General features: G+C 41.1%; 5 protein-coding genes across 7 annotated transcripts in view; 4 read left to right on the top strand and 1 right to left on the bottom strand.

Annotated features, from left to right (window-relative positions):
* The window catches only part of LOC136752622 (adhesion G protein-coupled receptor E3-like), a 22,082-nt gene extending 17,144 nt beyond the window's left edge, over nucleotides 1–4,938 (top strand). The window contains exons 14-15 of the mRNA XM_066708105.1: nucleotides 3,634–3,714; nucleotides 4,775–4,938. Of these exons, the coding sequence (XP_066564202.1) occupies nucleotides 3,634–3,714; nucleotides 4,775–4,810 (117 nt within the window). The 3' untranslated portion in view covers nucleotides 4,811–4,938. The remainder of the gene's footprint in view (nucleotides 1–3,633; nucleotides 3,715–4,774) is intronic.
* Nucleotides 4,939–9,299: 4,361 nt separating this feature from the next.
* LOC136753803 (E3 ubiquitin-protein ligase TRIM35) lies at nucleotides 9,300–14,536 on the top strand. Its single transcript, XM_066710194.1, has 6 exons — nucleotides 9,300–9,939; nucleotides 12,381–12,476; nucleotides 12,600–12,830; nucleotides 12,943–12,965; nucleotides 13,051–13,210; nucleotides 13,762–14,536. The coding sequence occupies exons 1-6, from the start codon at nucleotides 9,556–9,558 to the stop codon at nucleotides 14,143–14,145; spliced, it is 1,278 nt and encodes a 425-aa protein (XP_066566291.1). The 5' UTR covers nucleotides 9,300–9,555; the 3' UTR covers nucleotides 14,146–14,536.
* A 13,689-nt stretch (nucleotides 14,537–28,225) lies between these two features.
* Nucleotides 28,226–49,101, bottom strand: cyp4f3 (cytochrome P450, family 4, subfamily F, polypeptide 3). Its single transcript, XM_066708103.1, has 13 exons — nucleotides 48,830–49,101; nucleotides 43,563–43,785; nucleotides 38,232–38,376; nucleotides 35,773–35,826; nucleotides 34,885–35,012; nucleotides 33,658–33,779; nucleotides 32,872–33,139; nucleotides 32,455–32,521; nucleotides 31,652–31,781; nucleotides 30,951–31,084; nucleotides 30,210–30,274; nucleotides 29,835–29,917; nucleotides 28,226–29,267 (listed from the first exon to the last, which is right to left on the bottom strand). The coding sequence occupies exons 2-13, from the start codon at nucleotides 43,782–43,784 to the stop codon at nucleotides 29,096–29,098; spliced, it is 1,590 nt and encodes a 529-aa protein (XP_066564200.1). The 5' UTR covers nucleotide 43,785; nucleotides 48,830–49,101; the 3' UTR covers nucleotides 28,226–29,095.
* A 4,620-nt stretch (nucleotides 49,102–53,721) lies between these two features.
* On the top strand, nucleotides 53,722–77,334 carry syde1 (synapse defective Rho GTPase homolog 1). Its single transcript, XM_066708102.1, has 8 exons — nucleotides 53,722–53,928; nucleotides 66,524–67,429; nucleotides 67,610–68,392; nucleotides 69,463–69,686; nucleotides 70,137–70,263; nucleotides 71,617–71,798; nucleotides 72,496–72,727; nucleotides 73,217–77,334. The coding sequence occupies exons 1-8, from the start codon at nucleotides 53,844–53,846 to the stop codon at nucleotides 73,675–73,677; spliced, it is 3,000 nt and encodes a 999-aa protein (XP_066564199.1). The 5' UTR covers nucleotides 53,722–53,843; the 3' UTR covers nucleotides 73,678–77,334.
* Nucleotides 77,335–77,926: 592 nt separating this feature from the next.
* On the top strand, nucleotides 77,927–99,384 carry LOC136752617 (NFX1-type zinc finger-containing protein 1). Of its 3 annotated transcripts, XM_066708099.1 has the most exons (15): nucleotides 77,927–78,186; nucleotides 79,113–79,143; nucleotides 79,341–81,066; nucleotides 82,852–83,014; nucleotides 83,509–83,649; nucleotides 86,327–86,472; nucleotides 87,792–87,923; nucleotides 88,589–88,682; nucleotides 88,867–88,990; nucleotides 89,983–90,102; nucleotides 90,790–90,944; nucleotides 92,053–92,198; nucleotides 93,812–93,922; nucleotides 94,342–94,437; nucleotides 96,325–99,384. In XM_066708099.1, the coding sequence occupies exons 3-15, from the start codon at nucleotides 79,372–79,374 to the stop codon at nucleotides 98,707–98,709; spliced, it is 5,508 nt and encodes a 1,835-aa protein (XP_066564196.1). In that variant the 5' UTR covers nucleotides 77,927–78,186; nucleotides 79,113–79,143; nucleotides 79,341–79,371; the 3' UTR covers nucleotides 98,710–99,384. The 3 variants fall into 3 exon arrangements, with proteins under 3 accessions (XP_066564196.1, XP_066564197.1, XP_066564198.1); XM_066708100.1 differs by lacking the exon at nucleotides 79,113–79,143; XM_066708101.1 differs by lacking the exon at nucleotides 77,927–78,186 and having other exon boundaries at nucleotides 78,682–79,143; nucleotides 88,592–88,682.
* The last annotated feature ends 44,795 nt before the right edge of the window (nucleotides 99,385–144,179 follow it).

Raw genomic sequence — 144,179 nt, 5'->3', positions numbered from 1 at the left:
TGAAAGAGAAGTATTTCCTCAGTGGGGTGACGGATGCTTAAGGCCACGTCTGGCAGCAGATAGTTAACCATCCACAAAACCTGGACATGTTCAGACGCTTAAGCCAGTGGAAATGGGGCATAAGGATACTTCCAGGCAGCACTGTGGAGTAGTGGTTAGGGCTCTGGACTCATGACTGCAATAATAATAATATCCAGTCTAGTTTTGAATGTTCCCAAATTGTCACTTCAACCACATCTCTGGGGAGTTTGTTCCAGATGCCTTTCATGATTTTGAAGACTTGAATCAAGTCCCCACATAGTCTCCTCTGTTCCAGGGTGAAAAGGTTCAGTTCCTCAGTCTCTCAGTAGGACATTCCCTTCAGACCTGGAATAAGTCTGGTTGCTCTCCTCTGAACTGCCTCTAGAGCAGCAATATCTTTCTTGAAGTGTGGAGCCCAGAACTGTCCACAGTATCCAGATGAGCTCTAACTAGTGCATTGTACAGTCTGAACGTTACTTCACTTGTTTAAAACCCTCTCCACTAAAGTAATTACCCAGTGCTTTTAACCCCAGGGGGCTGTCTGTTTTTATATATGGTTGTATGTGTGCTGCACCGTAACAAGTTCCTAACAGTCTTCTTACAGAATAGCTATGCACACATACATACAGTAATGGGTAGTAATGTTGCAGTGTACACCCAGCACCAGCAAGATATGCTGCAGGGTGACCGGCCTCACACAGACACAATTCACCCCCTCATATGTTCTCCATATGAGCATATATAACCATGAGTGCATTCACTTATCATAGAGCCATAGAACATACACAGGCACATACACTCACCTAAAGGATTATTAGGAACACCATACTAATACTGTGTTTGACCCCCTTTCGCCTTCAGAACTGCCTTAATTCTACGTGGCATTGATTCAACAAGGTGCTGAAAGCATTCTTTAGAAATGTTGGCCCATATTGATAGGATAGCATCTTGCAGTTGATGGAGATTTGTGGGATGCACATCCAGGGCACGAAGCTCCCGTTCCACCACATCCCAAAGATGCTCTATTGGGTTGAGATCTGGTGACTGTGGGGGCCAGTTTAGTACAGTGAACTCATTGTCATGTTCAAGAAACCAATTTGAAATGATTTGACCTTTGTGACATGGTGCATTATCCTGCTGGAAGTAGCCATCAGAGGATGGGTACATGGTGGTCATAAAGGGATGGACATGGTCAGAAACAATGCTCAGGTAGGCCGTGGCATTTAAACGATGCCCAATTGGCACTAAGGGGCCTAAAGTGTGCCAAGAAAACATCCCCCACACCATTACACCACCACCACCAGCCTGCACAGTGGTAACAAGGCATGATGGATCCATGTTCTCATTCTGTTTACGCCAAATTCTGACTCTACCATCTGAATGTCGCAACAGAAATCGAGACTCATCAGACCAGGCAACATTTTTCCAGTCTTCAACTGTCCAATTTTGGTGAGCTTGTGCAAATTGTAGCCTCTTTTTCCTATTTGTAGTGGAGATAAGTGGTACCCGGTGGGGTCTTCTGCTGTTGTAGCCCATCCGCCTCAAGGTTGTACGTGTTGTGGCTTCACAAATGCTTTGCTGCATACCTCGGTTGTAACGAGTGGTTATTTCAGTCAAAGTTGCTCTTCTATCAGCTTGAATCAGTCGGCCCATTCTCCTCTGACCTTTAGCATCAACAAGGCATTTTCGCCCACAGGACTGCCGCATACTGGATGTTTTTCCCTTTTCACACCATTCTTTGTAAACCCTAGAAATGGTTGTGCGTGAAAATCCCAGTAACTGAGCAGATTGTGAAATACTCAGACCGGCCCGTCTGGCACCAACAACCATGCCACGCTCAAAATTGCTTAAATCACCTTTCTTTCCCATTCAGACATTCAGTTTGGAGTTCAGGAGATTGTCTTGACCAGGACCACACCCCTAAATGCATTGAGGCAACTGCCATGTGATTGGTTGGTTAGATAATTGCATTAATGAGAAATTGAACAGGTGTTCCTAATAATCCTTTAGGTGAGTGTATATAGGTGTATTATTTCCTTGTTTATACATTTATTTTAATTTAATTTAATCAGTCATATATGACTAATTCCAGTATTGGAGTCATATCCAACTAATCAAGATTGTTGGTTGTGGTGGCTGTAGGCTACCTATAACAAATTTCACACTTTATTACTAATCTCTGTTGGCACATTGGTTTAGGAACAGTGCTGCAAACCAAGCTTTGTGGGTTTGAATTCTGAAGTGAGGCTGTAATTTTTCCTTTTTTAAATTATATATTATTATTTATTTATTTCCCTTAAGTTAAATGAGAACGAACAAATAAAAGGCGATGAATAAGGCATTTACACTGAATGCGGAGAGGTGAACCAGTCACCGGGCTTGATGGCCTGGGACATGGTGCGCAGGTTGAGTATCTTGAAGCGCAACACCTTGAGGTGGCAGTTCAGGCGCCTCAGATCCAAGATGGGGCGGAAACCGCCATCTTTCTTGGGCACATGAAAGTATGGGGAATAAAATCCCTTTTGCTGCCCCAGCGGTGGCACTTCGCGGATTGCTCGCTTCTCCAGGATAGCGGCGATTTTGATGCGAAGCACCGCACACTGCAACAGGTCCCTCACTCGCATCCACACTACGCCGGAGGTGGACATGCCTGAAATTGTAGGGAGTAGCCAACTGATACAATTTGGAGCACCCTAGAGTCTTGGCCGTTGCAGGTGCGGTAGCGGCAGCTGGCGCAGCAGCGGGAGCAGGAGGATATACAAGCGCGGGGCTTGCTGCTGTATCCATCACCAGAGCCCTGGAGCATGGACGGAACAGATTTGGGTTAGCTATCAATAATAATAACTAAAAAAAACAAATAGAGAAGAGAAATAAATGGTGGTGACAGCACAGACATGAAGCCAGCCAACCAGATAATAATAATTATTATTGTAAAAACAATAATAATAATAATAAGTCTAATGCACAGACAAGACACAGAGAGCTCACGTTCTCGGTCCAGGCGAAGTGGCAAAAGAGGACAAACCTGAGCTGACGTCACGTTTTATGGAATAGAAAGTGGGAAGGGACCAGTTCTGAGTGACGAGCGCAGGGGCCGATGGTAGTGACGTTTCGATCAAGTTCCTATGGCAGTGCGCAGAAACCCCTCCCCCTTGGACAGTGCTTCTAACTTGAAAGATAACGTGCTGTTGCTTTAATACCGTGGCTTATTAACATATGGTAATGAATCGGTAATTTGAAACATGACATGCAAATGTATTCCGGGCTGACATTAAACATGCACATAGCGCAACCGAATTTGAATTGCTTGAAAGCCTTATTTAAACCATTTTGGGATATTTGTGCGGCGCATTCATCCAATAACTGTAAAAAACTGTGTTCAAACAGTGGGAATAACAGCGCACCATGGAGTGGCGCAGGGGGGGTTGCTATATTCAAATGTCTCACAACAATTTGCACCATGTTTGAATCTCTCCTTTTTTGCACAGAAATTCTGTGAAGTTTGAATATCAGGCCCATGGAATACCCCTTATTGGATTAAGGACCAGTGTTTAACAGCTGAGTTTCTTAGTAGCCCCTGTAAAATATTTCCCTTTTTTGTGCTTTGTTTAGGTGAGAAGGAAGTACAGGACGTGGCTTGGCAGCAACAAGAAAATGTTTACTCTTTCTAGATCATCAAAAGACAATACAGTGGTAAGATGTGCTGTTGATCTAAATAATGGACATTATTCAATAATTCAGTGTAATTTACCTAATTGTGATTGACCAGATATTGATTCACTTTGTTTTTGGTCCACCAGCCAGTCAATATCTTGGAAGATATAGCTAAGTAATTTTAAAGCCATATATGGAAAATTTGGTTGATGCTAGAGAAAGTATTAACCAACTAGAAGTTTCCTGTGACAAGGATACATGAATGTAGGAGTATAGCAAAATGAGTTGGTTTTCAGCCCTAAATTACCTACAGGACTGGATTTCTGTCTCCCAAAGAGAAAGAGGGGCTCTGATTGTCTGGTTGAAAAGCATGTATCCTTTAATTGGCCTCTCAATCAACTCAATTAGAAACCTCAGGGACATTTCCAGCCAGGCCAGTCCAAACTGGGCCAAGTGCTTGAGACGGATGGTTTCAGTTCTTCTTTGCTTTACTTAAAGACCTTGTCATTTCACACAATGATATGTTTGTAGTTTGTTACTCTTCCTTTCCAAAATAGGCAAAGTGCTGTTTTTTGTTCCCATTCATCTGGTCTGCCTTCTGCCACAAATGTGCTTCTGGGTCCTCATGACACACAGTCAAGCCTGCCATCAGTAAATTATTGATTGATTGATTGATTGATTGATGTAGCTATATGGAATGTTAAAGGTCCACTCCATACTTCACAGTAATGTTTTTATGGCACATGTCAGGTGAGCTCAACTGAATATTATGACCCAATCAAAACAACAGAATGTAATCTGCCTGAACTCCCCTAGACAAAATTAATGCTGAAGACCTGTCTTACTGCTTGACTAATTTGTGGTTGTATTGAGGCCTTGTTGTCGCGTGTATTATGCCCCTTTGAATGCAAGCAGTCTATAGAAAGAGTGAATTAATCATTTAACAGAATGGTGGATCCCAAGCCATGATGGATGAATCAATAAATAAATACAAACATTTATACATACAATATGTAGAAATTAGAATTGCTTGTCTGATGTGCTTTGACCACTACAATAATAATAATACAATTTATGTTGTTTTTTTATTTTATTCTAGGCTGAAACAGATTTACAAAGTTATGAGTTACAATGAACAACCTGCAAAGATACGAAGATTGATTGATTGACGTTCCCCTTTTTGGAAAGCCTTTCTCTTAAAAGTCTACATGCTTTGAATTAAACCTGTAAATGTTTTTTTTTATGTTGTTTTTTTAACAACAAAACATATATATATATATATATATATATATATATATATATATATATATATATATATACACTACTGATCAAAAGTTTTAGAACACTTACATTTTTCAATGTTTTATTGAAATTTACACAGTTTAATGTCTCAATGTACTCTGAAATGAATGCCTAGAACAAATTAACAATTGGAGATCAAAAATAAAAAATGGAATTGTTTTGTTTAACAAAATGTAACCCCTTAAGGTGACAAACCCCTCTGGTACCAAATCTGTGTGCTTCCTACTCAGACCAAGTATCCCCCCACCCCCCATTTCAGAATGTGGAGGTGGGGGATACTTGGTCTGAGTAGCAATACAAAATCTCAGAAAATATTGACAATTAATGACATATTCTGAAACCAGACAGTCTAATGAACAAGACAAGACCATCCGATTTTACATAATTGGATCTGAATTTCTCTGTGTTTGATAGAAAATAAAATCATTTAAACTGGATTAATTTTTAGGTTGTCCTGAACAATCCAATCGAATCTGAGTGATCTGTGACTTCTTGTCTGAATCAGACTATTATTTTTCAGTTTTTGGTAACCTAAACTTTTTTTTAACCACTGGCAGTTTACTGTTATATTTGTACCATTTCAGTATATGAACTGGACTTGAACTGCTTAAATTTTAATAAAAACTGGAACAACGGGGGTGTTCTAAAACTTCTGACCGGTAGTGTACATATCTCAAAAAGTATCTTGCAAAATAATCATCCATTTTCTGTTGACTAGAAGTTAATAGGACACTTCCAAAAGTCACCTGTTTCTATTGGGTATAAAAGGAAACAGGACAAGAAAACATAGGATGCAGAACCAATCCATTAGTAGCATTCATGGTTAAAATATGAGAGCTGTCCCAAAATGTGTAGACAGTGTCAGACCAATTTTGTTTTATTCTTTTTATGTTATTGATAAAATATATGAAGTCGCTCATCGTGGGGGGGTTGGGGCTTAGAAATGTGTATAGATTCACAATTGAGTAGGATGTTTTATGAGAATACAGTGAATGAACTCAGAAGCTGAATGTGTAAATTAATGTTGGTTGTGAAAATAAAAATTTTGCATGCTCTTTCTATAAGATTTTTTACAAATATATTTCAATAAACTAATCTTATTTGTTTTGTATAAGCTTGTTTTTCAATGTATATATACACCTCAGACATACACTCACCTAAAGGATTATTAGGAACACCTGTTCAATTTCTCATTAATGCAATTATCTAACCAACCAATCACATGGCAGTTGCTTCAATGCATTTAGGGGTGTGGTCCTGGTCAAGACAATCTCCTGAACTCCAACCTGAATGTCTGAATGGGAAAGAAAGGCGATTTAAGCAATTTTGAGCGTGGCATGGTTGTTGTTGGTGTTGGTTGTCTGAGTATTTCACAATCTGCTCAGTTACTGGGATGTTCACGCACAACCATTTCTAGGGTTTACAAAGAATGGTGTGAAAAGGGAAAAACATCCAGTATGCGGCAGTCCTGTGGGCAAAAATGCCTTGTTGATGCTAGAGGTCAGAGGAGAATGGGCCGACTGATTCAAGCTGTTAGAAGAGCAACTTTGACTGAAATAACCACTCGTTACAACCGAGGTATGCAGCAAAGCATTTGTGAAGCCACAACACGTACAACCTTGAGGCGGATGGGCTACAACAGCAGAAGACCCCACCGGGTACCACTCATCTCCACTACAAATAGGAAAAAGAGGCTACAATTTGCACAAGCTCACCAAAATTGGACAGTTGAAGACTGGAAAAGTGTTGCCTGGTCTGATGAGTCTCGATTTCTGTTGAGACATTCAGATGGTAGAGTCAGAATTTGGCGTAAACAGAATGAGAACATGGATCCATCATGCCTTGTTACCACTGTGCAGGCTGGTGGTGGTGGTGTAATGGTGTGGGGGATGTTTTCTTGGCACACTTTAGGCCCCTTAGTGCCAATTGGGCATCGTTTAAATGCCACGGCCTACCTGAGCATTGTTTCTGACCATGTCCATCCCTTTATGACCACCATGTACCCATCCTCTGATGGCTACTTCCAGCAGGATAATGCACCATGTCACAAAGGTCGAATCATTTCAAATTGGTTTCTTGAACATGACAATGAGTTCACTGTACTAAACTGGCCCCCACAGTCACCAGATCTCAACCCAATAGAGCATCTTTGGGATGTGGTGGAACGGGAGCTTCGTGCCCTGGATGTGCATCCCACAAATCTCCATCAACTGCAAGATGCTATCCTATCAATATGGGCCAACATTTCTAAAGAATGCTTTCAGCACCTTGTTGAATCAATGCCACATAGAATTAAGGCAGTTCTGAAGGCGAAAGGGGGTCAAACACAGTATTAGTTTGGTGTTCCTAATAATCCTTTAGGTGAGTGTATATAAAAAAGAATACATTCATGTCACATAGATTAGATTCATTACCACAGAAGTCTTAAATTCCCATTTACCCAGCAAATACAGAAAATGAAAAATAAACAAAAAGTTAGGAGTAAGCGAAACCAGTCTACTGTACAACAATGGGAGCAGGATACAACATTACATTTCTGTTAATAAAAACATGCACATTTAATAGTGTTAAGGTACAATGCTTCAGTTGAAGCAACCCTTCGGGTCCCAGTGAATCAGGCACCCCAGTGAGCGCTTCCAGTAACAGTGTAGACTCTCAGCAGGAGACAGGCCCGGGAAGTAAAGTCACTGACACAATGTCTGTTCGTTTATCTTTATTTATTGAAAATTTCACATTGCCTTTTATACATCTACAAGCAATATTTCAAAGGAGGTTTGGGGCCTGTATTTTCTTGGCAAGTGTCCCGGGGCAGTTCCGAGACACGGGAAGCAATAATTGATAAGGTATTCTTTCTAATTGGGGAAACAATATTTCTTCCAGACATGGAAGCACTGGTACCAAGGACACAGCACACAGTATACTGATAAGAACATGTTATATAGTTTTGGTTCGTTAACTAAGGAATGTCCACGGCAGTAGAAATTATCTCTATCTGTCACACAGATAAGTCTGAGCAGAGAAATTCAAATAAGAACAAGGAAACCCTTATAAGAGCAAGTTTTAACAAGTATCTTACTGGAAAGCAATTTTACCCCAACAAATAGCAATTCAGTAGCAGGATGCTGCCCCCCAGAGGAAGCTGTAGCTCTGAACCTCAGCTGTGTCCCAGTACAGGGTAAAGTACGGTGGTTTCTTGTTGGAAAGTTTCTGTCAGCTGGTCTTTAAAATGTAGATCTTATGCATCTGTAGATCAGGTACACTGTCAGAAATTTTTACCAGTTCTCATCTGCAGCAATTTGTAGATGTGTTCCTGTAAAAAGTGGGACTTCTAATGAAAAACATAACACAAAACAGTATTTCTCATAAAAGTCCATGTCGTATGTGGGGTTGCCAAGTTAAATAATTGGATATATGACTGCACATAGAGCTGGTGGAGAGCGGTGAAATAGTAAGGATTAGGGAGTCGGCCGGATCGATCATCACCCTCGGCCTCAGATTGCTGTGGTGATGAGGTTGCCTGTGTTGCAAAGGGTGCTTGTGGATGCACTTTGACATGAAAAAACACATCCATATTTCCTTTGCCTTGTTCCTTGTAACACTGAATACAGCTCCTGAGTTGGTGACACACTACTGATTTGCAAATAGATATTGTCATGTTGGGAATGTTTTTGTCATTCTGTACAATATCTTCTGTCAATGTCTTCTTTAAAATAAGGTGGTGTGATTCCTCATGAATTAATATTCTAATACAACTGGATTAACACAAGAAAGTGTTATGCACTGCATATGACTTCTGATGTCAATTGCATGTATAAGAGGGTTAGGGTTCATTGTACCTTACTGTAAAGTGTTAGTGCTTTTGTAAATCAAATAAAGTTTTACTTCTACCATAATAAAACAAATAATTTCAGACCATTGTAAATGTGAGAAAATGTATATCTTAATTGAAGCACGCTCTACTGACAAATGAATCAGTTAAAGCACAGAATGAAATGCATAGATAGCAATACTCCTGCACAGCTTCTGATTCATTTTCTCCAAACTCCCCCTCTAGTAAACATCCTGCATGACCCCCCTGTAAACCAAAATGGCTGTGGTGTCAGTGAGTTTGAATGAATCGGTGAAAGAGTGAACATCAGTACATTTACAAATGACTGGGAAGGTAGTAGGAACAGAACAGGGCAACACACCTCAAAATAATTTACTCCAACCATGTGATTTCTAAATCCAGTTTTAATACAGTTCAGCAGGAAATGCTGCCCCCTAGTGGAAACTGTAGCTCTGCTCCTCAGGTGTGTCCATCAGGAAGTGAAAGCTCTGCCGACAGCTTGTCTCCTGTAGTTACGACAGGTATCCGTGTTTGTTCATTTGTTTGTTTAGTTAAAGTTTAATACTCTTTGAAAGCAGGAACTACAACATTAACTGAAGCATTAAATCCAGATACAGTTTCAAAGGAAAATAGTTTTACCTATAGGTGTAAAAACAGTCAGTGAAAATTAAAGCAAATATAAGACTGTGATCAGAAGCCATTACTGAGAGCAGGAGCTCTGTGTTGAAAAGGCAGCAAGACCTTCTGTAATGGAAGAGGAGCTCTCCTGTCCTGTGTGCTGTGAAATCTACAAGGATCCTGTACTACTGACATGCAGCCACAGCTTCTGTAAAGCCTGTCTGGAGCAGCACTGGGGACAGAAGGGCTCTCAGGAATGTCCAGTGTGCAGGAGAAGGTCTTCTAAGGACAGTCCTCCCCTCAGCCTGGTTTTAAAGAATCTGTGTGAGTCCTTCTTAAAGGAGAGAAGTCAGAGACCCCCAGCAGGGAGTGCAGCGCTCTGCAGTCTGCACAGAGAGGCACTGAAGCTCTTCTGTCTGGAGGATGAAGAGCCTGTCTGCTGGGTCTGTCAAACGTCTATAAATCATGAAAACCACAAACTGTGTCCATTGCAGGAGGCAGCACCGAAGTACAAGGTTTTAAATCAATATTTTTTTATCTGAAGATTTATTTTTAAGACTATGATTGTTGTTTTCTGCAAGTTATATATATATATATATATATATATGTATATATATATATATGTATACATATATATATGTATATATATGTATGTATACATATATATATGTATATATATGTATGTATACATATATATATGTATATACACTCACCTAAAGGATTATTAGGAACACCTGTTCAATTTCTCATTAATGCAATTATCTAACCATCCAATCACATGGCAGTTGCTTCAATGCATTTAGGGGTGTGGTCCTGGTCAAGACAATCTCCTGAACTCCAAACTGAATGTCTGAATGGGAAAGAAAGGTGATTTAAGCAATTTTGAGCGTGGCATGGTTGTTGGTGCCAGACGGGCCGGTCTGACTATTTCACAATCTGCTCAGTTACTGGGATTTTCACACACAACCATTTCTAGGGTTTACAAAGAATGGTGTGAAAAGGGAAAAACATCCAGTATGCGGCAGTCCTGTGGGCGAAAATGCCTTGTTGATGCTAGAGGTCAGAGGAGAATGGGCCGACTGATTCAAGCTGATAGAAGAGCAACTTTGACTGAAATAACCACTCGTTACAACCGAGGTATGCAGCAAAGCATTTGTGAAGCCACAACACGTACAACCTTGAGGCGGATGGGCTACAACAGCAGAAGACCCCACCGGGTACCACTCATCTCCACTACAAATAGGAAAAAGAGGCTACAATTTGCACAAGCTCACCAAAATTGGACAGTTGAAGACTGGAAAAATGTTGCCTGGTCTGATGAGTCTCGATTTCTGTTGAGACATTCAGATGGTAGAGTCAGAATTTGGCGTAAACAGAATGAGAACATGGATCCATCATGCCTTGTTACCACTGTGCAGGCTGGTGGTGGTGGTGTAATGGTGTGGGGGATGTTTTCTTGGCACACTTTAGGCCCCTTAGTGCCAATTGGGCATCGTTTAAATGCCACGGCCTACCTGAGAATTGTTTCTGACCATGTCCATCCCTTTATGACCACCATGTACCCATCCTCTGATGGCTACTTCCAGCAGGATAATGCACCATGTCACAAAGGTCGAATCATTTCAAATTGGTTTCTTGAACATGACAATGAATTCACTGTACTAAACTGGCCCCCACAGTCACCAGATCTCAACCCAATAGAGCATCTTTGGGATGTGGTGGAACGGGAGCTTCATGCCCTGGATGTGCATCCCACAAATCTCCATCAACTGCAAGATGCTATCCTATCAATATGGGCCAACATTTCTAAAGAATGCTTTCAGCACCTTGTTGAATCAATGCCACGTAGAATTAAGGCAGTTCTGAAGGCGAAAGGGGGTCAAACACAGTATTAGTATGGTGTTCCTAATAATCCTTTAGGTGAGTGTATATGTATGTATATATATATATATATGTATATATGTATATGTATATATATATATGTATATATGTATATGTATATATATATATATATATATATATATATATGTATATATATATATATATATATATATATATATATATATTTGTGTAAGTGTTTTGATTTGAAAGATGTATTTTGCATTTCTGGTAACTGGGGCCTAAACTTTGACATGACATATGTGAGCAATTATTTCTGTGTGTGAGTGTGTTACAAGTGAAAGTGAGATTTGTCAGTTTTAGGTCTCTTAAGAACGTGAGTCTTGAATTTATATCATGCTAATCATATTAATAAAAGAGAAAAACATGTTATATCAATTATCACAAAATAATCAAAATGAGCCTGAAGGAGGTCAGTTCAATTATAAGTTTTGAAAACTCAACAAGAAACAATTCCAATGAAATAACAATTACACATTTTATAATGAACACATACACACAAAATATACAATTAGAAAGTTCATGAAGTATTAAAAATCCACCTTAAAAGGAACCCTACAAACTAAACCCCTACTTTAATTTTATGATAAATGGGGACAGAGGGCAATATGACCTTTTACACAGGTTGTTTCACTTTGTGTTCTCCACATGCTGTAGGTCAGTTTCACCAGATCTTGGACCAAATCATTTTATGTATTTTTTTCATAAAATGGATCAATGTGAAGATATGTGTATGTCCTATCTTTACAGGTGTGATTTATAATATTTAAAATATATAACATCTCTTACACAATAAGAGACATTGCTTCACACAACCTCTTAACTTATACAATTCACAAATGAGCAACTTTCATGCTCACCTGAAGATGCACCAATTATGCACAGATTTAGATGGTGTGTGCCAAGTCAAACCTCAATCATTATTACACTGATATCAGCAAATACGTTTTATTATATGAATTCTCTATGTGATTCCTCTCTCTGTGCAGGTGCTCTTGTATTGTCTGTGTTGCTGGTGTTTCTCCAGTTCGGTGTCAATTCTGTCATTTCATTCCAGGAGGAACTCAAAACTGCACTGGAGCCCCTGCAGAAGAAGCTGGAAGCCTTTAATAAAGTGAAAGAAACATGCAGTCAAACCACAGAACACATTAAGGTAAACTCCCCATAATAAGGATTTATATATATATATATATATATATATATATATATATATATATATATATATATATATATATATATATATATAAAGTTATGCACTAAATGTTTTCCATTCCAGACCCAGGCCCAGCAGACAGAGAGGCAGATAAAGGAGGAGTTTGAGAAACTTCACCAGTTTCTACGAGATGAAGAGATGGCCAGGATAGCTGCACTGAGGGAGGAAGAGGAGAAGAAGAGTGGCATGATAAAGGAGAAGATTGAGAACTTGACTAGAGAGATATCATCCCTTTCAGACACAATCAGAGCCCTAGAAGAGGAGATGGGAGCTGAAGATATATCATTCCTGCAGGTGAGGACTGTTTACTCTGTGAATGCAGAGTATTCACTGCTTCATCACATTCACACTCATGTCAGTGTTTGTGTGGCAATATTTAGTAACCGGTCATGTTGTTGTTTTCCAGAACTACAAGAAGACAAAGAGCAGGTATGTGAACTCCAGCCCGTCTTGCTCTTTTCTATTGTACTGAATCCAGAGCCACAGCAGCCCTGACTCCTGAATATTATTGCAGAACCCAGTGCGCAGTGCAGGATCCAGAGGGGGTTTCAGGAGCGCTGATAGATGTTGCCAAGCACCTGGGCTCTCTGAAGTACAGAGTGTGGGAGAAGATGCTGGGGATTGTTCAATACAGTGAGTACTGGGGGGCAGGGGCACTAGGAGGAGCTATATATAACCAATAATAATAATACAGTTGTCTAAGCCCTTACATGTTAAATACTGTATGAATGTCTCAATAAAAATCAGGGACATTCCATTAACATGACTCTCCAATTGAAATGTAAAAATCTGTATTTCAGCAACAACAACTGCATTTTTCCATTATTTTCCATTTTGCATTTGCAGCTGCTCTTTGACTCACCCCAAGTCAAGCGAATCTAGGACAAAATAAACTTGTTAACTGCTTCAACATACAGGTTGTCCAAACTCCTGAATTTAGAATTGTATTAATATAATGAAAGGAACGGTTAAGGTATTTTTATTTACTTTTAACTGCCATCACAACATATCACGTTAGACATGTATGAATGTCTTTGTGCAGGTCACTGTTGAATTCTAACTATAACTTTACAGGAGCTGAAAGTTATAGTTAGAACTTCAACAGTGGACCTGCCACAAAGACATTCTTACATGTCTAACAGTGATATCAGTCTGTGATGGACAGTTAAAGCTTACTAAAAATACCTTAACGTTTTTCATTATATTAATACAATTCTAAATTCAGGAGTTAAGTCAGAAGGCACTGCTGGGATGTTGGAAAGACAGTTATTGCTGGTGTTTGGGTGTGAGCAAAGAGTCCAGCAACAGGAAAGGAAAACTCACTGTGAGACCAACAGAAGGATTCTGGACCATAGGTCTGTGGGGAGAGGAATACACAGCACGGACGTCACCACTGATACCACTCAGTGTGAAGAGGAAACCCCAGAAGATCAGAGTGCAGCTGGACTATGACAGGGGGGAGGTGTCATTCTCTGACCCCAGGGACAGCACACCTCTCTACACCTTTAAAGACACTTTCACTGAGAGGTTGTTTCCATTCTTCTATCCAGGTATTGACCCTGTTCCTGTGCGAATGTGCCCAGTGAAGGTGTCTCTCTCAGTGCAATAGCACAGTGTTGGGGTAAAGATCAGGCAGCGCTGCTGTGAAGAACACACTGAGTGGAGCTGAGACCCTGCTGGCCACTGCAGGCTGACAGGATGTGTGAGAGGAGACCAGTCCAACTACAATCACTGACTTCATTATAGTTTATTATATGAAACTCGATCTGTCTCATGGGGAATTGATTTATTATTTTTCAATAACCAATTTACAGGTTTTTGTTCATTTAAATTTAGAATTCATAAAAAAATGCTGGACATAAAATAAAAAAACATGTTAGAATAAAGGGTTTTAAACAGTCTCTCTGTATACTTGTATATTTATATGTGTATGTGCTCTGAAGGAGATGTGATTGAAGGTCAAAACCTCAGTCCAATTAAATAACATACTGTTTCTCTGAGTTTAACTCATTGTCTCTGTTTATTGCTCAATTTAATGTATTGCTTAGACCAGGGGTGATTAACCCTGGTCCTGGACAGCTATAGGGCCTACATGATTGTGTTCTATCCAGATCGTTAACTGCTCTCTGCCACGATTTGCACACACTACTCCACTGCTCCGCTCCCTCCACTGGCTCCCGATACCGGCACGCATTCAGTTCAAGACTTCAAGACCCTCACCTACCGCTGTCTTGACCACACTGCACCAAGCTACCTTCAGTCACTCGTCTCTCCATGTATCCCCTCCAGACCACTGTGTTCCTCCAGAAGACCAACTCTGCCTCCTCTCCACTCTCCTTCCTCCAGAGCCACTCCTTCTCATCCCTGGCCCTTAAATGGTGGAACGACCTGCCCACCGAAGTCAAAACAGCAGAGTCCTTGACCTCATTCCGGCGCTTACTCAAGACGCATCTTTTCCAACAGTACTTGTAATTAAGTCCTCTATCCCTGCTAGATAGCACTTCACAGTTTTATTATGCTCCTCGCGTTCTTGATTGTTTTCCTCCTTACTCCCTTTCCCGTAGCCCTTGTCTGTGACCCTACATCTTGACAGCACTTAGCTTCACCGTCCAGGATGTAGGAAGTCACTTACTGTACTTGTGTAAATTGTAAATTGGAATTTGTAAAATGTATTATTTTGAATTGCTGTTTTAGCTAAATTGAATTTGTAATGATTGGTGCCTTGTACTTCACTGCATTTTTGCACTTTGTTTGCACTTATGTTGTAAGTCGCCCTGGATAAGGGCGTCTGCCAAGAAATAATAATAATAATAATAATAATAATAATAATAATAATAATAATAATAATAATAATAATATATTGTCAAAAGTGTAGAATTTAAAACAAGGGCAGTCATGTTCATACTGTACAATGCACTAGTTTGAGCTCATCTGGATACTGTGTACAGTTCTGGGTTCCACACTTCAAGAAATAAATCACTGCTCTAGAGGCAGTTCAGAGGAGAGCAACCAGACTTATTCCAGGTCTGAAGGGAATGTCCTACTGAGAGACTGAGGGAACTGAACCTTTTCACCTAGGTGGGAACTTGATTCAAGTCTTCAAAATCATGAAAGGCATCAACCACATCAAACCAGAGGAGCTTTTCCAGATCAGCAGGGACACACGCACCCGGGGACACAAATGGAAATTGGGCTTCAAGGCATTCAAGATAGAAATCAGGAGACACTGCAGGCAAATCAGATCAGGCAGTGCTGCCGTGAAGAACACACTGAATGGAGCTGAGACCCTGCTAGCCACTGCAGGCTGAGAGGATGTGTGAGAGGAGACATTTTCAGTAAAATCAGATGTATGGTTAAAGTACATTAAAACTACAATTAATTAATTAATTAATTGCAAGTCAATTAAATTAATCCTTTGATTTTAAACAGTGACATAAACTAAGACCTCAAAGTGGCTCTTGCTGTGCTTCTCCATGAATACTTCAATAGCTGTTCCATATCTGTCATACAACATAAAATAAATACATTTAAAAAAAGTTTTCCAGTCACTTGCAATTATTTATTTTAATTGACTGAGTTAGTGGGTGAACAACACATAGCATATTATCTTCACTCAGAATTAACATAATAACAACTTTGAATTAATCATATTTGGAGTATTATAATTTGAAAAACAAATGTTATTTTTAATTCACAAAAGCTGAGCACCCTTTCCTCAGTTTTGAGTAGCGGTTTATCATCTGGCGCGGCACAAGCTACAAATCCACAATGTTTGCTCTGGGGAGGCGGGAGGGAAGGATGATTCAAAAGGAAGATTTGGGATTCGATTCCAAAATTGATTACATGTCTGAGTAACAAAATGTTAATGACTTTTTTAACTTAAACAAAATAACAAAACTCTTTATACAGAAACAAAACAAAATGTTCTCTAAAATATATATATATATATATATATACAGCTCTGGAAAAAATTAAGAAACCACTCCAAGTTCAGAAATCAATGTTAAGAGGTCTCTTAATTTTTTCCAGGTCTGTAATGCTTCCCTTAAATCTGGTGGCTTTCCTGAAACATTTTACATAACTTCACAAAAATTATGTTTCAGTATGCAGTACAAAAAATATAATAGAAGTTAACTGTTAATTAACTGTAAATTATCATACTTTATAATGATTAAAATAAGTAGAATAAGAAGTTATATGAAAACAAGCATTACTAATATAACAGAAACAAAACATTTAACCTGCTTTGAATTGTTACAGGCAAGTTATGAAAGGTAAAAAATGATCATGCCTCTGTGTGACCCTATTGCTCTTGAGAGACTGAACTGAAAGGGATTTGGGAAGTTGAATTTCCCCCCAAAGCACTTCCTACAATTCCTAAATATCTATTTGTTTTCTATTTGAATGGAGCAAACGGCAACATTCCTGCCCTGTGATTTCATGAGGAAATAAGTTTATACTGTGTTTGTATGTGTCAGTGTGTGTGTTTATACTGTGTGTTCATACACTTCACACCCATGGTGTGTCAGTGTACTTGTGTGACCCCTGACCTACCTTGAGGTAATGGCCCAGGTTGCCCTCCAGCTTGGCATCGATGATGTAACAGGATTCCTTTCCATCATAGAACTGCAGAGTGTTCTTCCACAGGGGTGAGCCCTCCCCCCATCAGCTCCAGCATGGGCGCCCTGATGGCCAGACTGTGAGTGGACTTCAAAGAGAATCCAAGTGTGGATTTCACTGCAACCTGCTTCTGAACTGAGTCTGAGAGAAAGAGAGAGGTGGTGGGAGGTTGAAAGTGTGGTCCAGAGAGGGAGAGTGTAGGAGAGCGTAGGATCAAGGGTCATCCATAGATCAAGATGGGGATGTCAGCAGAAGGTGAGGAAGAGTGGGAGAAAACAGGAGATCCGATTTGGAGAGGTTGAGCTTGAGGTGGTGTGAGTGCATCCAGGCAGAGATAGCAGACAAGCAGGAAGAGATGCGAGAGGGGATGAGAGGGTCGGAAGAGGGAAAAGACAGGAAGATCCGGGCATCATCAGCATAGACAGTAGACAGTAGTCAGTCAGTCAATGTATTAGTCAGTCCATCAGTGTGTCAGAGTGTCATTGTGTCAGTGTGTTTTTAGTAACAGTCCAAGTCAAAACCACAAGCAATCCTTAAAAAAATGATATGTTAACACAGTCAAAACCAACGCAATCCTTCTACACAAAAAACAAGGAGAGCGAGGTAGGTCCTTATATAGTACGTTTTAGAACAGTCAGTAATTATAAGTAATTGAGATGGTTCTTGTGATATACAGTGCCTTGCGAAAGTATTCACCCCCCTTGGCATTTTTCCTATTTTGTTGCCTTACAACCTTGAATTAAAATAGAGGGTTTGTATCATTTGATATACACAACATGCCTGCCACTTGTCACTGTTTCATCCCACACATCCCATAATTCACAAGCTCACCACCAGAGGTCATCATCACCCGAATACTAGCTCTCACATGCCCCAGCAATCAGCCACTTTACATTCCTCGGCACCATGTGCGTTTTCTCTATCATAATTTCTCTTCACTGCCCTCTGCTCCCCTCTGCTACACATTTAAACCCCTCTGTGACTCCTATGTGATGCTAAGTCTTGTCTTCTTCCCTGTAGCAATTCTAAGTGTTCCTTGTTTCCAGTGTTCTCCTGTTTATGACCTCTACTTGTTCCTGACACCCGATTCCTGGATTCTCTCTACTAACATGTTTCCATGGTCTCTGACCCTCTGCCTGCCTTATCTAGTACATTTTCTGAATCCTCCTGAACATTACTGTTTCCCGGCATTGACCCCAGCCTATCCCTGACTACCTCTCTTTCTCTGCACCTGGGTACCTCTCCACAGTATTGACTTTAGGGGAGTGAATAGTTATGCATGCTCAAGTTTTCAGTTTTTTTTGTCTTATTTCTTTCACAATAAAAAAACACAAAAAAAACTTGAATGTGCATAACTATTCACTCCCCTAAAGTCAATACTTTGTAGAGCCACCTTTTGCAGCAATTACAGCTGGAAGTCTCTTGGGGTTCGTCTCTATAAGCTTGGCACATCTACTGGGATTTTTGCTCATTCTTCAAGGCAAAACTGCTCCAGCTCCTTCAAGATGGATGTGTTCTGCTGGTGTACAGCAATCTTTAAGTCATAGCACAGATTGTCAGTTGGATTGAGGTCTGGGCTTTGACTAGGCCATTCCAAGACATTTAAATGTTTCCCCTTAATTACTCGAGTGTTGTTTTAGCAGTATGCTTAGGGTCATTGTCCTGCTGGAAGGTGAACCGTCCCAGTCTCAAATCTCTGGAAGACTGAAACAGGTTTCCCTCAAGAATTTCCCTGTATTTAGTGCCATTCATCATTCCTTCAATTCTGACCAGTTTCCCAGTCCCTGCCGATGAAAAACATCCCCACAGCATGATGTTGTTCTCTGGTTGTTGTGTTTGTGCCAGACAGCGTTTTCATTGATGAAAAAAGCACAATTTTAGTCTCATCTGAACAGAGTACCTTCTTCCATATGTTTCACCAGTCTTTGGCAAACAGCAAACGTGTTTACTTATTTTTTTCTTTAAGCATTGTCTTTTTTCTGGCCACTCTTCCATAAAGCCCAGCTCTGTGGGGTGTATGGCTTAAAGTGGTCCTATGGACAGATACTCTAATCTCCGCTGTGGAGCTTTGCAGCTCCTTCAGGGTTATGTTTGGTCTCGTTGTTGCCTCTCTGATTAATGCCCTCTTTGCCTGGCCTGTGAATTTTGGAGGGCGGCCCTCTCTTAGCAGGTTTGTCGTGGTGCCATATCTTTCAATTTTTTAATAATGGATTTAATTGTGCTCCATGGGATGTTCAAAGTTTCTGATATTTTTTTATAACCCAACTCTGATCTGTACTTCTCCACAACTTTGTCCCTGACTTGTTTGGAGAGCTCCTTGGTCTTCATGGTGTCACTTGCTTGGTGGTGCCCCTTCCTCAGTGGTGTTGCAGACTCTGGGGCCTTCAGAACTGGAGATCATGTGACAGATCATGTGACACTTAGATTGAACACAGGTGTACTTTATGTAACTAATTATGTGACTTCTGAAGGTAATTTTATTTAGGAGCTTCATAGCAAAGGGGGTGAATACATATGCACACACCACTTTTCCATTTTTTATTTTTTATAATTTTTTAAAACAGGTTTTTTGTTTTCATTTCACTTCACCAATTTGGACTATATTGTGTATGTCCTATACATGAAATACAAATAAAAAATCATTTAAATTACAGGTTGTAATGCAACAAAATAGGAATAATGTCAAGGGGGGTGAATACTTTCGCAAGGCACAGTATCCTTCCCAACAAGAGGGCAGGACAGGAGTGTCTGTTAGGTGGATGAGGAACTCATTGGCTGAGATTCAGATAAAATAAATTCTTCAGTTGCTAGGAAGCCACGAAAAAATTACCTGAGAAGCTGCTGAGAAGCATTTGCCTGTAATGTTAATAATATAACATTGTATTGTCTAAATCATTGCAAAATGTGATGAAAACACAATTATTACACAATACAATAGTTTAAGAACAGATAATACATCATTATAGAGGATTCATAATGGATTAAAAATGGTAAAATGGTAAAATGATTAAAACAAGGCACATTAAAAGCATTTACAATTCAAATTCTGAAGTATGAGATATTGACAATTACAAATTCAATTCCAGCTGAAAATGTCTAAATTTCAATTCAATTCCAATTCCAAAGACTGAAACATTCACAATTCCAATTCAATTCCAATTAGAAGAATCACAATTCCAATTCATGAATTTGAATTACAAGAATCATTAAGAATTCAAATTGGTACTGATCAATTCAAAAAAGTACAAGATTTGAGTTGGAATTAGCCCATGAATTTCCATTTAAATTGAATTGAGCCCAACCCTGACAGAAGCTGTGGCAGCATGTCAGTATTACAGGATCCTTGTAGATGTCACAGCACACAGGACAGCAGAGCTCCTCTTCCATTTCAGACCTTGCTACCACTTATCCAGTTACACAATCACAGTCCATCTTATTCTCTGTTACACGGACACATAATTTACTTTCACCTTTGCTGGAACGCAGACTGAGTAGGTGTTACTGTGTTTCTTTTCTCGTTTTATTACAGATCTTGAAAACTGATTACATTTAGATATTTGTCTGAAGCCAGAACAACAATACAAAATTGTAACTTGCAGAAAATCAATCTTCAGGCAAAGATCTCCTCTTTCCTGTTGGATACAGCTGAGATTGAGACCTAGGGCTATCTCTAGGAGTCAGTGTCCTCCTGTAGTCTTGTAAAGGGAGTTTACAAATAAATCATGATACGAAAACAAAAGAGCAGTCTTATATTGCAATGTGTTGATTATTATGCATGAGGCAAATCTATTTGTACATCTGTAGTTGAACAAGATGTAATCACCTGATAGAGAAGACTGCAACCTATTGTCTATCTGAAGATATAAAAAGGCTCCTCCAACTCACATCCTTAGTTCTTTTCTTCATGTGAGAGGAGGGCTACAGGTTGACCTTATTGTTTTCTAATAAACTTGATAATCCTTCATCTTTGTATCCTGAGAATTTCTGAAAATCACTTCACCTGTTTGCATGGTCTGAGATAAACAAAACACACATTTTCCTCAGTTTACACTACCAGCCATCTGGATTATTCTGAATTCATCATGAAGTAACATGGGATGGGCAAGGGAGGTTACAGAGATGGTACTGGATGGGACAATTTTCTATTGGTAGGACTGCAAGAGGGAAGCAACATTGACAAATATTCTGGGATTCTCATGTTTTCTCTGTAAAAACTATACTTAATTATCTAACTTATAAATAACTTCTGTAAGACTTGTCAGTGTAGAAATGTATTACAATATCTACTTTAATTAGGTAGTACAGGACACTGACTTCCAGGGTTGGGTACCTGTGTTTTGATCCCTTTGCAGTTTTCTTCAACTTCAGTCATGGACTAGATGCATTTAACTGCCAATTACCTACTTGTGTTGATTTGACCAATCTAACTGTGTGGGAGACCTTGCATTGGAAAACATGTGTTCGTGTGAGTCAGCAGTCACGGGGACACACTCTAAGGTCATGTCACCCTTCCAAAAAAAAACTATATATCCATCTGTCTCTTTGTGTATAGAAGGGGGGTGTGTGGATCAAACTTGATCATCTCTGTCTACTATTTATTCTATTCTGAATCCTGAAAAAAAGTGGAGCATCAGTTTTGCTATTTTAAAGAAGCAGCTAACTTTGTTAAAGAAGAAGAATATTTGTTAAAGGATGACATGACAGAGCATTGGGAATCCATTCAGCATTGGATTTTTAATTAAGGGATTACCCTACAGGATCTCTACTCCAATCTGACTGTGCAGTGGGTGAGATCAATTTCCTTCATTGTTGCATTTTGTTTTTTGGGGGGAAATGACTGCATAATCGTGCAAATTACCAAACTGTCCTGGACTTTTATGTGCGTTTGCTTCATAAGCCGTATTTCCATCCATGACCTTATTCAAAGGAGTCAATTAGCACTTTACTATTCTGGACTTTACATGCTTTTGATTAAGCCGTATAATCATCCTCCACCTTAATCACACTTTTCTTTCATTCATTCTTTCGATGCACTCTGTCCACTAAGCATTACTGTTATGTGTTAATATTTCAGTATCCCCAGTCTTTGTCTATGTCAATGTCTGTGTGTTCACGTCCATATATAAACCTATATTTACTGTCTTCAATAAGACACACAAATATGCAGAATGTTCTGAATGATTCTGGCCCCTTCCATTGTCAGACAATTTTTAGATTGTTAATAATGTTACAAACCGATTCCAGATCTTCCAGTTTATGGGTGCTACGATGCAGGTGTGTGGAAGAATGGGCTCTGTCTGTGCCAGGGCACGATCTGTTTCGAAGAGGCGAGAGAGGGAGTCCGCTTTGACATTCTTGGTTAGGGAGAATTGGAAACATGTGAAGAACAGCACCCAGCGCTTGGCCGCTTGGATATACTCCAGATTTCTCTGATCAGTCAGCACCAAGAAAGGAAATTTGCCAAAAGCCAATGCCTACATTTTTTAAAAGCTAGTTTGACAGCCAATAGTTCTCGGTTTCCAATGTCGTAATTGTGCTCAGCAGACAACAATGTACAGGAAAAAAGTTGCAGGGATGAAGCTTGGGTGTTTGTCCTTGTTGTTGGGAAAGCACCACCCCCACTCCTGATCCAAAGAGCAGGTCATAAGGAAAAAGTGAGAGGTCAGGTTTTATTGTAGTGCTGCTGGCTTTCTTGGCCAGGTTTTACTAGGAAAAGTGATTTTAATCTCAATGTGAGCTCAAAGTCAAATACTTTAAATAAAAGAACAATGTATTGAAATGAGAACATAATTTTTTGGTTTCTTATGTGCCAGATGTGCCGACCCCTTTAATGAACCTGCATAATTGTGCTGAAAGACGTCCACTGAAGGCAGGGAGAGTCTTGCTGACCATGGACAGCATGCAGGTTCTCAGTGAGGACCCAAGCATGGGCATCTGCTTTGCAGTGCAGACGTTGTGCTGTATTGTGTCTTTGTTATTGATTACCCAAAGGGGTTAAAAAAACTATGCTCTTTTTGGAAATTTTCATATTTAAGGTGAATGACAGCAAAAACATTCCAGTCATTCTGAAGAGAGAATACAGTCCACTGTGCAAATAAGCAACCCCTATCAGCTGTTCATAATTAGTTTACATTTTTACTTCACATTTCTTCTTTTTGTGTTCCAAATTGAGGAGTTGTGGCATATAATTTGTGTAAATGTGTTCCCATGTCCATATACAGTGAGGGAAAAAAGTATTTGATCCCCTGCTGATTTTGTACGTTTGCCCACTGACAAAGAAATGATCAGTCTATAATTTTAATGGTAGGTGTATTTTAACAGTGAGAGACAGAATAACAGCAAAAAAATCCAGAAAAACACAATTCAAAAAAGTTATAAATTGATTTGCATGTTAATGAGGGAAATAAGTATTTGATCCCCTATCAAACAGCAAGATTTCTGGCTCCCAGGTGTCTTTTATACAGGTAACGAGCTGAGATTAGGAGCACTCTCTTAAAGGGAGTGCTCCTAATCTCAGCTCGTTACCTGTATAAAAGACACCTGTCCACAGAAGCAATCAATCAATCAGATTCCAAACTCTCCACCATGGCCAAGACCAAAGAGCTGTCCAAGGATGTCAGGGACAAGATTGTAGACCTACACAAGGCTGGAATGGGCTACAAGACCATCGCCAAGCAGCTTGGTGAGAAGGTGACAACAGTTGGTGCGATTATTCGCAAATGGAAGAAACACAAAATAACTGTCAGTCTCCCTCGGTCTGGGGCTCCATGCAAGATCTCACCTCGTGGAGTTTCAATGATCATGAGAACGGTGAGGAATCAGCCCAGAACTACACGGGAGGATCTTGTTAATGATCTCAAGGCAGCTGGGACCATAGTCACCAAGAAAATAATTGGTAACACACTATGCCGTGAAGGACTGAAATCCTGCAGCGCCCGCAAGGTCCCCCTGCTCAAGAAAGCACATGTACAGGCCCGTCTGAAGTTTGCCAACATCTGAATGATTCAGAGGAGAGCTGGGTGAAAGTGTTGTGGTCAGATGAGACCAAAATCGAGCTCTTTGGCATCAACTCAACTCGCCGTGTTTGGAGGAGGAATGACCCCAAGAACACCATCCCCACCATCAAACATGGAGGTGGAAACATTATGCTTTGGGGGTGTTTTTCTGCTAAGGGGACAGGACAAATGCACCGCATCAAAGGGAAGATGGACGGGGCCATGTATCGTCAAATCTTGGGTGAGAACCTCCTTCCCTCAGCCAGGGCATTGAAAATGGGTCGTGGATGGGTATTCCAGCATGAAAATCACCCAAAACACACAGCCAAGGCAACAAAGGAGTGGCTCAAGAAGAAGCACATTAAGGTCCTGGAGTGGCCTAGTCAGTCTCCAGACCTTAATCCCATAGAAAATCTGTGGAGGGAGCTGAAGGTTCGAGTTGCCAAAAGTCAGCCTCGAAACCTTAATGACTTGGAGAGGATCTGCAAAGAGGAGTGGGACAAAATCCCTCCTGAGATGTGTGCAAACCTGGTGGCCAACTACAAGAAACGTCTGACCTCTGTGATTGCCAGCAAGGGTTTTGCCACCAAGTACTAAGTCGAAGGGGTCAAATACTTATTTCCCTCATTAACATGCAAATCAATTTATAACTTTTTTGAAATGCATTTATCTGGATTGTTTTGTTGTTATTCTGTCTCTCACTGTTAAAATACACCTACCATTAAAATTATAGACTGATCATTTCTTTGTCAGTGGGCAAACATACAGAATCAGCAGGGGATCAAATACTTTTTTCCCCCACTGTATATTGTTTTGTTTTTGTTTTAATGTATATTATTATGTATTTGTATTGATGGTGTGTCAGTGTGTTGTCTCTGTCTGTGTCTACTCTGTTAAGGAGTTGTCTACCTTCCCCTCCATGTTGATTTGCCTGTTTTTCACTACAATTCATTGTCCACTATTTGTTAAAACTGTACATTGTTCTTGTAGCACAGACTTGGTATTCTGATACCGATGTCACATATTAGATTACAATGTGAATAAAATGCAGATTTTTGCAAAACTGAAAATAAAAAAACAGTTTTTATGAATTGTATAATAAATTGCGCTCCAAAAAGTAAGATTCTTAAATGTCTTTATTTTTCAACAAAAAAAGTGTGTGTGTGTCGGGGTGGGGGTGGGGCAGTGGTTTGGGGGTAGTAATATGATAGATGGAATTTGAAATACAATATATTTTATAATATTGTATATAATTTTCTGTATTTATATTGGCATCCCCAGCATATTGTATCGGGGGTACGAAGACCAAGCGCTGAACTTGAGGGGATGGGGGGGGGTTGTCCGAAGGCCTGTCTCTATTGCATGAGCTCAGAAAATGCGCTGCAGAAGACATCTATTAATAGGGGGTTTGCCAGTACCCCCGAATCCCCCTGGGGACACACCTGATGTTACGTCACTAGTACAGTGTGTGTGTGTTTGTATGTATAAACGCATAGATATTTAAAAGATTGTATTAGTTAGTTAGGTAAGTTATAGCACATGTACCACTTTTGAAAGGGCTCTATATATAACTTACAGAAACTAACCGTTCTGTATAGAACGCTTTGTTTAAGGGTTCTGCATGTAACCCCTTTTAAGGGGTTCTACATAGAACCATAAAGGGATAACTCAAAGAACCCTTTATGGTTCTGTGTAGAATCATTTTTTGTAAGAGTGTGTTTATATTCCAACACTTAGCTCAGATTTAATTCGCTCGTTAGCTTAAACCAGGCTTTGCTTTTTGAGGATAAGTTCGAGTCAAATCATTGATTGGCCGATGGCAAAAGAGCTGCTGCCTATTTCTGTGCTTATTATGGAAGAGTATGAGGAGGCAAATAACATTATACTGAATAAAGCCAATACTGCTGTGTCTGCAAAAGACAGAGAAGAAGCCTGACAAACAATTGCAAATAAGTTAAATGCTTTAGTTTCTTGTTTTTAATTGCATCAATGTTAATGACCATAAAACATGGTGGTGTTCAATATAATCTATCCCAGACGTATTAATGTATTACATAGAGCATAAGCTGGCCAGCAGTATACCGTATAGAAATATATTAATCATTTAGCCTTCTATATTATTTCTAGACTGTTGGAACATGCACTGTTTGATCTTGCTTAGTTTATTTGAATTACAGTTCCTTAAAGATGGGGAAGGTGGAGAAGGAAAGGGAGTTGTTGATTGAGATGCTAGCTGTGAGTGAGAACATTGATATTTATTTGTCATGTCTACACTTGGACATGAAGGTTTCAAGTGATAAACTGGATCTTTCTATTCACAGGCTAATCCCCGATGCCTTTGGTGCAATAAACTCATTTTTGAAAGGAAAATATCCCCCTCCCAATGCTTTAGTACTCTATTGCAACAGCAACACTTATCGTAAAAAAAAAAATAATAATAATAATGATGGGACTAAAGGGCTGAATAAATATTATAACTGCAATAACTAATCTTTTAAACTGGCCTTTTTTGTATATTTTGGACAGTTTTTTTTCATCTAATTAAACCAATGAAACCATTGAAACATGTTTCCTATTATTTATGCACTGATCTAAACACAGGTAAAGCACACTGCTTGTGTCAGGCTGTTGACAGCCATGGCAGAGTGTTGGACCCTCTCATCTGTCTCAGACCACAGGGTATTGATTGGCTCATGGTTACTTTTGCTCATGCTTGCAAATAATAGAAGGCCAATTGCAGCTTTGATTTCGATTTAATCCACTGGTTTCCATTCTACAAGTGTACAGTTGTACCAATATTGTGTCAAAATAACTCTAAAATACCAAAATATACTACATGGCCAAACGTATGTGGACACCTGCTTGTCGAACATCTAATTCCAAAACAGCTCCACTCTTCTGGGAAGGCTTTACAGATGTTGCAACATTGCTGCAGGGATTTGCTTCCATTCAATCCCAAGAGCATTAGTGAGGTTGGGCACTGATGTTGGGCGATCAGGCCTGGCTTGCAGTTGTTGTTCCAATTCATGCCAAAGGTGTTCGATTGGATTGAGGTCAGGGTTCTGTGCAGGGCAGTCAAGTTCTTCCGCACTGATCTCGACAAACCATTTCTATACAGACCTTGCTTTGTGCATGGGGGCATTGGCATGCTGAAACAGGAAAGGGCCGTCACCAGACACAAGTTGCAAGTGCAAAATCATCAAGAATGCGTGAAAGAAAAGGGGTGTCCACATACTTTTGGCCATGTAGTGTATAAATAGATATTTAGTGTCCAGTTGATGTTACATAACCAAGATGAGAATCCCATCTTTCATATGCAATTGGAACCTACATGATAGTCCAACACATTTCAAAGTCAGAGCTTCCTGTAGGTGGTATTGTTTCTTTCTTTGTTATCAAAATGGACACACAAGAGTTTATTTTTTCAGTTCTCCATATTAACACAAAAATCATAGCAAACTAGTTGCCTAGTCCTAAAATTTCAGAAAGATTGAAAAAAGGGTTTCAGAGTTCTGACACTTGGGGTTTAAAATAACCCCCGTTGGCACTTTTAGGGTTTAATACATTCAGACTCTTAGCCAGCTAACATCAAGTTAACCTGCCAGGGAGCAGGTTTATGATACTGGACATATTGCCCTGGTTACATAACTGGCTGAACTTTAAGCTCGCTTTGGAGAACTGAAGCTGGCTAACCTACTTATCCATGTACGAAGAACGGTCCCCAGGGCTGACAACCACAGGTTTAGTGAGAAGTTATTTTACATTACATTTTCTACTCTATTCATCCACTCATTTTTTTAAATATATATTTCCAATGTTTCTTGTCATTTCATCAATGCTTTTGCCATCTTTTTTATTTCCATATCAGGAGTTTAGGGTTTAGGCGCCAGCAGGGGGAGACAGCGTACACTAGTCCCCAAAGTCCCCTAATCATGGAAACCAGCCTCCTGCAGAAGTAAAACGTACACTTATTTGTTTTTTTGTCCCATCCACAATTTGTTTACTCTCTCGTCTTTCAGATACAATTTAGCATCATACAACAGAATAATAATGAAAAAGAAACATCACTGAATGTATATGTTATTGTGTGTATTTATTTCTTGGCAGATGCCCCTTATCCAAGGGTGACTTCCAGTTGTCACCCCAAATACCTTTGTTCTCAAGAAACGTGGTACAGTAACAGCAAGGTAATACAATATACAGCAGATGTCCTATTTAGAGTTCAATGAATGGGGAGAGGGTGTATGATTCTGTTTGGGGGCAGTTCAGGTAAGAGCAGAAATTCTGGTAATCAATCCCTCAGTGCTTTGTGCAGTACAGTCGGAACAGATAGAGTAATAAATGGAACGTAAAGTGCCAAAAATAAATTCAGATATAACGATAGTAGGTATCCAGTATGTGCAAGTTATACATAGGGATTCATTTCTTGAAAGATTTCCCCACAAAATTGGTAATATAGTACAATCCATATAGTGGTGGGAAAAGGTACAGTACCATACTTTATCAAATGTTGTGAAAATAAGAGAAAAGTGTTGAAAAGTATTAAGTAGTAGGTTTCATCAATCACTGGGTAAATGCTTTACAATGGTACTGGGGCTGTATTAATAATAAACCAGTAAAAATTGTATGTGCGCAAGGCATTATCTAAACAGAGAACATAAAACCTAAATATATGCATATGTTTTAACTATAAACACAATTTCACATTGAAAGAGTCAGCAGTAAAAAACTAAAAATATAAAATAACACTCTAGTCTTGCATCTAAAAAAAGCTTATTGGTCTGCAGCAGAAAGCTTTTTTTTTTCTTTTTTCTTCCCACAATTGCTGATACCAAAGTGACAATTTGAATAATAATAATTGCCTGTGCAACAAGTAAGCAAACTGATTAACCAGGAAAATGTATGGCACCAGACAATACTATCTACTCTTTATAGATGGGTGCTTCACTGTTGGGTAACTGGCTCCAGCTGTAGCCACAACCCCCCCTCAGCTCGTAGGATGAGCTCTGGCTTGCGGCGGACCTCTTCGGCTGTTGGAGTGACCCGGAAGTGATGCAAGGTCAGCGCCACCACCACTTTCATCTCGGCCATGGCGAAGTTCTGACCGATACAGTTTCTGCACAAGACGCACAGCCACACAGGGACACAAAGATACAATCACACATCATGCAATGAGGAGGAAAGAAAAAAGTAATGTAGTATGGTCTAAATTGATTCTAATAATGATTAGGCCTATTTGACTGAAAACAAATGTTTCAACAACCTGACACCAAATACAATTTTACATTTCTCAAACGGAACAGGTAGTCAATTCGAGATATCTGCAATTCAATTAAGATCTTAAATTGTATTTCGAGAGATCTCTAAATGGCAATTTGGCTTGCCATATGCAATACAAGTGCTTTGTGTTCTTTTTCAAATCAGTAAAATGTCTCCACCTGGTGGTCTTTTTCAATATTGATTATTATTACACAATACCAGAATTACATAAATCAGTATAATTTCTCATTATCCTGTATATACTGTTACTCATACTTTGAAAAGAAACAAAGTCAATCGAGGCTTTAGTTCTGATGCTTTTACTTGTTTTTTTTCTTAATTGTCTTCTCTCTATGGACACTCTAATTCTGTTAAGCCCCAAACTTTAATTGTGTGACTGACTGACAACCGCGTGACTGCTAACCTGGGCCCTGCTGAGAAAGGGATGAAAGCATGTGAGGATCGCCCCTCTGACTGGTCTGGGTCAAAGCGGTAGGGATTATAAACCTTAAAAGAGAGAGACATTATCATTCATCTTTAAACAACACTTCAACCAGTGAAGGGGCGCAGGGCAGCACACACACACACACACACACACACACTACAGCGCAATTTGGAGTAGACTTAAATTAAGCAGCCTGCCTTTGGGGATAGAACATGGGTGTCAGGAGCTGTGAGGTGCTAATCACTGCCCCACCATGCCAACATTATCATAACAGCTCATAATAATCAAAGGTAAGAATGATACTTTTTTCCTTCCTAATTACCCAAAGCTTTGCCTTTGAATAAGTAAACTCACCTCAGGATCAGGCCAGATTTTGGGGTTGTGATGGGTCCCATAAATACTGACCAGACAGATATTTCCTGTGTGAGAGGGAAAGGAGCATTAGCACAGGCTACACCAACACATTTCAGCTCCCTTTGACCAGAAAACATCCCCTCTCAGTTCTACGCTTTTACATTTGCTTGCTTCCATTGCTCCATTGTCTGGGGAACTGGGATGAAGGCCTAGATGCACCTCGATGCAGCACTGGGCAGCACACACAATTCTGGTCTTTACAAAGACTCAGGGCTATAGCTAACACAACCAGTGGATCCCTAGCTATGCTTAGGCCACTGCTCCATTTCCCAATTATATTGCCTCACGCCTTCACACTGTACTTCAGCAGTCTTTTGGTGGTTGTCTGATCCGGGTATATGTGCAGCCGGGGGGGTGGTCAATGCTCTCTCTTTCTCTCACGCTGGCACACAGCTTTAATGCTCTCCCAGACGTCCACTGTTCAGTTACTTTGCAATCAGGTAGGGGGTGCACTGTCCTTTAATTGGGTGCTCCATCTCATTGGCCACAGGTCTGCCTCTCCTACCTGAGCTGCCAGGTGTGTGAGAGAGTCCGGCTGAACCAGGGGAGGCTATGGACTGGTAGGTCCAAAAGGGGGAGCCATTCCTTCCTCATGCACTGCCCATCTCTCACAACACCCCCCCCCCATGCATCATGTGTCAGACCATCAGTGATGCAATATTCTCGCTGTTCCTCACTTACCTTGAGGGATAACTCGACCTTCTGGCACTTTCATGTCCTCGGAGAAGCGACGGGTCACCGCAGTGACGGGGGGGTGCAGACGCAGGCTTTCCTTAATGCACATGGTGGTGAAAGGGAGGTTGGAGAGATCATTCCTGTTGAATAACACACAGCCCCTACATCAGAACTGACCAGGGATTGAATCACTTTAACACACACTGAACAGTCGCACGATCCAGCACTCCAATATTGCACCATGTAAATATTTTATTGAAAATAATAATACCATGACCCTGTACTGGATGAAAAAGTTGTTGAAAATTGATGGATGCATAGTAATCATCAACCCTCTATATTATCCATCTAATTAATGTAAATGAAAGGTTCACTGTATTTTCTTTCTGCAGTGTACCATGAGCATTATTATTAAGGCATGTTAGATTGTAATATGTGCAGTTTAACACAACAGTTTTTGTAACTTGTGAAATGTCGTTGTTCTGGCCAAAATATAAATTGTAAGTAAGTCAACCTGGATAATCATAATAAACAAAAAAAGGAACAGGATGTCATAGGTCTCCTACTGCAGGGCTGGAGAGCACTGCTGGCTGGTCTGTTTGGTCATGCGCTTGCTGGTAGCCTATTGATCGTAGGATCGCATCCAGATGGGCCAGACTATGACAGTGAAACATGAGGGCTGGATCACAAGGACACAGGACACTGACCACTCAATTTCCTTGTTGTCTTGAGCCTGCAGTAATGCATTGACCTCGGCCCGGCACTTCTCCTGGTATTCGGGGTGTACTGCCAGATTATAGAGCACCCAGGAGATCCCACTGGCTGTGGTATCATGACCTATAGTGACAGAAACACAGAGCAATTCTTATTACTATTATTATTGTTATTATTATTATTTCGGTCTCTTGTAGTCTCCCTATCTGGACTGAGCAAAGTATAAATCAACGCAAATCACCTGTAAAACACTTGAACACCTGTATATAAGCCTAGCAATGCAATATGGGATATCTGTAGGGATCCCCACATTGTTTAATTGTATTAGATCCATTTCCCCCTAATAATTGCAATCTTAGATTTACAAATGTTAATTTCAGAATTTCAGAAGCTGTTGACCCCTGCTCATCCCGAAAGCACCGCAAAAGTGCACATCTAGTGCAGAAATGACCAAATTAATGATACAGCCTTTCAGAAAAATAAACATTCACAATAATAATAAAGATGTATTCAATTCTAAAGTATTGTTGTGTTTGTTTTCAAATTGATCAAAAGCTTTAAAATTGTCTTTCAGCATAGAGAATCATGTTAAACCATTTGGGGATGCTGACATGTATGCAAAGGTATTTCACACTGCATCGACAGGTTAATATCGATACAGGGAGCTTACACCCCCCGCACAGCAGCACACATTCTCCAAAGAGGGCGCTGCCAAACAATTAACTTCCTCTCACATGTCGCACAGCACAAACAGCAGAGCTTCCGAATCACGGGGAAGACCGAGGCGTCATCTCACCTTCAAACATGAACGTGTCGGCCTCCGCTTTTATTTCTTCAACAGAGAGTCCATTGCCATCATCATCCTGCAAAAGATGGAATTGCCACGTGTGTCAGTTCTGTTTATAGGAACCCGGGAGTCCTCGTGTGTGTTTTTGTATGTTTTCCATCTTGTCACAGTGTCAATTTGGTGCACAATTGTGTCACTGGATCTGAGCTAGATATTAGCAATGCACCAAAATGAGCTAAGAGACATCCCATCTTAAATTTTTATGATGGAATGAAAACTAGCAGGTGCACAGGCCCAGGGTTAAGCGTCACTGATTTGTAGACATTTTTGAGCCATTTAATTTTCACCTGACTGAAAGGAACTCGCTGCCCAGGCTGTGGAATAAAGACGGTGCATTTCGGCGACATTTACCAGGGCAGAATTTACCTTGGAAAGGAGGAGGACATCGATGAAATCGGTCACTTTGCCCTTCCTGGGTCTCAGCTGCTCTTCGGACCCCTGCTCTTGGATCAGGGCTCGGCGGCGCTGGACGATGTCGGCAGTGAACTGGTGCACCAGATTGCAGGCCTTGCGGAAGCGCCGCCCCTCCTCTGACCGCCAATACAGCCAGTCGAAGTGGTGAGGGAGGTAGTGCTCCCGCTTGACCACCAGTGTGCTAAGCTCGTAGATGGCTGCAATGTAGTCACTGGGGTGCCTGCAGAAAGCATCATTCATAATTCATAGCCATGTGGCTCTCGTTGGCTATTTAATAACATTTCAGAGGTGTGAGGCTTCCTCATCACTTCAAACCTGGAAGTAAAACTCCAACATTAGTAGCTTGAGCATGATATGATTATTTTTCAGTAGCTTCTGCATAAATCTGACTGTTTAACTAAATTGTGGAGATGTATGTTGTGCACCTTGCAGAGAGAGACAGAGGGAAGAAGTTATAATGTTACATCTCAATATTCCATCCAGTCTGATTGCTGAACTAGTCAGCGATTGGAAAAGTGACCATACCGGTGATCCATATGGTTACCTCACTGGGCCCCCCCTACAGTGGCTCAACTGGTGAAGGTCTTGGCTGGCATGCAGGTTGAGGCTTGGTGGGCTACAGGTCACGGCCAGGTCATTATAGGTCATTATAGCTCATTACAATTGGATTCACCCTTTAAATGTGAAGATTGTCAATGCTTTCGGTAATACAGTTGATATAGTCAGGGCAGGACTCACTCTTGGCAATTACTGTCATAGCTGAAGGTGCATTTCAGTAGGCTATCCAGAGTCATCAGACTGATCTGCTCAAACATGTCGAAGGAGGTTGTCCCTTCAGCCAATAGGCGGCGCCACTTAGCCTTAGAGAAGGGCAGATAAAAACAAACCCAGAGTTCACATCTATCATCTCACTACAAATAAAAAGAACCAATTTACGTGGCTAACACAAGGTCTGTTTGGAAATTCTACAGAGCTGTTTAGCAGCATGTGCTGCATCTGTGTGTTATCCGCACTTTGGTTGTTGTTTTGATGGCCTACCAGAACTGACCATAGGCTTTGACAACGGACACCTATTCTCAGAACTCAGACTTGCAGGCTTTGGGAGTGCTACATAAGAATAAGGTATTCATATATAAGTATTAACTTGCGGGGGGGGGGGGGGGGATTATAAAGGTAGTTACAATTATATACATATATACACTAGAGGGACCACCACAGTTACAAAGAGGAACTTCATCCCCTCTATATTTAGTTTGGATAGTTTTGACGATTTGAGGGTAAACTAAATCAATTTAAAATATTCTTAAGTAAAATGTGGGGACAAAAATGTCCCATAACTGTACGGTACGAAACCATACAGTAGAAAAGTCAACAAACTCAGGGAAATTTCTCCTTATCCTTCTTTTTGTTAATGTTTTAACTTGGATTTAACAATTCAGATGTTGTGTGATGCTGGCCTGTTTGCCCCTATTGTTTCCTGTAACTTGAGCAAGGTCTTTGATATCTGCATGTGTTTCTTGCAATTTGAATAATAGCTTTGCTATATCCATGCTGGCAAGTTTACCCCAATAGTTTCTAATAACTTGGCCTATTTTTGTCAATAATGTTTTTGGTACAGGTCATACACACAGATTTCTATGACACTGTGGATCCTGGGTTACGTGACACTGTGAAACTAAATGAATGTGGTGTGAATGGTAAGAAAAGATCAGAAGTCAGTTCTTTGTTTTCTGCACCAATGATAAGATAGCTGAAAGTGGCACTCCTACTGCCACTTGATAAACAGGGAGCTCTTTACAATCAGCACTTTATTCACAAGGTAAGGAAAAGGCACTTAAAGTCAAGAATGCATAGAATCTATCTCTATCAGGAATGGGGAGAAATGGCAATACGATTATATCTAAATATGCCTGCTCTCCCCTCCCCCCCCCCCCCTTCAGTCTGACCCTGGGGCATTAGACATACATGCATGATGTTGGTGGATTTGTTGAAAATGTCCACGTAGATCTTGAGGATGTCAAAGTGAAAGGCGGGAGTGAGGAGCCTTCTGTGCCGGGCCCATTTCTGCCCATTGCTCAGCAGCAGCCCCTCTCCTGTTGAGACAGGCCCAATTCCAAAACAGATCACATTTTGACACGTCCACGAGCCACTCCACACCAGCTCACGACCCACTTTTGGGTCGGCACCCACCAGTTGAGAAACACACAGGACACCGTTCCCCCCATAAAAAACAAACTGGATTGACCCAGGGCTCAGGTGCCTGCCACACACAGAGGAACAGGGGAAACTGAGATGGAGGGGATTACATGGGGATGTGACACTAGCGCTTAAAACTTTGAATCTCGGACAAACCCAGAGGACTTCCTTCAGGATCATTTAGGACACAAGGCCGCAGGGGGAGATTAAAGGGAACTGCTCTCTTCACTGGGAAAAGCACAACTGGAATATTGATTAACCAACCAAGAGTGTATAAAAGAAATAACATTTTCAGCATGAATACCACAAATAAGTAGATTCTGATTATTTTTTTTAAACTTCAGTTTCAGAAAGAAAAACTGTAGTTTTATTGACGGGGCCTGAAGGGACAGGAACTAAACAGAGGAAGTACTGATGAACAGGAAATGCAAAAAAACAAAACAAGGAAGCAGAAAATTAAAACTAATATTTTTAGAAGCTGAATCTGAAATGGTCCAAAGTCTTATTGCTAATTATATAATGTAAGTGAACAAGAGTTCAAAAACAATAGTTGGACAATAAACATATTGAATATCTAAACACAACACCTAGACATATATATGTATTTTGAGACGTATTTCATACTAAAACTGGAAGTTAAAAGGAAAGGGTATTTACCTAGCCATGGTCGCAGAAATCCGTAGAAGAGTTCATCTTTGTAAGCGATGGAAGCTGCAGACACACAACAGGAAGTGCTTACAGTGAGCTAGCAACATTCTGGCAGAACAAATCAGTCACGCATTCCCCTGTTTCCACTCTGGGCTGTGTCGTAGCCCCCTGGCATCGGGGTTCCACATGGGGTGGTGGGAGTGTGTAATGCTCCGAGCGACACTGGGGGGGTTGGGTGGGCTCCAGTTGGCCAGGGTTTCCTTGGCTTTTGCCCCAACAGTGATTCCTGTCTCTTAGTGGGAGGGAGAGTGGTGGGAAATGTAGCAGAGAGATCAAATGAATTCCATATTGGTATGATACATTATTGTAATAATAATAATAAGGTGTCTCTTAAGTTTGAATTTGATGCACATTTTGTTTAAAATATGTTGTGATAAATGCACCTGATCTAGATTTGTGGACAGTCTTCGATAAACTTTGTTTTCTTCTTATTATTATTATGACACCATGTGGTATATAATTTATTGTACTCATATTGGCATATATATTACTTTCCATTATATTTTATAATGTTCTGGGATTGCAGTTGGATTTGGGATGGTGGGAGAGTAAGCATAACTCTATAGCGAAATGCTTACTTGCCCCATGTTCCTTTTTGTATATTAATGTGGAAGATGCATGCTGATCCTCTGCTGCCTATGTGCTCAGACGCCTGCTTCGCCAATAAACTCGAATGCCTCAACGTTTATTTTGTATTTAATTTATGCACGCATTAATTCGCTCCAATTCTTTCTGACAACAGAACCACATAACATCTAGGCATACGCTTACGACATGTCTATTTTTGGTAGCAGTCAATTGAAGTCAATAGTCTTCTTTAAAAAGTGGAAGTTTGGAAATATAACTTTTAAAAGGAACTGCAAGATTATGCAATCAGCCATCATATGATGCCTATGTCTTCTATTTTTTTTTTAAACCAATCATTATTATTATTATTATTATTATTATTATTATTATTATTATTATTATTATTTATTTATTAGCAGATGCCCTTGTCCAGGGTGACTTACAAAATATAAGAGCAATACAAAGTGCAATAATACTGTGCAATTCAAGGCATATTTCCAATTTACACAGGTGTATACAAGATATACAGTAAACAATATATAAGGTCTTAGATCCATCCTAGATTGTAAAAGCTGATAAGTGCAGACAAGATGTTAAGTCAAAGTTAAGAGCTAAGGAAAAGGGAGCATAGCGGAAATCAAAATAAACTAGTACTAGTAAAGTAAGGCAAGTAGTATGACAACACATTGTATAAGTGCTATCTTACAGGACAGTAAATGACTAAATTACAAGACCTCTGAAAAAATCAGTAAGTCCACTTAGCTCCACATTATGACTAAAATATCTTCAGGAGGGACGAGTCAAATCGCACATCTAAGTCTCCAGCAATTATTTGCATCACCATTCCAGAAGCTCACATCTAATCCACCAACCAGATATTTGGATGCTGCTGGGAACAAAATTGACAACCTGAACCTGCAGGTGCCTGAGATACCACAGGTACTGAGGATGGCCAACAAGTGTTGCCAGATGTATGATGCTTATGGTATTTGTAAGATAATTTAAGCCACTGTAAGATGTATAATCGATAATAATTTTTTTATTTTAAATGTACGATAAGTTCACCTGTGCCGTGGGCCGTCAGGAAACTGAATCGAAGGCTCCCACATTCGTAAGCACTTTAAATGAGCCAGACGTAATCACAGACAAGGGTCAAAGGGGCACTTCTTGATAATCTTTATTGCCTACATTTCTTATTTGTTTAAAGGTGACGATTACATTGTCCCTTTGTACATGCTGTTCTGAGTCATACCTGTTTTGATTATTCATGCAAGGTGTTCTTTGACAACCCCCAATTAAAAAAGATATGCAACCAAGATTTGGTGTCATTGGTGGCATTTCTGGATTTACACAACAGCACAAGAATGTGGCTTGTTTGGTTAGTAGTTGCTTATCGACCCCAGAATGTCATCCAGCTGGTTCTAGAAGGATCCTAGAGGGTCAATTAGTACCCAATCAGCCCAACTCAAAAACACACTGATCGTGACACATACACTGATACACACAGACAGTGACACCCAGATACACACTGATGACACTTTTACACACACACACTGATGCACATACTGACACAGATACACATACTGACAATGAGACTAAACCCCACACTGACACTCTGGCACCCACACTGACACTGATACACACACTAACAAGGTGGCACTTCTGTTTGAAGACCTGAGGACCACCCAGCTGACTTCTTCTATCCTCACCCCTCCCCCTGTCAACTCATGGCTACAACACTGCCAATAGCATAGCCATGATTGGAAGGCAGCTGGATCCAGGCTGAGGGCCCCGCACCACTCTGGATCCCAGTCTGAGATTCCTTTACAGCCATTGCGTACCTGAGGCCAGCAGAATGGGTTTGATGTAGTCAGGATGGAAGAGTCTGATGATGGAGTAGAAGGGGCCAAACAACCAAGAACAGGAATGCTCATAGGTCTTGACCAGCTCATCCACGGACCGCAAGCCTTCCTCTGTATTCCGCATCTGAAAGACAATTAAAAAAAAAGCTAAAAATGAGATGGTCACGGAGGGCCATGGCAATTTGAGACTGTGTGCAGTGTGTCCGTTTACAGGCCCTCATTACTGTGTTAGTCCAGGCTTTTCAAATGGCCGCATCTCATCATAACCCCAGTGTTACTGCAGTGCAGGTTAACTTGTGCGTGTTAGTGACAGTGTGCATGTCAGTGTATGCATCAGTGTCAGTGTATGTGTCAGGTTGTGTGTCAGTGTGTGTATCAGTGCCAGTGTGTGTAACAGTGTAAGTGTGTGTTTATCAGTGTGTATGTGGGTGTGCATAGGTGTCAGTGTGTGAATTGATATGATTGTGTGTAAGCTGACTCTCTGGGATCCTTCAATAACCATCTGGATGGCATTCTGGGGTCAATAAACCACTACGAACCAAACAAGCCACAGTAGCTGGTATCCATTCTTGTGTTCTTAAGTAAATCCCAATATGACACATTGCACAAACTCTTGGTCACCGCTGTTTTGAAATGTGAGGTGACAGAACTGGAGCACCTTGTTTTAATGATCTCCACAAGCGAGACTCAGAACAGGATGTGCAATTTGTCAGAAGAGAACAGGTCAGAAGAGGCAACACAGGATTATCAAGAAGTGCCCCTTTGACCCTTATCTGTGATTACCTCCATGGAGAATGTACAGTGTCCTGGGCGGTGCAGAGCAGTGAGGGAAGGTTAATGCTATCTGAAACAGAATGGCATTCTAACTGCATGTTGCTGATGTAATGGGCGTAGCAAATGGTATCGACTTGGAAGCATTGTATACACCTGAAGCCTCTACACTGAAAACAGTAAAAGCTGTTTTTGTACGCAGTGGTTTATCTTTACTTTGTTTGTCTTAAGTTTAAAGGAGAGGGGCAACTGGCAAACACATCCACCTGGAACACAGCATCCATCCTATAGTGGGTGTGGGTAGTAAAAGTAAACTGGTCCTTCCTCAGTTCCCCGAACAGCAGCACCTCCCTGTGGCCTCTTCCATGCCTTCAACTTCAGGTTGTCAGTTTTTTTTCTCCCAGCTCTGATTAGTGGAAAAGCCGGGGGCTGTGGGGATGGTGGTGTGAAATATAGCAGATGGTTTTCACGATGTGCATTTTGGAAGGACATGCGATTTGACTTTTGTGCGTGAATGTGCGTATGCATGGAGGCAAATTTTGACCCTTGTCAAAAGGCAGTGGTCTGTATATATTAACTGGCCAATCTTCATTAGGGAGAAAAGTTAGAGAGCTAGTAATTGGAGAAAATAAATTCATTATATTAACTATACAGCTAGGGAGGGATATTAGTGTTACACAGTTCTCTGAAGCCCACTGGTAACTCATCAGGTACTACACTGAACTCCATCCCCACCCCTTTTCCTTGTGCTGTGCCTCTTTGTCTTTCTAGTTGCCTTTACTGCTAGGTTAGTTAGCTGGTGTCCTCTGGGAGAGAGGAAATGTGGCACAACAGGATATGAAAGAGGAAACTGAACCAAAAGAGTTAACAGATCCACACCCTTACAGAGAGATGCCCAGATAATACAGTGATATGTGCATGCAAGCATCTGACCATATACAGCTCTGGAAAAAATTAAGAGACCTCACCAAGTTCAGAAATCAATGTTAAGTGGTCTCTTAATTTTTTTCCAGAGCTGTACGTTTAATTCACTCAATCTTATTAAACCAAATCATTCTAATAAAATAAACAAAGTACATATGAGGTTCAGATCATCAGGTGCTACCAACACTCTGAAATGCAGCAGCCATAGGTGTAGGTTTAGTGGGGGATGGGGGGGACACGTCCTCCCAAAGTTGAGAGAATGTTACATTATCCCCCCCAATAATGTATGCCTGCCTGGCTCCAAAGGCATAGGGGACACGTCTCCCCACCAAATCTGAAAGCAATCCTATGCCACTGGCAGCAGCCAACCAGATACGTCTATTGGTCCTATGCTGAAGTGTTTCAGTGAAACCTCAGCTGGGTTTTCAGCCACTGCTGTGGCTCCTGGGATAAAATTCAAATGTCATGACCTTGGCTTCATCCCTAATTGGACTAATTTAGTTTGCAATCCCCTCCCTCCTTCCCTGTGATCAATGAAAATACCTTAAAAGGAAAGCAAGCAAGTCATCTGTGTCAGAGGGCTAATTCTTTAAGGGTCTTGTTTACTGTTCTGTTTGACATAAACTGTGTAATGGTTGATATGTCAGTGAAAGAATAATATTTATAATAGTAGTAATGATAATAACAAATTCTAAACATCACTCAGGGTAGTTCTCTAATCATGCAACATCTGTAAAGCAGCTTATGTGACAAACACACAGCTAGCTGTAATACAATGTGGCATCCAAGTCAAATTCAGTGAGTCTGCAGTATTGGGGGGTGATGGGTGGGAAGGAGGAGGAGCTGGGGCAAGTAACTTTTGCACAAAGACTGAATGCTGTTAAAGGAGTAAACACAATTTGTCATAGATATAAATACAGATTTTTTTTTAAAGCACATATTCAGTGAAAGGGTTTAAACTGTGTGGCATCGTCCCCACACTTCCCATATCAATCTGCTTAATGTTGCAACACACATATTATGTCTCCCACATCTGTGGTACACTGTTAAACACTTACTGTTAAATTGTCAGTGACTAATATTGGCCACTGCGTTGCCAGTATATTACTAGAATTCTTATAGTATGTTACTTCGATATTGACTCTACTCATTTTACAAAAAAGTGTGTTTGTTTATATTGCAGTTTGCTTGCTGTAATTATTATTATACTCTGCTCTAAAACCTGATCAAAATGACTTGTGCCAGTCTGCTTGGGTGGTTTTGCAACACATTTCTGCCTCCTTTAGCAGTGATGGCTGTGCCTTAGTTCAGTTCATCTTCTCTTCAGGAGCTTTGGCTGAACCCTAAAAAGACTTGATAGATGGGGTGTAATCATTGCATCTGTCTTGAACTCAAATCACTATTTTATTTTTTAAATTAAGCCAGTACACAGATCTGAACAAATTATCACAATGGGAACCAAGTTTTCAGCAAGAGATCTGGCTCCAGTTACTAAATACTAACAAATTTGTTAGCAAGGCGTGTTTATTTTTATATAATATTTTGCTGAGGTCTAACACACTACCCATCAGCTATACATGGAGAACAACTGGATTTATATGATAAATTGTACTTATCATTGGTGCCTTACCAGAGATGGGTGCCATGGAAATCTGTGTGTAATGCAGTATTTTACAGTAAACAATTCAGTTACATACAGGCAAATGTACAGATTGTTTTACAGTATAGGGTTATTTTAAGGTGCTCACTGAGAGAACAAATGAGTCCTGTTTGCACAAAGGCTTCTCACTGTGTAATTTATTGTTAGAAGACACTTTATTCTATTATCAACCAAAATGTGATAGGGTACAACTTCGTAATTCACAGTTTGTGTATGATTCAAAGTCTTGATTTCACACTTGGTCTTTTCTCAATACAAGATCTTGCTAATTTCTTTCGCTTCCAGATCGTAGGCTCCTACATGCTTTGAAACTGAGTGTCTGGGAGTTAACCATCCCAGAAGCCCATTGTTGTACTTCTTTAAAGACCTTTCCCAATTGTCACCCAATGGCACATTGAAAGCCACTAGGCTATATGATTTGTATGGATATTATTATTATTGTTGTATTTTTTTTAATATCTTCTATCAAGTCCCATACACTATACTGCTGAGTTATCTAGCACAGTCTTGCACTATCATGCCGATTTATGTTACAATAACCCGCGCCCTATGAATGATCGTATCCTGTTTTGTAAGGAGGCACCACAGTAGAGAAACAACCAGAACACATACAGTTATAACTACGTACTCACACTCATAATCTGAAGCAATGCAGCGATTAGGTTTGCTAGATAAATATTGTTCATTCGGTGAGTTGGTTGTGTACATTTCTATGAAGTGTGCAGATGAAGTTTATACATGCCCTGGTTTAACTTTGTTCAGGTGGCTGTTCAAGTTTTCCCTTGGCCTAATGTGTGTAAAGGTATAATTGGTAAATAAGCATAGTTTGTGGAATAGTATTTATTCAACAAAATTAAAGTATCATGGTTTGAAATGAGCGAGATGATTCTTTACCTGCTCCAATGTTACATGTTTTGTGCAACGATTCATAAATTAGCAGGAAACCCACAAAGTATGTTCAGCATAGGTAATATAGAATAGGAGGCAAAACAAGGGCCTGGTTAAAACCAAACACTCACACACCTGCAAATAGAAAATGCCCACCGTGTACATAATGGCGACTGACATTTCCTGGTTAGATGTAATTAATTTGAATCTTGGCCTCGCTATAACAACTCAACAAGTCTTATGAATAATCTTCCATTTATTTATAATCTATCCATCCATTTTCAACCCAGCACATGGTGGCCATGGTGTTGAAAAGAGCCAGTACTTATTTTTATACTTGCGATACAAGATGCCAAAAAGAACAAGTCAAACCAGTTTAATGAGAGGGCCTCTGCCTAGTTCCAATGTATATTTTGATTGTATATTTTGATTGCTGCTGCTAAGTGTTACTGCGACTAACCCTTGATGTGACGTAATATTAATAATATTAATAATAGCAATAATCATAATAATAATAATAAAGATACTACTACTACTACTACTACTACTACTACTAATAATAATAATAATAATAATAATAATAATTGCATTTGTATGTCAAATCTTGTTGAGAAAAGACGTTGTGATCCATAAGCATGCATTTCATACGCAATCCTTTCTGCTTCAGTGTCTTCCACTGAGCCTTGCTCAGAGTACTTGGGAACTGCTTGGGCAATCAATTACAATAATTGCTGCCATAAAACCTACAAATGTCTGGAATTTGTGAACTTTTGAAATGGTGTGCCAGGTACAGCAAGATGTTACTGCCTTGGCAGGGACCCAACCCATATGCATGTTTACCTAGGTAAATTGACCCTAGGATTTGTGCATTTTCACATGGTTTGACTACTACTACTACAAATAATAATAATGATCACAATAATAATGTTTTTCCAGTACTTGGTGGCCTGCTATAACAGCACTGTGACCCCATGATCCCTGTGTGGTGTGAGGAAGTGTACACTGCACTGGCACAGACCTGGGACTGACGGGCCAGGCCACACCAGCAAGTGCCGGGCTGTGCTTACCATGCCAAGATGGCCCAGCAGCCAGTTGCGCTTCGGGGGCTGGGCGAAGCAGCGCAGCCGCTGCGAGTTGCAGTTGTAGCGCCACAGGAAGGAGACGACCATCAGGGTGGCCTTGGTCAGAAGCGTGCAGAGCAGGAGCAGGGTGACGCTCAACAGCCCCGCCTGCAGGGGAGAGAGGCCCGGGAACACTGAGGCCCAAACGCTCTCCAGAGAGGGCAGCATCCTGGAGGGAGAGGAAACATCACAGGGACCGATGAGAGGGAGCTGTTTCTTACAGGGGCATTTATTTTTCTCTTCTGTCTGTACTTATTGATTTTAATGTATTTCCATGATAATAATATACAGTTATTCACTGTAATGTGCAGATTATTTTGTATCGTACAGATGCTCACTGCGGTGGTTTCATTTCCTCCTTAAACCCAGAAGTATAAAGGTTTAGAGGTTCCAGCTTTTTTATACTCCCTATTGAAAACCAAACTGAACCTTTGACCTATCCCTGAATCACAAATTACAAATTTGCACATGTGTATTTATAAGTACTAGAGAGTGGCTTTCGTGGCCTAACAAAAATTATGAATAAATGGATGAATGCATGAATGACTAAAGAAAGAAAGAATGAAAAGGGACACAGGGTAGAAGTTCAGAGTTAGAAGTTTGTGCAAAAGTTCTGATTTGGTCTAGGGCTTTAGATCACAGATGAAGCATAAAACACAAGAGAGCCTGTGGACCATTTCTGAGACCCTCTGTCATAAAGGCAAACTAAAGTACAGCACGCACACACTGCAGGCTGCGCTTGGACCATCCTCTGCTGTAGTCAAAAGTTGTGTAAGCATGCCAATCAGCTGTAAATGCATGCAATATGGTTCAGTAGTCCAAGGACTATAGAATGCTCTGAATCATTATTCTGAATTGTGTTACACAGACACAGGACGTGACACTTAACCACTCCTCAAGTGTGAAGTTTACCAGGAAACCTAACTTCAACTCAAACCAAACTATAACCCTGGTGTGATCCCTAAACAACACTCTAGTGCAATATTTGAGTTTAGTCAAAGCATCACTAAAACCAATTCTAGCCTCTGTATCTGTAATTTAACCTTAATATATAGCCAATCGTTGTGGATTTTTAATGTTGGTAATTGAAAAATGTATATTTTTTCATCAGTCAAAATTGGCACTTAATACAGGGATAACAATTATTTTCCCTAATATCTAAATAAAGTTCATTACCCTAGATTAGTTAATCTGAATTGAAACACCAAATGCAAAGATTTGACACATACCATTGCTTTACACCAGTAAATCCCCTACCCCAGTGTTTAGTTCTAACAATAGCAAGAAGCCAATACCTATCCATCACCTAAAAGTGTAGCTATGCAAAGCTAAATTGAGACAATTCCTACCTTATTAAGTCTTGTTGTTTAAATGTTGAATGTTTCAACTATGGCCAAAACTCTTGAAAACGCCTGTAAGTATGAATGCACGTCTGAGTGCAAAGACTTTAATCTAAATCTTAATTTAAACAAGTGCTAGCATGTGTACACAAAAACAAACACACAAACAGAGTTCACTTCCTGTAACTCAGTGCTTATCTTTAACTTCCATCCATCACTGTTTCACACTTGACTGCGTTAAACAGCTCATTATGAGTCATGAGTCATGACACTGTGTTAGCCTTCTGAAATATATTATTAGGCTTTGCTTTTGGGGGTTTCCCACGAAATCACTTAAAAAAAATAACAGTGTGTCCAAAACAGCGTCGCCCGAGTTTCCACTGGCAAAAGAAACCTGTGGATTTAAATGACTTCAGGAGCTATGGCCAATGTTCTTATTTCTGTCTGTTTTGTGATTATTTTCTCATGAAAGGCCCTGCTATACACTCACCTAAAGGATTATTAGGAACACCTGTTCAATTTCTCATTAATGCAATTATCTAACCAACCAATCACATGGCAGTTGCTTCAATGCATTTAGGGGTGTGGTCCTGGTCAAGACAATCTCCTGAACTCCAAACTGAATGTCTGAATGGGAAAGAAAGGTGATTTAAGCAATTTTGAGCGTGGCATGGTTTTTGGTGCCAGACGGGCCGGTCTGAGTATTTCACAATCTGCTCAGTTACTGGGATTTTCACGCACAACCATTTCTAGGGTTTACAAAGAATGGTGTGAAAAGGGAAAAACATCCAGTATGCGGCAGTCCTGTGGGCGAAAATGCCTTGTTGATGCTAGAGGCCAGAGGAGAATGGGCCGACTGATTCAAGCTGATAGAAGAGCAACTTTGACTGAAATAAGCACTCGTTACAACCGAGGTATGCAGCAAAGCATTTGTGAAGCCACAACACGTACAACCTTGAGGCGGATGGGCTACAACAGCAGAAGACCCCAACCGGGTACCACTCATCTCCACTACAAATAGGAAAAAGAGGCTACAATTTGCACAAGCTCACCAAAATTGGACAGTTGAAGACTGGAAAAATTTTGCCTGGTCTGATGAGTCTCGATTTCTGTTGAGACATTCAGATGGTAGAGTCAGAATTTGGTGTAAACAGAATGAGAACATGGATCCATCATGCCTTGTTACCACTGTGCAGGCTGGTGGTGGTGGTGTAATGGTGTGGGGGATGTTTTCTTGGCACACTTTAGGCCCCTTAGTGCCAATTGGGCATCGTTTAAATGCCACGGCCTACCTGAGCATTGTTTCTGACCATGTCCATCCCTTTATGACCACCATTTACCCATCCTCTGATGGCTACTTCCAGCAGGGTAATGCACCATGTCACAAAGGTCGAATCATTTCAAATTGGTTTCTTGAACATGACAATGAGTTCACTGTACTAAACTGGCCCCCACAGTCACCAGATCTCAACCCAATAGAGCATCTTTGGGATGTGGTGGAACGGGAGCTTCGTGCCCTGGATGTGCATCCCACAAATCTCCATCAACTGCAAGATGCTATCCTATCAATATGGGCCAACATTTCTAAAGAATGCTTTCAGCACCTTGTTGAATCAATGCCACGTAGAATTAAGGCAGTTCTGAAGGCGAAAGGGGGTCAAACACAGTATTAGTATGGTGTTCCTAATAATCCTTTAGGTGAGTGTACTTTTACAATGCATGCAATTCATAACACAATCTCTGCAAAGTGCTCCCTTTAACATGGTACACAGAGAGCTACACATTCACTCGCTCTGATATGGATGCTTTGTTATTTAAGAGGGCTCTGCCTTATTACGACACACTGTCTGAGATGATAGTTCAATGGTGGCACAACACCAAGCACAAAAAGGAAGGGGGGCATAAACACACATGCTATGGTGCAATGACATTGTGCAGCATGCCTACAGGGCCCATTCACATAGATAGATGTTGGGCCACTCTTTTAGGGAGTGGTTATTGTGTAAAGGACGTATACTCTGATATATGGTCACAGTCATAAAAAGCCTAACCTGGCGGACACATATTTGTCCATCTGTTTTGTTAAAATTCTGCAATGGCTACATTTTCAATAATCAGCATTCCACACAACAACTTTGGTGATGCTTAGATTAGTATAGACTTGGCAGACTGACTAATGTTTTTGGCAGAATACAAAATATCAATCCTCAGTGGACTTTCCTTACCGAGGTGAAAAAGATTTTCAGCACATTTTCTAAGCTGTCCTTTTTATTTATTTATTTATTTATTTATTTATTTATTTACAGTGCCAAATCTGTTATGGGCTTCAAATGAACTCTAGAAATGTTCCAAATCAATGAAGATGTTGGGAGATCTGACTGCTGCTATTAACTATTACGACTATTACTTACAACATTAATTACAACTAAAAAGTTTAAACATCTCAGCTGGCACATTTTGATCTGCAGTCACAAATTACAACCAATAGCCTGTGTCTATTCTGCTAGTGAACAGTATTAGTAAGTACAACAGCAGTTGTTTCACTAAATGTCACACTTCAAATTTACACAACTTCTCTTTCAGCTTTTTGCTCTTTTTTCCTTTTGCTGTGGTTTTATGGGAGTAGGAAGTATGCAGAAATGTCCTTCTGCTTTAACTGTATTGCTACACGTCTCTCTCTCTCTCTCTCACACACACACACACACACACACACACACACACACACACACATATACACTCTGTCTCTCACTGTTATCTGCACCGGCTAAATTTAGAAACTTTTCTCTGGGGTTTCCAATCCACTTTGTTTTAATCTTACTCATAAATCCAAGACACGTTTTGGCAGAATGTTTGTATTCAAATGAAGCAATGTGATAATAATGTATAATTTAGACCTGTTATTTCATATTTCTCTTCCTTTACAAATATAATTAATTATCAATATGAATTAAATTATCAATTCATCCAGCACAGCAGTGGTACCCAACCCTTGTCCTGGAGGAGCCCTTACCTTGCAGGTTTTTGTATTATTATTATTATTATTATTATTATTATTATTATTATTATTATTATTTGAAACAGTAGGGGGTTTAAGTACATTATAGAATTCTATAAATAACTTATTACTAAAGAACCAATTATTTTATTACACAATTTAAAAAGTCAAATCTACGCAGATTGTTACTTCAATTAAGTAACTGAGAGCTCGGTTGGATTGGGACCCTCTGCAGCACAGGGTTGCAGTGGACCAGAGTAACTCAGCAGGCACTGGGCGTAAGGCAGGGTACACCATCCCATTGCAGCAGACTAGCCAATGGAAATTAAGAGTAGCCAATCAATAAAACAAATAAAAAATGCCTGAGCTTGTATTTAACTTTTTTATGCATCACTCGAGGGTGCTCCTCAAGTAGAGTAATATGACGAGTGTAACTAGCACGAGCAATAACAATAAGCATCTTATTTCCTGTTAGAATAAGTTCTGCATATGTGTCCAGTATATATACCTGTAACTTCAAAGGTCAATTAGGATAGAAAAGTAATATGGATTGTGATTATTTCATATAACGCTATTGTATTGTACTTTTATTTCTACAATTTAGGATGAATAAAAATGTTAATCTCTTTATGTTTTTGACCAGTGAGCAACGACCCTATCGGGTATATGGCAATATTAAACCGACATGTGCAGTTTGCTGAAATCCCTTGGTAAAACTCATTGGCATCTGATGCTTTACAAGTTGGTCCTGAATTTACAATGAAGTCAACCAATATGACACTTCACTGAAACGGGCAAGTATTACAACCTGTGTTTAAAAAATAGATAAGCAGGTGTTTCACCGTGTCACGGTGTCTGTGCGGAGCGGCGCAGCTCACCTGGGTCCGGTCAGTGCAGACTGCGTGCGGCGCAGCTCTCGGGATTGAAGCGCACGTCCAATCTGAGGCTATTTGTACCGCCCGCCGACTCTCCACCTCCTGTGCCAGGGCTGTCTCATAGGATTTCACCTAAGACCATAAGTCTTCCAAGATAAATCACAACACAACACAGTGAAAACAGGCTGTACATGGTACGGCTTTGTGAGTTCATCTGAACTATGAATTTGCAGTTTTGACAGAATCACTTGAGCGACGCAAACGCACAAGATACCGCAGCGCGTTTTGAAGCTGAGTTCCAGATAGATACAATGATACTTCTGCTCAGGGTTGAAGGACATACCAGATCTGATCTACATTGCATACACTGTGTATTCGTTACACATAAAGTCTACAAACTACAAGACTGCTTCTCAATTCGTATACTCTCACGTTACATATCATTTGTTTTCTTGTGAAATTAGCGTATGTTTTGCAGAACTGCAGTATTGCTATAATGGTAATAATCAAACGAAATAGCAGAACAAAAGGTTACGCGGACCAATAATCAAATATCCGGTTAAATAATTAATAAGTTATTATAGGTTAGATTTACTGGTGGATTCCAACTACTTTTGAACTGAGTGGTAGGCTATACTGTACACAGACTTGGCACTTATAAAACGAGTGAAAAACTACTACTACAAAAATCATCATTATATATTATAGTCAATTATTGTAGTATACCATGTCATGGCAGTAGTGTACCTTTTTTGCTATCTCGAGATACAGTGTTATATGACATATATGCATGGTCTTTACAACATAAATATTAACTTCTGTGGTAAATATAACGGAAAAATACAAACATTTAATAGAATGGTGGTAGTAGTGATGATGTAGTGAAATGCTTATTTTGTCAAATATGGTACTGTAGTACAATTGTATTAATCATGGTAGTGCATGGTGTATGATGCAAAAAGTAATATAATATACTACAATACAATAATGTTTTATCACAGTATTTACCACAGTTCGTTTGCACTTGGTCACCCCCAGGTAAGACACCGGCATTACCATGGAGCAAAGCAAGTTACACAGATTACAAAAAGTCCATATAAAATCATAACTTAAATATGTTAATAATAATAAATACAAATGGCAAGTCTCTTTACATTCAAGAAATTGCGTGTTACTATGACATTATGACACTATGACACTATGTGTTACAATGATTCAAATGCATTATCCTCCGCATTATCGTATATATATATATATATATATATATATATATATATATATATATATATATATATATATATATATCGTTATACAGTATATAGTCAGAGTCCAACTGTAAAGTGAACCTGCCTGCGTTCCTCCAGTTTTTATTTTTGTAAAAAGTCGTTAGATCTCAAGCAACTTCATGCAATTGGTATATCTCCTCCATAATTACACTGCTGCTGGACTCAGAAGCTGCCTCGCATGCGCACTTGACTGAAGATGAGAGCGCAGATGACTGAGATAAACTGAGAGAAGAGAGTATAAACGCACTACGCTGCCACAGCACGCAATTATACATATATTCAGGAAATGCCAAATGCACCAATGTGTTTTAGAAATAGTAGTATTGTTTTAATTATATTACTACAAATTCTGTTGCGCAATCTATTGTTGTTTTGTTGTTGTTAAACGTCTCCCTCTTGTGGTGGAACTATAGTTGTATAGTTTACTTCAGTTTATCAATTTAGTATTATAATAATATAATACAAAGACATCTCTTCTGCAATTCCTGTACATCTTTAATGGCCAGGTTTCAGAGCCATAATTGAGCATTAATCAAATACCTTTTTCTTCAGGAATATAGGATCTTCTTTCTAAAGCACAGATTCGTCCATAATATATTCTGATTTGTTGTCCAAGTCATAACTTTTGACTCCTTAAAGTATCCGTTGATTTACATAAATGTTTTTAGATTTAACCAGGCTGTTAAACATGATTATGGTTTTACAGGGGCCGGATTAATACAAAACTTTGACCCGACGGCTAATACAAAACTACAAACCTGTACATCGTTAATGCTACGTTTATGATTAGAAGAAAGTAACATCTTATTAAAAATCGCAACTAAGTACAATTGTGTAGTTTGCTATTAGCGGATTGGTTCAAATTTGGATTTAATCCCAGTCTTAGTCTGGCATTTTTGTATCCCCTAGAGGGCAGCAGTTCTTACTTTACTTTGCAATTGAGATTATTTATTATTAGAGCTCAAGGCATAATGCAATTTACAAATTCCAATTTACACAAGTGTATTGTAGATATACAGTAAAAAATATATAAGTCTTACATCCTAGATTGTAAAATGTGATAAGTGCAGACAAGATGCGTCCTGAGTAAGCGCCGGAAGGAGGTCATTAGTACAGAGCTGGGGACCAATTTGACCAAGGCACTAAACTAGCGTGCCAGCCTGGAATCATCCCCAATTACTACTTCTTTCAGTTCGTTGCAATTGACCTCTTGCTATATATATAGTGGGATTTCTTTACACAAACAGTAGGTAAACTGTGTTTAATGTTTACATGTTGTGTCTTTTTCACTCCAGACATCAGTTACGCTAAAATTAAATGTAAGACATAACTATTCAGCCTGGAATCATTCCCAATTACTACTGCCAGACTAAGACTGGGATTAAATCAAAATTTGGACCAATCCGCTAATAGGAAACTACACAACTGTACTCAGTTGCGATTTTTAATAAGATGTCACTTTCTTCTAATCATAAACGTAGCATCAACGATGTACAGGTTTGTAGTTTTCTATTCTCCTGTAACACTTTAAATACGTCTAATTATTTTGAGATAAATAAAAACTCTCATGATATTAATTCCCACCGTTTATCCTAAAATAGTAACATGCTCGTGCTGCCACCTGCTGGTAATTAATGTTAATAACACATATTTTAAAGTTGATGTCTTCAAATATACTGGAATTCGGATTGAATAGCCGTGGAACCCTTTGGCACATTGAGAGTGGCGTTAAATTAATCAATGATCATGTAAATAGTGCAGTGTATTACTTAAGAGATGAACTGGAACAAATTGCAAAAGACACTGAAATTTTAATGAACTCTGACTGAAATGCCAGCTTTCTACTCCGGGCGCTGTGTCCCTCAGCGTGAGTCGTGTGGCATCTAATCCTGCAGCTTCTGTCCATACCACTTTTTACCGCTTTTATCAAGATTATTCAATTGCATTTCAGTGTAGATGTCCTTCGAGTCGTGCTTATTTATCAGCATGGAGAACAAACACAACGAAATAAACACAGCATTCACCTCTCAGGAAAACCTACAGTCTCAAACGCTAGTCTTGGAGGCCCGCAGCAGTGTCCCCTAATCCCTCTCCCTTTATTGCTCCAGTTAACCGGTTAATTTACAACTTCTCTACAGGGTACACACTATGGCGCGCCTTTCATCAAAATAATCTGCTTTATACCTTAAAACAACATTAAATAGGTTGCATCGATCAAATATCTGGTTAAGTAATTAGTAGAGGCCAACGGTCACAAACAGTTTGAGATTCCTCCGTTTATGAAATATGCCATAATCCGGGTCACTGGCCTGTGTGATACCCCACTTTAATTGCATCATCATCATCATCATCATCATCATCATAAAGAATAAAAACACTGTACTGCAAATACAATGAACAGATTTAGAATATAATTATTTCAGTGGCATTACAGTGGCAAGACTTGATAGAAACCCTTCAGTTGAATATTAAAAACAGTAAGATAGAAAATATCAGAGTGTTACTGTGTGTGCGTGCATTATAGACAGTATACAGGCTCTTCTCAGCACCACAGTGAATGCTTGGTGTAAAAATATGTAAAGCCTCCGCCACAGACGCAGGCGGTGCGAATATCCTGTCCCGGCCCGCCGCCCTGTCAGCCCCTCTCTGGCCGGCCGCCGCTGCTCCTGGCATCCTCTGCGGCTCTGGAGAGGCGCTGCGAGCAGGGCAGGAAGCCGCTCGTATTTTTAGGGCCTGGGGAGGATGTGGGACTGCCGCCTTGTGACAGGAACGGCCCACACCTGGATAAGTGCTGCAGCCTAGAGGAGGCAAAGTTGGGAACAGAACGGGAAATCCTTTATTTTCTATACACATTTTAAGTCCATTTAAAATACTGCGTGCCTGTGTTCTGTATTCTGTAGCAGACAGGGTGACACAGGAGATTACTTCACCCTAGTGCCGTTTACTATTGCTGTGAGAGGAAGCGCTATTGTCTTATAATGGGAGGTCGAGAGGACAATTTCCGTCGTAAAATGGTGCATAGGGCCCCGTGCACCTGCATAAGTGCTTTAAATAAGTTAACATAATTATACATTAAAACCGCACTCCTGAATGCATAGGCCTTCTGAACAAATACAATTAAAATAAATACAAAGAGAAACAAAAATGCTACATTTATCATTTCTAAATTAACTTTCTTTTTTTTTGTAAGAACATGTTACGTTAAATTGTTGCAGCCTACTTTTGTACGTGATTTTAGCTTATGCGTGACCTGCTGCATTTTGCTGTAAATTAATCCGTTTGGAGAAAAATGTTAGGTTAAGGGTGTCTGCTAAGAATATATTATTATTATTATTATTATTATTATTATTATTATTATTATTATTATTATTGTCAGCGGTGGACTACGATCCACCATATTACACTGTTCTGCATAGCCTATGGTTGTGTGAAACAGAATTAACAATAAGCCTAAACAAATGTAACAAACTTTAAAAAGCCCTTTCACTCTGACGAGCCGGAACTACAAATCCCAGAAGCCCCTTCTGCGCCTCCAGGGCTCAGAGGGAGAAAAAAATGGTTTTGGGAAAGAATCCCTGGAATTTGTTTCCTGTGAAAGTTGGCCAGAGGAGCCCTTTGAAAGCGATGGAGGCGGACCGAGGTGCCGCTTGTGTTGACGGAGCGGGATCGGGCATGAAGCTGCAGCGGCTCTGCGTCTCGGTGTAGTCCTGGGGGTCCCCCGAAACACAGCCATGGCTGAACCCCTGCTCAGGAAGACTTTCTCAAGGCTTCGAGGCAAAGACAGATTCCGGAGGAAAACGGACCCCAAGCTCGGAGGTGAGGATGGGGAGTCATCGGGGGCTTTTGTTGTCGTCTCAGCCTGGCTCGGAGGCGAGTCCCGCAAAAGCGCAGAGAACAGTCGTTTGTTCGCCCTGTTTAAGATGCATCTCGACACTGATCAGTGGCAACATTGTGTTTCAGCGTGCATGGAAATACGGCACGCTTAAGACAAACTATGTATAGATTTTCCCTAGCAGCTTACATACTTTGATCTTTATTTTTTATTTTTATGTTTTTAAATAAATATTGTTTGTCAATATTAGTGTTAGCGTGAGCTGTTTGGCATAGTTAATGATTTGTCTGCTGCGTTAGAGGATGCAGTTGAAAGTTGTGTCAGTGTCGCCATATAGGAAGAAAAAAAAGTGACGTTAAATAATCAGTGTAACTTTCCTGCCGTTTGTAGAAGTGCATGTGACTTCTCAGTACTGTTTCTAGTATAGGGGGGGCTATAGGATGAGCGTAAGGGAGGGCACCGTTAGCCGGGCACTGTAGCGCGTTTGTGTGCAAATATGCGCCTTACATAACTCTCCCATTCATGAGCCAGGAGCGCTGATCCGCCGGGAGGGGCTGTCCGAGTCAGGGCGGGCGCGGCCTGTCAGCGCTGCTGTGGGGGGCTCGACTCCCACCCCCGGCCGCTGGGCTGGTCCTGAAGCAGAAGTACAGCCCCGCAGCCCCCGACGCGCAACGATACCTCAGAAACATCGCTCTTACTGAAGGGGCCCTTGTACGCGTTAAATACGGAGGGCTCCGTTTTCACACGGTGTTAAAGACGCATAACGGTCTATTGATCTGTGTCTTTCATTAGTGCATACAAACCGCGCGAAACTACCAATATGTGTAAAGACGCAGCACAGTGTGGCCATTCACGCCTGGCTGCAGAAGTTGAATGTGGTGAACTGTATAGGGTGGCTGTGCTCGGCGCATACTGGCAGCGCAATTGACGCTCCACGCTTTGTGCGCACCTAATGAGAGGCGTAGGCGGCAATATCAACAAACCAAGAAAAGGCACAGTAAAATATATTGAAGCATGTAAATATTTAATATAGCCCTATGTACACCCACACGGGCTTTACAACACACACACACACACACACACACAGCCAAATGAATGCCTACCCATCGCATACCATGCAATAGAGCCATGTGCATTTCTAAGAGCTGTGCACTTGTATTTAGAGTTAAAATCCTTCACATCGGCCCGTTGACATAGCTAGCCTGTCTGATTCACTGGTTTAGTAGATGTTGGTTATTAATGTATACTGGTTTATCTAGGTGCTCGTGTTGAATACGTTGTGAGATGATTGACACGGGGGGATGTTGTCGACAGTGTGGGGTGACTTGGAGGCGAGAGGTGATCCTTTCCTCATCAGATCCAATACCAACACACTTAAAGCTGGCAGACATTATTCATGAATCCGGCCCGGCGTGTGAGATTGTGATTCGGCTTTGCGAAACAGATTAGCGATTTGTTCTCGACAATAAAAATGCAACCCCCCTGTGTCTAGCTGAATCATGCGCATACGGTCAGAGACGGGAGACATTTCGACAGCAGTTTTTGGCATCTGTGATAGGAATTTGGGTTTCAGATAAGAGCCGCCCACGCATTTCTCTTTCGCGCAGATGGCCTATTCGGAGCTGCTGGCGCTGACGAGGAAGGCGACGCTGTGACAGTGAGGTGTGAGAAACGCGTTGCGTGCAGTGAGTCTTTGGTGCGTCGGCACTGGGACGCTTCTGCTGCTCTTGTGCTGAATGATGCTGCTGTCCACTGGACCAAACAGCGTTGAAAACCATACCTGGACTAGTGCTAACACTGTGTGCTACAGATTGTATGAGCATTTCGACATATAAACTGGAAAAATAGGCTTGACAATTGCCCTTGCGAGTGCTCGGTATGGGCATCTGTTAAAGAAACGTGATTGTATTATTTGATCATGGCCATTATTGCATCAGGCTGTTTTTTTAGCCTAGTGCCACAGGTGTAATCCATACTATGTGCCAGTAACGTGTTATAATGACTGGCTCAATACACAAGCAAACGATAGGCTGAAGATAAGCAACATAGGTTGAAGTTTTGTTTGTTTTTTCAATAACAAAAACTCAAACGTTTAATAAAAGGGGACTTTGAGCTAGGCCTATATAAAATAGTGATGTTCTATATAGCAAAAACGTTTGTAGTTCTGCATCAAAATATATTCCGATTTGCTTTATATGGGTGTATATTAAGAATTTCTTAATTTAATATGTTTTAACTTTATTTTTATTTTTCAAATACGGCTTTAGTCATCAACATGTTTGTTCTGTGGCGTTTAGTCCTGTCTGATTCCAAGCGATTGTGCTCCTGTGCAGATAGTTAGGTCCATAAATATTTGGACAGTGACACAATTGTCATCATTTTGGCTCCATATGCCACCACAATGGATTTGAAAGGAAACAATCAAGATGTGTTTTGTGTAGATTTTAATTTGAGGTTAGTTACATCCAAATTGGTTGAACGGTGTAGGAATTACACCCATTTGTATATGTGTTCCCCCCAATTTTAGTGGCTCAAAAGTATTTGGACAAACTAACATAATCATTAATTAAATTGTGAGTTTCAACACTTGGTTGCATATCCTTTGCAGTCAATTACTGCCTGAAGTCTGGAACCCATAGACATCACCAGATGCTGGGTTTCTTCCCTGGTGATGCTCTGCCAGGCCTGCACTGCAGCTGTCTTTAGTTCCTGCTTGTTCTTGGGGTTAAACCCACAGTGACTGACCTTACATGGAACAAATCAAGTAGCCCAACTGTGAGAAGATGCATTGCCTTCAAAAATCGCACAACCCCTCGAGTTTTCTTTGGTTTTGGTTTGTGTAGCACCAGTCACACAGGAAACTGGGATAAAGCAACATCCCTGTGATAAAGGACTACAGCATCTCTAACAACTGCTCTTTGAATACCCAATTATTGGAAATACAAACCAGTGCCACCTTTTTCTGCAGAAGAGTGAATTGAACATTTCAGTGCCCTACTCGAAAGGGCTCTGGGTGATTTAAATGGGTAAATACATGGGATAGACATCACAGTTACTGGCACAGCTGAATTTGGATGTTCTGTTTAGTCACTGTAGACCAGACACGATAGCGAACAGATTGGGACATATACTGCATTACAGATGGAAAAGAAAGATTACAGAAGGCAATGCCAAGATCGGCTTTGTCACTGAGTGTGTTTATTCGGCCTGGCCAGATTTCAGACATTAACTTTGGAATGTATGTGTTTGTATTGAATTGGTTTATTTTCCATTTGAAAATTGTTGTTTTACTGTGAGCAGTTTTAGCCCTGCCACTCCCTTTCTCATTTGGTCATATTATATCTGATCTTTTTTTATTGTATTATTATTGGAGTCCTCAGTTTTTTATTTAAAATATGAGAGAGTTTCACAGTTAAATCCTTTCAGATTTATTTTGCAAGATTTCCATGTTCTTTAAAGTGTGGGTCATACAGAGATTATGAGAGGGAATTAAATAGGAGAGAGGTTATTTGAAATTATGCTATCAATATAAACTTTAAACCCCCATTATCTTAAAGTTTTTACATTTTAATTAATAAGTGATGTTCATGGAGCCTGCTTCTAAATTTGTCAAATTGCAAATAAATCAACCTCTTTCACACCTGAGCTGTTAGAATAACATCCTCCTACATACCATTCTCATAACATACTCTTTCCTCACAAGATGAACGTGTTGCAATCTTGTTGGGGGCTGCTTTTGATTGGCTGATATAGATCTTAATAGAACAGCACATGGAGTGCTATCAGGAGGAGTAGTTTAGAATAATCTGTGTACAGTCTGAGCAATCGGTGTAATGTAATTAAAGTCAAATAATAATTAATCCAGTTCTAAAATGCATCGTCTGAACTTGTGTCCCTTTTTAATGGTTTTACTTATGCTAAAGGTATTGAAGTTATAAAGTATTGTACCCATTATTCGCTAAACGTTGCACGCGCTTAGCTGATACAGATTGTGTGAAGTTATACGCCTGTTCTTTTCTGTATAAGACTGGTCAGTGCGGGTCTTGTAATTAGTAAATTTAGGATCTAACTGGTTAACTTATAAGTACAGTAAGCCAAGCGCTTACAGCATGAAGCACAAGTCACGCTTTGCTACAGTAGGGCTTAACAATATGCTTATGCTTTTAATATCACTTTAGACATCCAGTCTTTTGTGTATCTGTGGGGGAAGTCTTTGAAAATTAAATGTTAATGCAAAAGTCATTTGAAATGTTAATATTGTCGGCGAATGTGCGTACTGAAATATAACAATACAAATGGCATGATTGTTTGCATTTTTACCTAAATAACACGTGCATACATGGGAAATGAAAATGCAGCTGTGGTATTGCATTTGAATAAAGTCCACTATATGCTTCCATACTGTTCTTGTACTCTATTCTTATTACTAAAAATGTCGAGAGACTTCAAAACTTCAAGAAAATTGAATTACAGTAATTTGTGACCATGAAGTTTACAAAGCGGTTTGTGACTTGATTTAAATTCAATTCAAATTAAGTCAATCAATATATTTGTTTTGCATCCAACCACTAATTGATGTTAACACCTGGCATCAGACATAATGTATAATGGTGATAATGAAGTACAAATAAAATACGTGGACTAAAACTAGACTGAAATGAAAGGTGTTTTCGTCGACTAATAATAACTATAACTAATGAAAGATGGAATTACTAAAACTGTTAAGCATTTAAGTCAAAAGAGTAAGCTAAATATAAAATAGCTGGCCAAAATGAACACTGGGTCAGGGTCAGTTTTACATTTTCCAATTCCTATCCCCTTTTTAAGACTCCATTCCAAATTCCAAATTCCTAATTCCAATTATTTTTGCTATAGACATAAAAGACCCTACTGAAAATGAAAGGTTTTTGTAAATGGAATTGGAATGAAAAAAGTGCAATGGATCCCAACCCTGAGCACTACAAAGGCAAATATGATCATGCTATCTCCCACCCCTCTCTTGCCCTCTTCTCTCTCTCTCTCTCTAGCTGATGTTGATTAGTCTATTTAAATACTAAGGCATTTTTTAACCCCTATTCTATCCATGTAGTTTGTACTCCTGGGATACAGATTTTTCTTATTGGTCTGTGATGACACTTTCTGAAGCTACTGAGTTTAAGAAAGTTTTAACCCCCCCATATACACACACTTCTTTTTCATTTTCTCTCTCTCACACACCCTTATATTCTCTTTCTCTCCCCTTTTTCACTGTCTTTCTTGTTCTCAGTCCCCCTCCTTCTCCTGCATCCCTCTTCAGCTCCTCCATCTTGATTATGCCTAAAATAGGGAAAGTCCAAAGCAGGCATGTGTTTGTATAAACAGTGGAAACACAGAACTCGGCTGAGGCTTGGAACAGGTCCCATGAATGGCACAGAGAGTTCTAGGGTGTACAGGAATGTTCTGAATCTTTGCTTTCTTGTCTGCTGTTTACATCTTCTTTTTTTTATTGGGGGGGCTCAACATCACATTTTCCATTTTTTCAATGTGGTTTTCTGTCTTTTTTTTTAATTATAGACATACACTTTCTCACTATCTCCTTCCTGTCCATTGCAGAGAGAGGTTAGCCAAGAGGGTACAGAAAGGTTCTTTGGCAACCTCTTGCACTCAGTTTGTTTCCTGATCCAGTAGATCTCAAACACAAACAACAAACCTATCAATTCATTTAATTAAATCTTTGTTTCTTTTGGGGGCGAGGGGGAGGGTAAAATAGCATGAATTGATTTTAAATGCGTTTCAGCAAAATATGTTGTCAGTGTTTCTTAATTGAACGGGAAGAGCCCATCTCAGTCATTGGGAAGTAGGCTAAAACGTATAGCATAACAGTGTGTTTTGTTTTCTCCTAGATGGGGCATGACTGTGTTTTTATTAAGTCTGTCTGCCTCAAAAACAAGCTACCCAGCCAGAAACCGCTGGACCAGATCCCTGGATCAATAAGCTACTGGCAACCAAGCAAGTGTCAAGGGCCGAATGCTCTCTTCTCATTGGAAGTTCCTTTTGTGGTCCTGTGTTCTGGCCCTGTCTTTCAAGTTCTTTTTAAAATGGTTGTGCTGTACACAATCACCATTGCCTGTTGTCAAGGAAAGGAGCTCCAATATTTCTCTAGCTATGCTTTTCAAAGAAAAAGATTCATTATTTATACATTATTTATACATGCTTTCCTGAAATTGGCAGCTGTAGTTGAGCTTTGTTGCTCTGTTTTAGTGGTCAGGCTATATGGTTTGTTTCAATTATATGCTTGAGAAGTGTACAACTTTGCAACCCTCTCCCAGGTTTACTTTTCAGGTATTCTTGTAGCAGCATGGAGCACAGATTCCAGGCTGCCCTTTAAGATGAAAAGCAGAAAGGCTTTCTTTTGCTAATTTATGCTCTTTTTTGAAAGCTATTGAAGTTTTTGAGCATTAAGTCTCAACCAAACCAAAATACTCATCTTCCCGCAAATGGCCAGGTACCCTATTGCGTTTTTATTTAGAAACTGTGTAAAGTGAATTCTGACAATAAGTTAAACTACACAAGTTTGTAACTTTGATCCATGGATAGGGCAACGTTGGTTGGTTTGGACCAGGCTTTAATTTCTTTCTGCTTCCAAACCCTCCCCCCACCTTACAATGTTGTAGTGGTCCTGCCTGCTTTAACCACAGACATAACTGCATTTTCTCTGTGCAGTTCTCCAGGTTCTCTCTCTGAGGAGGAAGGAAAGAAATCGTCATTGCCCAGTGTGGCTCACTTGAAAGGTGGGATTCAGAGATGAAAGTGACCCATACCTGTATAATATTTGAGTGTCTTCTTTACAGATGGTTCATATTACCCTGTCTCTTTGGGACCCAAGAACGTTAACTGAAACTACTTCAAAGTATTGCCACAGTGTGTGATGTATAGCTTCAGAGTGAACGCCTCAACTGGGTTCAATTAAAGCAGACTGAGGGACAAATCATACATGGTTAGCCTTACAGTGACTGGGTGGGTGGTGGGTTGGTTGCTGGTATATTGTTGCTGCAAATTCAGTTCAGTTTAGTAGAACATAAAGCAGTGGTTCAGTAACATACACAGTGGGTCAGTGACTTAGGTTGATTGGCCACCTAAAAATTCCCTTTTGTGTAGTGTCTGTGTCCATATTATACCCTGCTTGGTGCCTGGTGTTGGATGAAGTAGTTAAATGAAGAACGTGTGTTGGAATGGCCTTCCATTGATTCCATGCTATTTGTGTTCAAGGTGGGACTGGCAAAGTGAACTCTGGGGTATGGACCCAGAATTGACATTAATGATTAATGGGGAAGCTGAACAGCATTTGCCCTGTGGCCCTCTTTTGAAGCTCATGGTGGCTGGGAAAACCGATGCAGCCTTATCAGTCTGTTCTTAGAAGGCCAAGTTTGAATCTGCGGACTGAATAGGACACTTTATCTGTGCGTCTCACTAGCATGTGAGCCTGTCAGACACAAGCCCCTCTCTTTCTCTGTAGTACCCCTTTGTCAAGGCACTATAATTAGAAGTCTCTTCACAAAAACCATTTTAAGCACCCATAACCTCAAGTGCCTCATTTAAATTACAAAAAAAAAGAAGAAGAAAAAAAGTGTATGAAACAAAAAGGCACTTGTATTCTAGAAATGTCTTTGCAGGCTTGTAAACAATGAAAGGGCCCTTAGTTTAAAAAAATACATAAATCATTAAAGAAAATTGCGTGGGGCACCTCTTATGTAATTCCCAAAACAATGGGCCTATATTCTGATCTGCTCAAATACAAAAGGTCTTACACTTCTGTTGGGTACGCAACATAGTGACAGTGTTTGTGCATTTCAGTATAGTTACACCTTGACAAAATATATTTTACGGGGAGCTGCTGAGTGATTGAATCACACAAAACCCTCCGTCCAGACTGCAGGCCTGGCACTACAGTCTAGACAGTGATAGTCCCAATCTCAGACAGAGTTCTACTCAGCAGGGTGAAATGATTATCTTGGGACTTTAACTAAGAATGGATGGTCTGGTATTTTAACAATATTGATTAGAAAACGAACAGAATTATTTTGCCAACTTTCCTAGCAAATTTATTTCTTACCCAAGTCAATAGTTTTCACAAGAAACATTTCAAAGCATGACACGGTGCAGCAAATAAAATCAGTACAGAATACAATACGCATTCATCCTAGCACATTGTGCAAATGTCCACAATATGTGCAAAATACATAAGTAATCAAGAGAATGAGAGTGCATAAGAGCAAGAGTACTGAGCTGTCCAGGAGATTAGACTGCTGTATTACAGGTACTGTCTGGAGTAGGTGCTGCAAGGTGGTCATGGACTGAGCAGTCCTGCCCTCGGAACCGCACATCAGCAGATCAGAACTCTGCTAAAGTACAAGCTGCTAAATTTCATGAAAATGAAACATTCAGACTGCACGTGAAAGGGAAATTATGATAATCTTTCTTATCGTGACCGGGCACATGGGAGTGGGGTAATTGTCACAGGAAGTGGGCAGAAATCCTTCATGATGGCACTGAAAAGTGTGGAAGTGTGTCTAGCTGCCCAGAGATAAAACAACAACTTCTGGACATAACAATTTAAAGGCATTCCGACCCCTAGTCGGAAGGGTCTGGTGGGATCTTCAACCATCTACAAGAACAGTAAGGAGAGAATCAATTCTAAAGGCAGATCAGTGACCATAAGGGATTGTGGGTAACACTGGGAGAGGATATAAAGGCCAATTGGCAATTCCAAAAAATAAAAAATAACTGTTAATGTACTAGAGTCTCTAGTATAAACAGTTGATGGCTAGTGGGGTGTAGTAAATAGTGAACTGAATAATAATAACAAAAATTTATTAATTTTAAAAAAACAACACACTATGATAAGAGTACTACAGTAGACTTCCTTCTTTCTGGAACCTAGGACTAAGTAGGCTATAGGGTCATGAAAAAGCACATTTAGGGCTGTTTGTTTGTTTGTTTGTTTGTTTTTTCCCCCGAAGGGCATTTCAGGAAACGATTGTGATCCTAATTTGAAACGGTCCTTCTCAAAATAAGTAAATAAATAACTTCCTGTAATTTGGAAACTCCCATTTAGAGACCTTTTTCTGCCTTTACTGGAAACTTTATATACTGTAGTTCTATTATCGTCCTGCAAAAGAAACAAACGCACTGTTCATAATGAGTTTCTCTGAGTCAAATAATCCTAATCATCTTCACTATAATAATGTTTTTTTTAAATAAGCTACCTGGCGCTGCAGTTTACACACATATTCCAGTGTTTTTGCTTTCTAAGATTTTAAGTGTAATGATTTGGGGTTTTACTGATGCAGGTGAGGTTTTTAAGTCCTCCCATATTTCATTTGAACCTTACAAAGGTGATTAGGTTACTGTTCGTTAAACAATATTGTTTAATATTGCAGTCAAACAATAACACCTTCTCCACTAAGTGGCCTGGAGTCTTGACAGTGTTCTGCAAACAGTGTTAAAAAAATAGCTGAAAACATATATGCTGATAAATATGTATGGTTTAACGAACAATAGTGATGCAAATAAATGAATCCATTAATTAAATGCATGGTGTGAGAAATTCCAACTTAGTTTAATCTTAGACAATCACAAACCTCATGTTGTTCCAACCATACACCTCTGACATTTTTTGCCCCCCAGTGTCCTTGTGTCCTGAGTTTGACCACACAAGTGTGCATCTTTCATTCACAATTTGCAGTGCGGTTTTAAAGCTTTCAAATCTGTCTGGAAGAGTTGCTGAATCGGAGCAAGAGTGGTATTTTCCTGAAATAAGCTATTTTGTTCAATGTCAGTGCCTTTGCTAACTACTCCATTAGTTTTGATCTTAATCCGTTTTAAGTCTTTCTGTTAAAGTGATGCACAGTCTTGAAGGACAAAATGAAAACTTTCCACTTCCATAGAGAATACATATAAATACAGTTCAGTGTAATGAAATGGTAACTGCACATAATTGTGATTTTTTTTTTTTTTTTTAGTATGAGTAGTATGAGCTTAAAGTTGCAGTTTAGTACTTTTCTTTTTATATTCGAGTAGGGGAAACACAATTCCAGTAAGGGAAATAGTTAAAGGCTGTGCTTGTTTTGAGGGAGACCGTATGAACAGTGAGAGAGTGTTTGCGTTCGCTTGGGCTGTGCATAGCATCGGTTGATCTTTGAGCTCAGTGTTCAGAGTTTAGGAGAGTATAGAGGGGTCAGTGCTGCTTTTTCTCCTCCTCCTCCTCCTCTGCCAAGTTCTGTGCCCCCTCCCTCCCTGCCACACTCTCCCCTACCCAGGCCTCCATGCAAAGGACAGGAAGCCAGCTACAGAGCCACTCTACAGATGTGTAATGTTCCACTTCCTGCCCAAAGCAGACTGTGCCCTCTGCCACAAAAGGGGGTTTGTGTGAGAAACAGGACTGAAGTAAACAGCCTTCAACTCATAACTGTGACCCCTCCGATGTTGACACTCACGCAGTGACATGCGCACACACACGCACACACACAGCTACACTCAGATAAGCTTTGACTTTGAGCATTCCCCTTAACGATCTGATTCCACTCAAACAAAATTATATCTTCTGATTAGTTATCAATTGCAAATTGTAAGAAAATGTGTTTGAAGTCTTTTTCCTCTTCTCAGCCAATGTATATCTCATAAAATTTCAGTTAAGTTAATTTTCTTTAAACCTATAAAATAAATACATGGATTACAGACTAAAACACTATATACCTTCTATTTGAAATATCCCAAAAAGGGGGCTATTATTTGGGTATAAGAAACATATAAGGGTCACAAATGTAATTTCTTAAAAAAAAAAAAAATAAATAAATAAATATATATATATATATATAGCCTTTTAGGGAAATCTATCCAGGTTCCAGTTATTTGGAATAATAATATTAAATAATAAAGCAAAATAATCTTAATCGATGTGTTGGCAAAAGCTGTCAAAAGCTAAACATCATTCGATTAAGTGGAATCTTTTGTGTGTTCTCCAGGCTGGATCTGTGATGGTGAATTCATAAACTCAATCAAATCTGTGTATTCAGCTCTCTGTGTAGCCTGCAAAGTGGGTTGGCAACTAAACGGAGCTCACATGGCAACACACGAGAGGGCCCCAGATGTTCGCTGCGTCACAGAGGCTTATTAAAGAAAAACAGGGACTTGCGCCCAGATATTTTATGCGGTCTTTGGCAGAGAGCCCCTTGATCAGAGTACAGATTGGCTTTCAGAGCCACTTCAGGCTTTTTTTGTGTTTTGTTTTGTTTTGTTTTTGGAAACCGATGTGAAAAAGTCATTTAGATTTTTCATTTTGGGGGGGATAACTTTAGTTTAATGTTAAAATACTGTAGTAAACTGTGGTCCACAGTGATTGTGCTTGCTGTTTAGTCTGGGTCCTACATGAACGGTTGTAATCAATACAGTAGGTGCTAGACTATATAGTCTACATGTATAGAGGGTAATTTTGCAGGTAATTTAAATACTCCAGAACTAAATAAGTCCAAAGTGTTTTAAACTGTAAGCAGGAGCAAATGCAGAGTTGATTTAGTAGGGAACTTAGAAATGTAAATGTTAAGGATGATGGATGATATCATAGCAACTATAGATCCAGTAAAAATATATTTATCTGTGATAATTACTGAAAAACATGACCGTAAGCTTCTGTTTTAGTTTGTATTCGTCTTGGGGAAACTCTACACAAGGAGAAATCAAAGGGGTCATTTAATGGTTACAGAACACCATGTGGTCCAGACCATAAAAATGCAGTCCTGATTTTTCTCTCCAATATTATCTTTCTAGATTCTGACATTTTAAATTGCTTTCATTATGGGTCATAAATGGCGATGACTTTAAACTGCTGATTTTCAACGCAGAGGTTGAGAAAACGCTGTTAACCAAGCTTGAGGGTTATGATGTCACTCTGGAATGCGCGTCATAAACATTCCTCCCTCTGCAACACTGATGTGGGTTTTTTGGGTTCCCACTGTGGCTTCTCCTAGCATGGCTGGATTGGAGTTGCATGAAATGGAAGGGTGACGTGATGTTGATTTTGTTACCATGGCTCTCTTGTCTCATTGGATTTGTCTTTGTCGCCGTACTCCAGTGATCTATAATGTTGTGCATGTGATGGAAAAACAGCAGGAACGTGTTCTTGGTGTTGGAAGAGTTTACAAAAGTGGTTCATTCTTTTAGTTTAATTTATTAGCTGATCATCCAATTGATCATCGATTTCTGTATCTCGACTATTCTGCATTTAAAATAACCAAATATGGATTCTCAATTTGAAAGTTCCAACAGTTAATCAACTCGGCTCACTTCAGACTCCTGTGCTTATCTGAGGAGGAATGTAGGCAACGTACACACTCTCAGGCTCAACCTGCACTCTAATAGGAGATTTTGACCTGTTGAATCCCGCAATTGTGTTTTTTTCTAAGAGATCCTGCATAATAACACAAACTGCAAAATAAATTCTCAAAACACACAGACGCACACATATAGATTGAATGGAATAAATGGAGGTAATGCTATGACTGAGGTGAAGTTTTAAATTAAATGTTTTACTTTTGCCTGCAGAAATACCAAAGACAAGTCTTGGTCAACCCCCTTCAGTAGAGGGAGATGCTGCCCAGCCCCAGAGCAGCCAACCAGCAGAGGAAGCGTGCAAACGAGGCACATTCATCACTGTTTCCAAGAAGCAAAACTGGGCCAAGTTCTCAGCTGCTTGCAGGGACCACAGCTGCCTACCCAGCACTGATGGGTCTCGTACCCTTGGCTCGAGGTCTCAGGAATGGGAGAGCTGCCAAGGAAAATCCCAGGGCTCTGGCCTCAAATCAAGTTTGTCATCTTCCTCCATGACGCAGAAGACTATCATTGTTGATAGCCAGTTCCATTTAGAGAGAGATGGAACTTCCCATAAAGGGTCTCCGGAGCTAAATTCAGTCACCTTGGGGCTCCCTGAGCTGACTAAGCCAATGCTGAGTTACACTGAACACTGCTCGGCCTCCAGCTCGGGGAAAATCACTGGCCAGGGGGCCTACCTGCAAAGCCTGGAACGGAGCAGCCGAGCCTGGGTCCTCTCTGCAGGAAAACCCCTGGCTTCCGACGAAGGTCTCCGCTTTCCCCCCAACTGCCTGGCCGAGTGGAAGCAAGGGCCAGATGGAGAGAGTAAAGGGGACATTTGGTACAACCCCATCCCAGAGGAAGAGGACTCTCGTGGGGGGAGGAGAGATTATGGGGACCCTTGGAAAAAGCGAGACCTGGAGGACTCTCCAGAACAAAGGAGGGAAGGCCGGGCCCAGAGGCGGGTTGGGATAATGGGACAGCCTGGCCACATCCCTCGGATTCAGAGACACAACAGTGACCCCCAGGCAGTCTCCAGCAGCTCCAGTATTCCTCCCTCCATGTGCAGTAGCCAGCCTGCAGCTCCCAAGAGAGATCTCCATGGGGATGCAACTATGGCCAACAAGAGCGATCATTCAGGTAATACAGAATAGCCTTTGCCTTTCATCCATCTGCAGGATCCTTAGATCATTTTTATTTTTGTTTTAATCTTATAAAGCATGGCAAAGGTCTATGTGAATTTTTGACTAATGTAACCCCCCTCCTTGCCTCTCTCTCGCTCTCTTTCTTGCTCTCTCTCTCTATCTATCTATCCCCCAGATGCAATCCAGCAGGCAGACCCATTGGAGCAGCAAGTGGCGGGTGGGGCCGGGGCAGCGGTGGTGGCAGCGGACAGCTCCCCTGGCTCGCAGAAGAAAGCTGGGGTGATGGATCGCATCAAGTCGCCGGGTACTGTGCGCCGCCTCTCCATGAAGATGCGCAAGTTGCCCGAGCTGCGGCGCAAGCTCAGCCTGCGCTCCTCCCGCAACCAGCGCCGGGGCCAGGCCCCTGGCGACGGCACGTCCCCGCCCAACGCCCGCAAGGAGTCGGGCAACGTCATCAGCCGTTACCACCTGGACTCCAGCGTGTCGGCCCCCGAGGAGCGGCCCCCAAGACGCTCCTCCAGGAGGGGGAAGTCGGCCAGCAAGGGGGGCTACCTGAGCGACGGCGATTCCCCAGAGCTGATTGCCAAACACGATCCCAAAGAGGCAGCCGGAGTCCCCGATCCATCCTCCTTTCGGCCCTACAGTCTTGCTGAACAGCCCAGGTGTGCCCAGAGGCTGTCTGGACTCATGAGCGTCCACCTGTTTCGCTTGGAGGAGGTGAAGTCCCCCCGAGTGGACTCCAAGGAGGTGTTCTGCGCCATTCAGGTGGACGGAGTGACCCGTGCCCGCACCGCCTTGCTCACCTGCAGGGGCCCCTTCCTCAGCCTGGACCACACTTTTAACCTGGAGCTGGAGCGCGCCCAGTTGCTCAAGCTGGTGGTGTTCTCACGAGACCCCAGCATCAGCCGCCATCGGGTCTGCTGCCTGGGTGCTGTGGCAATCCCCCCACTCTTCAGAGGTAAGGGAGGAGGAGGAGGGCACCCTCCTACGGCATGTTGGAGATGGGTTAGGTCTAGGCAAAATCAGGTTTGTGCCACAGGTGAGACAATGAGACAGTGTGAGAGTGAAAGAGTGAGGGAGTGAGAGTTCGACAGTGCGGGAGTGAGCAAAACGGGGGAAGAATGACACCATGAGACAGGCAGAACAGAAGACTGCGAGACAGTTGGTTGGAGAGTGAGTGAGACGGTGAGGGAAGAAGACCATGAGACAGCAGGAGAGATTCCCCCTGAATATGTTCATGTGATCAATCCCTCCCCTCTCCCACCCACCCACTGACTCAGTCTCCATCTAATCTTCCCACAGCGCCGGTTAATCCAAACAGCATCTTGCAGCTGTTCCTTGATCTTAAGTGTCAGTCTTCTCAGTCGGTTGTCCTGACCCCTCTCAGACTGTGGTTTCACTGAGCTACAGAGTTTACAGATCCCTCAGCATATAGAAATACCGCCATGTAATTACATTTAATCAGTTCAGTGGCTTGAGTAATTTACCAGAGGTGTTTAGTGAATTCAGATGAGAATAAAATGTATAAGTATTACTTTTGTTTTTTATTTCGAGGAGGTAGCACAGAAAAACATTTTTCTTAAATGCCTGTGGCTTGAAATGCATCAGCTAGAGATTAAATGCAGCCGGTCCTTCATTATTGGAGGATATTTTGATCACCTGTATAAGACCCCAACCCCTGTCTGTAACCCCATCCCTAACCCTGACTCATGTGATCGACGTCTAAAGTATCCAGGTCTTATTCCTCTGGTACTCAGGCCTTTCCACACTAGCACATCAAACCGGGTTCTGACCCACTGTGTAGCCACTAGATTTCAGATTTTTGAAAGCACAGAAACAGTTCGAAAGTCGGTCACTGGCACTGACCCGGGTAAAGTGAGAGATGTAGAGGGTAAAACCTGACCTGCTGGACAAGGTATCATATCCTGGGTAGGGTCGACCCAGGTTGAGGCCGCTTGTGTGAAAAGGGCTAAATGTTCATTCGGACTTTGAGCAGTGATACTAATGGTGTCACTGGCCTGCTCTCAGGGTCTCGCTCCCAGCTGTTAGCTGTAAAGCTGGAACCGCGGGGCATACTGTATGTGAAGATGACCCTGGTGGAACAGTGGGACACCCCTGCCAAGCCCAGCGACCAGGAACCCAGGGTATTCGGGGTGGAACTGCGCCACCTCGTGGAGAAGGAGAATTCCCCCACCAAGGTGCCGCTGCTTATCCAGAAGAGTGTGGCGGAGATCGAGAAGAGAGGGCTCAAGGTATATCAAGCCATAGGCATGGGCAGAGGGGAAGGGTTTTAAAATACCCATGTACGCCAGTGATCATATTTGTTTGTGTATTTTGGTTATCCCTCTTTTGCAAACAGTATGGGTCTGAGGTCAGTGTAGTTTTCTCTCAAAGTGACAGTCAAAAGCCTGTTTTTGTACTGATCTTAGCAAAAAGGGAAATGAAAATTACAAGGGAGAGTGTGGACCTTGGAGAATGATCCTTTTTTCAATTAATATTCTTATGAATGTATGATTTAATTAGTATTATCACACATCTTGTGTTTTATAGATATATTTGTTTTAATCCACCTCAGACCCAGAAACAAGCTATCTGTCCTGGATTGCTTTTTTTCAATCAGAACAGATGCCTCTGAGGAAGGTGATTGCAGACTGGCTTGAAAATGTGGCCCCAGTCAAAAAGGTGTGTGTGTGTGTTGGCAGGTGGTTGGTCTTTACCGGCTGTGTGGCTCGGCCGCGGTGAAGAAGGAGCTGCGGGACGCTTTTGAGCGGGACAGCACGGCCGTCACCCTCTCTGAAGAGCTGTACCCAGACATCAACGTCGTCACAGGTCAGTGACCGGATGGCAGGATAAAAACTTTGAATTTGTAAATACAAAATGGGCATAATTTAACCTTAGGGGCAGTAGTACAGCAAATTGTATTTTAATTGACGTGAAAGAAAATCACCTGAATAGCCTTCATCCTTCATGGACCAGGCTTTCTACATTGACCAATTACCAACATTTGTTCCCAGACCCAAATAATATGTGATTTAGGGTTGTCCTATAGGACTAACTGGATACAAAGTATTTACAAATACCTCTCTGTTGAAGGGTGCTAGATATACAGCAGTACCATCTAGTGGCAATACGTGGCATTGCTTTCCAGAATACAAGTATGCAGAACTGTTATGTATGATCTGCTAGTCCAGGGATGCCCTAACTATGGCCTGGGGGGCAAATGTGGTTTGGCCCGCAGAAAGGTATAAGGTAAGTAACCGATGGAAAAAAAAAAAAATCCTTTAATCACTAGTTTTTCTGTTTTATTTAGTTTTTTATGCTGATTTTGAAAGTTGGTGATAAAAATATTTTAAATGAGTCTGTTGCATAAAGTTGCGAATAGATTCTCCCTGACAGGAGGCTGTTGTCACGTGTTGTGGGGGACACTGGATTCAAAATGGACAGTGGGGCGAGAAACAGAAATTAGAGCACAGATCATTTCAAGAAAAATTGATTGAAAGCAATTTTTCTTACTCAAGTTAAAGAAAAAGCTGTTTGCTTTATATGACAAGAGACCACAGCTGTAATGAAGGAGTACAATGTTGGAAGATATTAAATGACAAGACGCCTCAACAAATATAGGCCTTGTTTGGTAACACCGCGTTAGTTCAGTGATTTGGAAATGATCCACCTGTTTGAGTCTAGCCTGGTAATTGGCCCTCCAGGCATTAAAGTTTGGGCACCCCTGTGTTAGTACTTTCACTTCACTCACCTGTCTATACACATGTGCACACAAGAACAATTGAACGTTTTTTAACCTTTGATTTCTGTTTTGGTCAGATTTAAGTTGAGAGTGACGAATTTTTGTTTTCTTTTAAACTGTTAACTTCTTCACCTGCCGTGCTTTCATGAGAATTATTGCATGAAAGCATTGTACAGATGCAACAACGCAGCACAAAAGTGTCACTTCGAGTACTGAACCAAAGGTGCCCTCAAGGAAACCAGACATACTGTGTTCCCTGGTGAAAGTCAGCATGTTTAATGAATTCCTGGACTTGCGATCACAGACCCTTACGTATTTTTGCCAAATCCGAACCCCGGTTACAATGTAGGCAATTATGTTAGGGATTTACTACCTGATATGGATAAACATGGTTTTGCACTGGAAGCCTCCTTTAGCTCTGGCCTTGGATTTCTCCGCAGGCATTCTGAAGGACTACCTACGTGAGCTGCCCTCCCCTCTGATCACAAGGACACTGTACGAGGTGGTCCTGGATGCGATGACCAAGCGGCCCTCCAAGAGCGCCCCCAACAGACGAGAGTCGGACACCCAGCGCTCTGCTCACACGGTCACCCTGCTGGACTGCCTGCCCGAAGCCGAGAAGGTAAGAGATCGCAAATGTGAAGCAGCGTGATTTGTTAATTCTTTACGGCGGCAGTCTTGGTGTAGTTCCCTGCTCTTAGCTTGGGACGTGACCTTTGTGACCCTGCGGTGACGATCCCAGACTGCTTCCTTGTTGAATATCTATGCCGATCTTAGGAAGCAGGGGATGAGGGGGAGGGAGAGAAGAGATGGTTTCTCAGTGCTGTGTCATTGCAGACCTGCCCAACTGCAATCTTTTCTCAGCACAAAAGCCTGGCAGTCTTCCACAGAACACAATGTTACATTCCCCAACCACCACCACTTCCTCCCTGGGCCATTTTATTGTTTTTGTTTAATTTGTTTGCCTCTTCCGCAGAAATGTGCTTAACTCTGTGTGACCCCATCAAATAGATGGGTCGATCTTTTAAAACGAACTGTTCTTATTATTATGAAAAAGAAGTAAAGTGAAGCCCACTTCAAGAAGATGAATGTATACTTTGTGCGCTTGTCTAGATTTCCTTTCCGTAAGGGTTCAAGCAAATGGATTGGAAAGAATATGGATATTTTTTGTTCCCCTGCTTAGACAGAAGAATTAGCAAGGTTGCTGGAAACCAGTTTTTATGGTTTAATTGTTTTTGTTTGTTTGTTTTGCCCTTTCAATCAAATTGGCTTCAAATGGATTTCTCTCTCTCTCACTCTCTCCCTCCCCTCCCCTCAAGGCTACCCTCACAGTCCTCCTGGATCACTTGAGCCTGGTGGCGTCGTTCAGCGAGAGCAACCGCATGACGTGCCAGAACTTGGCCGTCTGTTTCGGACCCGTCCTCCTCACCCCTACCCAGGATGCCTGGCGGCCGGGGGGGCGTAGCTTCGCCCACTGTGAGGAGATCAACAGTGCCATGGACTTCAAGAGGCACATCGAGGCCTTGCACTACCTGCTGCAGCTCTGGCCGCGTGAGTGTGTCTCTCTGGACCTGCAGTTAACCAGAACGGTCGAATGAGAACCAGGGAGGACAGCTCTGAAGCACTATAGTGGAATAGTGGAGGGGCTTGAATCGGGTATTATTGAAAATCAGGGACAAAATCTATCATAGTGACGTCCTTTTGGGACAGAAAACCACTATCCGATTCAACAGTTCCTAGCATACAAAACCTCTTGTTCATTTCAACACGGTGTATTTATACATGTTTGCTGCCTTGCTATGGATTATCTTTATGTATATCTGAAGGTGGTGAACTTTTTCTTTAATTATCCTTAACATGTTTATCCTTAACATGTAGTTTAGGCTCTCAGGCACTTGATTATGACATCACGGGTGTTGTTGCGTGGCACGGATTTAAGCAACTTGGCTGTGTTCAGTCTGGGCAGTTTTATAGTCCTATTTAAGTTTGATTTATCCTTTCAGCATCTCTCTCTCTCTCTCTCTGTCTCTCCTGGAACAGTCCCGAAAGGACGGACCCTAGACCCTCCGGCCCCTGAACCTCCAGTATCCCAGAGTTCCCTATGGCGGCACCAGAGGCCAGCCTTGAGACTGGAACTATCCAAGGACTCGGTGGTCTCGAGGAGGGGGCGGGGCCGACTGGAGAGCCCACCTTGCAATCGCTACGCGGGTGACTGGAGTGTGTGTGGGCGGGACTTTCTGTCTATGCCGGAAGCTGATTATGACGAGGTGGCAGGGACTGACAGCGAGGAGGAGGAGGAAGAGGAGGGGGAGAGAGGGGGCCAGTTGAGGAAGAAAGACTGGGATGCCCAGGGGCCTCTCTACATGACTGATTTCCCCCTGGATCCCCAAGCCCTTGATTTGGATGCCCCGTTCACCACTAGGCTTAGCCTGAAGGACTTTGACACGCTCATATCTGATCTGGAGAGGGAACTTGCCAAACAGATCAACATTTGCCTCTGAAGAGGGCCCCCTGGTGACAGCAGCTGAGACACTCACAGCCTCCAACCTACAAAGGCTTTTGTTTGTGCCAATTACAATCCCCTGGCACCATCAAGTCATCAAGAAGCATCAACATCAAGCATAAACGGGGAGGCCGGAGCTCTTCCACAGTAAGAAAACCAAAATCCTCTATAAGGAACCAATCGAATCTTCTCCAAATCAGGCTGTACACAACTATACAGACTGCGTATGAATGTGCTCCAGCCCCACCTAATGCCTATTTAGTGTCTTAGTTTCCATTACCAATTACAAGTTTTGTTACAGTTTAGTTATGTGCACTTAAGAGAACTTTAGTGAGAAAAATGTGCACTTCCTGGTATTCAGGATATGACCTTTGACTACCAGATATAAACTGAAGTAGTAATGTTTCCTAAACAGTTAAATGCATAACTGAGACATGACTTTGGGAGTGCAGCTATATACAAAAACGTGTATTTAGTCAGATATTTGGTTCATTTTCATTCAGTATTTTTTCATGCTGTCTTTAGGGCTGTATGTAGATCCTCTTCAGCCAGTCCAGACTCAATTGTGAAAAGTGTGTGTGTGTGTGTGTGTGTGTTTTGAAAAAGTAACAAAAAGCTATGCAACTTTCATACTAGACTCAACTTTCTGGCTGTCCATGGCACTGATCAGCTTACTACAAGCCAGTGTCCTGCCCGGGAATATACCAAAGGAAGACGACAAGCAAACTCGAATTGCTTCAGTTATTATTATTGTTGGTCTCCAGCAAACTATGACACTTATTTTAAAGCATTTCAGTGATCTACATGGAACAAGCTGGGGTTTTTACAGCTGGGGATATTTTGTGGTGCTTCCAGATATATCCCTGTGCCACAGGCTCACAATCCGGTGTTGTTGTTGTTAAGATGCTATACGGGCAGAACAGGGGAAAGACCTTTTTATGGTGAAAGCCAAACATCCCAACCTACCGTCCACGGGAGAGCAGACTTCACCGGGCGAAATCTCTCCCTGGCCCATCATCACAAAACCGAAGGCATTTTATCAAGTCAGTCGTAAGAAGCATAGAGCACAGTAAGGTTTACATCAGCTTAACTCGCTTAATATGAAAGATCGGTCAAGGATGAGATCAGTCCTTTAATCCATATTTTAATGAGAAAACTGAAAGCCCCAAAAAGCCCAAGTCACACAGATGTGATTTCTCCCATACAGAAAGAGGTACGTGCATAGGAACTAGCTATCAACACAGCCAATAGGAAAAAATGTGTATTATCCCATGATGTGCTTCAGCAAGGAATAATACTGTTCTGCTATCTGTTTTTTTTTTTTTTTTTTGTCTTCTACATTAGATGTTAACGGGACCATTATTTTATTTTTCTATTATTGCCCTCTGTGGGTAAAGTGGACAAACATCAGCAAGAGACCTAACCTCTACTGTCCGCCATTTCCACAGGGTATTTTGTTAGGTCAGTAATTTGTTGATCACTTATCCGATCGCCTTTCGGTCCGTTGCATTGGGATGCCATGGCTGATTGCTCGACGGCAAAGCCAGTGGGGAGGACTTTCACCGTGACCTCTTTTGCTTCTGTGACAGTTTTTTTTTTGTTCGGCAAAAGAGGAGGAGGAGTTTCTGGGAGTAGCGATTCAGCCGAGATTCTGAATGCCGATGCCTCTCGGGTGGCCGTAGAGACTTCCGTACTGGTCATCAGCGTCAGCTTTCTGTGAGTGCGTGTCGCTTCGGAGGAGACGGGACGTTCCTGCAGTGCTGATAGCCATCAAGACTGATGAAGTGAATTTGATAGGGACCCATAAACTGTCCAAAATATTTTTTAGAAGATGTGCACGAGATTAATAGATACGTTCAGCTTTATTTTGTAGTGTTGCAAAACAACAATCCAACCGGTGGCAGTGAGGATGCTCACTGGTTTGTCAGGCCTCTGCTCGAACTTGTGAATCAAGTTAGGAGGGAAATAAAAAAGACCTAAAGTAGATATCCCAAATTGGGGGTGATCACCTGAGTGTTGGGGGCCACTTTTAGTGCTTCAAACCCTCAGTGACCCCTGTGAATGTATATCAAAGGTCAATTCAGTTCTCAAAACAGACTTGAATTTGTATTGTCAAAGGTGTGCAACAAACACTAGACTGTATGACCCAAAATCGCTATCCGACAATGAAGTCCATGATACAGTTGGGCACAGAATGAGGTTTTCTATTGGCAACTTTTTTGTGTTCTTGATACCCTGTTATTCCTGCACAAACTGACCAAATTCCTTTGCACTTGTTTATTGGGTTTGTATTGTATTGTATTTTTGCTGCTTCTTTTTTTATCTTATTGTATTATTATTTCTGTACACGGTACATATTTAGGAAACGATTAATTGTCACTATTTATGTTGTTATATTTACATGGTTTGTCATTGGATTGTTGTGGATGCTTTTTCTCCCGTTTAAAAACTGGCTTATTCCTCTGTAATGTTATTAGATATTAGTTACCCCCCACCAGTGTTTTTCTGTAGCATGGTTCAGCCAACGGGGTGGTGTTTTCTGGGAAACTTATTGAATGACGGACTGAGGTACTTTACCCAGATGACTCAAATAAAAAACAAAAAACTATATTAATGCATATATGGGAAGCCATGTTAGTAGCTTTTGATAAAATCATCAGCCACATAGTCGGGGTGGGGTCAGAAAAAAAAAAGTAGATAAGGATTGCTTTTGTGCAGCGCAAGCTTTGACAGTGTTATACATGTAGACTGGTAGAAATACTACATATTCCAATATGGTGTTGGAAATGTATGCCCCATCAGTTGGGTTCACATTCCCGTAGCTGATTCTGTGATTCATACAAGCATCGGAAACAGTGGTAAGTGGTTTTTATTCAACAACCACTAGAGGGGGCCCAAGACAGCAGGTCACAGGACTGTTGTGACTCACCATGTTTATATGAAAGGATTGCGGTTATGTTTGGGAAAACTCATTTTGAATGGCTGTTCGTTGTAAAGAGGGTATTGTTCTGTCGCTCTGTCAGTGTGTAAAACATGTAAAACTGGTTACTGTTTTTTTTGTTGGTTTGTTTTTGTTTTTTAATCATGAAATATGATTGAGTTTAATTGAAATCTGTATACATTGCCAGAAAGACCAAAAAGATTGCTCCTTGTGCATTGGTGTTTTTCTGGCAGTGAGGATATTCAAATAATTAAAAAAGAATACAAACTTTTCTTTAGGATTGAAAGGCCAATATCTATGTCCAATAGTAGGTGAAAACTGCAGAGGACATAAGCCAGTACATTGCAGCTGCAACCTTGGGAGTCAAACCAAAGATTATTGTGGGGCTTGTGACAAATACTCTTACGTTGGAAAGGAATACAATGGCCATATTATCTAAAAGCACCCTCTCTGTTGTCGAGGTGGTGTCTTCTGTGAACAATGTTGAATTTTCAGTATTTTAACTTCATTTGTTAATTGTATTGTATTGAATCGTATTGTTTAGTTGTATAAACAGTATTCCGTGATATTGCACAACTATAATAAGCACTTAAGGTTTTTTTGTTTTTTAATAGTATTCTTTTTGTAAATTGGTAGCATCATATGCCATACAGTGTTATCAGCCCCCCCAAAAAGTAATAATAATAATTAATAAAGCACATTTGTTATTATAAATGCATCATTTGGTTTTATTTATTAATTTTTTTACCCCCTTTTTGTTACAGGAAGTGAATGGTTATAATGAGCTGAAGAACACAAAAGGACCATTGTAATGTAGCTGTAAAGAGAACTGTAACCCTGGTGTTGATTTACATTGGCCGGTAAACATATCACTTTTGCAAGGGACACCAAAATGCGGTAAGACACCATTTAAGACAGAGCAGGCAGCTTGTGAATGAAACCAAGTACAGACAAGTGCAAAGTATTGCATGCAGATAGCAATAATGCACATTTGAAATCTAAGAAGACAAGGACTTACCTTAAATCAATAAAGGCTTTGTGTGTTTATGTGGAATCCACAATCCCCCCTAACTAGACAATATGGGGAAACTAGTACAAATGCCAAGATCATATTAAGATGTACAGTGAGAAATAGGCTACATCGTTCAAATGTAAATGTCAAACGTCCTTGTCCGCGATTAGTAGATTTAGTACAACACGCCAGGACCATAGTAATGGATAATATAATTTGATCACAAACCATGAATACGAAACACTTTTAACCTGACTCCACTTCAGAGTGATGTCACATTGCCACATTTAATACATCGTGCATTTAACAGGAAAGCACATGTGTTGTGTCTCGGTGGTTTCGGTCCAGTGTGGGATATAAAGAGGAGGTCCCGTCCGGACACGTGCACCGTGACACTTCCTGATTGTCGCTTGTCTTGGACCATATTAGGATGGTGGCGACTCTTCACTTTTTGAAATTGACTCGGACACCTTTACTGCTACACTTTGCATTCACGTTTTCGGGAGAAGGGCTGTAGAAGCGCGTCTGCATCATTGTCCACCAAGGACACAAAGGTAAATGTAGCCGGCCAGGTGTCTCTGGAAGAGCGACGAGTCGACCTAAACTAGCCAGCCTCAGAAAAGACTAAATCGCGTAAATATCATCGTAAAACATCGGTTTCAATTCAGTCCATCGATCGATTTAACACACGCAGCTGCGAGTACATTGTGGCTGATTGTAAAGCCTGCTTAATCACACTATGTAACACACTGTTTGTTCCTGGGTAGTAAGTGTTATTTCCTAATTGCTTATGCCTCCAAAGTATAGAAAATGGCTATATTTGTGTATTTTCGTTCACATAAAGTTAGAAAGAAATAACATATGAATGCAAATGAAAATGTATTTATACTAAAGTAATACAAAAATGACTATAAAAGATTTAGAAGTGAGTTTGTCGAGATTTACGTTTTCTCATTGGAAATAAGTACATTTCAAAATATCACTGGCCTGGTCACAAAATCAAAGGTTGTGGGGAATAATAGCCATTGTCTATAATTTTGAGGCGTAAGCAATTAAGAAATAACACTTACTACCCAGGAAGTGGGGGGGGGAAAGGACATACAATATCATTTTGTGTTAAAGACGTTTCGTTTGGTATGCTTTTCACACTCGGTTTTTACTATATATCATTTGCTCGAACTAAAAGCACAGAAACCGTTAAAAGTAGAAACGGAAGAAAAGCAATGGCGCGACTCGCAGCGCAGCCCCACAGGCCGGCTCCGAGCAGGACACCTCTCTCCGTAGTGACGCAACACCTGCGGCAAAGTTTCGTTTTCCCAGTCCGCCCGAGCTGCACTTTCGATTCACTGTCCTGGCTTTCCTGGGAGTGGTGTTTCCTCTGAACTTCCTCTGAAGTTATTGTAGGGTTCGTTTGTCATTGGTGTCGTTAAAGTTGTAAATGCTTCTCTATCTCTCTCTCCTTTTTTTTCTATTGTAATAGTATTGAATTGCCAACCTTCAATCATAGAAAGGTAAGTTGTAGCCTATATATATATATAACTACTGACAATATTTCCATTTATGTTGTTTTTTCATTTAATATGTCACCCATATGTGTGTGTGTGTGTATATATATATATAAATATATGTAACATACTGTTGTTCTCTTGTTTCCTACATTCAATCATAGATGTTCTTTTAGAAAATTAAAGTTTCTCTTTCTTTTCAGCTGGAATTTACCACACTGATTTAGCTGGAAAATGAAGCGCAGATTTAGTTCAGCTCAGAACTGGAAAGCCCACCATGGCTCCCAGAGATCTAGATACACACATCAACATGGGAGACCCTTAAGAGGTGGAGAGGACTTAAGGGTTCTGCTAGATGCCTCTCAACCACCAGATGACCTTAGAAATACCCTGCGACGGTCCAGAAGAGGCGCAGATTCCATGGAGGAGGACAACGACCAAATGTCTCTCAACCACCAGGATGATATTGATCCAAGGCCACATACCACTAATATTCCAGAATACAGAATCCCACCGGATCAGAGAAATGCTGTGAATGCATTTGAATACCATGAGGAGTTCTTCACTGAGGAGGATGTGGGCTATGATTTAAATGAACATAGCACTTCCCAAGACATCAGACAGCCCCTCACAAAAATACCTCGATTGGACATTTACATTAATTTCATGGACAAGCTGGAAAACCTTTGCAGCCACTGTCCACATCAGGTACTTCCCTTCCTGCTGATGCACAAGGACGATCTGTTCAGCACTCTGCAGAAAAAATACCTGAGCAACACCGAGGTCTACTCCTTGATCAAGAGTCTAAGAATCGCCATAGAAAATTCCAAAAGCTCCATACAGATTGAAGCCCTCCTAGACGCGATGAGGCAAACCTCGTTCCTGGTTGGGGCCTTGGTGAGTTTTATCGCAGTCATGGAGGAATTTGCTCCCGGCGAGCAGCTCAGTGCAGTCTTGAGCAACGTCATCATGTTGCTGCTTCATCTTGTAGAGCCCCTCAAGGACCAGATCAGGAGCCGCCTGTGTGTTCCTGTGGACTTCTTGCACACCAAGCTGGCCAGAATGCAAAGCTTGGATGTCTCCTTCTCCTGGATGACCAAGAAGCTATTCCAAGACTTGAAAAACAAAATTGACAGGGGCTTCCCCAGTCAGCCGGAGTTTAGCCTGGGTCTGACCTCCACCAGGCAGTCCGCAGACTTTAGAGAAATCCCAGTCTTCCCTACCCCTGAAGATATCTTCGGCTTCATCAGACCTAGACTGAAGCCCAACATAGTCAGAGGAAATTACTCAAGCAGCTCTGCGTACTTGGACACCCACTTCTGCCTCTTGAGGGAGGATTTCATGCGGCCTTTACGAAACGGTATCATGTCCAGTCTCTCTCCCACAAGCTGTCTGTCCCATTCTCAAAGGAATAAAGGAGACGTCAAGCCATACAAGAACGTGCGTGTCCTGGTGCCGGGAGTGATGGATAGTGGTGTCATCTACAAGGTGCAGTTAGACACCAGCAGTCTCTCCCCATCTTTCTGGATGACCTCCAAGAAACTGATGTACGGATCTCTGGTCTGTCTCATCGCTGAGAACTGTGATGAAGTCCTGTTCGCCACAGTGGCCAACCGGGACCCAGCCAAGCTAAGGAAGGGGATAATATCTCTGGATATTAAAAAAAACCACAGGGCAATCTCCAGTGTGGTTTTCAAGGTGCAGTTCACGATGGTGGAGTCCCCAGCCTTCTTTGAAGCCTACCGTCATGTTCTGGAGGGTCTGCAGGAGATGGCCACAGAGTCAGTGCCCTTTGAAAGATACTTTGTGGACTGCAACACCGATGTCCTTCCACCCGTCTACTTACGGGGTGATGATGTCACCATGGACCTCTCTGTTCTGTGCCCACCTCAGAGTAGGGCTGCAGAGGAGGCTTTGCTTGATTTGGAGGTAGGTGATCTTTCAGGGTGGGAGTTTGGCAGAGAGGAGCAGGAAAAGGGGGTATAGAAATAGACTTTTAACATTCTGGTTCTCAATGCCAGCCCTGGAGACACCCCTGTTGTGTCTTCAGGATTTTGATTCAGCTGAGGAAATTACATCACATAAATCACAGCCAATCACAGAGCAGTATTTCCAAACATTCCTATACCTGTTATTTTACATATACATTTCAACCAATGTATCAGTTAGTGGTATTTTAAAATTCTTTGGTAGCAATGTTGTTTCAGTACACTTTAATGCTAGTGATGCCAGTTTCACTTGTTATATATACACTCACCTAAAGGATTATTAGGCACAAGCTCACCAAAATTGGACAGTTGAAGACTGGAAAAATTTTGCCTGGTCTGATGAGTCTCGATTTCTGTTGAGACATTCAGATGGTAGAGTCAGAATTTGGCGTAAACAGAATGAGAACATGGATCCATCATGCCTTGTTACCACTGTGCAGGCTGGTGGTGGTGGTGTAATGGTGTGGGGGATGTTTTCTTGGCACACTTTAGGCCCCTTAGTGCCAATTGGGCATCGTTTAAATGCCACGGCCTACCTGAGCATTGTTTCTGACCATGTCCATCCCTTTATGACCACCATGTACCCATCCTCTGAGGGCTACTTCCAGCAGGATAATGCACCATGTCACAAAGGTCGAATCATTTCAAATTGGTTTCTTGAACATGACAATGAGTTCACTGTACTAAACTGGCCCCCACAGTCACCAGATCTCTACCCAATAGAGCATCTTTGGGATGTGGTGGAACGGGAGCTTCGTGGCCTGGATGTGCATCCCACAAATCTCCATCAACTGCAAGATGCTATCCTATCAATATGGGCCAACATTTCTAAAGAATGCTTTCAGCACCTTGTTGAATCAATGCCACGTAGAATTAAGGCAGTTCTGAAGGCGAAAGGGGGTCAAACACAGTATTATTATGGTGTTCCTAATAATCCTTTAGGTGAGTGTGTGTATATATATAACACAGATCGGCTACTGTAGGTCAGTTACTGCAGATCCTGGACATATATATATTATGTCTAATTCTTACGTGTGATTTACAATAAGTTAATATGTCATGTGTCACCTTTTTGTTTTTACTAAATTGGATCCTTTTCAGACTGGAGCTGATGTTGTGCAGTGCCAGTTAGAGTAAAGTAACCTCCCAGCTAACACAGTAACACTTGTACAAAACCTTGTGCAACCTTGTACAAAACAAAGTGACCACAGAACTATATGACGTTATGGTAACACATTTGTAGACTGAATTCCGGGGGATGTTGACAAAACATTGTGCAATAACCTTCTCAAATAATTTTTTTTTGACCACATTCCACTGAGAAACCTCCCCCATAAATAATAAAATGCAAAGAATGGAAAAACATGACACAAAATATATTGCAAAATTGTGCTTGATAGGTGTTGACCTTTGAAATGTGCAGACAATACTTATGGTGCTGTAATTAGACAATATTAACAGTAGCATGTGGTCAGAATAATAGTTTTCACCCACATTCTTCTCACATTTTATTTGTCAAAACCAAAATTCGAACTACAAACTTGCACAACATTACAGCATACTAGTGGGTTTGCTGCACAAGAAATAAACTGGAACAAAAACACAGAAGACACAGTACCAGTGCTGAGATCCAGTGCTTCATTAGGGACTTTCAATTTCCTAATAAGCTTTCAGAGGGGTGTGCAAAGCAGTCACTGCGATAACGCATATTCTTTGCCGTTTGCAGGATGAAGACTCTGTTTTGGACACCAAGGATCTTGTTGTCAACCCATTCAAGCCCGAGACGTGGACCCAGGAGAGATTCCCTTGGCTGGATGAGTCTCAGATTGAAGCCATTCATCTCGCTCTCACCAGGGAGCTGGCGTTGATTCAGGGGCCACCAGGGACAGGTTAGTAACCAAATGAAAAAGGGATAAAAAAGTAAGATCTGAAGGTACAGTTATTATTTTGTTTATTAATTTTATTTATTTATTAGCAGTCGCCCTTATCCAGGGTGACTTACAAAATATAAGCACAATACAAAGCACAGTTACGCCCCAAGAACAAGCAGGAACTAAAGACAGCTGCAGTGCAGGCCTGGCAGAGCATCACCAGGGAAGAAGGGTGGGGGTGAGCAAGGGACACTTATATTTCAAAGCAATTTTTTTTTTTCAGACATTCAACCATATTTAGCATAAAGCTATGGTTTACGTATGGGGTTTGGAGGGGTCATGCCCACATTTTGACATGGTTTGGAAAGGGTTATTTCAAGCGACTGGAAGAAGTCAAACAAACAACAGCTGGGGGGCTGAAACAACATGGGCTGAGCTGGTAGGATGATTAATGGCAGGCTTTGTGTATTTCAGTTTGGCCGTAGAGAGTGATATCTCTGTCTCCCTTGTAGGTAAGACTTTCCTGGGCTTGCAGCTTGTTAAAGTGCTCCTAGACAACGCACATCGGTGGGACCAACTCAACTTCACCCGACCCAGGAGCCCCATTCTTGTGGTGTGCTACACAAACCACGCCCTGGATCAGTTCCTTGAAGGTAAGGCGATTGAGCGAGAAAAACACAAATTACCCCCTGAAATTACTGGAATCTCTTAATACACACAAATTATCAAAGCCCTTTGCTTGATGTTTGTCGTGCTTTTTTTTTTTTCCCTGACATTTTACTCCCTGAAAGCGGGGTGCACCCACAGCCCCAGCCATTGCACCAATCAGAGGATTTGATGCCACCAGAAGCTGCTAATCTGACCCTGCACAACTCTGAGTGTAAGCAGAGGCACTCATTTCAGTACAGTGCTTGAAGATTCAGGGGAAAACATTACCCAGAGCTTTTCTCCTCACATTGATTGATGCGGAGCCAGGGGCGATAAATCCAGCCTTTCTCTTGAACCCCTGAAGAAAATAATCCTGCTAAAATTCCCCACAAGTCATAATTATTGATTCTTGTTGCTTCCCGGGGTATATCTCTTTAAGAAGACTCAGAACACATATTGCAGGAATCAATAGGGATTTTTGGTCTCAATTTTGCAGGATCCTTTTATTTATTCATTGTGTGTTTGGCTGGACTCCCAAAGGATTTGTTTGTGTGTTTGTTTTAGTCTGTGTGTATGTTTGTGTGTGTGTGCATGTGAGTGAGGAAAGAGGACATTTCAGTTAATTGTGTTTGTCTCCTTATTCCTTATAACAAATTATAGAATGACTCTCAGAAAAAAGAAAACAGTGCTGTTGTTATTATAAGGAAATTGCAGCAGTTGCAACAGTTTGCAGAATGATTGCCTTCCTGGATGAACTCATCCAAGAAGATTTAATTTGTGAACGTTGTCCTAGAGATCAAGGTCTGTGATCTTGAGGCTCAGCTTGTTGATCTGTGCTATATTAGTGCTGATTCTGTACTATAGCAGGCTTCCACATTTGTATTCAGGATTTCATTCTATGAGCTCTTCACTACTAATGCAACTTATTATTAGGTTTTAAGGTACAATGCTTCAGTTGAAGCAACCCTTCGGGTCCCAGTGAATCAGGCACCCCAGTGAGCGCTTCCAGTAACAGTGTAGACTCTCAGCAGGAGACAGGCCCGGGAAGTAAAGTCACTGACACAATGTCTGTTCGTTTATCTTCATTTATTGAAAGTTTCACACAGCCTTTTATACATCTACAAGCAATATTTCAAAGGAGGTTTGGGGCCGTCCCTAACCTGGATGATATTTTCTTGGCATATGTCCCGGTGCAGTTCCGAAACACGGGAAGCAATAATTCATGAGGTATTCTTTCTAATTGGGGAAACAATATTTCATCCAGACATGGAAGCACTGGTACCAAGGACACAGCACACAGTATACTGAAAAGAACATGTTATATAGTTTTGGTTCGTTAACTAAAGAATGTCCACGGCAGTAGAAATTATCTCTATCTGTCACACAGATAAGTCTGAGCAGAGAAATTCAAATAAGAACAAGGAAACCCTTATAAGAGCAAGTTTTAACTAGTATCTTACTTTTCGAAGCAAAGTGATTATCTCTGTCCTCTTTCTCTATCTCTCCTTTCAAGCTGCTTGCCAGGCAAGCTGGGGGAGCCGAGCCCACAGACACTGTCACTGCCCCCGCCCCCCCCTCTCGTATTCGGGGGGGTATCTTATTTCTTCTGTCTGCTTGATACTTTCTGAACCTGATAACTGCCAAACAGTTTCGTAACTTTAATTCGAATTGAATTATTTATAAAACATTGCATTAAATTACACAAAGTAAATTCCTTATTTTCTTCGTATTCTCCCTCAATTACCTTCAGAACCTTGTGTGCTGAAAACAGCAGCACATTATTATTTTTTACGAAACAAACTCCTTTTTTAGCTTCTCAAGCCTCATCAACTTTCTCAAACTTTCTTGAACTTTGGTTAACATCGCTCTGCATCTTAAGAGCTATTATATTGATCAATTTGTATTATAACCATTTATACATACATTCATTTATTTATTTGTAAGACCTGTTTTTTTTATAGCATTCTGTATAAACACTAAAATTATATTATTATTGATTATTTAAGACTCTCTTAATCTTATTCTGTATTATGCAATACAAACGTACAAATAAACACATACTAATTTATATCCAAAGAAAATTCGGATACTAGTTTTGTTGGGCATGTTTTGTTGGCCTGCAGTATCTCAAACTACCCTTATTTATCATTATTTATCTATTAATTTCCCACAGTATCTTGAGGACTTTCACTAATACGGAAGACTTATTTTTAAATGTGTCTTCAGGCCATTTGGCTTAGACTAGATTGTATTTTGCCATATATATATATATATATATATATATATATATATATATATATATATATATATAATTTTTTTTTTCTAATGAATGTTCTAAGTTAGTTCGCTTTAGTTTCTCATTTCTTACCACTGTATATTACATATAGTTTCGAAGGTTTCGTTTCGTTTCCTATACACAGATTATTTCTTTTCAAAGTCGTATTGTTAAACTAATACAGTGTACTATGAGAGATAGACACTTAGCTTCTAGTCTTTAATTTACTGTTACAATCTTATTTTTCTGTCTTTGGCCATAAGGCCAAAGTGGACAACTGAGCCCTCTACATTTATTTACAACATGTATTATAATTTTTCTGAAAGTTTTTAACGTAAATAGAGGATTGCTTGAGTGGTATGTTGTTGTTCTTGTTATGATTCTAATTATTACATGTTTTGTTTCAGGGATTCATGACTTCCTGAAGGAGGGAATAGTGCGAATTGGGGGGCGCAGCAAAAGCCAGGTCCTGGAGAATTTCACCTTGAAAAACATTCGGAAGAAGCAGCTGCAGTTCATCCTGACTCAAGAACAAAGGCGCCTCTTTTCCAGGGTACACTTCCTCCTCGCAACTTCCTGAACGTGGCATTTTGGGTATAATAAAGGGGGAAGGTGGAAGGGGTTCACCACTTGAAAGATTTGCTACCGTTAAGTTTCTACTATTTCCCAATTGCCAAAATAATGGTGTTCAGTGTTGATGAAGAAGCGCTTTTGACTGTTTACGCAATGTGGGTTGATTGAGACCGAGCTAAACATCATTGCATGGATGGCACTGGTGTTGGGGATGTTGGAGCACGCAGTCAGAGATGCATTGATAAAACTACTGCAATTGATAATGAATGGGATTCAAACAATAGCCTCTAAATGTTTGTCTTTAATGGGTACCTGTAGTCAACATGAACAAAACGAGTTCAGTCCTGATTGTGCTGTTTTTGCCTCAGCGTGTGCTTTGAAGGCTCTCTACAATGACGAAGCTGAGATGGGCCCCACTACACAGTCATGTAGCACGGGGGCAGTGACGTCACAGCGTTGGCAGTGCTGTGTGCAGGGGAATCACATTGAAACAAAGCTTTTGAAGGCAAAGGGTGGTCACACCAAATATTTATTTGAAGTAGATTTTTCTTCTGTTTACAAACTCGGGAAAATTGTGCAAAAGTGGGGATTTATTATATACAGTGTGCATGCTCTCAAACAAAACAGAAACTGAAAACAAACACCAAACTCTTCTTTTAGTTTAATGTAAACCCTCTCTATAAGCTAAACAAATAAAACATGCACATACACAGCAACCAAGTAAAGTCCAAAATCGCTGTCCAAGTTCTAGTTCATCACTGATTTCAATTCGCTCTTCTCTTTATCCTGCTCAGTCACTCATACGCCAAGGCTCTCTCCTCTGCCTCCTGTTTTGTTGACACTATAGAGAACCATATTTATATATTCTACATGTGTGAAAGTTCTCTCTTCAAAAGCTTTTGTGCTGTACAATGAAATTAAATGAAATTATATATCAGCAAAGGTAGCAAGTGAAAGCCCATTTGCCAATAGCAAAAACTACACAATGTTTCAATATGGGATCTCTAGTCTTTAGCACAATAGAAGCAATACAATTGCAAATATACAGTGAGGGGAAAAAAGTATTTGATCCCCTGCTGATTTTGTACCCTGACAAAGAAATGATATATATAAATTGATTGCAAACTAAGACAGTGAACACATATCCAATACCATTTAAATACACAATAAGGGGCCAATGTGGGCATGTGAATTATATAAGAATCACACATTTGTACCAATTGTTATACATATATTTGTTCCGTGTGTGTAATAATGTTATGTGTTGGTTCTTATCTCCCTTTCTTCTGCTTTGCTCAGACCATGAAAGACTTGAAAGAGTTTGAAAGGCAGATTTCAGAAAAAACAGGTGTCCTTAATCTGCTGAGCAAAGGCATCCTCAGTGAAAGAGAGCTACCTGAATTCCTGGAGAAATGCCCTGTGTGCATGAAGGTAAATACAATAATTTGAAGAAATAATCAAAACAAATACTTTGTCAGTTATACTCGGCTTCATTCTCTATCTTCCCAATCTTAATAATATGGTATGGCTGGCAGTCTTTGCAATCTGAAGACACTTATTATTCTGATGTTGTTAAGAGGTACGCCCACGAGGATAGAAACCTACTTTACCAATAGACAATGGCAGAAAAAGAAAAAGTTCAGTAGAAAGTCAGTGAACAGTTTAATTATTATTTAAGTAATGTAAATATTGGATTGCTTGAGTGCTGTTAATAATAATAATAATAATAATGTTTTGGTTGTTGTTGGGTAGGTTTGTTAGATCAATTACTATTTAGGGCACCAAGCTCCAATTTAAAAGCATATAATTGAACCTTGAAAAATAAACTCAGCAAACATATCTGAAGTTTCTCCTATGACATCTTCAAAGTAAATTGTAAGGTTAGAAACATCTCAGACTGTCATGGCCTTTGTCACCAAAGCACAAAAATTTTTAAGAATCCAGTGAGACAAACCAGTCTCAAACACCCTGTATACGGCGTAGAGGTATCTCCGATGAGCCCATACCTCTCTGTTTCTGTCATTTCTAATTCCACTGTTGCAGTAGTGTCAACACACTAATAACACTCTGTTTCTTTTAAACCAATTTCACACCAGCAGCACTACTCCGCTCTAATACTGTCCTGGCTGAAGATATCGCCCAAACAAAATCAAGGCAACAGTGACAGGCAGCAAAAAACGCAAGAGATGGGTAAGTTGGCTTCTCTCCTGTTCACAGCAGACTGTTTATGAGTGGGAAGGTTAAAGTTTTGGTTTGGTCTTGGTCTTAGTTGCACATTCCGCCAACATTTGATGCAGAAAGGTTGGCGTCTATAAAAAAAAATTTTTAACCCCCCAATGTTATCAATTCCTATTCCTCTCTTATTTCTTTTTAGATGAAGACTTTTTCATGTATGGCAACAATGACAGAGATCTGGATGACAACGACTGTTACCACCCCACAGAGAAACCGGAGAACTCTGCCCAACTGAAATTTGCTTACCTGTGCACTGACGACAGGTAAAATATATATATATACACGCATATATACATATTTGTTTTTTAAACACAAGGAACATTTTCAGGTTCACTGTTTACAAAGCCTATCTATTATACATTTACTTAGGGAGGGGTCCAAAATCTAATTCCAGGACATGAGAGGGGCAATTTTGCACCCCAGAGGGATTCCTCTTAAGTCTGTGTGCTCCTGATTTGTACTAGGCAGGTGGATCAACTTTGCCTGATGTTCAGCTTCCTCAGAAAGCCTTCAGTGAGCATCTATGGCTTGTTAGATTGTATCATTATACATTTTAAAAGTTTCAAAAGCAGACTCAAGACCAACTGAAAAGGTTCATATAAATGTATCCATATGAATTTCTTGTCAGGATCCACACATTTTTATATAATTTGATTGTTTTGCCAAAATAAATCACCCTGATAAATCAATACATCCAAATAAATCAAAGTAAAGGGGCGTAGATCATTAAATGTATGGATTTATTTTGTTTACTTATTGTTCATTAGTAACATATTTTTTATTTGTTTCCAGTTGTATCTCTGGAAGGGTAATGTATACTGTGACACAGTGCGGGGTGTCGAGCACTGATGTACGGGGATCTGGGTTATAGGTCATGGCAGTGGGGTGTAAGCGTACTGAAAAGGGCTCTGCAAAGAAAAGAACTTGTATCATACCCGTCATAAATAAAGTTTGAATTATTGGGTTTATAATGATGTTTTTAGCAGTTAATTATTACATATTATTGCATTTGATGGGTTGAATGTGTTCTGCTGCACAAGCCACAGCTTTCAATCCATATTGACCTCATGTGCAATCGGTATGTTTTGCCAAAAACACATTTTTTAGGACATCGGTTTTTAACATTTTAAAGAGTAGCATAGACGCTGGGTACCCACAGCAGGATTGATCTTGATTTTATTTACTGTTATCAGTGTTCAAACTGTTGTATGATATATTTAATACAATTAAACAATCTCCCTTCTTTATTCCCTAGTGGGCATGACAGATTTATCATTAACAGGATAAATGACCTGGACATCATGAGCGATGCAGAACAAAGGAGAGTTTGTGACATATGGAGACTGAACCTCAAAGACCGCTGGAGGCTCTACAGGTAAAGGAGCAAGCTGGCACACCTTTTCCTGGCATTCAGCTTCTCTCAGCTGGCAACTCCTGTGGTGTGATGTGCTCTACTCGTTCGCACCTGATTGGATAACCAGTTACTCCACCGGACATGGCCACAGACACAGAACCTCAAGCTAAACTTGGGGAAATGAGTCAAGCACGTAGATCAGTTATAGTGGTCTATCACACTTTTCTATAGCATGGATCTGAACTCGGCTCATATTTTTATCCTATTTATTCCACATATTAATTGTCAAAAGGGATTGTGTTGTAATTGTATGTAATTAGTGTTGCCAAACCCCTCCTTATTTTCTTTCCATATTTAATATTGATTTCAAAGGAAGAGTCATAGCGTCATCATTAAATAGCATTTCCTTGCCAACTACAAGCACAAAATGAACTGCGCCACCCCTCAACACACAGATAGACAGACAATTACAGCCCCATACATCCCCAGTCCCAGATACTTTATCTATGCATGGAGAAAAATTATAAACTAGTGGAAGAAGTATGCATTATCTATATTAATGTTACTGGGGAAAAGGGAACTGTAAACAAGAATGGACTATGAAGAGGCTGTGATTTATTTAGGACAGGTTGGACATTTATCGAAATCCTGTGTGTGAGAGTCGTGTGTATAATGTTTAACACTGTGTGTTTCTCTGCACTGTGCCAGGGCGTGGAAGCTGTGTTATGAGGGTCAGCTGAAAAGCTCCCTCACAGAGTGCCTGGTGCAGTACGAGAAAGCCACTGAGGAAATGGGCAACTTGAAACTCCGGGAGAATCTGAGCATACTCCAAAATGCAAAAGTGATCGGCATGACCACTACAGGTAAGCCTGTAAACCAAGGGTTAAAAATCTTCACCTATCCCCGCATCACATAACTACACACTTGTAACCTATTGCGTTGTGATTTAAAAGTAGAAAGTGACTTCTGATACTGAATTAAAACATGACAGGTTGTGGATTTGTATTTTGCGATTTATCGATAGGTCAAAGTTTTGATTGAGTCTAACCCCAAGAGACTGCTCATTGAAGAGCTGTGATAATACAGGGTCATTCTAAAAAATAATTCAATTTCAAAAATCTTTTGTAATCAAACTACATATTATTTACACATAATAATGTAAATGGAAACAGTAACAGTGAACAGAAGTTTTTATCTTCCAGTTTATAGATGTTCATGATGAACATAACCCTGGCAACTATTTGTGTATCACAAAAATATGTAGTTAGATCACAATACATTTTTTAAATGTATGTATTTTATAGTAACCCTGTATATGGAGCAGGGCCATGGGGTGTTGAATGGGACCAGGAACGTGTTCCCACCTGTTAACAGGAGGTTTAAGCTTTGTGGTCATCAGGAGGGGAGGCTGTTATGGACTACATGTCCCAGAAGGCAATGGGTGTTTCCATTATGGGAATGGCCAATTGAGCTATTACCCTGAGGTATCATGGCACACTTATCTATCAGTAAGGATGTGCCTTGTCTATAAACAGGATGTGTCTGTGTCTGAGGCTGCACTCTCTGCAAGACCAGGTTAAAGAGAGAGACAGACTCTCTGTACTTGGTTTTGCTATGCGTTTCATTGTACATAGGGAATTGAACTCCCCACCTTATAGGAAAGTCTAGAGAGCATAGTTTCAACAACTAAATATCAGTCCAGAATTTATTTTATTGCTTTTCATTTGTGTTTGCAAGCTTCCAGCCTTAATAAATGCCAGATGGTGCCAGAAACATAAATAAACCAGATTTGGCCCTTGCAAGACACTCTTCCTTTGTGGGAAATATCTTTAATCCACAAGTGGGTGAAAGAAGACAAGTCTGGCCAGCTGTGACCTGCAGCCCCAAAAGATCACTGAAGATACTTGCTTAGGGCTTCAAAAGTTCTCCTACCACTACGTTCAAACATTACCTTGTCTTTCACGCCCCCAGGAGCTGCCAAGTTCAGACGGCTCCTCCAGAACATCAAACCCAGAACCGTGATCGTGGAGGAGGCCGCCGAGATTCTGGAAGCCCACGTCCTGACCACGCTCACCTCTTCCTGCCAGCACCTCATTTTGATCGGTGACCACTTGCAGGTACAGTCCTGTCAGTGTTTGGCATGATAACTTGTCTGCACATGTCATAGGTCCATCTCTAGTATTGGCACTACACAGTCACAATTCTATAATGTTGCATGATGATCCCCTTTTCTTGTATGGGAAATTGTATTTCCCATATGTCCCGATACTTCTAGTAAATAAAGACTGAGGTGTGTACAGATTGTTTTCATTTTATGAGGAACTGAAATGGTAAGCTGAATAAAAAGTCACTGTGTGTTATAATAATTATACGGTTGGTTGAAGAAAAGGCTACACTCCTAGATTCACTTTGAAAGTTTTGCACTTGACTGGGGAATATCGTATATACAAAAAGTACAAAAAGGCAGCAGTGGCCATACTGACATGATTGTCGCTGGGATTAGGTTCAACAGTTTAGTCTGAGGAATTGTCTTCTGACTGGCTGTTCTCTAATTACTTATATTCCTCAGTGTGAAATAAGCCACTAGCTGCAGGAAGTGTGAACAGAGAGGATGCTAGGTCTTTTTGCTTCCCACGAAGGTTATAAAGATATTTTTCTTTAAGAGATGTAGACAACATTTTAAAAGTAATCTGCACTTCAATGCCGTTCATTCACTTAACTGTAATACCAGTGTCAATGCGGCATGATTGCTTTTTCTAATCTATATTAATGATCTGGACTCTGGGATAGTTAGCAAACTTGTCAAATTTGCAGATGATACTAAAATAGGTGGCTCAGCAGATACAATCTTGGCAGCACAGGTTATTCAAAGGGACTTAGATAATATTCAGTTGTGGGCCGACACCTGGCAAATGAAATTCAATGTGGACAAGTGCAAGGTAATACATGCAGGTAACAAAAATGTCCACTATAATTACACTATGGGAGGTACAGATCTAGATGAAGTAACGAGAAAGACCTAGGAGTCTATGTGGACTCCTCACTTTCTCCATCCAAGCAATGTGGGGAAGCAATAAAAAAGGAAAACAGGATGTTAGGGTATATTGTCAAAAGTGTAGAATTTAAAACAAGGGCAGTAATGTTAAGACAATGTACAATGCACTAGTTAGAGCTCATCTGGATACTGTGTACAGTTCTGGGCTCCACACTTCAAGAAAGATATCGCTGCTTTAGAGGCAGTTCAGAGGAGAGCAACCAGACTTATTCCAGGTCTGAAGGGAATGTCCTACTGAGAGACTGAGGGACCTGAACCTTTTCACCCTGGAACAGAGGAGACTACATGGGGACTTGATCCGAGTCTTCAAAATCATGAAAGGCATCGACCACATCAAACCAGAGGAGCTTTTCCAGATCAGCAGGGACACACGCACCTGGGGACACAAATGGAAATTGGGCTTCAAGGCATTCAAAACGGAAAACAGGAGACACTACTATACACAGAGAGTAGTCACAATCTGGAATAAACTACCCAGCGATGTGGTAGAGCTTAAAGTTTGGGAACATTTAAAAATAGACTGGATAGGATCCTTGGATCACTTCGAATGGCCTCCTCTCATTTGTAAACTTTCTTATGTTCTTATGTTCTTATGATCAAGGGTTTACTGCACGGCTGAATTGGTGATATTAGATTACCCTTATTTAGCCATTATCTTGTACTTTTTTTATTCAGCTAAGGCCCAAGCCAGCGGACTACGAGCTGGAGAAAAAATACAAACTGGGAATCTCCCTGTTTGAGAGAATGATCAACAATGACATCTCCTATGTTCAATTGGTCTGTCAGGTCAGTGTTTGACTTTTTTTAGAAACAGGTTGCTCCCCCTTCTCCTCCTCCTTCAAAACATTCTCCTTTTTCTTGTTTTTGTTCTTCTTTTTCTTCATTTCCTCTTCCTCCCTCTTCTTACCAAACATTTTCCTGATGTTTGACATTCCTCACTAGTTGCACATACTATTCATAAGTTCTGTAATCCTTGATTGTCATTTCCAGTTGGACTGGTGATAAGCTATGCATCCACTCCACACGCACAAAATAACCCTACGAATTAAAACATGATCAGGAGGGGGAAGTAAATGAACACAAGGCTTGCACGACACTAATGACCCTTCCCTGCCCCACAGTGGGGGAAAAAATGGAAAGCCAATGTAGAATAAAAGGGCCCGATTTTTACAGTTACGGTCTGCCTGTGTCTTTTTTATTTACAGCATCGAATGAGACCAGAGATCTCCCAGATCCTTGTCCCCCTGTTCTATGAGAGCCTGCAGGACTACAAATCTGTATACCAATACGAGCATGTTAAGGTAACTGGACAAAAGAGAAGAAACCGTTTTCTGTGTTGTGTGGAAAGCTTTCTGTACTCTTATCATGCTATGTACTTTTGTGCACATTTAAATGAATATTCTCCCCAAAGACAAACTCATCTATCCGACTGCAGTGAGAATATAATGCTTATCACCCCAGCCCATCCCTGATTTAGTTTCCAGTATTTCAACTGTGGGTCCTCTTTTCTGTTTTGTATTTTAAATCCCATTACATCAAAAGAAATCCAGTAAGAGATTTGAAAATCAAGTTGAACCGTATTGTTCCATCAGACATTAATAATAGATGGAAACTTATTGTGCTAACAGATTAACAACAGATATTCAGTGCAGTGCAGTGTGGAGCTTCAGTGGGACTTCAAATCCCCCCTCCCGCAGGCCAGTAAATGAGTTAAGATTGAGTGACAATTGAATTGAGTTTGGTACTTTTTGCTGAGCCCATTGGCAGAATGTTTTGTATCCCAAAGCTGGTATAAAAACCTGTGAAATGTGTGGCATCCCTCTCAGTGTCCTCTCAAAATAAGATGCCAAGGATTGGATTAGGGAGCTATTAGGAAATACTATACACTCTCACAGTATGACCCTCTCTTGTGGGTTTTTCTCAGCAATACCAAAACACGAAAATATAGTGCTGCCCGGAAGAGCAAATGTCTACCTAAATTCTGTTTACAAGGGAATGGAGATAAAGCCAAACTCACTTGCTGAATTTGTATGAGCTCCATATGCAGACACTTCTATTATCAAAAGTAAAATAATACAATGAAAACCCATTGAGAGAAGGAGTAACACATAATCTAGAACATTCTAATACAAAGACTATGAGGGTGTAGAAAATCCATAACTCTACTATTGAAAAATAATGCTATTCATCAGAATATGAATTTCTACAGCGAATATCAAAAACTACCAAAGCACACACATCCACCACAATACTAACCATAAATAAACAGCAAAACAGAACAGAGTAACCTCAGAGTAATCCTGAGAGAAAATATTATCATTAAAGCAACAGAAAACAGCCCATAATCAATCTCCTACATTAGTATAATGAAACTGTATTAATTACATGTTTTAACAGTTTACAAGCACAAACAAAAACCCTTCAAAGGTTCAGAACTGTCTTTGATAGTCAGGCTAGGGAACAACCGTTCAAACCTTCAAGGAAAATATAATACCAAATCAGGAAAAAAAAAAAACCTCCCATTTTAGAGCTGGTGAGGAAATCTGATTGTGTAGGACCACAAGATCCGTCTTTTTCTTCTTCACCTTCAGTCCAGGACATTAATTCAGCCATTGAATTGTTGAACTGAACCAATTATCCAAAAAACTGTGCTTTCAAAAAAGGAAAAATATACTTGAAGTTAGTGAATTGCAATGAATTATTTAAAAAGAAATATCTGGCAGAGGGATACAGGATAATTGTCATCATAGATCCTGTTGAGCAAAATACCATAAACTCCCCAATTTCATTTAATTTAGGGAAAATAGTCTCCCTTTTAGAACCTCATTGCGTCAACCTCTCAACACTAAATTGCGGCTTGCAGGATTTGTGTTTCTGGTAGAAACAGACAAAAAAAACTTGATTCATTTTCCCAGGATTTTTAAATAAGACAATACATTTAAGTTAGGTAACTTAGGCCATATTTCTTAGAAGAAAAATCTTATTACCATCACAATATGAATACTGATTAAATGAGACCAATGAACTTGCAAAGATTATTTTTTAAGTTTGTGAGCAAAGGGGGGTTTCATGAAACACTTATGAAAGCTGCAAGACATGGGTTTGCCTCATATTGCTCTCAGGTGTGGACTTCAGTGTTGCCCCGTTTCAGGTTCTATTTGATATGATTCTCCTGTCCTGTTTCCCAGGGTGTGGACACCAGTGTGTTCTTCATCAACCATAGCGAGGCAGAAGACAGGGAGTCAGACCTCCACAGCCCCAGCAACAGCTTTGAAGCTAACTTCCTAGTCTCCTTCTGTAAGTATCTCCTGAAACAGGGCTACTCCGGGCAGCAGGTCACCATTCTGACACCCTACACCGAGCAGCTCTTCAAGCTCCGCAAGCTGATGAAGGGGGAGGAACTGCAGGACGTGCAGGTGAAGGTCATCGATGATTTCCAGGGGGAGGAGAACGATATTATCTTGCTCTCGCTGGTGCGTGGCAATAAGGAAGGCAGTGTGGGCTTCCTCAAGGAGAAGAACAGGATATGTGTGGCCTTCTCACGTGCCAAGAGGGGCTTCTATTGCCTGGCCAACTTCGACACCCTCGCCGGCCACCCCGATGCCACCTTCTGGAAAGACATCCTCTTGTCCCTGGAAGACAAGAAGCTCATCGGACGAGGATTAACCCTGATTTGCCAGCGCCACCCAGGGACCAAAACAGTCATCCAGAAAGGTTCGGATTTCAGACGCATTCCGGAGGGAGGTTGTACCCTGCCCTGCCAGGACCGACTGCCTTGCGGGCACCCCTGTCAGCGCAAGTGTCACCCCAACGATCTCCAGCACACTGCCTATCGTTGCAAGCTACCCTGCGAAAGAAGCCCCTGCACTAAAGGACACCCCTGCCCCAAGACATGCTGGGAGGATTGCGGCTTGTGTGAAGTGGAAGTTGACAAGGAGCTGTCAGGGTGTGGTCATGTTCAGAGATCCCTATGCTATGTTCCAGACTTCACCATAGTCTGCAAGCATCCAACAGTTCTCACTCTGCCTTGTGGTCACAACAAAGAGGTCTTCTGCAGTGAGGATTTAGCGAAGGTTCATTGCCAAGAGCTGGTTGATTTGGAGTTACCGTGTGGCCACACTAAAAATACAGAGTGCTTCTACAGGAAAATGCCACCCCCATGTTTTAATGAATGCAGTGAGACCCTGGACTGTGGGCATGCCTGCAGTGGCAACTGCGATGAGTGCATCCAAGGGAATCTGCACGTGGGCTGCAAGAAGAAGTGCACCCGCATCTTAGTCTGCTCCCACACCTGCCAAGGTCCCTGTGTGAAGGCCTGCCCGCCCTGCCGAAGGAGGTGTGGCAATGGATGCAGCCACAGCCAATGCAACAAGAAATGTGGGGAGGTTTGCTACCCCTGCACGCTTCCCTGCACTTGGGCCTGTGAGCACCACAAGTGCACCAAGCCCTGCGGTGAGGAATGCGATCGTCCCCGCTGCAACGAGCCTTGTGGCAAAATCCTAGAGTGCTCCCACCCCTGCATGGGGCTGTGTGGGGAAGAGTGCCCTTGGAAGTGCAGGTTGTGCAACAAGGCTGATCTGACGGAGATCTTCTTTGGCACCGAGGAGGCGCCAGACGCCCGCTTTGTGGTGCTCAGTGATTGCAGCCACATTTTTGAGGTGACAGGGATGGACCACTACATGGACTCAGAGAGCGACGAGCAGCAGCTGGTGCAGCTCAAGGTGTGCCCGAGGTGCAGAGTGCCCATCCTGAGAAACAGTCGCTACAACAACGTCATCAAGAAGACCTGGGACAGCATCAACAAGGTGAAACGCAAGTTCCTCGGGACAGACTCTGAGATCCTAGCATTGAAGAAGGAAACGTTGCAGGCAGCTGAGACCGTTAAGCACAGCAGTGAAATGTGGGAAGTCCACATTGTGCAAAAGATCATGGATGCCAACTCTTTACAGGCCCTGAATGCTTTGAGGAACACCGTGAACTTCTTTGCTTCGCTGAGTCATCTCCAAATGCAGGCCAACAGGTGCACAGCGGACAGGAAGTCCTCCCTCTACAAGATGCTTGCCAAGGTGCGTCGGTGGCTGAGCCATGGCAGGAGTACGTACACCCCGCAGCAGTTGCAGGAGCTTCGCAACGAGATCACCAGGATTGCGCTCTTGGCTGACATCTTTGACCGGCTCAGCTACCAAGAGATACACAACCGCCAGCTACCCGAGGAGGCCTTGGAGCCTGTGAACCATATCTTGGAGGTCCTGAAAAGCAAGACGCCCTTCAAGGAAGAGAATGAGAAGGCCATTGAAGAGGATCTGGCCAAAGTCAAGGGCTTGATTTCTGCCTCTCCCTTGCAGATCACTGAGCAGGAGAGGCTGGAGATAGTCAAGGCCATCGACCTTAAGGTGGGCCACTGGTACCAGTGCCCTCAAGGCCACGTTTACGTCATTGGGGAGTGTGGAAGGCCGATGCAGACGTCTAACTGTCCAGAGTGCGGAGTCCAGATAGGGGGGCAGGATCATCGTCTGACTGAGGATAATGTTGAGGCCCCTTTCATGTTAGAACCACTAGATTCAGATGTGTGAGGGCTTTGGACATGCCATTGCCTTTGAAACATCAGTCTAGCTCTGCCAAAAACAGCCTCATCTGGGGTTGTTCTAGTTAACAGTTCACAGTTTAAATGAAGATCATTTTGTTGATCATTTTAAGCATTTCTGTTCTTTTCAGGTACATAATCACATGAGATTTCATATCCACTGATTTTAAGTCTTCTAACCACTGACCCCTTTGTTCTAACTGGCCCAGTTGATCATTTTAGAAGTCTCCCGGAAGCCACTGGGTAGCTATGTTTTTCAATCTATCGTCAAAATGTTCTTGTTTCTTGTTTTTATTGTTATTTTCTTGTTATTGCTGTTTTTGCAAATTGTTTTCATAAAGATTTCTCTATTCATAAAAATGATTCCTAGATATTTCCATCCAATTCACAATTTTAAATAATGTACTACCTATAGAAAGTGTATACTCCGTTGAACTTTTTTCTCATTTTGTTGTGACAGTTCCTCAGTTTCATGCATTTAAATTATGATTTTCTTCCATTCACCTACACACCATTAAGTGGAAAATTTTTGGAATGATGCTGCCACCACCATAGCAAGTATGGTGTTCTTTGGGTGCTACGTTTGGTTTGCAACAAACATAACACTTTGCATTTAGACCAAAATGTAAATTTTAGTATTGTCAACTAAACTTTTGCCACATTGCTACAGAATCTCCTGAGTGTTTTTTTTGCATACTTCAAAGAGGATTTCAAGTGGGCTTTCTTGAGTACCATACAAGCTAGATTTGTGGAAAGCTTGGGAAAACATGCATGCTTTAAACAGTTTTAGCTATAAAAGCCTGTAGCTCTTGCAAAGTTGCCATTATCAGCTTGGTAACCTCTCTCATCAGTCTCTCTCAGTCATCCAGTTTGGAGGTACGGACTGATCCAGGCAGGGTCTTGGTGGTGCTGTACACCTTAACTTATTAATTATCATCTGGACCTTGCTCCAAGGGATATTCAAGGCCTTTGGTATTTTTTTATAGCCATCCCCTGATCAATGACTTTTAACAACTTTGTCCCAGAGTTTTTTTGTGCTCATGGTTGAGTCTTTGCTTTGAAACGCATTGCCCAACAGAAGGAACCCACTGGAGCTGCTGAATTTGCTTACACGCAAGCTAATTTAAGCTTGCTATTACAAGGGGGGTGGAAACGTATCCAACTATTTCAATATAATTTTTAAAATTTGATTTCTACAAAAAAAATCAATTGGAAGTTGTAGGGTAGGATGTGTAGATAGATAGATAGATAGATTTTTTTAACTACATTTTAATTCCAGGCTAAGGCTACGAAAGGTAACAATTTGAAAAGGGGGTTTAGACTTTCTATAGGCACTGTATTTGGCACTTCTGTGTGATAACCTGGACTGTCTTAAATGCAGAGAATACACGTGACTGAATAGTTCATAGAATGCATACATGTATACCCATTAAGTAAACAACTGTAGTCTATTTCTTTTTAAACATTAACGCATTTATTTTGTTTCACACGACATTTGTATTTGTCGCATAAACCCAAGTGTTTTAAAAAAGCAGCAATGAACTGCTCTTCTGGATAATGCCAGTATCCTCAGCACAATATCCTGAGGAACTGACAGCCACAAATAAGTATATATAGATATATATAATTATATACACACACATACATAGACTCAAACTGACTCTGATTAAGTCCCAAATTAAAAAATAACCCAGGTTACACAAGACTTTTAATAGGGATTCCTCAAGAGATCAGACTTCTGTAATTTACTTCTCTGCTTCCCCTCTTGGGGCTTTCCATACATGGGGGCTGCCTCCTTGCTCTACATGCGCACGGCACAATCGCTTGGCAATGAAGCGTTTCGGGAATAGGACAGGCGCAGGTACTGTGAAAATAGTCTGGAGAGGAGACGGCAAACCATTATTCCTAGTGATGTGGTTGCAGTGGGACAATTTGCTATCATTCGCTTTTTGTTCCTCTCTCTCCCATTTAGATTCTCGATGGTTGTTCTATTGTCTTGAAATATAATGTGGTCTCTGCACAGATCATTTGTCACATTTGCCATACATTCCTATTTAAAAACAACTCCTTCTCTGCCTAGTGTGTTACAATGCTCCTGTGCATGTGACACCGGAGTAACTGCAGACTGCTTTCCCCATGGGGCTTCCATCTTTGGCGTTGCGCAGCTGTTTCAGGTTGGACCTCTAAAGGCTTCACAGACCGTTGCGTTGTCAGTGGATGAAAATAGAAATAGAAGTCTCAAAGTTGAAAGGTTGACTGAGGGTAGGAAATCCTGTATTGCAGTACTGCATCAAAGACAAAAGATCCCAGCATCCAAAGCTTCTAAGGTTTTTTAAAAACACGAAAAAAGGGGGCAAGGGGGCTTTGATTATTGTAAATGGGTGGCAGGGTGGTACAGTGGTTAGCGTTGCTGCCTCACAATTCCTGTGACCCTGGTTGGCATGTTCTCCCTGTGTCCATGTGGATCTTAGCAGAGTTCTCCACTTTCTCCCCCACATCTCAAAGATGTGCTGCTTAGGTTGATTGGCTACTCTTAATTGCCCTGTAATCACGTGAGTGTGGGCTGTGCTGTCCCATCCAGAGAATTTCTCTCAACTCCATCTCTATATTTGATCAGTTTCCTCTCAAGTTTCTCTGCCAGAGCTGTCTGCTGTCCATCCGTTGGCAATCTAGCTGGCGAACAAGTGTGGTTAACACAGCCACTGTCCTAGCGCGTTCCATTTCTTAAGTCTCTGATGACGCATTACACATTCAGCACAGAGAGATCCACAGTAGTATACAGTGAGGGAAAAAAGTATTTGATCCCCTGCAGATTTTGTACGTTTGCCCACTGAAAAATAAATGATCAGTCTCTAATTTTAATGGTAGGTGTATTTTAACAATGAGAGACAGAATAACAACAAAAAAATCCAGAAAAACGCATTTCAAAAAAGTTATACATTGATTTGCATGTTAATGAGGGAAATAAGTATTTGACCCCTTCGACTTAGTACTTGGTGGCAAAACCCTTGTTGGCAATCGCAGAGGTCAGACGTTTCTTGTAGTTGGCCACCAGGTTTGCACACATCTCAGGAGGGATTTTGTCCCACTCCTCTTTGCAGATCCTCTCCAAGTCATTAAGGTTTCGAGGCTGACGTATGGCAACTCGAACCTTCAGCTCCCTCCACAGATTTTCTATGGGATTAAGGTCTGGAGACTGGCTAGGCCACTCCAGGACCTTAATGTGCTTCTTCTTGAGGCACTCCTTTGTTGCCTTGGCTGTGTGTTTTGGGTCATTGTCATGCTGGAATACCCATCCACGACCCATTTTCAATGCCCTGTCTGAGGGAAGGAGGTTCTCACCCAAGATTTGACGGTACATGGCCCCGTCCATCGTCCCTTTGATGCGGTGCAGTTGTCCTGTCCCCTTAGCAGAAAAACACCCCCAAAGCATAATGTTTCCACCTCCATGTTTGACGGTGGGGATGGTGTTCTTGGGGTCATTCCTCCTCCTCCAAATACGGCGAGTTGAGTTGATGCCAGAAAGCTCAATTATGGTCTCATCTGACCACAACACTTTCACCCAGTTCTCCTCTGAATCATTCAGATGTTCATTGGCAAACTTCAGACGGGCCTGTACATGTGCTTTCTTGAGCAGGGGGACCTTGCGGGCGCTGCAGGATTTCAGTCCTTCACGGTGTAGTGTGTTGCCAATTGTTTTCTTGGTGACTATGGTCCCAGCTGCCTTGAGATCATTAACAAGATCCTCCCGTGTAGTTCTGGGCTGATTCCTCACCGTTCTCATGATCATTGAAACTCCACGTGGTGAGATCTTGCATGGAGCCCCAGACCGAGGGAGACTGACAGTTATTTTGTGTTTCTTCCATTTGCGAATAATCGCACCAACTGTTGTCACCTTCTCACCAAGCTGCTTGGCGATGGTCTTGTAGCCCATTCCAGCCTTGTGTAGGTCTACAATCTTGTCCCTGACATCCTTGGACAGCTCTTTGGTCTTGGCCATGGTGGAGAGTTTGGAATCTGATTGATTGATTGCTTCTGTGGACAGGTGTCTTTTATACAGGTAACGAGCTGAGATTAGGAGCACTCCCTTTAAGAGAGTGCTCCTAATCTCAGCTCGTTAACTGTATAAAAGACACCTGGGAGCCAGAAATCTTGCTGATTGATAGGGGATCAAATACTTATTTCCCTCATTAACATGCAAATCAATGTATAACTTTTTTGAAATGTGTTTTTCTGGATTTTTTTGTTGTTATTCTGTCTCTCACTGTTAAAATACACCTACCATTAAAATTATAGACTGATCATTTCTTTGTCAGTGGGCAAACATACAAAATCAGCAGGGGATCAAATACTTTTTTCCCTCACTGTACACCAGGCAGAGAAAGTCTCAGCTAACACATCATTCTGGCAACATTGTGAGGCTGTATTTTGGTCCTGACAACGACGACATGCAAAAACTTTTCTACCCGACCACACAGAGTCGTTAATGTTTTCTGTTTGTTGCCAAATAACATTTTCTGCACATATCTTATGTCCCTTTCTGGACAATACAAATCAAGCGCAACTATATCATATTGCAGGCATATATCCACTATATATTTTGTTTTATATTCTTTTTCCATTTTACTTAAACTGTTTATTCTATGTACCTTTATTTGGTTGTTAATATTGTTTTCCCTTCAGTGTAGTTATGTATGTCAGTTTATAACATTATTTATAAATTGTATAAGGATCTGATCTTTGCAGTATCACATACAAACTATTAATACAGACTTTCTACTCTACTGGTAACATATGTGTTTGGTGGACTGTTAGCCCTGTAATTACAGCCTGAGCAAAATACAGTTTGACTAATCTGTCCAAACGCCACATCATGTTTAATATATCTCTCAAGCAGCTACATTAAACTTTGAATATCGCTTCTGTGTGATTAACCCTTTATGTAGCAGTGTGTCATTTATCTCAAATCCATCCTCTGATCACTCACTTTCTCACGCTCTCTCTCTGTCTCTGTCTGTCTCTCACTCTCCCTCCCCTCTCATCTCTCTCCTTTCTCAATCCTTCCTGCTCCTTCTCTCTATTTCTCTCTCTCTCTCTCTCTCTCTCTCTCTCTCTGGTTCATTGATTAAGCTTCTGTGAATGTGTCTTAACCGGCTGTGGGGAAGTTGAAGGAAATGTGTGTGGGGGAGAGGGGGGTTCTATAGCAATCTGCAATGATTTCTGACACCAGAATCAATTATTTTACTTTCTGCGCTTTCTGCTCCATTAGAGACATTTCAGCTAAAACCCTAAGCACAGGGTTTTGGCACATCTCAGAAACCCAGACAGTCTCACTCTGAACACCGCCATTCATTCTCTCTCTCTCTCTCTCTCTCTCTCACACACACACACATCTTAAAAATCCCCACATCCTGTACAAACCCTGAACCATTTGGTTTCTACCACTTCATACACACACACACAGACTGCACGCGCTCAGACACACATAGGTTCTCTAGGCATTCTCTCTCGCACACACATTGTGATGCAATACCATCTATGACACATACATGCATTAATACATCAAAACAGACACACTAAAGAAAATCTGTCCATATCTATACCAACAATTGCTCCTAAACACACACACACACACACCCTTATCCTGTAGACCTTCAATGAGATGTGGATAATAACATCCCAGATTTGCAGAGAACAATGTTTGAATTATCAGGCTCAGCTTGGGTGTTTGGGCCAGTAGCAGACATTCTTGCCTCCTTATCTAGATTTGCACTGCAGAAACACACACACTTACCCCACACACTCATACAAAACCTTCCACACTGACTGGCAACTAGTAGAAATCTTACCCCACTCACACACCTACCTTCAGTTCCTACACACGCTGTGTACACAGCTGATAAACAGACTGTGCTTGTCCACACAGCTAGTTTCCTAACACACAATGACACATCTCTGTGATGCACACAGCATGTACATGAATTATACATGTGGTGTATACATAAACACAGAGCACAGTGCCTATTGTTAAGCACAAGGACAATCTGCATCACAATTTCAGTGGTGTCATTTAATTCTGGCTGGACAGTTTTCAATACCTGTTACCAGGTGGGTTTTCAGCACCCTGGACAGCACAACAATCTGCCTAAATCAAACCGGTCCCTGGGGTGAGCAACCCTGTGTCCTGGACAGCCCATTCCTATTAGAACAATTAGTTTAATAGGACACCCTGTGAATCGCTGGATCATGTATTCATCCATCCATTTCAGTTGCTTCCATTTTTCTAACAGTGCCAGAAACTGGACCTATTACAAGACTTTAGGAACACATTGGGAGAAAACTGTTCAACACTTTTTCATGCATAACTGATGACTTGAAAGAGACAATCAACCAAGAGGTATATTCAACCTCTGCAGAAACTTTGCCAGCTGCACTGTGGAATTTTATTAGTCTTCTTGGATGTGTCCTGTTGCAAAGAGGGAGGACATATTGAACATGTTTTGCATTGAGGACTGTGTTTCCCACGTGGACGGGCATTTCTGGTAGATAAATGAGGTATGTACTGACTATTTGCATTTCGTGAGGAATTGAATTGATCCAATGAATTACCCTGGACTTAAGACAAAGTCACCTGTTCAGATAAGGGAACCCTAGTCCTTAAAATCCCCCCCCCCAAAAAAAAAACATCTCCAAAATACTGTCCATCCATTATCAATAACCACTTCATCCAGTACTGGGTCACAGTGAGCTGGAGTCAAACCCATCAGACACAGAGTCAAAGCAGAGGACACCCTGGACAGGACATAATTTAGTGTAGCCCATCAACTAATCATGTGGGAGAAAATCAGAGCACCCAGTGAAAACCACACACAGGCACTGGGAGAACAGGTACACTCCACACAGGCAGACACCCACAGGCCTGCATCAAACATGGGCACCTGGACCTGTGAGGCAGTAGCAGCGCCAACCACTGCACTATCGTGCCACCCCTTCTAAATGACTAGGTTTTCCACAGCCCCCATTTAACGGATCAGAATTAAATTGTTTCCAAGGCTGTTGTTTTTTTAAACTATATATATATATATATATATATATATATATATATATATAGTTTAAAAAAACAACAGCCTTGGAAACAATTTAATATAAATTGATCAGTGAAAAAATGCTGAAAAGTAAGAAAGCTTTCAAAAATAGACATGTTAATAGATTATATTTATCAATTAACAAAATGCAAACTGAGTGAACAGAAGAAAAATCTACATCAAATCCACATTTGGTGTGACCACCCTTTGCCTTCAAAACAGCATCAATTCTTCTAGGTACACTTGCACACTTTTTGAAGGAACTCGGCAGGTAGGTTGGCCCAAACATCTTGGAGAACTAACCACAGCTCTTCTGTGGATTTAGGCAGCCTCAGTTGCTTCTCTCTCTTCATGTAATCACAGACAGACTCGATGTTGAGATCAGGGCTCTGTGGGGGCCATACCATCACTTCCAGGACTGCTTGTTATTCTTTACACTGAAGATAGTTCTTAATGACTGTCGCAGTATGTTAGGGGTCATTGTCATGCTGCAGAATAAGTTTGATGGTATTGCATGATGGATAAGTATCTGCCTGTACTTCTCAGCATTGAGGAGACCATTCATTCTGACCAAATCCCCAACTCCAATTGCAGAAATGCAGCCCCAAACTTGCAAGGAACCTCCACTGTGCTCCACTGTTGCATGCAGACACTCATTCATGTAGCACTCTCCAGCCCTTCGGCAAACAAACTGCCTTCTGCTACAGCCAAATATTTCAAATTTTGACTCAGCAGACCAGAGCACCTGCTGCCATTTTTCTGCACCCCAGTTCCTGTGTTTTCGTGCATAGTTGAGTCACTTGGCCTTGTTGCCATGTCGGAGGTATGTCTTTTTGGCCGCAAGTCTTCCATAAAGGCCACTTCTGACCAGACTTCTGCGGACAGTAGATGGGTGTACCAGGGTCCCACTGTCTTCTGCCAAGTTGATGGCACTGCTGGACATCTTCCGATTGCAAAGGGAAGTAAGCATGATGTGTCTTTCATCTGCTGCAGTAAGTTTCCTTGGCTGACCGCTGCGTCTGCGGACTTCAACGTTGCCGGTATCTTTGTGCTTCTTCAAAAGAGCTTGGACAGCACATCTGGAAACCCCAGTCTGCCTTAAAATGTCTGCCTGGGAGAGACCTTGCTGATACAGTATATCTACTTTGTGTCTTGTTGCTGTGCTCAGTCTTGCCATGGTGTATGACTTTTGACAGTAAACTGTCTTCAGTAACCTCACCTTGTTAGCTGAGTTTGGCTGTTCCTCACCCAGTTTTATTCCTCCTATACATCTGTTTCTGTTTCAGTTAATGATTGTGTTTCAACCTACAGTACATATTGAATTGATGATCATTATTACCTGTTTGGTATAATTGTTTAATCAGACATTTGACTATATGCCTACAAAATCCCTGACTTTGTGCAAGTGTACCTAGAAGAATTGAGGCAAAGGATGGTCACAACAAATATTGATTTGATGTAGATTTTTCTTCTGTTCACTCACTTTGCATTTAGTTGATTATTAAATATAATTTATTAACATTTCTATTTTTGAAAGCATTCTTACTTCACAGCATTTTTTCACACCTGCCTATATATATATATATATATATATGGCCATAGCTTTTGAAGTCTGTGGAGCCAAATTCAAATCACACAATATTTGTGTCCATTTGTGGTGTGATTTGTTTATTAATATTATCATTATATTTCTGCCAGAGAATAAAAGCGGCCCTTTCCTTGCATACATTAAACAAAAAGGAGGAATATGCAGCAATGTCAGGAGGAAATCCAAGCAATAATGTTCAGCAACAACAAATCTAGAGATGCAATGATATGGAACAATCAAGAAATTGGTGGGGGGATATGCTTTATCTTGCCAAGCTAATGCTAAAGGTTGAAATTGGAATGAAATGCTTATCCATTTGATTTACAATGTCACGCTTCTGCAGTTCTTGCACTCTACTCCATAGGTCCTCATTACTTCAATTATTATTTGGACATCTGTAGTGTTCTTATATGTGTGTTTGACCTATGTTGAAAGATATTATTATTATTATTATTATGAAACTAAAATTAATTTTAAAAATGATAGAATACATTATAAAATGATATCTAGAAAATGTATTAGGAAAGCCATTGCCATTGTTTACTGTTGTGATTGTTGCTGCGGATGTAATTTCTTATTTGCCCACCGGGTGTCCTCAGAGGTCTGCGTGAGTCGGTCTGGGTGGCAGCCGCTCTTCCAAGAAACATTCGTGGGTTTTTTGTTTTGTTTTGTTTTACTTTTTTCTGACCGTGTTTATTTTAACCCCCCTGTGTTCCGTTGAAGGCAGGAATAACTACATGAAACAACAAGTCTCACGTCTTCATCACTGTCTTCCGAAGCTTCTTCAGTAGGTTACTTTGAATTTGTCTCCCTCAACCATTTTCTCTCCACATTAATTGCTAGACTGTCTACCCATCTCCCAGTTCTTCAACTCCAACCTGTAGCCAATAACCTGCCTTTCATGAAATCTCTCAATATACCACCTACATCTGTCAACCATACCCCCGCCCTTTCTGGGATAAATTGCTAATCCAAACTTACTCACACGTCCTCCAGTCCATTTCATGCCAAGCACAGCTTTCCATCATTCTTGACTTACAGGACTCCCTTCCTCTTTGCAGGCCATTCCCATAGACTCTACTCCACCCCGAGAAAAAAACAATTTCACGTCAGAATAGCAGAGGTGACCAGTGGCCCCCAAACCGCTCCTGGGGCCCCGCTCCACCCCGCCCCCTGGTGTTTTACGTTCCAATGGAGCTCTCAATTGCTTAATTGAAGGCTACATTGGAGGTTCAATTAAGAGCTCAGTTGCAATGAAAACCGTCAGGCCGGGGTGAGGGCCTCCTCTTCAGCTGGTGCTGTGTGATTTTCATGCGCTTTGTGTCTTTAAGTGCGCCAGTCTCTCACGTAGCTGCCAATCGGTCCCCAGAGGGCAATCACTCAGGGCTGAGATTGAGTGAGTCAGCGTGGTTATCTAGCAGCCAGGGAAAGGCGCTAATCACTGAGTTTCTTGGCTCTTGCGGGGCTCGTTAAGAAAAGGCAATGTGTGTGAGAGAGAGAAAGCAGGGGGTCTGGGGCTAAAAAGTCACCAAGTGGATCCTGAGTTGTTCTGAGCTGGCACGTGTTTCCCGCAACGGCGTTCCTGGTGTCAGCGTGCGTGCGTGCGTGCGTGCGTTCTCTAGGCTGGGTTTATTTATTTATTCGCCTCCCTTATAGGTTGAAAGGGCAACCCTTTAATGTGTAAAATCAAAGAAACATCCAGCTGAAGCAGGCTTTTAAGACGTTGCAGAAGAAACCCATGTCAGGATTTCGGATAGTTAACGATCAAGCAAGTTATTTATTTATTATTTACTTATTTATTTCCTTTTGAAGCCTATCACACCTCAAGGGAGTACAGCAATGGAGCACTTACAAGTAAACACACAAACACACACATCAGAAAAGCCAGAGGTAGCCAAGACCAAGTCTAGGGATCTCTTAATATTTATAGGAAATACAAAATATAATCTAAGACCGTGTATTTCAATTTAACAAACCATACAAAAGACACTCAACATAACTGTAGCTCCAAGAATATACAGGAAGCCAATCCTGTGGGATTATGAATTTGAAGAATTAGGAGCCCAAGACAGCACATCAGTACATTTCAAATTCATTCCTGTGACTTTCCATTGAGTTAGGGTTTCTGGGGGCATGTCCAGGGTGTGGTAAAAGTGTCAGGTGGAGTTATTTATTTGTTTATTTATTTATTACCTTACAGTTCTCACAAGAAACACTGTTTCCAAAGCATGACAAAATATAGTAAATACAACATGCAATACAAGGGCAACATACAACCAGAAATACAACTAGACAGGTCCCTCCCTGATGTGTGCAGAGGGGTAGAGCAGACAGCAATATTAATTACAGTACTACTGAAGCAGTTACAGTAAAGTGATTAAAAGGTCCAGAAACATTTCTGAAAAACTTTGTTTCCAATCGTATATTTGACAGATTGGAATATCTTACAGTACACTGTAAGATTCACAGCAGCTGTTTTACCAAAGAAAAGCATGCAAATAAATCAGCACAAAGCTCATATAAGTATTGCCGATCAGCCGTCTGTGCAGTTTGGTGGGGATTAACCTGTTGAAATTAGCATGGAACACCATTCGTACATAGAATAAGCACAGACGGTGTAAAACATTGGAGACCTCAAAACAACTGACATCATTAAAATATATAGTCAAGATGCTCCCAAAATCATAAACATCAAACTATTTTATTTTCAGACTGCCTTGCACTTGTAAAGATACAGCATTAACTTACATACACACACAGACTAATCTCTGGCAAAGTTATGTCACGTGAGCAGCTGCAATGCAGGGTAACCTGCCAGTGAAATGTGTGCAATTTCTACAATGTCAGCTTATAGGAATTTTGTTCTTTCACTTTAATAGTTAAATGGGTTCCTAAATATGATGACACATATTGCCTAAATATAATTGGCTTTATTTAGGGAAATATAGTTCATTAATAAATAAAAGCATAACCACTGGGAATAAATTGATGCAAGAACACATTTTAAGTAGTAAAAGGTCAGAGCGGTATGTTGTCAATTTACAATGTACAATTTGAAAGTTACATGCCCTGTATATACAATTCACATTTTAGGAAGAGAACAGCTTGAGAAATTGTGCAAATGAAACATCTTATAGTCTTTAGTAATTTCAAATTATTCATTTTTGGGTGGTCTTTCATTGCTAGGTTTTACACTGTGAAAATACCCCACTCCTAAAAGGTCAGATTAAATTCAAGCCATGAAGAGCAAATGCAAAGAGGTAAAGATGACAGGAAGTCCTACAATTCTCCAGACCGCTGACTAGGTGTTGATGATAGTGCACACATCTTATCAATCTACACTGTAAAATTGTGGGAATAATGTATTATCTGATATACTTTATACATGTTTTCTGTAAAACAATCATGTATGTTTTGTGGAGGGTGAGGTGTTAAACATTTGAAATGTGGCTGAGTATATGAAAAGAGGTTTGGATGAGTATGTTGCAGTCTTGGGATTCTTGTTTTTATTTATATTTTCATATATGTTTTTGATAACTTGTCATTGTGAAGATTATAATTTTACATTGGGAATCTATTGCAGATTTTATAAAATATATTATTATTATTATTATTATTATTATTTATTCATTAGCAAGTCTTGTTCAGGGCAACTTACAAAATATAAGTGCAATACAAAGTGCAATAATACATTGCAATTCAATGCATAATACATTTTACAAATTCACAATTTACACAAGTGTATATGAGATATACAGTAAACAATATATAAATCTTACATCCTAGAATGAAAAAGCTGATGAGTGCAGACAAGATGTTAAATCAAAACTAAGAGCCAAGGGAAAGGGAGCATAGGGGATAAAATAAACAATACAAGTGCAAGTAATGCAAAGGTAAGAGTATGAGAAAATGTTGTATAAGTGCTATCTTACAGGAGAATGAAAGACTAAATTACAAGTACTGTCGGAAAAGATGTGTCTTGAGTAAGCGCCGGAAGGAGGTCAAGGACTCTGCAGTTTTCACTTCAGTGCGAAGGTTGTTCCACCATTTAGGGTTCAGGGATGAGAAGGAGCGGCTCTGGGGGAAGGAGAGTGGAGAGGAGGCAGAGTTAGTCTTCTGGCACTGGAGGAGCACAGTGGTCTGGAGGGGATGTATGGGGAGACGAGGGTCTGAAGGTAACTCAGTGCAGTGTGGTCCAGACTGCGGTATGTGAGGGTCAATGTCTTGAACTGAATGCGTGTATGCATGTGTATGTCGCTGGTTGAATTTCAAATCTATCTATTTAATTTCAAATAGCAGGTAACTCCTACAGGTTTATTGAAATTCTATATAAAGCTTATACACTCACCTAAAGGATTATTAGGAACACCATTCTAATACTGTGTTTGACCCCCTTTCGCCTTCAGAACTGCCTTAATTCTACGTGGCATTGATTCAACAAGGTGCTGAAAGCATTCTTTAGCAATGTTGGCCCATATTGATAGGATAGCATCTTGCAGTTGATGGAGATTTGTGGGATGCACATCCAGGGCACGAAGCTCCCGTTCCACCACATCCCAAAGATGCTCTATTGGGTTGAGATCTGGTGACTGTGGGGGCCAGTTTAGTACAGTGAACTCATTGTCATGTTCAAGAAACCAATTTGAAATGATTCGACCTTTGTGACATGGTGCATTATCCTGCTGGAAGTAGCCATCAGAGGATGGGTACATGGTGGTCATAAAGGGATGGACATGGTCAGAAACAATGCTCAGGTAGGCCGTGGCATTTAAACGATGCCCAATTGGCACTAAGGGGCCTAAAGTGTGCCAAGAAAACATCCCCCACACCATTACACCACCACCACCAGCCTGCACAGTGGTAACAAGGCATGATGGATCCATGTTCTCATTCTGTTTACGCCAAATTCTGACTCTACCATCTGAATGTCTCAACAGAAATCGAGACTCATCAGACCAGGCAACATTTTTCCAGTCTTCAACTGTCCAATTTTGGTGAGCTTGTGCAAATTGTAGCCTCTTTTTCCTATTTGTAGTGGAGATGAGTGGTACCCGGTGGGGTCTTCTGCTGTTGTAGCCCATCCGCCTCAAGGTTGTACGTGTTGTGGCTTCACAAATGCTTTGCTGCATACCTCGGTTGTAACGAGTGCTTATTTCAGTCAAAGTTGCTCTTCTATCAGCTTGAATCAAAACTACTCACTTCTAAATCTTTTGTAGTCATTTTTATATTCCTTTAGTATAAATACATGTTAATTTGGATTCATATGTTGTTTTATTCTGACTTTATGTGAATGAGAAGACACAAATTCGCCCGTTTTCTCATTGGAAATAGTTACATTTCAAAATATCACTGTCCTGGTCACAAAAGCAAAGTTTGTGGTGAATAATAGCCATTTTCTATACTTTTGAGGCATAAGCAATTAGGAAATAACACTTACTACCCAGGAACAATAATAATAATAATAATAATAATAATAATAATAATAATAATAATAATAATAATAATTTGTTACACGGTGTAATCAATTGAACATGTATTAAATTCTACAGAAAATATTGAGATATGTAACCCTATAGAAAATCGTAGTAATTATATTGTAATGGCCACTAGGGGGCCGGAGCCGCCCTGGCTCATTAGTATCCGCGCCGCGCAAGGGCTGCTGGGAAGCTGGACATTACAGTGGACAGCATGGGGTGTGTGGGGTTTGGGGTTTGGGGATGTTTGTCTGTGTGCTGTATTTTGGTCCCCTATGTCCTCCCACTGTTTGTGTACCTCTGTCTGATGTTCTGGTTCCCCACCCTGACTTCTCTCGTCTGGGATGGAAACAGCCCTCCACACCTGTCGTGTCTTTCCTTAGTTCTTTCTACTGCCAGTTCATGCCTTTATAAATGTAAGCGCACGTAAGAAATACTTTTAAGATGTTAATGTCTGAAGACGATTTTAAAAATGGATTTAAAAAAAAAAAACTTTAATTTTTAAATTGAGTGTTTTTATTTTGATATGTAAAATACTTCACCTAATAAATAGTAAGAAATAAAGAACATTGCATTGTTTCTGAACCCCCTGCATGACAGTGAAGGAGAAAACTGTTACAATATATTGATATAAATCTATAGATTTGTTTTCTATAGAATTCAATAGAAATGAACTAGGGCCAGTTCTCTGTAGACATTCTATAGATGTGTTTTCTATAGAATGACACATTTTGGGAATATCTGATTTTGACACAAAATGTTATTTGGTATGTATATTTTCTATAATAATCTCAGTGTATATGTATGCATGTTTTCAGTGAACTTTGACATAGCCTATGCACCATGTAAGCTGCCGTCTTTCCAGTTGCCTCCTGGTCTGCTTGTCCCTGCGCTATTAAGGGCTCAATCTTCATTAAGCCTCGAAATGCATTATAATTATCGAGTGAAAGTCTCCCTGGACCGCAGGCTAAACTTCCGTGCGTTCAAAACTCATTTCGTTTTTTTTTTCTCGTTTTCTCTTGTTCAGATCATTTTTTCTCACTCTTCTCCCATGTCTACATTTTCCTGCTCCCTACCCCCCCTGCTCTTCGCGCACTGGTGTTCCTCCTGTACGCATGAAGCATGGCAAGGGATTTCACTTTAATTACCACGGGTGGGAACGCGTATGCATTTTTGGATGTTGTGTTGTCTACTGTCAGTTGTGGTCAGGATGATCTATTTGATTAATTCATGGATTTGTTCGTGTATTTGTGTATTTTCCAGGAGCCAAGCCTAGCCTACCTTCCTGCGCAGATCTCTTGATTACCGGTCCGGGACGCCCCGGGTGAGGCGGTGGGGAGGGGGGGCGCGTTTGGCGGAGATGCACTGCAAACTAATTAGCACCTCGGAGACTTTTGAGAAATTCCAAGAAACTGTTGAAGTTGAAGAGCTATTGTCGATTTTCCCCTCCCTCCCTCCCTCTTGTGTGTCTTTGGTCTTAGAGTCCCTCATTGCAGAGCACGATCACGACTCTAACCCTGAACCGTTTAAAAAGGGAAAAAACGTTGAAGTTTTAAATCGCTGAGATATAGCTAGCAGAAATACAAAAATAGTTAGCAACGCAAAGCAGTGTGCATGCTGGGGTGGGTCGTGTCTATTTTGTCTGTCTGCAATAGGGCTGGACAACCGTGTTCCTGGAGAGCCACAGTCCTAACGGTTTTAAATTGCTCTAAAGTATCAATCAATGTACTTTTGTCCAATTAAGCCCAACAATTGGTTCAATTAAATGGTTTGGATTAAACAAAAAACAGAAGGCAGTGCGGCTCTCCAGGACTAGGGTTGGACGTCCCTGGTCTTCACTAATGATACTATTTGGCATCTTTAATCCGTGGAGGAGGAGGTAAAATCCATTTAAAGTTGTTGCGGGACATATTAGTGTCACACAACTCACACTTGGTTTCGGTTACTGTTTACAACTGCTTGGAGCATTTTGATTTTATTTCAGTTTCTTTGTGTAAAAAAGCAAATCCGTTGCTTTAAAGAAACATTGCATTTTAGTTGTAAGTATATATAGGCACTTGCTAACTTCAAGATGTAAACAGAGTTAGAAAAGCTAGAAATTACATTTTGTAGGACAGATTTTCCTTTTCTTCGGGGAATGCTTGCATAATTAACTTGTTACTGTTGATTTAGGAGTTGAAAGCAAAGCTGTTTTTTTTTTCCTGTTACATAAGTGTGTTTTCACTACGCGCAATATAACAGGAAAAAACATTTAGACTTGACAAATGTTGCAGTGTTTCGCGTTGGAAATATTTCCTTAGTTTATGTTCTTTTCGAGTTATGTTTCTATTATGCCGGGAAGCTCGAGTAATCTTTGATCTGTGATGGAGTGCGTTTCACTGAACAACATATATTGGGGGACAGGGAGTTGGGAGTTAATGGATGAGAGACGGAGTTGCATTTCATTTCCAGCAAGACGAACAGTGGGAAAATGCACTGGATGTTTGCAGATGTGATTGTGCGCATCCAAAAGCACGGAGGAACAAGGTGAGAGGGCCTGCTGTGCATTACATTTATTTTAGCACTGCACAACAAATCCACTATTGCTTGTTTTCGTTGCCTTTGTGATGCAATATTGAAACTGTCTAATAAGTAGACGATTTTAGTACGCTGTTGTGTCTTGTTCTTGCTGAACATAGGCCTCAAGTTTATGATGCATTGACTAGTCCCTTCCTTAAGCAAATTTGACTAAATACCGATGTAGCCTATTAATTATAGCCCTACATTTCAAATGCCCCTTTTTTAATTATTTGTATTGTATCCTCTTTAAAAGCAAGCCCATTTCAATTAGTTTTGCTAGAGTTTAGTGACTAAGTAGACTATACAGAGTGCAGTTATATGATGAGGGGAAAACAGGTTATAATTATGTTTTTTTTTTTAATGCAATCTTCTCATTATGTGCCAAGAAGGTACAAGGTGTGAAGACTCTGAATGCAGTATGTATTGAAAAGGTGTAATTCAGCCACTGTTTTCATTAATCAGACACTTATCCTTGGTGTGGATACAGATATTTGAATAATTATGCAACCAGGTGGGCTGCTTTTCTCTAAATATAGAGCCGGTAAACTTTTTTCCCCGCTTCTTCTTGGTCTTGGTTTTTCTTCGTTTTCGGCTAATTCTGTTTACTCGGAGGTCAGCGACACACTCGACTGTGATTCTTATTCATAAAATACGCGCCTGCCGGCGGTTTGCGGGGGAGTCGCTGCGTGGGTGTAGTCAAATACATTACCGTTACAGTACAGTAGATAAATGTCCCTTCAGACTTGATTTCTTCTTTCGGTTTCATTTCTGATTATTACTATTACAGCGCGTTAAGAGAGAGAGCAGGTGCTGATTTGTTTCTCGGTGCCCGGGCGGCCCTGTTCCCGCAGATCTGACCGCTCTCATTTCTGGAAACGCAGCCAGAATGACCTTGAATGAGTCGAGGAGATGTTATTGAGATCTGCAGTGTTAGAAAAATCAACTGTAAAATAACCCTCTCTTGTCGTTTTCCGTTAAATGAATAAGTGTCTTTGTGTGTGTGTGTGTGTGTGTGTGTGTGTGTGTGTGTGTGTGTGTGTGTGTGAGAAAGATAGAGTTTGTTCTCTGTTGAAAAAACTGATAGGACTTGAACTGGAGCTTTTAACCGGAATGTCAACTGTAGGCTATAAAAAAGACAAGAAAAAGGAAACAGAAACAATGTCACAGTGGCAGACACAGCTCTGCAAGGATCATTAATCACCACTGATTTCTTTTTCTACAGTGGCAGTCAAAGTTCTTGATACTCTTTTCACAGTTGAGTCCCAGTGAGTAGCATTAGCTGCTGTCCCTTTTCTCAACATCCATTCATGTGTTGGGAAAAATGGGTGCATAAAGGTGCAGTCAAAAAAAAAAAGGGGGAAAAGACAAGGAAGGTGTAACCTTCAGCATAGCCTACCAAGAGTGTAGAATCTGGATTTGTATTATTATGATTATTATTAGTAGTATTACATTGTTATTAATAATAATAAAAAAGCATTAATACCCTGCTTTCCTGATTGGACTTTAACATAGTCTGACTGGAACACCTATCCAATAAAATAATACATGTAAAAATATCGAGAACCCTTCCACATGTGTGTAATAATCCCTCACTGATGCACCAGTCTATAATGAATTGAAGGTCTATTTCCCTGACACTTAAGTCACAGCGTCCTTTTCCCAGCGCTTTCTCAATCTGTTTTACCAAGCGTGAAGTACAGCGACACTGCGCCACCTCGATCACTATTTGCATTGTCATTCACACTGTGGTCTGCTGCCCCCCCACCCCATCTCTCTCTCTCTCTCTCTCTCTCTCTCTCTCTCTCTCTTTCCTTCTCTCTTCTCCCATCTCTCCGACTGGAATCCCGCTGTTTCCTGCACTCTCACCAGACATGAAAAGAGACTTTTATTTACCCTCAAAAAGCCTGCATTCATTTGTTAAAGGACCGTTTTTTTTAATTGTCACTGGCATCACATCATAGAATGTGTAAGAGTAGAAAAAGGAGATTTATCATTCGGGTCAAGTATGTGTCATCTTAAGTATGCTAGGCTATTTAGTGGTTCAAAACATATTAAAACATTTTAGCGTTCACCACAGTGGACTGTGAGCGAAAACCAGTGAAATATAATTCTGCGGTCCAGGGAGAGAGACAGAGAAATGCATCAGAGAGAAGAGGAGAAGAGAAGTCCACAGTCTTCTGCCCACACATGAAGTCTTTCCCGCACTAACCTGTAACCTGTTCTGCATGACACTGAGCTGGTAACAGCGTACTTTTAAGGTATTTCCTCTGACATACACACCGATCAGCCATAACATTATGACCACCTGCCTAATATTGTGTAGGTCCCCCTTTTGCCATCAAAACAGCCCTGACCTGTCGAGGCATGGACTCCACTAGACCTCTAAAGGTGTGCTGTGGTATCTGGCACCAAGACGTTAGCAGCAGATCCTTTAAGTCCTGTAAATTGCGAGGTGGGGCCTCCATGGATCGGACTTGTTTGTCCAGCACATCCCACAGACGCTCGATTGGATTGAGATCTGGGGAATTTGGAGGCCAAGTCAACACCTTGAACTCGTGATTCATCAGACCAGGCCACCTTCTTCCATTGCTCCGTGGTCCAGTTCTGATGCTCACGTGCCCATTGTAGGTGCTTTCGGCAGCGGACAGGGGTCAGCATGGGCACCCTGACTGGTCTGCGGCTACGCAGCCCCATACGCAACAAACTGTGAAGCACTGTGTGTTCTCACACCTTTCTATCAGAACCAGCATTCACTTTTTCAGCAATTTGAGCTAAAGTAGCTCGTCTGTTGGATCGGACCACACGGGCCAGCCTTCACTCCCCATGTGCATCAATGAGCATTGGCCGCCCATGACCCTGTCGCCGGTTCACCGCTTTTCCTTCCTTGGACCACTTTTGATAGGTACTGACCACTGCAGACCGGGAACACCCCACAAGAGATGCAGTTTTGGAGATGCTCTGACCCAGTCGTCTAGCCATCACAATTTGCCCCTCGTCAAAGTCGATCAGATCCTTACGCTTGCCCATTTTTCCTGCTTCTAACACATCAACTTTGAGGACAAAATGTTCACTTGCTGCCTACTATATCCCACCCACTGTCTGACTGACCCACTGTTATTCACTTCACCTGTCAGTGGTCATAATGTTATGGCTGATCGGTGTATGTGAATGCATAACCTGTGTTCCAACAATAATCCAAACATTGTCTCTCTGTGCAATGTCAAATTTCTACAATTTCAAAGACACACAGTTTCTGGTAAGGGAGCAAACATTTAGCACCCTTGTTGTGTGTAAATCCTGTAGATTTCTACAAATAATGTCTGGACTTGCTGAATACGTTTTAGCTAATTTCGTATATTTAGCATGATTAGAGTGTATTTGCTTGGGACACGTTTGAAAAGCTTGGTGGACATTGTGTCATCACTATAAGCTATTTGATAAGACACTGAGCTGAAGTTTGTTGGAATAATTACAGTAAACATGTATAGTATGTATAGTATGACATTTTACACTAACTTAATGGGAACTCTGCTGCCAGTAAGTTACTGGAGATTTTACAGATTTGTTTACAGTCTGTTGTAACATTATTTTGCTTCCCCCACTGCACTTCCTGTCTTCCAGCTTTGGAGAATTTTAAGTGTGCCTTTGTAATCACGTCTAAACAAATACTGCGCCTGATAATCAAAATTTGGTCACTTCTCCAGAGTAAGACCAGCAGTTAGAATTCCATTAATTGCTTTTGACAGCTTTTTAAATTAAGGTAATTTGTGGGGGATTTTAACAGCTGTTTGAGTGAGAAGATAAGTGATAAGTGTTACAGCTTTCTGGCCCATGGTGTAGTTGATGGCACCAGCTCTGGTTTCCACTATCAAACAGTCAATTCTTGGCTTGAAATCCAAGTCACCTCGTCTTACAGATCCTCACGATGACATCAAATGACAACAGTGGCTCCATTCATGTGTTGGGCATCCCCAACCCTGGTTTTGGAAAAGCCCTGTCCAGTGGGGTTTTAGATCACCAAATCGCCAACTTGTTCAAATGTCAGAAACGATTAATTCTGATCAATTTAAGCCGTCTTGGTACATTCTCAGGCCTACAGCCATTAAAAGATCAGTTTGGAACAAATGTCTGAATACACTTCAGCCCTGAAGACACATTTTAGGTGAGAGATTTTCATTTCAAACCCCTTGAAACTAAGGTAGTGTAGGGACTAGAAACCGCTCTTTCTAAAAAGGCATAATGAAAGCCAAAACGCAGACAATGGCCCATCCTTCAAACTTGTGGCCCATATTATTGCCATGGAATAAAATGAAATGAATTGTTTATGAATCCCACCATAAAAATAAAAGGCAGTCTCCAGGGGAGGGGTGAAGACATAGAAAGTTACAGCCAGTGGGAGTTTATCCAGGGCAATAGACCTTCCCAATCCTGTAAGGTTTATGTGAAATTGGTGTTTTGGGGGTCTTTGTCAAGTTGTTTCTCTCAGTTTTGTTTTTTGGAAGTAGGAGAACAACAACAGCAGCAGTAGCATTACTACTCTCAGGTATGGTATGCTGCTGCTCTAACCCAATTAAAACCGAAATTGGCATGCATTTAAAGAGGGTAATTTAGCTTACTTTCAGGGCGAACTGGGAGCACAGTCATTAGCGCATATTGTGGGGAAATGCGCCGAGACTTAGGGGAAATAATTAGTTCAAAACGAGCACTCTCGCAAGCGAATGTGGAGTTCTGGAACAAATGTAGCATGCAGCGGCCTGGGGTGGCCGGCTTAAACTAGGTGCATGCGTGTAAAGAGAGAGCGTTTGGGCATTAGTCAATAGACACAGTAGTTTAGAAAGAACATTTGCTGTTCAGAAAAGGGAGACGGGGACCAGGAGACAGACCGCAGCAGCTTGAGTAAACGGGACCCGGGAGTAAGAGATTACTGAGAAACTTGGTGAAAGAGATGAATTTGCATTCCCGGTGCAACATGAAAAATCAATTTGCCATAATTAAAGAAGGGGTTCATCATCTGAATTCCAGTGGTTTATTATATTTATTTAGATATGCTCCCCCGCCCCCCCGCTGTGCTTTGGAAAGCTTTTTGTGGCCCTAGTGCAGGGGATTGAGAGCAAATAAATTAAAGTAGACCATTTGCCTCATCTTGCTCGTTTGGTTGCTAGTGTTTTATTGCTCTGAGGATCTTGTCAAGACATTTCTTGAAGGATCCCAGGGCATGTGCTTCAGCAGTGTAGCTAGGTAGCTTGTTCCACGCTGCTGCCATCCTTTGTGTACAGAGGTGTCTCCTGTTTTGAGTCTTGAAAACTGAACGGAGTGGTTTTAGATACTCATTAGTAAGATACTCTCAGACCTGGTGTCTTTGGCGTCCCTCTGGTCCATAAAGATCTGACACAGAATAAACCAAGCCCCCGTTCTTTTGTGCCATTACGACTGATTGTTATACAAATTCGGCAGTTGTTTGGCAACGCAATTAGCAGCTAAATGCTTTCCACAGGTGTTTTCAGTAATTACCGGATTGTATCTTTCGAGTACCGCTAATTGCAGAGCTTAATGTTTGAAATATATATTTATAGTGGCCAAGTACATACATGTACGTACACTCACCTCTTTCCATGAAAATAATCTGTATGTTTCATGAATTGTGTATACTTATCTGTCCTTCAACCTTAAAGACATTCTAAAATTGGCCAGTCACTGGTGTGGGCTGGTTAATTACTATTTGAGTCAATTATTGGGGATGGGAAGTATAATAGCCACATTGTTCAAATGGCCTTTAAACACATATAGGCCCACTTTGCTTTTAGGGAACCAAGCTTACAGCACTTGGTAGAGAATTTTATGTTCACATCTAAACTGATTCACTTTCAAACTCTTCCTTTTTAGATGGCAGTTGATTGGTGTTAAAGGGCTAAATCTGTGACTGGGCATCTGTACTCACACGAGTTCAAATTCTGACACACTTTTGTTGTTGTTAATGTTGTTGTTGTTGTCATTATGGGTTTATTCCTTAGTGGCGTCTTTCCGTCATCCATCACAAACTATTCAGGGCCTTGGCACCGCGCTTGTGAGTAGGTAAACAAAACAGTCTCCGGCAATCGGCTTGCCAGCGAGGAGAGTAATTAAATCCAGGAGCAGTCTCGGAATAAATGAACCACCGAACCCCCTTCATGTTTTATTGATGGGAGGTTTTCAGTTAAATGTAATATTTTATTCTGTTTGGCCTGCCCGTGAACCTTTCTAAATGATCTAGTTCTACATAGGCAATTCACTATCTCTCTTTCTCTCTCTCTTTCCCTTTCTCTGTCTCTCACACACACACACACACACACACATTCACTTAACTCGTTCTCCCTCAACTTAGTAGCCTACAGAGACTGAATCTATTATCTCATTCGGTGCGAGCAATGGTGTCAGTATCGGCAGTTTCACAGTGTTTAAGCCTGGCCTGATGTCCACCGATAATAGGGTAATTTGGGATGAAATCATTTGGGATATGATTTATTTTGATGTTTTTTGCAAACCAATTGCAGCGAATAAGTAGCCTAGCATGCAGTGTTATATCACATGGCAAGCAATATTTAAAAAAAAATATTAGATTCAGAAAATGCAACATTTTGATTGTTCCGATATTAAATCTGTATTTTTACCTGTTAATTCTGTACATAGAGACCTGCAATGATATTATTTGTATTTATTTGTATTGTATTTGTATCTTATTAGGCCTATTATTATCTTATTAGGTCTATTCCTACTACGACTACTAGGCCATAAATATGTGTCATATAATATAATCCTTCCATTGTATGGAGATAAAAGCACACAACATTATAAAAGCTAAGGTTGGGTCAAATTAAATGTAAGACACAGCTGCCCACCCGTGTTAAATAATGAAACAGTTTCTCCGATGCGACTTTTCATCAGGTCCCTGTGTTTTAAGTGCGCTTCACCGCTCCCTCACCCTTGTCATAACAGTTTCTGCGCTTCACCTGCCTGCCACCGGGACTGCAGCAGCCACCCAGTGTCCCCAAGCGAGTGTTTAATGTCTCAGCCCGCTGACTGGTGGCAGTGAGTTGATGAGGGAGAACGGCAGGGCTGGGAGCGCACCGAGCCGCAGAGAGAGAGCACTCTCGGAACGGAGCGTGGATTGACGTTTTTTCCTTTCTGTAAAAACATTAAACAGTTTGACCCGGTGAAAACACAGCGGGGAGTCCCCATCACCCAGTTTCCTTCCCCCCCTCTTGAAGCCATCTATTTATACATCAGTCTCGTCACATTCCACGTCCCTGGTTTTATGTGTGTGTTTTATGCCATGGAAGACAGTGAGAAATCAGCAGGGCTTCCCGAGCTACTGACGATCATACCATTACTCAGTGTTTACAAATCTTGTTCTCTAATTGAAGATGATGTATAAATATGGAAGTCCATATCTTAATACTTTCCTTGTAGACTCTCATTGCGAAAACAAATGCATTCCTTATTTCCCCATATAGTTATCCTATCCTCTTAATTTAGTTTAAGTCATACTGTGTGTAATATGGTGACTAGGTCTCCGGACTCCTGCGCTGAGGGTTGTCTTGTACCCTTGAGCAAGTGCTTTACTCCACTAAATACCTAGATGTATAAATGAGTAATTGAATGTAAAAAATGTGATAAATTGTGATAATGTGATCAAGAAAAAAAAAGAACATAAAAAGAACATCTATTACAAAGAGTGCAAAACCACCAAAATCTTTTCAAATAAATAAATAGGCTCTGTCGGTGTAGGCTTTCTTTATTGTCTTCTAATTCTTAACCACCTGTCATATTGTGTTTTCTGTACACTGACGAAAAGGAGGTTGTGGTGGGGTGGGGGGGTGCCCTTGACTACCGCTGGAGTCGCCCGCAGAGTTGGAGAAACAGGAGCTGATGAATCAAAGCTGAGGGAGTCAGCACTCGCCGAACAGCCATGACTTTCCCATGTCACCCACAGCGACGGGGGGCAGAGCACTGCTGCGTGGGGATGGTCTGCACCACAGTGGGAGACGTGCACTTGTGGCTGTGATTGCAGGATACGAGCACGTGTACGTTGTCTACCAGCTAACACATTTCACGGTGGCAAAATTGTGTGAGGTTGTAGTTTGGTTGAGATGTTGCACAAACCCATCATCCTTCCTGAACTCATGGAGTCAATAATGTTCTCTGATTGTTGTATAGTAACATGGTCTGATCCATAGATCCCTCTCTGGAACAATAGGTATCAAGCAGGCAATTTTGCAGGCATATATCCAGTATATTTTGTCATCATCACTTTGTTCTGTGTTCACTTGATTGCAATATTGCCAAAAAGTTATTTGGTTAGCTGAGGTAATTCTGTGTTACCTTTTTAAATTGGTCACTTACTGAAATTATCTTAAAATGATTTGGCACGACTGAAACGTGTTCATAAACCCAGCCATGAATAGCTCTGTTGGTTGTCAGCAAGTCAAGTCAGTCACTCTGAATATAATCATTATATATAAACAGTAATAGCAATAATTACCATCCCAATATGAACAGTTATTTTTAATGCGAATAATTAAGAATAGTTAGCTCAATTGTGAACCTAGGCTAATAACCATTAAGATAGAAGGTCTTATATGGTTCAAACTGGTAGTGTGTGTGTGTTAAAATAAACAGCAGAATAATACACATTTGAGAAAATGCAACAGAAAAGTAAATTACAGGGTTTTACTTTGATTCGAACACACGTTTTTGCAACATTATTATTTTATAAAGTGCCGTTTCTCTAAAAGAACATACCCAAAGCACATCCCAAGAAGGAGCAGTGAAATAAAGAAAAGAAATAAGAGGAATAAAATCTACTACAATGTACTACACATACTAATTGAAATGGCACTTTCACCCACACACGCGCACACACACACACATACACACACACTAACGGCTGAAAGCGAAATCAAAGGACATCGCATTGCAGAGCTCAGCTTTGTTCGTACAGGGTTAATCCTTTCCCTCTGAGTCACAGTGGGGCCCCGGCCTGACCCCAGAGGAACTCCCACCATCCCATCCCAGCCCCACAACTTGTCACTGTTACTCTCTGTCACTGAATCGCTCATTTCACTCGTCCCCCTCGTCTCGTAACACCACCAGTGCTTTGAGCAGCAGGGAACAAAGGACCCAGTGACTGAAGAATAGATCAACTTACAGTCTTGTGCAAATTGTCATCATCCATCATTCCCTTTCACTCCTCCAACATATATATATATATATACACACACACACACATATTTATTTATTTTTATTTTTTAATCTGAATTGAATTTGGTTATGCTGAAAGGATCAGTGTTTATATCACCTGCATCATTCTGTTACTTTGCTGGTGGATCTGTTCTAATATGTATGTATGTGTGTGTCTCTATGTGTGCGCGCGTGTGTGTGTGTGTGTGTGTGTGTGTGTGTGTGTGTGTGTGTGCACGCATTTCAGAATGATTCATGACTGCTTCGGTTTAAATTGCCATTTTGCTAGGCTGGATGACTAGTCCTGAGGGAAAGGAGAAAGATACAAAAAAAAAAAATGTTCAGAGATGTTTCAAAAAGCTAGGACTCTTGATTGAGTTATCAAGTAAAGGACATTATCTTTCACCACCTACCCCTGCTGGTGGCTGCTTCTAATGTGGACAATATTAGGCTATTGTCACTGGCGAATTCCCAAGTCTAGGGAAGAGTTCGACACTGACCCCTAGAGGCTGTCCAGGCACTTGCAGAGCTGTCCTCTTTTGGACACCTTATCTTAATCATTGTCAAGCCTGTCTATTGACATGTATTGGTGGGTGTTGAACTCTAGGTGTGGATTTGGAGGGCTGCCACAGTGTGCACTCAAGGATAATCGTCTCTCGTTGCACGACTGCAGGATAGCATGAATAAAAGAAAAGGAGCGAAAGTACAGCTGGAAGCGATACGTATGTGAGTAAAAATATCGAGTCAGTGAGGGGGCGAGGGGGCGGCGGGGGGGAGGTGCGGAGTGGGATGTCTTGTGGAGAGAGCGATCTGATAGCTTGGAGTTCTCCCCAGGGATTTTCCTTTAGCAGGGCAGTAGCACGTTGTAGCCAAATTAAAAGAAAGGAAAATACATTTTTCAGATGTTCCTCTGTACACATTAAATAATTTAATGTTCACAGTTTTCATCTCCCAAATAACTTTGCCTTTTTGTCCACAGTTGTGTGGTTTCTATTCTATTCTATTCTATTCGGTTAGGCCCTATATTATATATGGTGGTCAGGAATATTCTCCCTTTTAAATATTTAAGTGCCCTTTGAATGGAAATGAGGTCAATCTTTAAATAATTTTACACCATGAACTCCAGGGAGACATACAAGGTTGTAAATATACACAACATTTACTATTTAAAGTTATGTACACAATACCAAGAATCTACAAGTGTAACAGCTTTGTACTTAAGATCATCCCATAAAGATCAATCTATATAACAACACTACCATTATAATTATTGTCATTATTTACCAACCAGACCAGAAAAACCCATTGAATATCTTTGAATACGAATAGGGAAAGGGTTAAACTTCAGCACCGGACAGAAATCGCCCTGCTTGTGCCAGATGATATTTCTGATAACGCAGTGGCCAAATCTGCAGTCTGTGGGACCCCCTCCCCCTTCTATCTGAATAAATGCTCCAGCTATTCTTGCTGAGCTCCTGAAACGGGGCAATATCAATGCATGATAATGACAGAGCTGGAGCCATGAGGCTTGAAGCAGATTAGCCCCCTAAGCCTATCCTTAATAGTCTCCATTGGACTTCCTTTGCTGGGCACTTCTGTTTCCACGCTGGCCAGAGATGGAGTGCGAGATACGGTGGGTTGACATACACAGCTCGTACACAGCCAGCTTCTCTCTGCTGAGTCCCTCTGACTGGTCCCTTAAGCGTCCTGTGACAGATCCCTCTTTGTCCAGCTAGGGAAAGCATAGTGTATCCTGTAGCCGCCTTTATCTTTATTACACATAACAACAGCGTCACATGGTGTGACAAATCTGTGTCTCGCTGAGGCCTGTTCCTGTTACAGACCCCAACCCCTGAGTCCCCCAAATCTCAGAGGCAGACTTGTCCAGAATATTGAAGGATTTTTTCCCCCCACTATTGTGTGTGTGTGTGTGTGTGTATGTGTGTTAGCAGAGCCTGGAAGACCCTTGTAAGGAGGAAGGGAAGCCAGGGCTCTATTCCAGGTTATTAGTTAAGGTCTGTTAGACCATGTAATGGGCTTGTGAAGTGAAAGTGAGCTGATAATAAATAAATAAATAAATACATACATACATACATACATAAAAAAAAAAGCCTGCTTCTTCACAGCTGAGAGATTTCCACAGCACCTACGGGATCAAGGCTTAAAGCAACAGGCTGGTAGGCCTCGGGTTTGTGCCCCCAGCAGCACCGTAGAACCTCCCCGCCCCCCCCCCGGTCAGCCAGGGCTGCAGGTTCACCAGTACTTTATTCCAGTTTCCTAGCCAGCTGTGCTATACCCCCGAAACAGAGGTGAAGAATAAGAAGAGCCCACACTTGCTCATTTGGTTATATTTCTTTCTTCCCCCACTAAGGGTTGCAGTAAGTGAAGATTCTTTCAGATCCTTTCGTCTTGTGCTTCCTCCTCTTCTTTTTTTTATTGCTGTTAGGCTACTTCGCAGACACCTTTTTCCAAGGCAACTTCCTAACTATAACAAGCAATACCATACCGTATCCTAAATGTACATAGCAAATAATCTACAGTAGATCAAATCGCACAGGAATGTAAGTGGACTGATTCCAGAATCACTTCCCAGCCATTGCAAGTCTGATTGATTGACCACATCAAACCAGAGGAGCTTTTTCAGATCAGCAGGGGGACACACACCCGGGGACACAAATGGAAATTGGGCTTCAAGGCATTCAAGACGAAAAACAAGAGACACTTCTTCACACAGAGAGTCGTCACAATCTGGAACAAACTCCCCAGCGATGTGGATGAAGCTGAAAATTTGGGAACATTTAAAAATACTGGATAGTATCCTTGGATCACTTAGTTATTAATGGATACCAAATGAGCACGATGGGACGAATGGCCTCCTATCGTTCGTAAACTTTCTTATGTTCTTCTTATGAGTCCGCTTCAACCACAGGGCTGGTCACTTGTTTCAATCACATCGCAGCTCTTGGTGTAATTAAACGCCACACTGAGAACACTGTGGTGCCCCAGTGCCCCCCTGCTGTTGGGGGGACAAGCCAAACCCCTGGCAGTGCTCAGAAAATTGCGTGTCAACTCCCCCATGGCCCCAGAGGGCTATGGCACAGCCCAGTCTGGACCATGGGGCCCAACCTGCTCTCTAATGGGAGGCTTTTACTGGTTTGGCCACTGAGGCCACCAGCTTCATAAACTATTGAGTCCTGCTCAAATATATGAAACCCACTGCAATATTTATGTAGTGTTTAGTTGGATTTGTACTCAAAGCATCTGTAGCATCTTTCCAATATGCTCCCACGCCAGACTCCGATAAAACTCAACACCAACAAAAAAAAAAATCTACAAACAAAATCCCAAGCAGCTCTCGTTTACTAAATAGAAAAAGAAAACAATCCTAATTGGACCAATAATTAGCTTAATTAGGGCTTTCCAATTCTCTGCAGCTCTTAAACAGCTGCGGATTTGAAGATACCACAAAGAGCTTATAAACAACCCGATAGCTCTAGCCGTGTTTAGCTGATAATCATTTGGGGGGGGGGATAATTACGCCAAACAAGTTTCCACCGCGGACTGGGTTTACGGATTGAGAAAATGGACACTGATGGACTTAGTTGAGGGGGATTGAGGGCTAAGCATTAAAACATGGCCTTGTGAGAGAGGGAGAGGGAGATGGAGAGAGGGAGAAAGAGAGGGATAGAACACACTGAGCCTGTTGGATTGAAGCAGGAGTCAACTTGCATTTCACGGGAGCCCGGCTCGTCTTAATGACGAATGGCCTGGTAAAGCAGGCGCACTTATCCGGACAGGGGGAGGAGGGGAGGTGGGGTTGGGGGGGTTGGCTAGCTCTCATTTCCAGCACTTTCTGATGTGACTTCCACTAACCCCCCCTGGACATCAGATCAGGGACCACAGTGGAGCGAATCTGGTTGCTGGTTGCCCACCTCCAACACTACTGCCCTGTCACATCCCATTAAGGCCGATGGGGCTGGGGAGTACAGAGGTGTGTGTCACGTTCTGCCTGCTCTCTCTCTCTCTCTCTCTCTCCCTACCTACAGGGGGAGCGGTCAGCACACTTCCTGCCAGGGAGCCACAGGTGGTGAGAGAGATGGGTGGATTGTCTTCCTTCTTGTCACATCTGCTTCACTCAGCAGCATGTGTGTGGAAAAGGGATCAGGGCCCGTTCTTCCATTTTCTTTGTTTGTTTCTGTGTATTCTTCCTATTTATTTTTCCCTCAATAATAACCTTTATTTAACCAGATAGGTCAATTGAGAACCAATTCAGGCCATGAGGCACGCAATATTACAGCAGGGCATCAACATTAAATACACAATTATAATAATACCCTATCATGTTCTCATATATAAGCAGTCTGTTCTTTCATGGTTGTATGTCTTTCTCCTTTTGTACAGTCGTCTGATTCTGTTTCTCTTCCCTTCCCTAGCTTTCCCTTTCTTCTTCTTTTATGACATTATCATTGTTTTTCAACCTCTCTTCAAGATAGGTGTTTCAAGTAGCAGGGCGCATCTGATTGGTTGTGCTTGGCTCAAGAGTGATGCGAGATTGGGGGCGGTGTACCTCCTCCCGAACTTTGGTTTAAAACTCAATTTATTTGGGAATATTGTGTTGCTCACTTGTTACAAAACCAGAGAACGTTTTACAGAGGCACACAATTTGTAAGTGCACAGGGTTAAAGGAACCCAATCTCTTTGGTCATGAATGGAGGCCATTACACACACACAGGAGAGATTACTCGGGGGTTCAGGGGACGTGGAGAAAGGCGACACCAAAGACTGCTTCATAATCCACACCAGAACAAGGACCAGAGATGATGAATCCTTGAAATCGACTTACTACTGGTAGACAAAGGAGCAATAGGGGCCGGGTTGCATCTCATTTGGAACGTCTCTGCTGTTGGTTTGGCCAAATTTAAATCAGATCGCAGAATGTGTGGGGGGGGGAACAGTGCTGTGAGGTGGCTGTTGTAGTTTTATTCTGCTTTTAGAAGTTCCTTATTCCTGCTGTAATGCGACTCTACCACAGTCTACTCTCTCTATAATTGCAGCTAAGCACATCTGTTACCTGGGAGTAATGAACTAATACCAAGCACCTACCATCTGTTGAGTCCACGTTTGTCTGTACGGAGGAAGGTGTTTTGTGTTCATTAACAGGCAGATTAATTACAGGAGAGGGGGTGATTAATTCTGGAGGCTACCAGAGCCCGAGAAAGGATAGATGTACATTCTCTTTCGCCCACTGATTAGCCCAAATGAAGATGTCAGTGTCACTGCTTGATTAGGGCTAATTAAGCCAAATTAACACTAGAGGGCAACAATGCCTAGTGTCAACCTCTTATCCCAGATTTATGCCTCCATAGTTTTCAATATTTACCCCCTCCCTTCTGGATCTCCCTCAAAATGGACCGTCCGACAGAAAAGAATGGTATTACTCTTTGGATTTTATTTTTGTCATTACTAGACAAAAAGGCAAAGCAAGAGGAATTTAACTTATTAGAAATGTATGCATATATAATCATCGGTGCAATGTACTGGTGAATATATTTAAATGGTAATGTGGAAAATGTATTTATACATTCAGTCTGAAGACAATCAGTTTGAATGTAGTTACAGGGAATGTTATATACATGCATACATACATAGATGCATGTATAAATACAGTGCTGTTCATATTTAAACTCTTATATGTTATTTTGCCTTAGAATATAATTATTGTGTGTAATAATAAGAAAAATACATACTGAACGAATGCAAGAATTAATAATTGATATTTTTTCACAGTAGTGAGGTGTTTCAGGCTAATTTTCTATGTCCACCTTTGGCACATGTAGACTTCGGTGGGTGGCTGTTCCAGTTATTTTTAAACTCTAGCTGCTTCCTTTGATGACAGATACTGCTGTACTATCTCATGTTAAAAAAGTGTTATCTTTTTTGTTAACTGGCACTTAGGTTTCATCAAAATCCTGTCAATGAGATTCAGAGATGAGCTTTGAGTAAGATAATAACCCTTAGCTGTTTTCAGACGTTTCAGTCTTGCCCAATGCCACTGTTTAAGGGAACTTTCACACCTAGTTCCCCAAATATTTCTAATTGCACTTGTAAACAGACTTTTTTTTTTTAAAGTCGGTTTGGTTTGTTTCACACCATGAAAATTTGACACTGAGCGAAATCTAACGTGCTGGGAATTTCCTTCCACAAGAAATACATTTGGAAACCGTAATGATACTCAAACTCGAGGAGATTGTTTATACTTCTTGTGTTTCCTTTTTTGTCCACATGCAAGTATTTAGTACTGCTTTGTTTTACACTGTGTTTTTGAAGCACATTGTAAGAGCAACATGCAGATTGATGGCAGAGCTGGGATAGCAAATGCAGTCACTAACAAACTAAGCCAGCCGAACTGGATGAAAATCCAGCCTTGCTCTTTGAAATTGGTTGCTCAAACACAGCACTGGACGTGATGCCAACTTGTCTAGAAAGCAGCTAGAGAGAATGTTGGGCAATGATATACAACTTAAATCTGTCCCCAGCTTAGAGAGTAGTTGGTTATATTTCACAGTGGATTGTGTTCAGTGTTGAATGCAATATGTGCCTGTTTATGTCATACGGACACCTGTTTGTTTTGGGTGTTTGAGATGGGAGTATTGAAGAGGAAGGAGCTTGCTCTTTAGCTGGGCTTCATGCTGCCTTTTACGGTTGGCCAACTTCCTGAGCTATAATGGGAGTATCAGTAGTGTGAAAAGCTAGTTTCTGTACTTTTCCATCTTGCAATAAAAAGCAGCAAAACGGCCTTCCATGAGGCTAATTGGTTCTTTTTAATTCTGTTTAATTTAATTTGACCTTTGTTTTTTGCAACCCAGTTTCAGCCATCAAACAGTTCGTGGAGATTGCAACTAGCATTAACCCCCGTGTCAGATGCTGATTGTTCACAATTCCTTTAATTCAAGTGGCTTGTGTCATTGTCATTGAAGCTCCTTTGGTACACTGTGACTCTCTTGCTATTTTTCCACATCACAAATCAGCTAGCTAGAGGGGAGCAACAATTTTCTAAGAAAATAGTTTCCTTTCAGAGAAAACGGCCCGTTATGGTCCAAGTAGGGGGTTTGGGTTTTCCAGTATCAAGGGTTGGTGATCACTTGTTGAACTTATTACTTATTAAACCTATTACTCATGTACAGCAGTAGATCATCTGCGGTCTTCAATGCCGACAGAGTCTATAGGCAGCGGAACTTGTGCCCCTGCCCATCGCAATTTGTTATTCTATTTCTAGTCCCTGCGATGGCATGCTAATTGAAATTAAGGACTTGAAGGCTAATCTGCAAAGTGTCATTAATTTTTCTTTCCCTTCTTTCTCGGACTAACATCTCATCTGGGCTAAATGAATGGGTTTGCTTGTCATCGTCCCCCCATCTCCTGGTAGTGCTACAGAAATGCCCCTCCAACTTTGCCTGTTGAAATATCCAGCAAGACATTTGCCTTTGAAACTTGGAGCACTTGGAAGACAATCTACCCATTTATACTATACTTTCCCTCTCGTGGAAGTGGTGGCACCATTTGGTAAGCAGTCTGTACTGGTTTTACCCTGCTGGAGTGATGGAGGATCTGTGTCTGCAAATGCAATGTGAGGCTGCCTTCATCCAGACCAATGTTGTCTCCTGCAACAGGGCCAGGTCATTTGTTTGTTTGTATGCTAATTGCACTCGGAGATGGTGTGAGCTCTTCCTTCAGTAACAAAGCCTCTGATTGGTGCGATGGGTGGAATGGAAGTATTGTTGGCTGGCTGTATGCAAAAAACTGCAGATCGCTTTGACAACACGTGTAGCAGAGGACCATTTGAATGCTGTGCCTCATTTCCCCACTGAAGCAGCATGTAAGAATAGTGGAAAGGCAAGTTCAGCAAATGGCAATTCCAATTTGGGCTGAAAAAGAGGAGAGGACGGAGGAATAATTGGAGATTGTAGTTTAAAATATATATATATATTTGTATTCGGGAGTTTGGACAATACTAATTGATGTGTGTAGTAGAAGGTAAATTGAGTTAATTTTGGCCTAGTCTCACTTGACTGAGGGAATGATGACCTGGCTATAAAGGACAAGGCCATCTGAACGCCCCCCAACTCACTGGAATTAGATGTGTTTGGTGCGGAGGAGGGATGAAAGCAAGGAATGCTGTAAAAGTGCATCTGTTGCCAGATACTTTGGAAAGTGGGAAGGGCTGGAGCAAGATTGGGATTGTACTCTTTCCAATCTTCGGTTTAAAACTCCATTATATACAATTACAATCCTTATCGAGGTGTGTGGCTATAGACTCCCCTGCCTCATATAGAAGATGTGATTTTGCTGGAGTCGTTTATCTATCAAAGTAGTCCAAGGTGAAACCAGCTGCAAACAATGCATAGCAATAAGACAGCGCAATGCAAGAGGAGAAAAAAAAATACATCTCAGGAGAAGGGGAGATAGCACCTTTTCTTGTAATAAGCCAAAACATGGCAATTAAAAATCTGGGGCATATGTTCGCATTGGTTTAATTTTCACAGATTCATTTCAAGACTGCTGTATGCTATAGGCTGTTTCCCTTCACTGTATGTCGAGGATGGGGGGGGGGGGGGAGGAGGAATTTCAAATGCATCTTTTAGCTCTTGCAGATACCCCTGGAGAATTGCCGCTTCGGGAGTGCGGAAGGTTTGGTACATGTGTAGATTACCTATCATTCTCTGGGGTAAAAAAAAACACACACACACACACACAAAAACACATTTTCTTTTTAATGTTTGTACAGAGATGAGTGTAGGTCTGTATTACACTGCCTGCAAGCAATTATGTGCATAAACATACACTTACAGTTCAACAGGTACATTGAAGAGACAAAAACAAAAAACAAGAAAAAGAATGAGATATCTAGTTAATGAATAGGAATCAGTCACTTTAAAGGCATTTATACCAGGAGTGCATGTTTGCTGCCAAAATACCCAGCGATATTTAGCTGTCGAGGCTGCTTTGTAAATTCTAGTCGTTTAAGCAAGAGGGTTTACATGGTCTTGTCATGTGTAGTTTCTAGTGAAGCAAGCTTATTTCATTTGGAAATGACCTCTGGAAAAAATAAGTGATAAATTACAGTTCTCAGCTTCTTCTGTATTCACATCCACCTCTCACTGGCAAAACAACTCAAAAGTGGTTTACTTCAGTCTGTGAGGGCCCTCCATTCCTAATAACAATAATACACATGTTGTGTGTTTATATAGTGCCTTTTATCTTCAGGCATCTCAAAGTGCTTTTCAACTTGGAGGGTACCTCATGGAAAAGGCCAGACTGAGAGGCTGATTGGAGAATTTAGCTAGGCCACCCAGATTAGCATCCTCTACTCTTTTGAAAAGTGCCATGGGATTTTCAGTGACATGGGGAAGTCAGGAGCTGGTTGACTTTATTGTTTTATCCCCCCAAAAAAAACAGACACCGTCACATTGATTGGTGTGAAGTCATGTGGCAAAATGCAGCGCACACCCAGGTGATTGGTCAGAAGCACAGCCAATTCAATCTTTTCTCTTGTTCCAAATCTCTAGAAGAACCTCTGTTGCTTAAAGGCACTCACACATTGTGGTTCTCAATAAAAAATCTTTAAAAAACAGCCCAAAGGAACCCCTCTTAAAGAGAATCATGGTGTAAGTGATCTATACCTATCTATATCAAATCTGAATTGGGCGTCTGCTCTCTGAGTGTCTTCTTTACAGATTGTTCATATTGTCCTGTCCCTTCCGGGTACAATAACAGGAACTGAAACTTTAAAGTATTGCCAGTTTCCGTTATTTATGGCTGGGGAGGAAAAGTGTAATGCCTGTTTCCACAGTGCAATCAAAGAAGACGGGGATTGAGATGAGGGAGGACGTATAAAATATTACACCCACCGTCTAGAGAAACCTCACTCTTGCACCGTTACAGCAAACTCAACAGCTGTAGTTATTTCAAATTGCCCTCATTATCCAAAAACAGAGGGGGGGAAAAATAGCAGTAGTTATTGTAATTCAGTTGAAGACTGCAAAGTGGCAAACAGTCTGTGAAGTGCCTAAGAGCTTGGTGATTTGCTGGTTCATATCTAGGCTGTAGATATGACCTTCCTCCCTACCTCCCTCCAAGTCATCTACCTTGCCTAGGAAAGTCAATTGATTGATCAATTTATCAGAAGTGTTGTCAGATTTAGGGTGTAAAGTTTTAGTGTGTTGTCAGTTTGATTCCTGAATTAGTGTATTAGCTGAAGGCTATGGTGCTGACCAGGCTCACAATGTGGCTTTGACAGCTCAACACATTATAGAGGTCATCCAAGTTGAGTACAATTCCATATTTGAAAGTTATACAAGGACGAAATTCACGTCCACACAGTGCAGGGGTGTTGGCACAGCGGTAGCTCCGAACCTTTCTGATTGATTAATGATCAGTTCAGGTATATTTCCAAGATGTTGGTTCTACAAAAGAGAAGAAAAGAAAAAAACATGTGGGACAGACTGGAACATCCAGTATTTGAATTTCCCTGGAATGGTTTGCTATGGTTTAAAAGAGTGATTTAACACCGATCCATTCACGTAAACGCCTTAGGGGGGCCAGTTACTTAAAATATATAATTTAAGATGCAATGACTGATTTTTCTCCGGTTCCACTGAAATCTGTTCTATATTTGGATGCTGCTTGTCAGCTTAAATGAGCAGTTTCTGCATCCACGTTCTGCTGTGACATCAGTTCCTAGTTTGTCACGTGTCCTGCTCTGTGTATGGTAATGTGCTCGTGCTTCGATGGAAGAAAGGGACAGAGGAGCTTTAGTACATCTATACCGGGAGTCCTGAAGGGTTCCCATTCCAGCATGATTTAAAAATCACCCTTTCGCTTGTGTTTATAAAGATTGTGGAAACATTTTATTCCTTTCAATCAAGCAGGCTCTGTTTTGGTGAAACACTTTAGCTCTCAAGGACCAGAGTGATGTTTGACACCCAGCAGGATGGATCCTTGGGCTCCTGCAGGTTTTCACCATATTCTGGTCCTCCCATCAGTGTGAAACAGCAGGAACCAGGATTCATCTGGCCAGGCGATGTTTTTGCAGTCCTCCATTGTCCACTGTAAGTGTACCTCCGCCCACTGCAAGTGTAGTGGAACTCGGCTGTCATACCCCATCCATTGACTGTCTGTTACTCTGAACAAGTTGTCAGCCTCCATTGATATCTTTCATCAACAAGCTATTTCTAACCACAAGACCGTCGTTGGCTAGATGTTGTTTGGGTGGTGGACCCTTCTCGATACACCCGTGGCACTGTCATGCACGAAAACCTTTGCCAGGTTGCTGTTTCTGACATATTCATATGTCTGGCACCAACTACCATGACCCGTTCAAAGTCCCTTAAATCTTTTGTCTCATTCTCTCTCTGAATTGCACTCACACAATCCCTAGATAACTGCTAACCTGCTTTAAATAGCATAATTTGAACCTGTGATGCTGTCACTGACTGCAGTCTATTTCATGGAAAGGGGAGGCGTACCCAATAAAGTGGCCTCTCAGTGCGTCTTTCTAGTCTTTAGTAATTGGTGAATTAGGCTGACTGATAACACTAATTGGATTTAACTAACTGGAGTGGTTTCCAGGACCAGGGTTGGATGACTACAGGCTACTGTCCAGCCACAGTCTGTCTGTGTTTTTTGAAGTACTTTTTGCATATATATATATATATATATATATATATATATATATATATATATATATATATATACAAATCTGATTATACCATTCAACAGGATCTCCACAATTCTTTCTTTCAAAAGCATGAATTGTTCTGGTTGCTGAAAGTATCCTGTTAAATGCATTTGGATCTTGTAAGCACAAATGGTTGCTTTTCAACAGCTCTTGAGGTAACTGTGGTATAAAAGTGCCATATAGCTACAGTATTGTACTGCCAGCTGTACTATAGTATACTATACTTTAATGTATTTATTAGCAAGCCACTTCTTCAAATATGTGACTTGATGATTGACTGCATGATTGTCTGCATTGGGCTCTAATTTGTGCACAAGGTCTAGGTGGCAGGTGCAAGAGTTGCACCCTTTTGTGCTTGGTTTTTTGTTGCTGTGTCAAGCAGGCTGATTTTAATATACCTTGAAGGAAATGCGTGCGTGTTTGTGATGGGGAGCTAATAACCGTCACACTCTGTCAATTGGATGCATGTTACAGCAAAATACTTCCCCACACTGAGGCATATACCTAACTTATAAAGTCCTTGTGTGACAGTTTTGCTGGAATAGTTTTGGAGGACATATCAACCACAACACTGTGCACAACTAGGGCGATGCAGCAATCCAGTGCTATAATCAGATTTCAAAGCACAGATCTCAACTAACTGGTTCAGTAGCTTTTTGGTGTCTGCAGTGAGGTTTGACACTTTTTTTTTTTTTTTGGATATACTCCCAACAGGAAAGTTGCGTTCAAATGAATTTCAATAAATTAATCAAATATCGCCAGCTTCTGGAAAGATCAACGAGGCGACCGGTGTACGGCAATGATATTTTATTAGCCGCGATCTCTCGCAGGTACCCTGACTAATGCACTAGCAATAATAACATTGGCATTCACGCCTTGGCCGATTGAAGAAATCTCTACAGCCTTGGCCTTGTTATACAAACACCTGCAGCAAGAAAACCCCAGCCCAGTCTTATCAGATTAGCTATTTAAAGCAGTGCTCCTCTTCAAAAGCTGCTGGCTTTTCATTTTAAACAGTTTCCCCAACCTATATAGGATTTTGTGCATCTGATATGGATTCTGCGTTATATAAATGTATATATATTCGCTCTCTCCCTGTCTCCAGTAACTGAATTATAACCACCTTGGATATCAGCTACTCCTCCTTTAGTGGCTATAGTATATTACATCTACTTTGTACAGTAGAGAGTGCCTCGCCTGCCAACTGTAATTTTTGTTTGTGGTTACTGGTTTCCTAATTGGATTCCTAATGGATTCTTCTTTAAAAAGAAAAGGATGATGGTCGATGCACATTGAAAAATACAAACATACTAATCTAAGGACCTATTAAATAAGTCCAATTTCAAATCTACACAGTGCCATAGTGGGCTTTTGGGCTGGGAGAAGTTTTGAATAATTGACTCTACATTATTATTTTGATGATGACCATGTGAGTTATATTTACTTTCTTTGCAATTGCACTACCTGAGCCTGGAGCAGACAAACATATTGCTTAGTCCTAAGACAACCCTCCCCCCCTCCCACCTCCACGTCTCTCCTTATTACAGTACAGACCTTCAACACTATGACACACGTGCACACACACAGACACACGCACACAAACACACACAGATCTCTGCAGGTAACAGCGACAACTGTCCCTCTGGATTTTGGCGCCTGCTTTGGAGACATTCATCATAGCGGGGGACACGTTTACACCAGGGAGTGTGTTACAACATCAGCAGCAGGCAGATATAGGCTAAAGGGCAGAACAAAATACATGCAGGAGTTTTAAGATTTTTCCTTGCATCATTTTTTTTTTAATGCAGGGGAGGGATTCCGTCAAACTGTCACCAGAGCCTGGGCAGCCACTGTTCCAATTCACCTAAATGAATTGCTAAAAAACACCCAATATATAATTAAACTGAGGACAGATTAGACGTTATTTAGGCTGATAATAATTGTACACACTGGTACACAATTTGGAACCGCAAATAACTGTCAAGATTTCAAATTTACCCATATTTATTCATCTCTGCCGAGCAACTGCTTGAGTTAAGTCAGGCGTTTAGTCTGTTGCAGCGGAAATTATATCCAAGAGTGATCTGGCTGTGAGTTCATGGCATGTTTGGATCATTCGAGAAACTAAGTTGCACCGACCAAAATAATGAGAGGTTATAAAGGTTATGAGGTTATCTGGCCCATCTTAGAGTGGTTGCTTTTTGGTAGCTAATGGAAGGAACCCAGAAATGCAGCTTCACCTACATGGCTGAGCAGTTTATTCCAGACCCTGGCCACGCTTCTTGTAAAGAAGCACCTCTTATATTCAATCCTAATCTTTAGTTACAATTTCAATTTTTTCTTCTTTCCGTTGGCTCCAGTTCAATAAAATGGTCCTATAAAACCTATCAATGTTATATGAGCTACCTTGGCTTACTTATGAGGATCCCCCAACTGATGGAATACATTCAGACCATTTAGCCAAAAGTGCACATTCTGGAGGATTTGAAATGAATTTATCAATGTGAACATGCATCTGTCATATCAATGTCATAGGTACTGACCTTGTGACCCCTAGAGCAGTCCACCCAGTCCACCCATTAGAGAAAATGTACATCCACGATTATGATTATTTCTATTGATTTGGAGTACAAGGAACATTTAAAAAAACATATTCTCATGTAAACCATTGTTGCGTCTGTCACAAGGTCACAAGGTCACATCCTAAACCCTTTTGGTCCTCTCAGCAAGAACAACATTCACATGAGTACCTTTATAAATCATTCAAATCTGTCCTGCACAATTCACATTTCTGGGAAATAACCCAATCAAATTGAATCCTCGGGGGGATCCTGACAAGTAAGGTAATGTATCTCATATGATGCCAATAGATTTATAGGAACCCTTACAATAATCTGTAAATGACATCAAAATAACTATTGTCATATGAAGCTCCCCTATATGAATTGATGTTTTTCACTGTGATGTGTAAATCTGTGTTTTGTAGCGATGCAGGAACTGCCGCTCCTGGTGTTTTATATAGTGCATTGTGTGTTAGTGTGTAAAAAAACATGCAAGTCGCTTAGGATAAAGATGTTTGCTAAATGACTTAATAATAGTGGTGGGGGTAATTTGCCACAGTCACTTGAGACCACTGGCTGGGTATGTATGATTAAGTTGTGGGGGCTTAAACTGCACTGCACTCTGCGCCACACATGAGTCAATGTTTCATTTTTAGTTCAAACTTTCACATGTCTATCACTGGAATGATTTATTAATTTATTAAAACTCGCTCATCTGTCTTCCCTCTCCTCCCACACTTCACCTCTCCCCGCTGCCTCCCCCCCTCCGCTTCTTTCCCCCTTGCTAGCTTGCCTTCTCTCTCGCTCGCTCTCTTTCTCCTCACCTCTGCCCTCCCTCTGTCATCACTCAAACCTCACGCTCCCGTCTTGCTGTAAACAACTGCAAACAAAACTCTCCTTGCGTTCCTATATATTTTGGTCGTGCTGTTCCTCAATCCCCCATCTGTCCCCTCCTCTTCCACTCCCCCTCCCCACCCCAATCCTTTTCAATGTACCTCTTTCAGCCCCCACCCTCCCTCTCTTCCCTTCTCTCTTCTCCCCTCCCTCTCTCTCTCTCTCTCTCTCCTTGCTCCCTTGCTTTTAGAATTCCTAAGTACCTCCGGGACCTCATTATGCCACTAACTTGAAATAAATAAAATACAACTGCGGCCAACAAAATGAGAGATCTATAAAAATAACTTGGTGTAATGAGGTTTCCTTGCTGGCGCCTCTCAACAAATCCATTACCAACACACAATCAGGTTCACCAGCCAGCCAGCCAGCCAGCCAGCGGCTCTGTATTTTCTCTCATTTTTATTTTATTCATTTATGTTTTTTTTTTTTTTTTTTTGCGTTTTGACTTTTTATATTTGTATGGTTTACTTTTAGTTTTCATTAAAAAATTAACGCATGTTGCGTGTTTTCTCGCCGATACCCGTTTCCTGGGGGATGGAGCAAAAAGCTGACTTTCTTCTTTTCTTTAGGTTTTTTCTTTAGTTTTTAATATTTGTGTATTGCGTATCAACATACAGTCCAGGAACATTATATCATGCATTCTCTTCCTCCACCTTCCCCCTCTCCCTGCTTTTTTACATTATTGGTGTCTTTCAACATTGCTTGAAATTCCGATGTCTATTTGTGTCCCTGTATCTTTTGCACAGCCTAGATAGTCACACTAGGTAAGGTTTGTGACCTATGATCTATGACCTGCCAGTCCTATGAGTCACAAGGGTTTTCACTTGATTCCACAGCGGCCTGACTTGTTGGTGTTTTGCTCATTGATGCCCCATTTCGTTGTATAAGTCAGCCAACCACGTATATATATGTTGGACTGTATTCATGAAGTGCTTAACTCCTTTTTTGCAGCATCTCTATATTTTGACCTTACAAAGTGAAACTTGGCATTGTGGAGTACTGGGAGGTAATTCCTGTGTGCATGGCGCTATATCAAAGAAAGACAGTCATTGATTGATTTTTCCCTGTATAGTCTCTGCTGTGATTCAATTTTTAAATGCACGGTGAAACAAGTGGACTTTCAACACAGTACAATGTATCTGCATGTACACTGTACTGCCAACAATACTGGGATCAGGCTAAATTAAGCATGTGGTTGTCGTGGACCACGGGTTTGCTCTCAGAGCTGCAACAGTGTGAGTCTGGTTCGTTCCTAGTGCCACTACCGAATTGGGTTCTCTCTTGAAGATTATCAAGTTCATCCCGCAGGTGTTCTGTTTTTAATTTATTTTGGAATATTCTCATTATGAGATTTTCTCATACCCAGTGAGGTTTACGTTCTCTCATCGCGCTTGCTCTCATTTATCCCTGAGAACTCGTTCAAAGAGCTGTTTTCAGCGGCAAGTGTTGCTATGCTGGCCCTGGTTGGCTAACAAATAGGCAACAAGACTGATCCCCCCAGATCCTGCAAGAAAAGACCCAGAAAACAAGGGGACATGAAACCAGAGGAAACTGCAGCATGATATATAAACAGCTGCTTGTTGCTACCCACCATTCTTTTTTTATTTTTTTTAAGTGAGATTTTTTTCTTTGCAGGATCATTATGTGCCGCAGTCAGGAGTGTCAGATCAAACGCAAGCTTAGTGCCCTTACAAACAATGAGCTGCTTGTGTATTTTTGTTATTCCATATATTTATTCATTTTAATGAACACAGATTGTTTGCCGCCCTTATCGACTGCTTACACAAGGCCCTTGACCGCTGTTGATAAAGCGACGGGGAGCAAAGAAGTGCAGCGGCGTATTTATTTATCTTGAACGTGATTAAGCCCCCACCTTGGCGAATAGATGTTTTTTTCACTGTTGCCCCCCCCCCCCGCAAAATCAAAGCACATCAAATGTTTTCTGCTCTTTGCTTCTGGAACTTTGCCTTTAGAAACACACCGCGACTGAACAGTACTGAGAGATGTTGATTCAATCCGTGTACAGATTTCACCCATTAACAGCGCTGATGAGACTAATCCTGAAAGCACACCCTCGCTCGATAATACACCCCTATACGAGCCAAGAATTACTTTTAACACCATTTTGAGAGTTCGAAACTCCCCCCACCACCATCACCACCGTTGCCTTGCTTAGGCCTAACATTAACAACCTGAAGAAACCCAACAGAAGACCAAAACCAGAACCAAATATAACTTACAAAGTGGGTGAAACCGGGCATGACTTCTAAGCTAGCGGGATTTTAAAAATGTCTTTTGGCAGACCCTCTTTCAGTATGCACTGATTTGAATATCACACCAATCAATTTTCCAACACATTGATAAGAGTCAGATTGATTTTGTTTTACATGAATTATGATAACACACCCAATGGTCAGACTTTTACAGAACAGTTTACCAAAATATTGTTTCTTGATGGATTTATGTATGACAGACCCAGTTTTTTTCATATATTTACAGGTTTAATGCCATGTAAAATCAGAATGACAAAAACATATTTAAAAAAGCCTCTGTAAATGTCTGGCTATAAGACCTAAGAACCAATGTGTGAAATTATTTGGATCTACCTGCCTTAAAATGTGCATTTGACGCAATTACAATGTACTTTTGTATTTCGGGACATGATTCTTCTTTCAGCACAAAATATTCCGACTATTGTAAGTGACCATATATGAACTAGATAACGTTTTGTTCCAGAAAACAAGCTTTGAACAGTGTATGACTTCAACATGAATAGACTAGCAAAGACGAACATTATGCGAGCCGTAGTTGACGGAGTTGGTATAAAAGTAAAAAGCCACTGATCACAGTGAAAAGTTGAAGCCATAAGGTTCATATGTGTCTGGGTTCGGGACGGGATTAGAAGTGGTCAAGCGCTGCTGGGTGTTGGGTGGTGTTGGGTCGACCAAGGATCTCTTAGATTGCCGTGCAACAATCTAATATTTATCCCCCTGTCCTTTCTTTATAATCAGTCATTGGACTTTATTTTCCCCCCCTGGATTTCAGACCAGGAGTACGTTAATGAAAATGGGGAGAGAGGAGAATAAAGAATTGAGCTGACTCAAGCTTAGACTTTTAATAAAACAGCCAGCTCCTTTTATAGCATTTTCACTTTTTTTGGTGTGTGCTTTAGGGATGGATGTTCGGCATGGGTAGTATGAACCAAGGACACGATTAATAATTCAGCTTGGTATCTACGCATTAAGCCATTTAAGCTATTTGGTTAGAGGGAAATTGTTCATGTATGTACTGCTAGACTGCGATATTGTATTACTGTATTATGATTGTTTCTGTGTGTTTGTATAACATGAGGTTCTGCTGTAAGGAGTGTAAGGATATGTCTTAGAGCATCCTTCTGGGAAAAGCACACTCGCCTGTATTCATAAAAATCCATCATGTTAAATTGAGCCTCCCCTTCTTAAGAAATGCCACAGTAATAACAGCTGAACATCTTAGAAATGGCATCAGAGCTCTGACACATGTTTGAGCCTTAAACCCAACCCTAGTCTGTGGCTCTGTCTCCAATTCCCTAACTGTTATCGACATCAGTGCTCAGAGGAAGTGGGCGAGATATCCAAGTGTTATTCCTGTGATAGTCCTACCTTAATTCATGAGGAATTTGGGGTCATTATTGTGAAGCGTTTCCACTAGTTTCCCCTCAGGCTTTGCTTCCACATTGATCCTGATGTCACGTCTGATTCAGTGTCTTGCGAAGCAGGTTGAATCAAATCTCACAATATCAACATCAATGAGTCTTTTTGTGCCTGCCACCTCGCCCTGCTTGCTCATCTCTGGCTTCACCCCCACCATGCAGACACACTTTTAGAGTTTTAGTAGATCTAATCCCGCCAGAGTCACTTTTTAAAGCCATGGCGTTGCCGTGCAAAAAAAAAAAGACGACGATAACAAAAAAAGAGTCTGCTTGTTTTTCCACACGCAATCCGTTTCGATCCCTGGGATAATGGGAGCTCGTTTTCCGATACACTTTTTTCCCGTAGCGCTCAAGCGATAACCAAGAAAGGTGTCTTCTGCCAATCTGGCTTTAATAACTTTTCCGCTGTTTTATGTTATTGGAGTTCTTATTATTTTTGTTTTTTCACGGCCTGGTTGTCTGCGGTTAGGACCTGAGATTACAGCGTAATAGCCGAAACAGCCGCGCTGGTGGTGAACGAGCTGCGAATCACAAAAAGGAATCTGATTTAATCTCCCTCCTAGCAGTGTGCTTGATCCGTCTCTGCCTATGCTTTTGTGTTCAAGGCCTTTTTACTTCTGGTTGGTGTTTGCTCAGTGACACGGATTTTCACAG

Source organism: Amia ocellicauda, chromosome 7 (assembly GCF_036373705.1).
Source record: "Amia ocellicauda isolate fAmiCal2 chromosome 7, fAmiCal2.hap1, whole genome shotgun sequence".
Lineage (NCBI taxonomy): Eukaryota > Metazoa > Chordata > Actinopteri > Amiiformes > Amiidae > Amia > Amia ocellicauda.
The sequence above is the reverse complement of the archived record's forward strand: the minus strand, read 5'-3'. Positions and strand labels throughout refer to the sequence as shown.

Excerpts from the sequence above, each read along its gene's own strand:
- LOC136753803 (XM_066710194.1), top strand. The coding sequence starts at position 9,556 with ATGGAAGAGGAGCTCTCCTGTCCTGTGTGCTGTGAAATCTACAAGGAT. Across the intron at positions 12,966-13,050 it reads TACAAGAAGACAAAGAGCAG|AACCCAGTGCGCAGTGCAGG; the intron begins GTATGTGAACTC and ends ATATTATTGCAG. Across the intron at positions 13,211-13,761 it reads CACTAGGAGGAGCTATATAT|GAGTTAAGTCAGAAGGCACT; the intron begins AACCAATAATAA and ends TTCTAAATTCAG.
- cyp4f3 (XM_066708103.1), bottom strand. The coding sequence starts at position 43,784 with ATGCTGCCCTCTCTGGAGAGCGTTTGGGCCTCAGTGTTCCCGGGCCTC. Across the intron at positions 35,827-38,231 it reads ACCCATTCTGCTGGCCTCAG|CTTCCATCGCTTACAAAGAT; the intron begins GTACGCAATGGC and ends GTGTGTCTGCAG. Across the intron at positions 32,522-32,871 it reads ATGTCCTCCTCCTTTCCAAG|GATGATGATGGCAATGGACT; the intron begins GTAAATTCTGCC and ends CATCTTTTGCAG.
- syde1 (XM_066708102.1), top strand. The coding sequence starts at position 53,844 with ATGGCTGAACCCCTGCTCAGGAAGACTTTCTCAAGGCTTCGAGGCAAA. Across the intron at positions 68,393-69,462 it reads AATCCCCCCACTCTTCAGAG|GGTCTCGCTCCCAGCTGTTA; the intron begins GTAAGGGAGGAG and ends GCCTGCTCTCAG. Across the intron at positions 70,264-71,616 it reads AGACATCAACGTCGTCACAG|GCATTCTGAAGGACTACCTA; the intron begins GTCAGTGACCGG and ends ATTTCTCCGCAG.
- LOC136752617 (XM_066708100.1), top strand. The coding sequence starts at position 79,372 with ATGAAGCGCAGATTTAGTTCAGCTCAGAACTGGAAAGCCCACCATGGC. Across the intron at positions 86,473-87,791 it reads AAAGGCGCCTCTTTTCCAGG|ACCATGAAAGACTTGAAAGA; the intron begins GTACACTTCCTC and ends TGCTTTGCTCAG. Across the intron at positions 88,683-88,866 it reads GCAAAAAACGCAAGAGATGG|ATGAAGACTTTTTCATGTAT; the intron begins GTAAGTTGGCTT and ends ATTTCTTTTTAG.